The sequence below is a fragment of the Cygnus atratus genome, chromosome 6, assembly GCF_013377495.2.
Source record: "Cygnus atratus isolate AKBS03 ecotype Queensland, Australia chromosome 6, CAtr_DNAZoo_HiC_assembly, whole genome shotgun sequence".
Lineage (NCBI taxonomy): Eukaryota > Metazoa > Chordata > Aves > Anseriformes > Anatidae > Cygnus > Cygnus atratus.
The window spans coordinates 21,581,746-21,725,924 of record NC_066367.1 but is presented as its reverse complement, the minus strand read 5'-3'; the positions used below and the strand labels follow the sequence as shown (position 1 = coordinate 21,725,924).

General features: G+C 37.5%; 1 protein-coding gene and 1 long non-coding RNA gene across 2 annotated transcripts in view; both read right to left on the bottom strand.

The window, feature by feature from the left end:
• LOC126913356 (uncharacterized) overlaps positions 1-11,619 on the bottom strand; it is a 137,118-nt gene extending 125,499 nt beyond the window's left edge. Inside the window, exon 1 of the long non-coding RNA XR_007708505.1 lies at positions 11,549-11,619. This is a non-coding gene — a long non-coding RNA (uncharacterized LOC126913356). The remainder of the gene's footprint in view (positions 1-11,548) is intronic.
• A 49,660-nt stretch (positions 11,620-61,279) lies between these two features.
• Positions 61,280-141,742, bottom strand: GRB14 (growth factor receptor bound protein 14). Its single transcript, XM_050711660.1, is given in 21 exon segments — positions 61,280-61,426; positions 65,417-65,510; positions 69,290-69,377; positions 69,468-69,525; positions 69,606-69,722; positions 71,988-72,068; positions 72,625-72,720; positions 72,911-73,021; positions 74,104-74,241; positions 80,152-80,226; positions 82,114-82,235; positions 87,711-87,867; positions 106,881-106,969; positions 107,159-107,230; positions 109,907-109,961; positions 123,954-124,086; positions 124,610-124,764; positions 125,845-126,714; positions 136,257-136,368; positions 139,966-140,004; positions 141,087-141,742. Coding segments are annotated over 21 exon segments (3,465 nt in total).
• Between the last annotated feature and the right edge of the window lie 2,437 nt (positions 141,743-144,179).

The window sequence follows — 144,179 nt, the reverse complement described above, 5'->3', positions numbered from 1 at the left end:
TTTTCTAGAAAACCTAACATGATCCAGGTACATAAAAACAGAGCAGACAGTTTCAAGAACCTAGATAATGTTGCCAATAACCAGTTGCAAATAGTAAATGAACTGTAAAAAAGCCACATGACTTGATTGTAAACAGAATAGTAATTTTATATAGCTGCTTCAAGAATTTTAATAATCAGCTTAAGTCTTTAATTTTCATATAACAAACAAAGTACTCAAAGTCACTAGTCTTCAGGAAATTAAGGAGGAAAAATAAAGTAAAAAACATAATTCCTGTCAAGTCCATGGGCATTCTGCCATTGTTCTTAATAGAATTACCTTTCCATTAAATTTTTGAAACAACCTTGGAAACAGATAGACAGGGTTTTTCTGCTTTTCACTAAAGGAATCTTAACCTTGTTTTGTGCCAGCAGAAAAGCCAAGTTTCACAAGCTATCACCAGTTGAATTGAACATGATTATTTCTTGTGATAAAACAAATTATCTCCCGGATAAAATGTTTGTGGTGCTCTTTAAACATTATCATGCATAGATTCACAGGACACAAGAACCTTTCTGAGAAGTTTTTGAGGGTCCTCTTACTCCTTCCCCCCAAAAAAATTATTGAATAATCATTTACTATTTACCTGCAAGAAACTCAATAAAATGTGAAAATGCACTAAACCTCCAAACCTGTCTCTGGTAAGCAGCAAAAGAAGTACAACTGGCCAATTTCAATCAGATTTATCTGGCAATTTTTCAAGAGAGGAAGAAGCGTGACATGAGTCCTCTTCCAGGCCTCGTGCATCTCTGTGAATATTCTGTAAATAAAAGCACTTCAGAGCATCCCCAGTCGAAGTCAGACCAGCTGTTGTTCTTACTGCACTTATTCTCTGCAGTGAAAGGGAAGACAAAAATCATACCACCTGGACATAGAGAGGAAAAAGGGGGGAGTGGGTGAACAACACACACACACACCAGGGAAAAGGGTTACTAATGGTTATTTTGAGAAAGAAAAATTTGCCTTTCAGCAGACATTTTGATACCCTCATAAAGTACCACCATGATGATGCCATAAAAAATAAAACTGTATCAAGCTAGGACTTTTATTTCCTTTTGATTCATACAGTTCTACCAGATTTGTGTAAAGCCCACAGTGCTTCAAGAAACAACAGAAAGACACATTAACTCTGCAGTAGTTCACAGAAACTTTCTATGAGATAGGAAATGTATTTATGTTGAAAATATTGAGTCACTAAGCCCTCAGACTGCATTCCAAAAGTCTACCAGAAACATTTCAATCAAGAGTGCGAGTATGTGACAGCCAGGCCATTTGGGCTAAAAAGCATTGTGCAGAATTATGTTGGCGAATCCAGCGCCCTCAAAATGACCTCACATTATGGCCATGGTATTAAGTCATGGAGAAACCTGTAAGCAAAATGATTTTTTTTTCCGGAAAAAGAAATAAACAAATAAAGGGAAAACAAGTTCCCAGTAAGAATGCTAAACTACCCCCCTCTCCCAATGGAATGCTTCACTTTCATTTCCAAGTAGCAGTAAGCCTATTGACCCCCATGGTGTTATCCTTTTCACTGCTCTTGCAGTACTTTCTTTAATCTCTCGGATCAAAGATTGGTCAATAAAAATCATCTCTGCTTTTGTGGGGAGCAAACAAACCGCACCAAGTCCTATGATAATCGTAAATCTTCACTAAAATCCCTAAGAGGAAAAAAAAAATGTTGACATTAACTTTGTGCTGAAAATGATTATTTTTTTTTCAGAAATGAGATGTTTGGAATTATTTTCTTTTGAATCAGTTCTTAGTGGTTTATATTCCCTTATACTCATTGTATTCTTTAATTAAGGAATCTTGAGCCTTAAAAAAATGAAGCTAAATTATATTTACACTTTGTTATACAATATTTCTAATCAATTGGTTTAAGCCTTAATTATAGAAAAACCCCTGGGTCCTCCACAAATGTTAAAAGATTGGAGAGTATTTTAACAACAGGAATATTTGTTAAGACAGTTTTCAACAGCCTCAAGACTACATGGCATCCAAGGGCTTCATGTTACACCTAAGGTATCAAATCTAATGACAATATGTTCAGGAAAAAGAAGAAAAAAATAAAAGCGAGGACTCCGATATAATTTTTTTGCCAGAAGAAATCATCCAGAGGTATTATTTCCCTGTTACTTTAACTTATAAACCTAACTCATTTTTAATTTCTATTTCAACTTTAACCTGCGTCTCCAACCTGCAAGATCCATATCCAGCCTCATATTATTCCACATTAGTTCTAATATGCATGAACTTCCTTGACATCTAAACAAGGAAGAAAAGATTGAAGAAAAGAAAATGATTCCTGTTTAGCAGAAATTCCTTGAAGTCATTCATAATCACTGGTCACCTCATCTTCATCTCCTCTGGGCTCCCTGATGAACACTAAACATTTCCCTCTTTCCGAGTCTCATGAAAAGCCCAGACTATTGTCCAGGTGATCCTGCTGTATGGCGACAGAAGTACAACTTTGAATGTTTCCATCAGGTTCCTCACCCCAAGATACAGTGCCTGAAAGTGTTGACATTATCTACGTCATGCACTGTAGATGCTCTCTTGCTACCACACTTTTGTTGTCATCCCCAAAGAGCCTACTTACTTCACCCGCGACCTGATGAAGTCTTACTACCACCTTACTACCAACGAGGCTGCCACTAGCGCCCGTTCCACACACTGTTATTCGCTCAGCCCTCAGGTCGCAAAGTTTCTAGCAGACTGTCACCCAAGCGCTCTTCACTAGTAATTCACATGAAAAACAATTCATGTACACAACCAGAACATTTTAGTAATAATAATAGAGGAAATTCAGCATGCAGAGATAGATCTTTTCTGAGCAGAGATCCCAGACTTGGACCTTGACTTCAGGGAGACTTAAACCAGGTCTTAAACATGCTATAAATCATATCCCTGTTCAGCAGCAATTTCCTACTTTATTGTTAGAGCTCAACACCATTTTTTGGCTCACACTGCAAATAGATCTGGAGAGTCAACATTTTCTTTATTTGTTCTATTTGGTGCCTTTTATATACTCTGGAGTAGAATAATATGAGGCTATAGTCTAGTATTTATGAGCAGTATTTAATTACTTTCTCATGCATTTATTGAAAGGTCAAAAGTTATTCTACTAGTGCACTAATTTGAAAAGCAAGACTTAGCTTCCTAATCCAGATCCCTAAATTCCAGAAGCCAAAGCTGAGGGAACAGCTTGTGCCCACACATTGTGCCTCTGCACTGAGGATCACAGAGATGCACTTGGCAAATCAGGTTTGTCTGTTCAATTGTCAGGGAAATCTAAAGGCCTTCTGAGGACAGGCAAAGCTTAGATGAACCCAGATTAGCCTAAAACATAAAGAACAATCTTGCATTTGCTGCGTGAACAAATTCCCCATGATTTTATTTATCACTTGGAGCATGCAAGCAATATACATTTTTTGCCCACGTATTGCAAGGAATATACGTTTTTTGCCCACATCCTAAAAAAGTTTTCCTCGTATCAAGGTAAAAACATTTTGTTGGAAAAACAGATGAAAAAAAGTTGTTTATAAGCACCTAAGAATTAAGAGTTGCTATTCAAGAAACAACCTTTTGTTCTAAGACATAGAAAGAGAGTCTGCTGGAGGTGTCCACAGTAGTGTCGGTGATATTAGTGCACAGAGAAGCTAACAAAAGGCAGACATGCTGTCTGCTGCAGCACTAGAAATGGAGCAAAATACAGTAAGCTGAAGGAAAAAAGAGAAGGAGGTAATTTCAAGATCAATTTCAAAAAAACTGATTTAAAAATATGAAAATAAGATTTGATACTTTTGTGAAGGGCAAAGCTGACATTGACTTACTAACATTGTATAGTAACCCCAGAAAAACATCTTTTTGTTTAGAGGGACTTCATCATGATTCAAAAATAGTACATAATTTATATTTTTTCCAAATCTCAATGCATCTGACACACATACCACACAGCACAGAGCATAGACAAATACATATCTATCTATAGTCTTGCACCATTTAGATTTCCCATACCTGATAATAGCAACTCCTTTAAAATATCATGCTTTGGTTTTGTTTTTTAAATAAAGCACTCAGATACTAAAAATGGAATACTTCATATAGAAAATAGGTTGGTATTCTCTAAAATTGCCTCTAATGTTATCTGAATATTAATAAAATCCATAAACCATTAGTACATTATAGCTGCTTTGTTCTGAATTACATAGACCTTTTATGTTTATTCCTCAGTGAAAATGCATAAAAAAATGAAATCCTCTCTAATTGTGCTCTCTGAAGATAGCTGGTAAAATCATTTCTAGCAGCAATAAATCAATTGTAGTATTAAAATGACCTGCCAGGTGCATCTTCTGGGTATCAGACTAATTAAGGGAATGTATTAATTGCAACTATTCATCAACACCACCAATGTTGTTAGGTAACCCTTACAATGAATCTTTTTACCATATTATCCAGCAATGAAACTGCAGTTTGACCAAATATAAGGGACTGAACAACAACAACAAAATTTAAAGAGCTAGCTTTCTTCATTATATCACTAGCAAAGAACTGGGATCAAAGTAAATCAATGAAACACAATAGAATGTAATTATATATGCGTTCATAATTATATGTACACATATCTCTATCTCAGTAGAGTTTTACCAGGTTTCAGAGACTGATGCTCTTATTTTATTGTTGTTCTCCCCCCCTCCCCCCCCGCAACACCTATTTTTGATATAAATAGTCATGCGTTTTCTATAGCTACAAGCCAAATGTGACTGAATTTTGATCATATTGGCCTTCATTGCAAAAAGCCATTTACTTCTGAAAGTATGGTTTACTGGCATCTTCATTATTTTTCCACCATAACTCCTTTATTACTTTAATCTATACATTCCTATAAATGCAGATAACATGATTCCAGTATTCCGTTTTCTATGGGTCACTGGTTCCTCCAGTCTCATTTTCCCGGATAATTATGAAGCTGTTCATCAACGCCTCTGATAAATTTTGGTACTCTTCTACAAATAGAAAATCTGGGTTGCACAGTCACTTCACGTATTTTAGACAAAACATTGAAAGTTGCAGGATGCGATAAAACCACTACAGAAATTACTTTACCACGTTTGTGGTTCAGATGTTTAAAAGAGGGATATGATTATAGGCTGATAGAAGGGGAAAAAAGTATACGTGTGTGAGCTCAATTAGTAAAGTACACAGAGAACAGTAAATAGAGTCAACATCCAGAAGACATGAAGACAAAATTTGGCCCTCTTTATCAAACTTTGTATTCCTCTCCCCAGTGTGTTCCAAACACTCATATCTAGGAGACCGGTCTGTATTTACTAGCTGTATATACCTCTTAGCTATTTTTAAATCACCTTAACATTTCAGTTCTGAAAACAGTTATATATGTTAAATAACTGGGGCTCTTTTATTGCCAACCTCATGGCAATGATCATACTCTGCCCTGGGTGAACCAGAGGTTCAGTAATATTCATGGATATGTAGCAGGTCATTCATGTGGCAAGGCAAAAATTTACCCTTTCTTTGGGCTGTACATTCGAAGATGGGCAGTGAGATGGTGAAATTAGTCAGACCTGGCACATTTGGTTATTTGGCTATAAACCAGTGCATGTGCACTTACACTAAAATAATAATGTCTTATTTTTATTCAGAGAAGGAGGGGCTGAGGGAGACTTTGCAGCCCTGGGGATCCTGACAGTCCTTTTGCAAAACTGCTCAAGCCCTATTTCTGCAGAAAACCCAGAGAACAGTGCTGCATGCCCTAAATGTCACAGTACTAGGTACTGGTGATCAAAGCTGGGAGGCAAGCTCCAGGAACGTCAGCATTGCAGCGCAGATGCCCCGGTAGCAGCTCGCAAGCATGCCAGGCACCCAACGTGCTGCTTATTGTGGGTTTGAATGGTTCCAGAATTCTCAAACTGAATGAATTTGGAAGAAAATAGATGAGCAGTGTAAAACACTTGATTCATTTTTATTTCTGATTCAAAATAAGAATGTATTTCCTTCTTCTAAAATCTGTCAAATACAGTAATTCTAATATGATGTAGATTATTTGCAACCAGTGACAAATTTTAAAGCCAGCCACCTGTCTCCAGTTTGTGTCAATATGTCTGAAGAAATGCTCTCAATTGCCTTTGGTATTCAAAGAGTTAGAAATAGAAGTTCACAAGTAAGATATTGTTCCTGTCTTTCCCTTCACTACCCAGACTGCTTTCTGATCTTCCTTTTGTCCTCAATCCGTTCCTTATCCCTTTCACCTCTCTTTCTCACTCTCACTCCGTCCCCTTGATCCATCAGACACAGCCAAGCTATCTGACACCTATGCCTTAAAGTAATTTTGGACAGAAGCAAAATGCCCTAGAATCCTTAGTAATCCTCCTCAGATCCATGTACTGAGCCCTGGTTTGGCTCTTTTATAGCCACAAACAGTCTTTCAGCTAGCTAACCTGGAAACCAAAAGCCGTCTCAGTAACACAGGAAGGACAAGGACTGAAAGAAAATGAGCCTGCTCGGGAGGAAAATAATCTTTTTCAGTGTTAACATTAATATACGCTAAAAAGAATGAATCGATCAATAAATAAAAGTTAAGGAACTCACTAGCTGTAGGAGGTAAATGGCTAGACAGTGAGTTCACGGATCAGGATCTGTCCTTTCCTCATAGCTGTGCACACTGTGCGTACTGGCACAAGACAATGATTTCTAAACACCAGTGGTTTTGTGAATTATTGAAACAACAACAGCGTTCTGTAAGCCCGCAGAAAAATGTCTTTCACCCCTTGTCATTCCCTATTGAGTCAAAGTGTAGTTTTTGACATACCAGAGTGGGATTTTTCTTTGTCCTTTTCCAGTACAACTAAATCGAAAGCCATATGGAATTCAGAGAGGTAAATAAAAAATAAAACACACAGACAAAAAAATCAATAGATGACTGCCAAAACCCTGTGGATAGTACTAAAGTCAGAGTTAAATTACCTTTCATGACTAAGCAAGAATCTAGAAAAACTGAAGGGTCTGCTTGTACCACACTTAGACACAGAGGGACTCTGCCCCAGGCTCGGGGTGTTGCAGCACTCATGCCTTGAGCACAAAAAGCAGGTTCCAGTGACAGGCTGAGGGTCCTACAACTATTTCATCTCTAGGAAGAAGAAATATTCAACAAACGTACTTCTGTTTGTGGGAACTTAGCAGATCCTTCATTTTGCAGTCCAATAAGACTATTTTTTATTATTATATTTTTTTTAAACTCTCCATTTCCTCGTTTCTTCATAAACAAACCCTTTGTGACAAAACAGTCTTTTGATACATACACGGAACATAATATTTGATGAACAGAAGTGAAGATTTATCCATCAAGCTATGATTATTTGTACTCACAATATGGTGATAGAAAATCCCCATGGAAGAACGCGTGGATTTTTTTGGAGGGAGGGAGGAAGGAGAAAAAAGAAGGAAGAAAAGGAAATTGAGGAACCAGAAGCTGCCGTTTCCTACTTAAGCCCATCAGACTTCAGCAAGCAACAGGAGAGTAATTAAAATCACATTTCCCAAAACGTACAGTACTTTCAGTGGGGCTATGGGCCTGGCAGAAAAGAAAAGCAGTTTCTCCAGCTTACTGTTTCACCACTTCTCTGGAAATACTGGGTTGTTAAGGTACCTGAAAACGTCCAGAAGGGGGCAACAAAGCTGGTAAAAATGCTGGAGGGCACATCCTGTGAGGAGAGGCTGAGGACACTTCGGTCTTTCATTGTGGAGAACAGGAGGCTGAGAGGCAGCCTCACTGGTCTGCAGCTCCCTGAGGAGGGAAGCGTAGAGGGAGGCGCTGGTCTCTGCTCCCTGGTCGCTGATGGCAGGACATGTGCGGACAGTACAGAGCTGCACCAGGGGAGGCTCAGACCAGACATGAGCAAAAATTTCTTCACTGTGAGGATGGTGAAATACTGAAACAGGCTTCTTGGAGAGGTGGTTGATGCCCCATTCCTGTCAGTGTTCAAGAGGCATTTGGATAATGTCCTCAAGAACATGCTTTAACTTTTAGCTCTGAAGTGGTCAGGCACTTGGACTTCCTAGAACAGCTCAAGTTGGAAGGGCCCTTGAAGAACATTCAGTTCCAACTCCCCTGTGATGGGCAGGGATGCCACCCACTAGATCAAGTTGCCCAGGGCCTCATCCAACCTGGCCTTGAGCACTTCCAGGGATGAGGCATCCACAGATTCTTTGGGCAACCTGTTCCAGGGCCTCACCACCCTCTGAGTGAAGAACTTCCTCCTAAATTGGTGATCTTTGAAGGTCTCTTCCAACTGAATTATTCTATTCTAATTTCATTGGACACCCTGCATTTCCAAAATTCAGTTCGGCAGCTGTGTACCTGCACCCCTCACAGGCTGTCTCAAGGTATGGGGTAATCCTTCCTCCTCACTGCCTTGGCATCCCCCTAAGCCCCAGGGAGAATGGGTGTCTGAAGAGTTGCATCAGACCTGTTCTGGTGTGATGGGGAGGAGAAACTGATCTCAGGTCATAGCAAATGTAGTCAGGTAAACTAATTCCTGACACATCTATCTGCTGACAACGTTGGATTACATTTTTGCCAGATAAAAGCAAAAACTCACCCATTTGTTATAATTTAAGAGATCATCCATTTCTAAACCTACTAATTTGTTTTTCTCTGTAACAAAAAAAGATTTTTCTCATTTTTTTCCCCCTTCACTGTAGGAAGTGGAACATCCCTGTTACTAAGGTCTACAATAGAGACATGGGCAGCCCCTCTCCTTTCCCCAAAGAAGCAATTTACAACAGTGAGAGGACCTAAGTCAGGGGATCAAACACACGAGAAGTTTAAAAGCAGGTTTTGGCTGTAGCAGTGATGCAACCTAATGGGGCCAAGAACAACTTAATGCCACACAAATCCATTTTTCCTGTAGGGCCATAAGGCTCTGAGACAGCCTGACAGCTGATTCCACCTCCCTGGGATGTCAGTAGGCAATGCTCTTTAGAAAAGCACAGCCCAGACTTAAGAAGCTTTACTCACTCTTACTTCCTTGTGATGAGTTGCAGTATGTGCCACATCAAGAGGCAAGGACTTTCAGCATTGCCATGTCCCGTGCTCCTAAGCATTAAGCTTTAGCAATAGACTGCTTTTGATGAAAGTCCTGCTTCTAAACTGAGCAACTCCATTTTTACTTAGGAAAAAAGGGAAAAGGAAAAAGACCAGGTAATATTGGCTTGGCAATTAAAGAAAAACAGACTACCAGAAAATGATTATTACAAAAGTCATGAGATTAGACAAGCTCATGATTTTGGAGAGAACTGAATTTTGACTGCTTCAGTCTGGCAATAACAGTTATTTAAGAACCTATCGTTAGGTAAGGCAGTGGGAAGCATAATTAGCGCTAGATCTTTTTCTGTTCTTATCTGTATCTTCCTGCAAAATTCAGGCAAAAAGTTTAGGAAGAAAAGTGTATATAAAGTTCTCTTTTGCTTTATTTTGTAACAGCCATTTTCAGGCATGAGCTTGACCTTGGTTTTTTGGATAGCTGACTTCAAAACATATTTGCTTAGTCTGCTTTACTTGTTTAGCCTGCTAAGTCATTAGCTTATTTCTCCAGTACTATAGTAACAAGGTAAAATTTTTAGTCACAACCACTCTAGACAGTTGCCAATATAGATGGCATGTAAGTGCCTCGTTTCCAAGGGTCAGTGCTGTGCAGCAGGCCAAAAATCATGTATCCCTGTTTTAGCTCTTTCCTACTATCCAGTCACTCAAGACACATGGACAAAGACATGAAAATATCAATAGTCTTGTGTGCGTACTAATACGCTCTGTTCTCTTAAAAAGGCATTTTGCCCTAAACACTTTGTCCATAACAGCAGCAAATCCACTACAAAGCAACAACAAAATCTATATCTGTAATCTGCATTTCATCTGATTGTATTGGTACACCAGCATCCAACTATTAGCAATGACTGAGTTTGTTAGTTTCTCTTCCTTTATCTTAATTTAAAAAAAATAAAAAAGCAGTCTTTTTTTCCTCTATAATGTATCTACTAACTGTAAAAGCATCTCCTTCTTATTGTATTTGTTCCAATAAATGTTGTTCTCTCTACTCCCCTCTTTTTCTTCTGTACTGTTGAACTCTAAGAGGGGTGGTTGCTTTCTTCTGAATTTTATACAGATCTGTCTTTTACTTATGACAGTGCATTATCCTTAATATAGTTAAAGAATATACTAAATTTTCTATTTTCACATTTTCATTTTGTAGCTACACTTTCTTTTGAAAATTGTCATCCTTCAGATCATTTTCTTCAAAAGTGCATGAAATTTAACAAGCTTTTAATTCATTAACAACTGCAATTTGACAGATACACCGCATACAATATAGGTATAGACAACTGTCAATCCACATAACAATCTGTTATTAATATTGAACCATTATTTAATGCTATTAAGTATATGAAGTACTCTAAATAAGCATTTTATTTTAAGTGTATTTAAGATGGCTGGACTTCATTTAGTAAAACAACCATCTGTCTTCCATGGCATGAGTAGCTATGAAAAACAATTGTTCAGGACTTCAGTGGCCTTGCCCAGTGCACAAGTCAGGCTGATTTTTGCTGAATCAGGGTCTTAGTTCTAAATGATACCAATTTTTCTTTTCACACTTCAGATTTCCTCTCTTTAAAAAAGGGAAAAAAAAAAAAAAAGCAAGCTCAGTTTGTTTACCTGTTCAGAAACTGAACTAGTAATGGAATTTCAGCCACTGAATAAACCAGGGATTAAATCAATTTTTATCAAAAATTTTTAGTAGAGTTACTTTAAGAATCATTATTAGTTCACTGTCTTAAAAATAAAATGGAAATGTATAATTTCCATGACAAAGAATAATATAACACCTATTTCTTAGGTAGTACCATATTTATATTTACTTCCATATGCTAGAAAATATTTACAGTATCGTCTGTATTGCTCGTTTTCCCTGATATGATAACAGAAAATTATCGGAGAAAGGTAAGATAAAAATTCATTTATATCACTTTTCATACTGCAGAAAAGTATATCAGAATAATCACGTCAGACAGCTAAGAACTTCTATAATGAAAAATGTCATTTTGAAATATTCTGGGCCAAAGAAACTGAGAAGGTATGGCAATTTTAAGTGGCCTTTATAAATCCTAAAATAGTGTTGGTATTTGTATTTCCCAGTTTATATAATTAAACATTTTTATCATGCAAAAATATTTTGCAAAAGGAAGTGCTTACAAAAATAATGATTATATTTTAGAAACAGTTAACTTTACTCAGTATGTTTTATTACTTAAGCAATATATTGCCACTGAAGTAAAATATTACACTCTTGGTCCTTTTTAGTTGACACTACTCTGACATTAGAAATCTAGCTTACATGCTAACCTCACTGGAGATACAGGTATCTCCTCATGTGAGCTGTATGTACACTTGCATGTATACACTGCATTCCAACTACAACTAAACATAAATACATACGTATTCTCGCCTTTTGTCCTTTCCATCCTCATTTTCCTTGGTAGTCCAAACAATCAAGAATTGCGCGTTTCATCTGTTGCCTGTGCCTCAGTAATTATGATGGAGCTGTAAAGGAAATGATACACTCCGCGGATGATTAAATCAGCCTAAACATTCTCCTCTCATGATTCATTGTGGCATGAATGAAGACACCATATTCTTAGCCTTATATCTGTCCTGCTAATTTTCCTTAGCTTCATTATATTTTTTTTTGCCTGATATCTTTGACCCTTCTTTTGCTTCCCCCCATCATCTGTCTCTCTCTTTTTTCTTCTAATTAGGCCACTTCTTTTTTTCTGTCCTTCTTACTCCAGGTATACTTCTGTCCCTGCTCTCACCTCTTTTCCACATTATCTCTTTCTAAGCACAATACCAATGCCACATTTTTTTTTCCTTTCTGATTTGTGAAAGTCTTTCTTTCCTCTGTCCCTGCCCAGGCTTCCTACCCCCTGCCTAAGCTTTTCCTTTCTCCTCTATTATGAGGTATGGTCTCTCTTATATTTCTAGCTCTAAAGTTCACTGAGCTTTTGGGAAGAGAAAACTACAGCTGTGGTGAAACAACATCGGTTTGTCTAAAATTACTGCTGGCAATTCGATTCAGTTATCATCTTTGTTCTAAAGTAATAGTATAATCACCCTAATTACGGGAAGTGTAAAGCAAAATTAAATATAAGAAAATAATAAAAAAAAAAGCCAAGACAAATCTGTTGGGGGAAATACAGAAATCCTTTTGCCAGGAGTTTCACAGACTGCCTAGGCTGCAAGGTTGGTTTTTAGCGGATTATAACAGTAAAACTCAACAAGAATTGCCAGACTTAAGTGGCAAGACTGAAGCATCTCTACTGGCAACAAAACTGCACTAACAAAATCCAGGTGAAGAACTACTTCTTGAGGTATATATTTGTATGGTTATAACCCTCGTGTGTAATATACAGAGGACTCTCTACACCCACTCAGTTCAGCATTTGTGCTGCCTAATGTTTCAAATCATGGAGAGTTTTGTTATATTATTTTGTTTGCAGTACTACCTAAAGGGTAGAAAGACTGAGGAAGGCAATGATCAGTTGACAGTCATTTGCAGAGAAGAACTTAGATAAAAGCATACCTAGGAAGAGTTCCGTAATAGTATATTCAGTCTCATGCTTGTCTCTCTTGTAATATGCTGCATTAAGGCTGTTATAACATTATCAATACTTAAATTCTTTTGTAAACCAAAACTACTCACCTGCACAACCTTCCTTACAAAACACTCTCTTTTTCAAGACAACTCCTGAAAATAGATGTAGGCACTTCTATAAATCTTTCCTGATTCAGATCCTACATTTTAATTTTCATGTAGCTTTCTCATTTATATTTTATAAAGACATTCCTATTTCTTCTCCCATGTTTAGAATATTCGCTCCAATCTACACTGTTCAGCAGGAACACAGATTGCTACAGTACTGTGTACTGCCTTATATCTTGCAACAAAACAAAAGGATGGGGAGATTCTTCTGGAAAGTTAAAAGAACACATTAATGTTGGATTAATCATTTTAAACACTGCCTTTAGCTTACTTTTTGTCTCAGAAAATAAGTTCAAAATAATCTGTAAAGAAAGTGTTTTGATGGATTAATAGCCTCACAATTTCATACCTTTTTCTTCTTGACTAAAACCATATGACTAGGCAATATTTCCCAAGTTATGTATTCATATATCCAAACAGAAGTGTCTGGTTCTCAGAACTACTAAACACCTAAGGAAATCTTAATGACCACATGGAACACTCTGAAAAGAGGCCATTGGTCAGTAAGGTACAAAAGGGTGGTTTGGGCATCTAATTTTATGCATCTAGTATAAGAAATGTGGAGGTGCAGAACTTTAGGGAAAGTTTATAGGGAACAAATATCTGTGCATATATGTATTAACGACAGTCCAGAAATGATTACCGCCAATGTAAGGTCTGCCATTGCTCACATTCAGTAGAAACATATTTGAAAGCAATTCAAAAGAGCTAATCTGAGAGATGTGAAGTATGAAGAATTTAGACTTTATTAAAAACAACAACAAAAACAAAAGAACAACAAAAAAAACACCAGCATAAACCATCACAGGGCTAATGGAAGAACAAGATCTAACAGACAAATTCTGGAAAGACTTTCTAAAGACTAAGAAGCAAATACATGGTATCTTGTATTGCTTCTGAATGCTATTCACTGGATAAAATTTTGTATTCACCCATTAATTAGAAGGAAAATTTGAAATCTTACATTGCAGTAGTCTAGTTGAGGCAATTATGCCATCACTTCAGGAAAACTGTTAGCATAAACTCTTAAATATATATATAAAATTAATAAGTGTTCCATCCTCTGCCCCTCTATATTTTACAGTCACTTGAAGATGGTGCTATGATAAGATGGAGGAAAAAAAAAAAAAAAAAGAGCATTAGCACTAGCCTTTCAGCAAAACTACTTTATCCTGAAAAGTTCTGCAGAAATTACACTATGCTGGTGATATTTAATTGTAACATAAAAATTAAACACCATTTACTTGATATAAAATTGTGATAGTATGTAAATTAAGTAAGTTTCAATTCATGTCTTCTTACTCACATCTGTTGGCAGTTTAAATAGTTTTAGTGTCATTAATTGTTATAAAAGTGCAAGATTTGCTGTATGCTTGCCACTTAGGACCAAAGGCACAAAAGTCTAATTGAACTAAGTAATTAGTAATTTGTCATTTCCTATTGTCAGCAATTACTTTCCATTAGAAATCCTCACTGAAAATTCTAATTTGAAGTGAGGTTTGCATTTTATTGCTGTCCATCCAAATTAGTTTAAAATTGACGGCTACATTTTCATTTAAAAATTTAAAGATATTAAATATGCTTGAAGACAGAGACATATTCTACCCCTTGTGTAGTTGTGATAATGTATCTGCACTCAAAAGAATGACAAGTAAAACCCAAAATATTTCTTTTTCTCAATTACAAAATATGTACTAACATTACATAGTAGGCCACATCACACTCCTGCTCATGCATGTAGCCCGCCTAATTGACGATTTAAATGGGTGATACAAACTATGACACACAAAATTACATAAGGATTCACTGGATTTCTTGTTCACTTTTATTCAGGGAATCAGCAACATGTATTGAAAGTATAGGTGTAATGGAACAGGAACTGTATATTTTCATACCTTGTCATAGAGGTTTTACTTTTGGTTTTGCAGCAAGAGTAATTTTTCTTTTGTTATTTTTCAGACTTGTTAAAGCAATCAGCACTGACCAGTTGCAAATGCTCGGCATGCAGCGGAAGGCAGCACTTGGGAGGGCAGGAGTGCTGCAGGTTCGTCAGATACGCACAGGGACGATTAGCCGTAAGGAGGTAGTGATTTACAATTAAGATGTGTTGAACTGATACATATCATTGTTTTGGGGCTCACAACATGGAATAGCCAAGCAAGTAGCAACTTGGAGCATGGTGAGATGCTTCTGCTCCCCAGTCTCATCTGGTCCTGAAACTCAGGAAGAACTAGATGTCCCAAAGGGCTAAGTGGTCCAAATTTACTCAGATGTCAGAAGAGAAAGAATAATAAAGGTATAAATCTACCTCTGACCATCAGCTCTTTTGAAAGCAAGTTACAAGTGCTACTTGAAAACCCTAAAATAAGATCATGCTCACTGCTGTTTGACAAACTTTTTAACAGAAGTTCATATTAAATATGTTCAAGGGACCGGCTGGATGTCAGTTGCTATCCACTTGTAAACAAGCCTCTTATAAAAACACAAGATAAAAGGTGTGTGATATAGTTTTCATCAAAATAAAATTAGGAGAGAGAATCTGATGTATAAAGAGTCGGCCAAGTGTATTGTGATATTTTAATGTACTAATCTACAGAATTAGAAATCTATTAAGAACAGAAGACAACAGAATAGCACAATTATATGTGTAATAATGGAGCAGTTAGAGGTAGTATCAAGCATACTTACACTTCAACTGCAGTTCTATGGTATATTGGCATCTTTCTTTTTTTCTTAATTTATGTGGTATGATAATTAACCTTTAAATCTAGCAATGGTGATGAATTTCTCTTAGTTATTCTACATTCATATTTCCTGAAAGCATACACCTTTCACTGAAACTCTCTCAGATACTTTTAACATACAAATCACAGAGATCACTAGCACCCTATATTAAGGGGACATTAATTAATGTTAATTTAGAACTTAATTTGTACCAAAGAAAAAGCATACTGTATCCCCATGCTTACAAAAAGCTCATCACAACTTAACACTATGAAAAAGAAAAAAAAACACTACTGATTCACCACTAATAAATAACAGATACTGTCCACAATACTTTCATACCTGGAGTACTGCGGAATCTCTCAAGTAGAGAATATCATAAGCCTCTTTCCTTAAACTGATTTAAGCACCACATTCACTTGGAACAAATTTATACCCTCTTCGGGAAAAGAAGAAAAAAAAAAAGAGGGTACAAAAGAAAACAGAAGGGGAAAAGGTCAACTGGACTTTCAACATACGTCTACTGGACTGGCAGCAAGCTCACCCCCACCCCCCTGCCCTACCACCTTCTAATGCAGTCAGTTTTACTTTGCAGTGTATTAGTAGGAGCTGATTATAATTAGGTGTTTGATATGTAGTAAAGGAAAATATGATATCCAGATGTGTAGACTGCTTCCTAATTATGCATTCCTTAATTCCATGGGGTGTTCATAGCTAAGGTTTGGATGTATCTTTCAGAATAATAAAGACAGTAGGTGTATTACAAACCATTATTCTGCCATTTCTGCAGCTATGTTTAATTGCCAATAAGGCACTGAACAAAACAGAGAATTAAATTAAAAGTTCAATAAGCACTGATCAATATTCTTGTAAATACCAAGTCTATAAAATGATCTTCTCTTTAAATGTAGTTATACTACAGGTACTGTGTAGATGATCCACATTTGAATTTCATGCATTGCTTGAAAGCCTAGTTAAGTTTGTTCCCGGTAAAAACGTTTTGAATCTAAGAATGCTTTCAGAAAAGATTATAAACCTGTCTTTATTCTTAAACTGTTGCTGTCTTCTGATTTCGCATTAGCTCACGATCAGCTGAATAAAGAAGTCATCTTCTGTCTAACATGTAAATAAATCATCAGCTTCAGTTACTTTACCGCTAGCTGTTTGTCATTCAGGAAAATAATGGTTAATCAATGACTAATCAATGAAGATGTGTAACGTATTAGTTTGCAGTCCTTCATCATCCTATTTTCCTCAATTGCCTGGGGGTTTGTGTTCAGTACTTACAGAATCGATTACAATTGTGAGTGATCATTCAGCTCATGTTGAGAGCTGTCAGCTGTGCTTTCTGCTAGGAGTTTTTACCCTCCTGTTTAATACGAGATGCTAATATTTAGCTGCATCTGACAAGCTAGATACCGTAGCAGAAAATTTTATAAGAAGTGCTTAAGTAACTAATTGCAACACTACATGTCACTTGATGAAACTAAACTTTTCCTGACTTCACAATAATCATAAGCATTACTGGCTTGCTGTGGAAAATTAAAGGAAAATAGCTGTCTGCTTGAGTCTGATCATGCCTGCAGGGAAGGTCTAAGAAAGGCAACTGACAATGATGCCTTTGTGCATAACTGCAGGGGGAAAACAGATAATTCTTCAATTTTCATATAAACAGACATTCTTCACCATACGACATTCATGTGTGAGCTCAATTTCTTACCACCAGAGCCACTAGAAAAGTTGGACCCACAGACTTTTGATGCAAAACAATGTAAATGAGTAACAAAGGTTTTTATAACAAAAGTAATGTTTCACTGCTTGACAAGACTGTTTTCTTTGAAGCAGATTTAAGCTTGTCACCAACATAAGGAGAAAAGATTGGCTGTTGTTCCCACACACACGCCAAATATATTACCACCAATGTATAGGTTTATTCACTCTAATTATTGTTTTCATACTTCTCTTAGAAAATGCATGTCAGTGGTAGTCATAGGGTGTGATGGTGGAAACTAATAATTGTTAATGTATTTCATTAAATATTTAGAACTGAGCAGTATTGATTAAAACAGCGATGTGTAAGCGCACATTTCTTGTAGTTTTAGCTCCAACAGCTCCCTCTTGTGATTGAAGTGGCAAAGTTCCCTTGCCTGAATCGAGCTACAGTCGTGTCATGCTAAACTTACTGGTACTCTCCGCAGCCAGTATTAAGAGGGAAAGAGGGAGAAAAGTTGCCTTTCCAGAAAACCATGCTAATATATCTTTGTAACATAGAACATTCTCATGTAGTTCAATAATCTATGTTAATATAGAAAATTGTTCTAGAAAAGTTTGTTTTTTTTTTTTTTTTAGAGATTCATTTTAATATTCACTTCTTACAAAGAGCCATTTCTCCATCAATTTAGAGAATTTAACTCAGTTAAGAATTATTTGATTATTTTAGGGTTCTCATTGGTTGCCTTATTTGGAGTGGATGTGATAGACAGGAAAGGTAGCAATAGATTTCAGGAAACAAACATTTTCCTACCAAAGAGACTAATACCCACAGTACTGAAAATAATCAGCATCTGCTTTACTGATGCATTTTTACAAAAACAGTTGAAATAAATCAATTCAAAAAACTTAATTCAAAACACTAAGCATCCCACGTAAAACAGCTACCAAGTAATATTATCACCTTTCTACAGAGAAGAATATTTCCAGTATTAAATTGTATTTCTTTTTTTTTAAATCCATCATCTGTATTGGAAATCAAATGACCTTTTGCAACAGATAGATACTCAGAAGTTTTTGTTTACAGAGAGATTGATATAAACTTCTTATTTGCAAAAGGATAAGAGAAACTACCTGTGTATTTGGTTTACTGCATACAGCAAAACCAAAACTGATTAGTAATTAGTTACCAGCCAAGTAATAGACAAAAACACACGACCTAAAACTGGCAATTATCTCCCTACAATCAAATAAGAAAAAAGTATTGCAAAGGAGCAAAACTTCACGTAGCTATGTAATCATATTACCCACCACAGTTGTAAAAGCATCAAGACCATCATCATTATACTTAGCCTCCATTTTGGAAAAGTCCAGTGTTTTAATCTGTTTAGGATTGTTTGGCTAAACTGTCCCCAAGGATATGAATGAAATTCCTACCAGAATAGCTTGGTTATTTTCTCCTTCCCTTTCCCCTCCCCCCGACCTTCCTATAATACACAGAAATATTTAGACAATGGTCAATTCATCTTCAAAACATCATGAACACCAACCCCAGCTCCCAGCCCTTCAAAATGACAACACAAGTGATTCCTCTGAAATCACAAAGTAAAGGAAACAAAACTTTAAATCACATATGAGATTTTTAGTAGAAACTCTATTGTTTCTCATTTCTTAACTTCGTGCCAAGTACTCAAAGCACACAAATAGGCAAAACAGATCCATTCCCTCTTAGTTGTCATTAAGGATCCACAGAATATCCATATTTTGTTGGACCAGTCAAGACAGAAACAAAAAAAGGTGTCTGCTTATATCAAGTTCAAATTTTGAATTACCTTGCTTTGTCAGATGACTTTTTTTTCCTTTCGGTCTTAAAGCTTCCAGCAATAGTAACACAATTAAGTATAACAGCCAGAGTACGATGACGATGTATGACAAAAATCTTCTCATTTGTATTTTGGCTTGTAAAAGTATATTCTGACATGTCATGAAGGTGCATTTTCTAACATACTTTCCTTGGGTGAAATTGCTAATCTTTGTATTTAAAACAAAACATTTACACCCAAACATCTAAGCAATCATATTGTGTAAGAATGACAAAATCCCTAATTTTATCAAGGCAACTGATAAGTCTTAGAAAACATGATATGATTACTGATGCAAAGAACATTCCCTCCTGTCGCCCCCCCCCCCCCTTTTTTTTTTTTAAGATATAATCATCAAAACAATGACAAATGAAAGACTCAGAAAAGGTTATGACTTGACAAAGTAACATTTTTAAAACTTGGACACCAATCAAATTGATATAACTATCAGTGATGCAACACTTTCTGACACTAAAGTCTTTACCACTGTCTAAAATATATAGAATAGCCTATTGTGATTGCTTAATGTCAACTTTTGTTCATAAGCTCTTTCATAAAAGTGAAACAGGGAAAAATGATTTAAAGCAGTTCAATTTGTCTATTTACCTTAATCTTTAACTATTCCCATATGTCTTAGCTACATGATGTATGACTCGCCATAAACCAATTTTTCAAAGATATACAAGACAGAAAAAAAAGTTAGGCTCCTAACCTTTTATGCACTGAACTTCCATAGACAGCTGGCAAAACAAAACACTTCTAGGCTTCAGAAAAAGCTGAAAGGTTATTTTGTTCTCTTTCTTTTAGGAAACATTTGCATCTGCTAAATAGGATACAGTTGAAATCTCATGGAAAAAGACTCGAAGGAGAAAGGTCTTTGTTAACATTTGAATCAAACCAATAAATTGATGGTTGCTATTTTAATAAAAACAATTGGACTTCCACTTGGAAAACTAACAGTAGATTTTTGCTCTCTTTTCTGAAAACCATCCTGCAATACTATACAAATCCTGCCATAAAAATTGCTTGTGTTGTAATCTCACTTTATGGTCATATGTATAACTCTAGGCACTTAGCTGAATGACTGTTTTGCTAAGTATTTAGTAGTAACACCCTCTTTAATATGCATCAATCTGAAGCACAGGGTAATGCAACATACTATTTTGCTTTACTTCAACAAGAAATTCACTGGCAATTTAGAAAATAAGAACCACACTATAAAAGAAACATGTCTGACTTACCTAGAACATTTGGTAGACTGGAGGAAGTCAGAGACTCATTAGTCAGCAGAAAATTTTTGTTTTCTCGAACAACTCACACGCAGCCTTGGATCCATTTGGGCACTGGGAGCAAGCAGGATACCAGGCAGCATTATTCAGAACCTTATTGCTGCCTACTTTAAAAAACAAACACAGAATAAAAATATGCATAGATAGAAATGGTTTTAGTTTTCTGTTACCAGCTAGAAAACATTTTTAATTCTGTGTACTCCAGTAAACAAATGAAAAAGTATAATGTAATTTTCAATTTATTTTTTTAAATTGCATTCAGACACGTATTTAAATATTTTGAATTCAAGCAAACTTCTGTATTACTAATGGACAGAATTGTGAACTTCATAGTTTAAGACACCTCCTCATATCAAAATAAGTTAAAAGCTTTTCAGTAAATCTAGCAACAGACATATTGCTGGTAATTTGGCATCACTGTGCATTTCAAAAACATTTGGTATTGGAGACAGACCTGGTAGAGATATCTCACAATGGGAGAATAAATGTTCTAAAAGTGTATTTTCAGAAACCTGTCATAAGACCTGCTTGTAGTAAAATAAAACAATACGATGCATGCACAGAAAGAAAGGAAAAAAAAAAAACCTCAAACTTACCATTTTAGAAAAAGGGAGAGTTTTAATCCAGGATATATGTTTATATATATTTTGAACGATAGAATTAAAATGGCTGGTTTTTAAACTTCAAATAAGCTTGAGAAACTGACTGCAGATCATGTATACAATGTAGGGTCAATGCTGTATTGAATTTCTAGACCATTTTCAGACTACCTTCTGGCAATGGAAGCATTTTGACCACTGACACTCCCTATGGGTATATCTGACTATCCTGGTACAATGCACCATTCCCCATTATTGAATCTACAACAAACTGCTGTAGGTTATTCATTGATTGAGTGTTTAAGTGTATTCTTTGGGAGCAAATGGAGAACAAAATCTGTAAACAATCACACACAAAATCAGCAGAATTCTTCGCTCTGAGATGGTTTTCAGTTTCAGCACTTAATTATCTGTATTCTTTGATAATATCTCTGTCACTTTAAATAAAGATGCACAGGAATTTTTCTTTTTCTTTTAAAAGATGCACCAAGCTACAGCATGGCGCTGCACATTTTATCTCAGGGAAAATTAAGACATCATTGGCCAATATGACTACATAGGGACATAAGGTTTAAGCACATCTGCCATACTTTATGCTAACATCTTTATCTAGATCAATTACAATATGCACTATCACTGTTAAATAACCAATATAGATGCAGACTGCAGCTCTATAATATTCCTAATGGAGGTTAGAACAGATATTAAGAGCTACATTTTCATAAGCTTAAGCAGTAATTGTGTGTGCTTGTACGCCTGTGCATATCTTCAATCAAGCTGTATTTTGATATCAAAGGAAAACGTTCCCTTTTTCACTTTAACCAGTGCAAAAACCTCATATATATAGCTTTCAGTTCATTTGTACTGCTTGTCTGCCACTATGTATTTATAGCTATTACCTGAATGAGTGCTTCATGCAGTACTAGGGAACTAAAACAAAGACAGCTGAAGTTTACTTGATCATAATTTCCACCTTTGATTTAACAAAAAAATTAAAGATGCCATCCTGAAAATATATATAAATGACATGATTTTAGCTGATATGATTTCAGCTTGAGAAAACTGTATTTGTATATGTCACTGTAGTGACAAAGTATAATAGAAAGCTTACATTTCTTATCGTTAAGTGCTTAAGATTCTGATTACCGTAAATCCACAATGCAGTTCCTCGCATGCTCACTGCAAATGATACTACAACATTACTTTTTCTATCAAAATAGCACCCAAATGCCAGGGAGGCAGAAGCCCTCATCATGTGCAGTCCTTTCTAGACACGTAGCAGAGAATTGACTGTGCTCAAAAGAGCTCAAAAGTGAACAGTCTGGAGCAAAATACACAACGATGGTACGATGTTGAAAATAATTTTTTGCTCTATTAACTGAACTTCAGGCTACGTTATAATTCTGTTACACTAAGGTATTGAAGAAGGAAAACCTGCATGGTCTGCATAGAAGGACTTTTCAACATAAGCTGGACATAGACTAGGTTAGAAAACAAAGTGACTGATCTGTTTACAAGCCACCTAGGTAAGCATATTCACAGATGAGAAAATATTAGAATTTAGCAGGACCCCACAGGTATCATAATCCAGGCATTTTAGCTGCCCATGCATTGCAGGTCAACAGTCCCCTGGGTCTTCTGATGCCCAGACACACATGGCTGCGATCGGACTGCAGGTTGGATCAAGGTTTTTCAGCAAGGTTGCCTTGGAAATGTCCCCTCAGAGGAAAACTTGCGTTCACAGTCAATCCAGAAGGACCTCAGTTTAGACAATCGGGGAGCAAGACTGCAAGTTGCACCACAGAGACATCTGCAGTGCAACACAGACACTCCCATTAGGCACTTCTGAGTGGATGCTCAAGTGCATTATTAAACTGTGGTAGGGTATCAGTTTCCTCTTTTCCTCTGCTGTCTGAGGAGGTTCAAATCCATACCTCCAACTTCCCCAGGGAGCAATTCAGCCATCTGCCAGTAATCCTGGCCTACCACTTTCCCTTCCACTAATGTGGAACCACTCACAGAGGAAAAAAAAAAACAAAAAAACATATATATATATATATATATATATATATGTATGTATGTATGTATATCTCAAGGGGACTGGGGAGATTTATGTTCAGAAATCCAAAAATACCAGCTTCTAGATGTTTGCCTAATTCCATAGATGTCCAAAGATGTGCCCAGGAATGGAATTCAGTTGCATTAGGTACTTCTGCAGGATTCCTGAGCATTTTGTCTTGTTTCCAGCTGCAACTTCTATGGTGAAGTCTTCCCGTAGTACTACTTCTGGCTACACACAGATCTCTCAAATACCATAGGCTGTTTGAAACAGCACAAAAGTATCTATATTTTGACACAGCCTACACTTAAACCAGTAAGTCCATAAGGTTCCCAAGGCATCTCAAATACCAGCAGCAGTCTAACTGCATTAGCTTTCTTGTGATGCAGTGATTAGCACAGGCACGACATAATGACAATACGGTTTCATTTTTTTTTAGCCTGTAGTTCAGGTACCTCGTCACAACAGTTTCTCAGCCATGAAGACTTACTTGTCCTGCTCCTAACAATGTCCAGAAACATTTTATTTATGAACACTTAACGGCTCTAATCATGCAGCCCATCGTGAAGCTGTTTTTATGAACTAAATTCCATGTATTCTGTATGAAACAGTTAATGGGTGAAATACCTAAATAGTCACTAGATCAGAAAGCAGAGTACAGATTTCCCATTCCTAGAAGAGTGCTCCTGGCAGGAGTCCTGCTTACTCCCTCCAGGCCAAGACATCTTTCCTGTAAAGGAGGAGAGCAGCCCAGATATACTATGGGATAGTGAGGTCTCTCACTGGGGAAGGAGACACACATTTGAACTTGATACAGGTTTGGGTCTCTATCAGTCTGATTGATGCTCCTCCTGCTGAACCCTCCATACCAGTGGACAAAAATTCCTTCCAGAAAAGCGATAACCTCTCTTTTGTAAAGAAACAGTTCAAGGATCAAACACTAAGAAATAACTTAGGGTTATAAATGCCACATAGAGGTTCAGGCATTGAAAACTTAACGCAGTGTTTCAGATACTGCTTATATTCATGGTTTCCTATTGACTAATTTAGATGGTTGCCTAATAGGTCTCTTTGCATAAAACAGACAGGTAGATCAAGCTTAACGTTATCAGTAAATATCAGTCAGAGAAGCCTAAGCAGAGGTTTCATGTTGCAAATGAGGCATCTAAACATCAGGTTTTGCTACACCCAATTTCATAACAGCTGTACTGTGACTCCTAAGAACATGTATACCTCCAAGCCCAAACACAACTGTGTAGACTATACAGAGGATTTGGAAGCACCTTAAACCTCACCTCGAATCTCCTGTGGATGACTAACTTCATGTTAATTCTGTTATGTCAAAGGGCTTCCTTTAGGAAGCTTTGGAAATGAGAGGTTATGTCATGGGAATTTTCAAAATACTTCAAAGCAAGCCAATAACAAAAACAGACACAGCAACAAGAAAAGCAGTTGGTTTTGTTTGTATGTTACAATCAATAAAGTTCTATGGCACTTGTACTATGCTTTCCTTGTAAGCTCATCTAGTAAGGTTGGGTAAAGCTAATATAAGCAGTATTTAAAGAAAAACAACAAAACCCACAACCACCACATTCTAGAGTTTTCTTGTATTCTAGCTGGTAGGCAAAAAAAGAGAAACAAATTTCTTCCTCTGCATACTAAATAAGTGCTATACAAAGACAGTTTCCTTTAAAGAGCTTTTCCTTTGGGACAGTTTTCTCTGCACATACCCATCTTTAAATTACATTAACATTGAAAAAACTAGGGCATTGAGCACCTTTCTACACAGAAATCTATTATGCTGTGTTTCTCATCCTAAGACATCATGACCGCATGTAATCACCTTGTCACTGTTCCAATTTAAGCATAACCAGAAGTTGTGTTGTAAACTATGAAAAGTGGGGCTTAGTCATTTGGCAGCAGAGATTTCACTCCCCAAGTCAAAATTGTTGATAGAAATTGGCTCTGCAGCAGCATTCATTTTAAAGTTGGTTTGTTATAAACATAGGGATCGTGTTATGTACAAAAACATCAAAAAGGACACATAAGAGAATTCTGAGCCTGTTTGGGTGATCAGTTTGAAATCCAACAGGGATGCAGTGCTTGCCACTGAGGCTGCTGGGAAGAACTCACAGGTCAGGAAACGACAAGGCTTAAGGTTGCACACACTACATTAGCTCTGTTTCCTGATGCATGTGTTACAACACAGTCTTGAAACATCCAACAGCTTTTTTAAGTCATAATACATACTTTCTATAGATAAACAGGTGACATCCTATGCTATGCATTCCACACAGAGACAGACTTTTGGAGCATCCACAACATACACATACAATAGGGAATGCTAATCTAAAGTATAACAACAAAAGTGCAAACAATTGTTTTTATGTTATCATTCTGCTAAATGCCCTGCCCTTACATTTTTTGTTCCACATAAGGGAGCTTTCCCTGACGGATGAAAAGAAATTTGTACCACAGTTGCTACTTAAATCCATAAGCTTGCCATAAGGGAGAAAGGCTCTCCTATCTTTAGGGTGCACCACTGCCACTGCTGAAGTTACATTGCTAAGATTATCGTGGACTTTACCAAGCACGTGCTAGTGGGCAATGTGTTTAGGAACTGTGGTGTAAAGGAAAAACAGATTAAGATTGCTTTTTACAAATAGTCAGTCAAAAGGGAGAACAATTATTCTTCTGTTTTTCTTTTTCTGAGACAAGAAGAATGTGTCACACAGAAAACTGTCTAAAGCTTGCTTAGGCAGGAGACTGGCTTGGTTCCCTAGTAATGGGAAGTTATCATCCTTCCACCACCACAGACTGTCTTTCTCATTAAGGAAAGCTTCCTCAGTTCTGAGTATGATGTCTCTGAATCTTAGTAGTTCAGTAAACTTTCTTCTGTAGCAAGAAAGGCCACAGGAACAAGCTTTTGAATAACGTTGCATTATTGCTTCTACTGTGAGATTATGATGAGAGAGATTATAAACAGATATTATTCTCTGCTTGCAAAACCGGTAAATCCTTGTGTCTGGGAGACAAGACCTGAGAATTAAGTAAAGTAAGAATAACTCACAGTCCTACACAATAAATCTAAAAGCAAAAAAAAATAAAACAAAACTCAGAAACAGCCTTTCGAAAGGATTTAACTTTTTCAAAATCTGAGGTGATGCCACCCCACTCCCAGTAAGAACACTTTCCTTCCCCAGGAGCCATTTGAAGAGAAAGAAGTTATGTTTTTTTAATTTTATTACTTGCAATTAGTAGATTTACTGGGTACAAGATATTTTCTTAATAACATCTCTTAAGACTCTTTTCTATGTTAAAGGTTTGTTGGTCTTGCAGCTTGACAGATTCGAATGGCCCAAAATAGAAATGTTACAAGCATATATCTTATATCTATAAGTGTTATATGATACTAAAGGAGAAAAGTAATTTTTGAAGCCAGAGCGTGAAAACCAAATGCAATAACATGACTTCTATACAAGCTACATTTTCTTTTCATAGAGTATAAGTGAGGTGAGAGCATTTTTTTACATTACAGATCAGAAAATAACTGTTGATCTAGAACACCTGGAAAAAATTAGTTATTGACACATCAGTTTAGAAAAGGCTTAATATAGAAGGACAAGGAAAGGGTTGCATGTTTAACATTAGCATAACGGAGTGACACTTATTGCAAATTTAATTACCTAATATGCATATTTGAAAGTTGTCTGAAAACATCCACTGATGACTTATTGTGGTTACTGAAAAATTAGCAGCTCCAACTGCTAAGGATGCTAGAGGCTGGCAGAGGCAATGCCTGCTGCTCCTAGAACAGAGAAACTGGAGGGAACACAGGCACATTTTGGGTAACTGAAGTATGAGTATTACTATGGTGTCTGGTACAGATTGTGGGTAAATAGTCAGTTCTGACAGGGGACAAAGCTTGGGAATAGGATTTTGTAGACCCTGAAGAACTTTTTCTTCCTTCTCCTAATAATTCTACAACTTCCAAGTGTGTGTGTGTGGGGGGGGGGGGGGAAGTACATTTAACATTGTGGGAAATCCAGTCAAGAAATATAAGGCCACCTCCTAACTGTAGCTATCCAAACTGTCCCTGCATTATCCTAAGAGAAACTGGACAAAATAAACAGAGTTTGACCCTGCATTACCCTAAGAGAAACTAGATAAAATAAACAGACTGCCTGTAGCCACCTGAACATGAGGTGAGCAGGGATGCCCAAGACTGATAAAATGTACAACACCTGGAAGCCCTGGAGCAGAGAGACTAATCCATGGATGCAAACCTGAGAAAAGGGCAAGGAAAAGCCTCCCAGACCAAACTGCAATCTTTTCCCATGAATGCGAACTGTATAAATTTTACCCCCTTACTTGTGATGAGAAATGGCTCTTCTGTTGATGACAGCACATCTACTTTGTTGTCACAGAGATGCCTGCCATAGGGGCATCACCAGCCAAAGTAATTCGGGAAAGCCAAAGAGCAACATAAAACTCAGCAAGAGCTGTTTTAGTCTCCCCTCAAAATACATTGTACTTCTGCACTGATACCAGCTTAAAATATATATATATATATATATAAAATATATATATTTGACTGTTTGGCTCAAATACTGCTTCCAGACATCAGGCAACACAATTCAGAAATTAGGAAGTCTGCATTGTGAAGCTATTACTCCATTTAAGTAATTGCAAAGATTTCACTAGGACTGTTTAAATGAAAGAGTAATTGCCTTTAGAATAATTCATTCTTTCCTTGTGTTTTCCACTACCTAAATCTCTGAATGCCAAGGCATAAGAAGATGCCAACAGTCATACAACAGGGGTGTCTCACCCTCTGGTCTGTTGACTATGATACAGATTATCCACATTAGGATTACAGAAACGAACAAGGATTGCATGGTAGTCTTGCCTTAGTTTTTTCCAACTGTAGCACAGATGAATAAGGTAACCTTCTCTGTAACACAGAGCAGAAATGGAGAAATCTCATTTAAGCATTTCCCTTAAATTCAGGAAGTTAAACTGGGGTCCTTCCTACCCCACCACTGTCCTGCAAAAGGGAACCCAGAAGAGAATTGCAAAATTTACAAAGTAGACTAAAAGGGTGTTTGATTTCTTATGGATCTGAGCTAGACACTATCACTTAGAAGGAAAAAAAAAACGTGTATGAGTGATCTGCTGCACAGCAAGACTTTGGTTGTGGTTACTTACAACCTGCTCCCTGACAGCTACTCATCCATTCTCTGCTCAGCGAATCTCAGAGCAGAAGGAAACACTGTCCTGTGCTTGCTGTTAAAATTATACTCCCTTTAACAAAAGACTGGACATCAAGCATCCAGGCCTCTTAAAATGTACACGAGTCACTTGGCTTCTTCAAATGCTCTTTACAGTACACTGAGTTTCTGATCAACAGAAGATTGTTTTTCTTCACACAGGCACAACTGCAAAGGGAGCATTTGTTTGAAATTGATCTCCCCAGTGCAAGTTTTAATGTGTTGTTAAACTCAGCCATTTAAACCAGAACCAGCAAAATAAAACTCTGATGACTCAAAGAATTTAAGATTAATGCAGGAGGAAATTACCTTGCCTAGTCATGCCTACTTTTATTAGTACCCTGCAGTTGTGTTTCATTTTGGATGTGGCAAAAGTATGATTTGAAAGTCAAGAAGGCAACCTCTTGCATTTTGTATTTAATTATTGTACACAGTACAATGCTAAAGCTGCATTCCAGAGATTGTGGTTGTGTGTTTTGCGAGTTTTACTTTAACAAAACTGCAGTCATGGAGTGAGAAGTTATATCTTCCCATGATCATGCTGAAAAGTAGCAGGTGTCTTTTTAAATAGGTATGTCCAATAATCATAATACCAACACTGCACAATTCAACAGGTTTGGTGTGGTTTGTTGTTTTTCTGGTTTTAGGTGGGATCATTTTTTATTTTTTATTTTTAATGGTGAAATAGATGCAGTCTTCAAACATTTCACTAGGTTCCACTGTTTCCATGGATGGGGTACAAACTTTGAGATTATTCCTAGTGTATTACTTTCAAATTTTATTGTACTGTGTGGTTTAAGGAGAGCGCTAGTTTCAGCTTATGGTGAGGTTGGTTTTATTTATAAGGCTGCAGCGTACAGGGAATTCATTAGCAAAGCGGGAAAACAAACTAGACCAACCGGGTTAGAGAAGTTCTGAAACATTTATCAAGTTCTTCAGATGAACTGTACTCCCCTTGGCATGTCCCAGAACTCCACGTGGACTCTCCCCAACTCTCTGCTCCGGAGAGCTACACAACTACACTCTTGTGCAAATATTTCAGGGCCTAATCACCAGCCTCACAGCTCAAAAATATTTAATATAGGAATTTTAAATTAAGATTAAGCTTCCTGTTGTTTAGGTAGGCCCATCTATAAATGCAAAACTGAAGCTAATGAAGCAACATTATCACTTCCCTTACACTTCATCCTTTCCTCGCTCACAACCAAGCCTCCAGTAAATGCCTAATCAAAATATATACATACACTCAATCATAACAGGGTGGTGGAAGGAAATTCAGTGGTGAGAAACACTGAAGAACAACAATTGCTATTTCAGTGAATTCAACAGCCAAGCGAGAATGACATTTTATGCTTTATGATTATATTCAATGGTTGTTCATGTGACCAAGAACTGGAAGAAACATACCAAGTAGCAATATTGTAAGCTAAAGAAATATTTCAAAATAGTCTTTTATTCCCTTTCCAACCACCAAAATGAAAAGGAAGAGAAAGAAAAGAAACATGAGCCAAATAGCAAAAAATGCTCTGAGGTGTGAAGTGTGAAGTGCTTTCATCATGAAAGAAGCTATTACAAACTGATATTCAAACTTCAGCTATAAATTACCCAGAACTCCTTGAAGCTATTTGTGTACATGCAAGTGTTCAGCACAAGGGGGTGCACAGGTCACCAGAGAACCAAGGAAATTATGACTGGCAAGTCTGCGCTGACACCTGCCTGGACCCAAGCACACGGAAGGGCTTCATAACACTCAGCAGCACCAGGCAGTATTTTTGGAAAGAAAACGAAGAGCAGCTTCTCCATCTGAAAACAGCAAATAGATTTATGTATTTATTTTTTAGGAAGGCAGGAGGTAATTACTGAAGTTGGAATTTGGCCAGGTCCTTGGTGTTAATATTCCTCCTCTTGCAAAAAGAGGTAACCAGGACCTTGAATTTGCAACTTGTCTGAAAGACCTGAAGTGTGTTAGACAAACACCTACCAGAAGTGTAATTCTAGTTAAATGTAATGTCAAGAATGACTTAAACCTAACATGATCTGATCCCTGAACACCTGAACTCAATGAGAAGTTCATTAGGATACCGAAAGGAATAAACTTCTGATATTTGTTTCTGTTTTACTTAGATGTCCCAGAAATTTTGTGTGCCTTCACTGCAGATTGGACCTTTGAATAAAGGAAGCAAGAATATTACAAATTTATTAAATCTGGAATCTTGGAGAGGGATGGAGGCCAGGAAGAGAATAACAGAGGGAGGTAGAGGAAAGAAGTGAGAAGAACACACAATAGCTTAAGCATATACTATGAGGGCAGAAGAGGAAGACAGTTTAAATTACAATCAGTACTATCTTTTTACATTCAGAGCCATTCAACTGGGGGGCAGAAGGAGGGAGAAGCTATGGGATTTTAAGTGCTTTATTTATCAAATCACAAGAATGTGTAAGTGAGCCTGACACATCATTGCACTGAGCCCGAAAAGGCCGCTACCGTTGTTTAGACCAGCAACTAACATTCAGACTTCAGCAGGGTGTATGTCACACCAGAACTGCCTGAAAGCATTGCAGGTGTGAAGCAGTTTGCCACCACAAGCAACTCCCCTCTTTTTTTATGCTGAAGACGACAACAGTCATCAGTTCTAGGTCACTCTATGACCACCATTGCCTCTTGTTCACACCAAGATAGGAGAGTTAAGAGACAGCTGTCACGCAATAAAGCATTTGCTGTCCCAAACTCTGGCAACAGTAATGACAAGAAAGCTTTCTGCTCCACAAATTCCTTTGGAATCAGCCCTTCCGCTCCCTGTAAATAAGAGTTAGCACTGTCCATCTTCTTAGTTGCACAGAAAGAAACCATAGCTCTTGCTTCTGAAGATGAGACAGAAATGGAGGTAAGCAGGTGCCCTGTGAAAAAGTAATTAATACACTTTCTGAGGAAATGATGAGGAATAGATTCAGATGTCCTGGATGAAGGTGAAGAACAAAGAAACCTACATCCCCAACAATGGTTTTCACCTCAGGACCTCAAGACCAGCCATTCTCTCCAAGCATTACTCAATCTTGTCCTACCATAGCCAAAATTTATTTGTGGTATAAGCAGAATTCAAGTACCCTCATGTCAGCTGAGCATCTAGTAGGATTAATGCTCAGCAAGACCTTTAAGTTCGAACAATTAAATGCATGTGCAACTTCAGCTTTGTTGTGGAATTTGAATGTAATGTGACTGAGTCCATCCACCATCCATTCATGCAAAATTTCTGATTTCCCTTTGTTGTGTTCTCCACTGACATGTTTATGCTTTTTTTCCCCACAGAAACAGAAATTGGAGCAAGGCAGACAGGTGCTTTCTCCTTCTACACCAGGCCAGAACAGGAATAAACAGAAAAGCAAAAGAAGATAGCTAGATACATAGGGAAGAAAAAATAATCATTATATGTCACCAAAATTCACAGGCTGGGGGACTGTCCGCAGATGATAGCAACAAGGTGAATAATTCGGTTGGCAGACTCCATCCTAGGGTGCAGGAGAAGGGTGGCGCAGAGGACAGCCCAGGTGGACAGTACCTGCATTGCACTGTGAGGGAAAGGCTGCGTACTTGCACAAGCCCTTCCTGCATCTCACCAATTTTAAATACCAAGAGTAACTTTAAACAAGACTTAAGCCCAACAGGTTGATCCTCTGCAACCTCCATCTCTCCTCTTCCCCTCCAGAGGCCAGCCTGTGTACAGAATCAGATATTAGCAGTGGAACAGACCTAGCTGATTTAGCAACCTGCCAACACAGGATGCTGCAGGACCCTCAGGAGTGCTTTCAGCACCTTGGTTTTAGTAGTTTCTGCTGTGGACTCCACAGCAGAACAGTTATCACTGCATGCTTTCCGAAGCATTTACTTAAATTCTCCTTTTGCTAACATCAGACTCCCCTTCCTTCTTGTTGCTTGCTTGTAAGCTTTTGCCATGTCTAATATTTCATTCACATAGCCAAACTATACACGGTTACAACTGATTTTTAACTTGCCCTCAAAAATGGGTTGCGCCCACATGCGCAACCAGATTTTTTCTTTATCCAAACTCTTGGTTTGTTACTGTGTCTAGGATTGGATGGCAAGAACGGTTAGATTTATTGCTACTGTGACCTGCTCACTTAGATAATTCTTAGCTTCTTGAAGATAACTTTGTATTTTTCTTTCTGCACAACTCTGGTCATATTTTTTCTTTGCAGCTATCAGGTTTTATTACATGGAACATAATCCCATCTCTTGGGACACAGTCAAAGTCAAACAGCAGAGGAAAGTTTATTTCTTCATAGTGGAAGACTTTCTTGTCACCTAGACAAAAAGTCTGTCCCTGTTTAGTTGATAGAAGAACCAGAGATGCAACAGTGCAGTGTTTCTTTCTCCTGCATTTCCTCTCCACTGCATTTAGCTGCAATTAAGCTGAATATGCACTGCTTACCTATGTCATGAGGAAAACCCTCTGCAACACGTTTCTTATGCTGTCCCAGGCACCTGATTTGCTTGGCCAAAAGCTACATCTCATTTCAGACATCAATCAACAAGCATTTAATCATTCCCTCCCACAGCTTGTCAGAAGGGAGCTTGCACAACCAATAACTCTGGGGAGATACTGTGACTGTACTGCCAAGGGATGGACAACACATATCGATGTGTAACTGTAATAAACTTGGTTGTGTTTCTGCCTATCCACATGATAGCTAAAGTATTTCTAGGTTTCCTGCCATTGCGACATGTAAGCTCACACTCAAAAGCTTCTTTCTGTACTCTGAAAAATTATGTTCACCCTACGATGAGCAGGAAACAGCCAAAAGCACTGAAAGCACAGCAGGACAGGAGAGAGGACATCAAAAGAGCAGCAGTCACAAGCCAGGCTAGCAGAGCCAGCAGGGAAACTGCACAGAGGATAGACGACATTAGATGTAATGAATTTTAAATTTTGAAAAGTACTATACGAGTTCAAAATCAGACAAATAGTTCAGTAGTCCAGTTTTACTCAAACTGTAAAACCTAAATACACCAAAAAGGAGAAAAATATCTCAAAGGAAAAAAATGAGAAGAGTTAAACAATGAAGCTTGAGGCAAACAAAGACAGAAACTGAGAACGCCATACAGTATTTCTTCCAGGCACATTAAGGGTATCACAGTGTCACCAGCTAGCCAAGATGTCCAGAAGCAAAATTCCCTGAGCTCATGCACAACACTAAGCACTCAGGAGAAGATCTGAGTCTCCAAATGCACTCATGCATCTCCATTCCCTAACACTGATGCTGTTGTGCTTGTGATGCTCTACAATTGCAAGCAGAAGAGATGACCCTTCCTTGAAAACCTCACTTTAATCAAAATACATGAAATTAGGTATTTGACAACGGTGAGAAGTCAGACAAGTTCCAAGAACATAAGCCCTTCTTCAGGTACTTTAATTGTTCCTAACTGAGAACAATTGCTCTAACTTTTGTTTGATTAATTTCAAAGATGGGATGATTTAACCCCTCTAGCAGACTATTACTGTAAGAGTTTCTCTCCAAAAACTGTTCCTCCAGCAACAGTGTCAAAAGCAGTCTCCTCAAGCTGCAAAACATGAGCAACCTGTAGACCAGCTCCACAAAAGCCCCAGGCCTCCAAATACATCAAAAATTGCCAGAGGACAGAGGCTGACCCTGAAACACTACTTCAACTCACTCTCAGAGCACCTTTAGCAACCCAAGGGCAACTTGCAGATCCTCCTTTAATGCAGTCTCCTTGGAGTTTTCCAGCTCCTCTAGGAAAAGTATGGCTCTTTCAGAAGCGTGCCAAATGTGTGTGCATTCTTAAGATAAAGAATGTTATCTACCAGCCTTCCTTGAAATCTCACCAAGCCATTACAATTTATACTGGCAGAAGACCACACCTCAAAAGAAATTTATTCACAATTGCAGATTCTGCTGATAGCCTTTGAACCCCTTAAGTCTAAAGCAAAACCCATCACTGGAAGCAAGCACCCCACAATTTATAATGAAATGGAAGTCCCTATCAAAAAGCTGAAAACCATATTATTACTGCCTTTACTTAAGCCTTCGCATCTGTGGAAACTTTATCAGAAGAGTCAGCTTGTGTGTGTAACCTGACATTCTGGAAAAAGAAATTGGAGAGCACCATAATGACAAAAAATTGTCATTAATTTTTTTTGGTTAATAAAAACAAGAGCTAAGAACAAGATCGTAGAATGGTTTGGGTTGGAAGGGACCTTAAAGGTCATCTAATTCCAACCCCCAATACATACCAATGCAATAAGAACAGCCCTAAGTCTGATTCACAGAAGTCCCATGTTAAGACAATTTCCTCCTTCAATGTCTAAATCAGACTTATCATGGCTTTAGGCTGAGCAAAACAGAGAATTTTCCAGATGTCAGTGGTACATACTATGGTTTCCAAAAAAAAAATAAAAAATCCTTATTCCACCTTATTTCCAACAAGGCTTTGGCTCCTAAGGTATCTTTGCTCCCTTGAAAAGACAGCTAAACTTTCCTCTACTGTCATCAAATCCTGCTTTAAGCCAAGCCATCAGAGAGACAAGCCTTCCCTTCTGAATGCAGGGAACTGATGCCAGCCAATGTTAAGAGCCCTTAAGCTGTGCATGGTTCCAGCACTAGGCCATCGGGCACCTTGGGACAGGGTAATTCATTGATGGGGGTCCAAGGAGTCAAGCTGGAATTCGTGTGTGCTGATACACACTGATCTGCTGAAAGATCTGTGCTCTGTAGCCCCAGTGGCTCCTTGGTAATAAAAACAAGTAACGACAGTAAGTATCCTTTTGAAATTAATCATTGTATCAGCTTATAATTCTAGAGTTTTATTTTTTCTTTTAAACCCATACCAATGTTTCAGGGCTTTTCCCCATATGGAGTGACAAGTTGTACAGTTATTGTACTTTACATTGTGTACTTAAATAGTACACATTTTTAAAGTAACTCCAACACTATCGACAATCCACTCCAAATCACTTATTTGGCTTTCAATTTTAAACGCCCTGGAAAGAAAAAACAGCTCTCTTGCACCCAAAGCAAGACTGATCTGTTTCTTCTTTAGCCCTCAATACTTCGGGATTGTTTTATTTCTGCTGGAAGCAACAATCAATGTGTGCTTGCCAACTTGCTTGTCACTGAAAGAAGCATCCTCATGTAAGCACCCCAACCTTTCTCAGAGCTGTAGCCTCCCACTTTCCAGCTCTCAGCATGCTTATAATTGAAGCTGCCAACCGTACTCAGTTTGGTGGTGGTATTCAATGGCAGTTATACCAGCAGCAAGAGAAGCCACCAAACTCTGTTCAGCACCTGCGATATCAATAAGATCTGAACTCAGGTCTCCTGAGGTGAAAGGAGAGCATAGCAAGCTCACCATGCCACCATACTCTCACCAGCGTATTAAGATATTAATTAGTCACTTTCCTTATTATTCAGTCAAAATATGCTGGATTGAAACAAATTAGATTCTTAGCACATATTTCACACATTGGATCAAGTCTTGCAAGGGTTTTCTTTTATTATTTATAAGATCATGTGCTGTCTTCCTGCTGAAAATGAGATGGTCTGCATGAGGAAAAAGGTAAAAGAAAAGCAGAGAAATGAAAATCAGATATTCCCTAATGATATTTAAAAATAGAAATTTTGCTACTGTTACATACAGCATGTTCCATCTTTTGAGATTTAATGGCTCTCTTGTGGTTTAATGGAGAATTACTTTCAGTAATTGATTATTAAAATTTAAAATTGCTAACCATCTTCATTATTAGATGAGCGAACATGTTATCCTTGTAATTAAAAAAGCTTGAGATTCACTTTCATCCTGTTGACAGAATAGGCAGATAGGCTCAGCACTCCAATGTGATGGTTTCAGGGTTCTTGTTTGACAAAAATAGCCGGCAAGTTATTTGATGATGAAAATACAGAACATCCACAGAGACTGAGCAAAAAATAATGAACAAAGATAAAATAATAATAAAAAGCCCTACAAACTAATTAAAGTTTTCAGTTCAAACTATCACAGGCAGAATGTATAAAGTATTTTTCAATGAATTTCACTTGTGCTTAGGAAAAGGAAAATGTATTATTTGCGTTACAAATCCATACTATGCAGTACACTGAATTTTTGTTGTTGTTTTCCTAGATGCAGAGTTATTTCAGATTTTGGAATTCAGTGCTGGACTTCCTACCTGCAGTAATATGGCGACATGTCTGGCATGAAACTGAAAACTATCATCTTCACCCTTACAAATGCCTTACAACTGACTGAAGAGAAGCAGACAGGCCTGATACCTTCAGTTATCCTGGAGGGTAAGGAAGGAGTATCAGCTTTAAAATAATATCTCAGTTATAGTGCAAAGGGCTGAGGCTTTGCACAAGAAAAGTAATTCTTTGGCCTTCCTGTTGAAGCTACCAACAACACTTTAGGTCCTAATTTTAATGTCACAAGCAGAACATGAAAGTTGGACAAAGTCTTTAATACAAACTTTTTCATTTAAAAAGTACACCATCTTTCTGCAGCCACCTGCGTTATGCTGTCAGTTCTTACACTTTGCAAAATGACACAAAACCATCAAAAGTTCAAGACTGTTACACAGCATCAAAGCTTGAAAGTCTTCTTTCATTCTATATATTTAATTGCAGTTTCTTTGCCAGTGACCTCACTTGCATGAATCTGTTATATTTTTCTCCAGTTTCTACATCAAGATGAGAAAATTACCACCTACATTGCTTATCCTGAAAAGCACAGAGAGGTTTCCACAAAATATTGGAAACAATGTTGAAGAGCAGTTTTCCCATTGTTATTAGAGTAGGAAATATGCTCTAAGTAGCATTATATTGTATGGGCTTTTTAACCAAACAGTAATACCAGCATCAAATCTTCGTAAACTATGTCTGGAACACAGTTCACAAGACTTACAGCATTTACAATATGTTTTTGTGGCTACTCAGCTTCTTTTTTCTTCAACTCAGTTCTTGCTCAGTATGGTTTTCACCTCCTTCCAAAGCCTAGAAATGCTACTTAATGTATGTATAGGTAGCACCATCTCAGCACAGTGCAATTGTAGACTGAGAATAATTAACAGCAGGCATAAAGGCATTGATATGCCATTCACCAGTAACACCCTGGGATGTAATGTCAATAACACTTTCAACATATGTCACACAGAGAATTCCCAATCCTTAGCAGAGTATGCTCCAATATATAATGAATATCAGTTTTGTTCCATATAACTAATATGGTAAGTATATTAACTGTAAAATACATACTGTATTACTTTCCAGTATTAAACATGTATTCACCTTCATTACTGTATCCTGGAGCATCTTACCTAGAAGCAGTCTTTAAAAGCACTACTACTGACTTTACATTAGTACTTTAAGGTGCACTACTCTGCATCCCTAGTCTAACACTACAGGAATTACTCAAAGTGGGGCAGTAAACTATGGTTTGAATCACAGAGGACCAAATCAACAGATGTGACTTGGTGAGAGAGCCTCAGGACCCAAATATCCATGATACAGTCACACAAAGCAGTGCAAATAGCAATACTGTCACACAACGATAGATACCACATGTAAAGCGAAAACCTATGGATGCCTTCGCTTTCCTTTTCCTAAGTAACTCATCAGATTCTCCTGTAGGAAAAAACACTAAAACCCTTGAAATTCAGAGGAAGTATTTCCATAAAATACTTCTTAAAAATACAGATTACTCTAATTCATTATGTCATTAACTAATGTTACGGCTGGATTACAAACCTATTGTCACCCCTACATGTGATACACTGGATATCATTGGATGTTTGGCTCTGTGCCTGGTTACAGCATTGGAGACCCAAACCTTCAAAGCTGGCCTTGTGTCCTTCTTCCCTCCTGAGAGTGTTTCTCCTTGTCCTTACAAGGCACTTCTGTGCTCTTATTATAGCAACAGAATACCTAAAACCTAGTGCAAAGACAAATCTCTGCCAGCAAGGACCAAGTAGAAACAAACTAGTTAGGCAACATATCTTTTGAAAAAGTTCATTAATGTTAAACTCATCTTCCTGCACTTAAATCATGCAATCTAAATGTATTGCTTATGCATGCAGGAAACCTTTTTGCTTCTCCTTGCTTTGGTAACTGTTTGCTCAGTCTTGGGTCCAACACACATCACCCTGCCTGAGCTGCTTTCCATTCCACTAATATTCTAAAAGACTACCTTATAGTAAGCAACTTTTTGGATTTTATAGTTTCACATACAGTGAAAAGGAAAACAATTAGTTCTCTTTACTCTTTAAGTGAGTCAGCTGAAATTACATGCGATTTAACATGGAGGTTTCTTTAACCGAGATGCAGGGAAAAAAAAAGAAAACATTCTTAAATTTGTTTAGAAGCTGTACCAGGAGCCTATTTGTACTGACTACAAGTAGCTGTTTATATATTTTAAAGCCACCTTTTCTTGGAACAACACACAAGCATTTACAATGGAAAATTCTACATTAAGCTTCATAGAAAATGTATAAAAGGAGGGAATTTACTTTCAATTCTAATTAGAGTCTCAGAGATCTGAGAGAATACAGAAGTAGTATACAGCTTCATTCTTGTTTCTTTTGGATACAGATGAAATCTGAGGCTAGTGAAGCTTTACTACTACCATCTACTATTAAAGATTACCATTACGATTTTTCATTTGTATCTACATTAACTCAGGTAATGAAAGAATCTATCAGATAGTGATTAACAATTCACTTCATTTACAAGAGGATGCACAAGTCCTTGGGTTCTACATTTGAAAGGGGTGAAATTCAGAGACTAGCATGTTTTTTCCAGTAGCTCATCTATCTATAAATATAGACCAGATTTGCAACATTTTTCTCCAAATCCAGCTATAGCTTATAGATGCTTTAGCTTAGAAGCCTATGCCACAACCTGTGCAGGTGTAGCAGAGCAGAGTATCACCAACTGAAAATAAGACTTCATTAAGAGAGGTTTGCTTTAGTTTTATAATAAACTATTAAGTGATTGAAATTTTACGCTTATCTTCACCCAGAAGGTTTCTGATAGGCTTTTCATTCTGTTCTTGCAGCCGTTATAATTGCTAACTATAATATAGATATCTGTTTAAAAATATCTTCGTTAAAATAAACTGTGTCAACTTCAGTCAGTTTTGATCTTGCTGCAGGGAGTACAACCTTCAAAGACTGATAACTATCTCAGCTAACCATATTTTCATGCCGTCACAAACCAAACAATTGGTTTACTGATGCATTCAGCAAACAGGATTTGTGAAATTCCCTGAGTCGGGTTTTTCCATTGCTTTAAATCTATACCTGCTCAACTTGCAGAATCTTCTTTAGCTCACTAAACTCCTGCAAATCCAATTCTATTACAGTGCCAGAGGGATTTATATGTGGTTTTGCTTTTATAAACCACAAGCTGAAGACAAGCAATGTTTGACACCTCTGAGAAAGCGACCCAGTCTGGCACGCTGACGGCTGTGAATCAGAAGCGGGCAGATTTACTGACAGACGTGGGGAGACTTCCTGGTGCACACGGAGCTGTTGTCAGTCACCTGCCCCCACCACCTCCAGGGAACTCAAAGCTCCACACCAGTCCTGCAGCACTCATGTGCCATGGGGCAGGGGACAAGTCAAGCCTCTGAAAACAAAAAAACTGCTCTGAAAGCTCCTGACATCCATCATCTCCCTGACTTCTTGCTATCACTGCATATGGAGCTGTTCTGGACTCGGCAAGGACAACTCTCAGGACATCAGGCCCCTCTCCAAATCAATACTGAGCTGCAAAAAGGAGTTTCTGGTGTCTTGGATCAAAGACCATACACATCTTCTGCCCTACACGGTCCCCTTCCTCTGTTTTTGTTCTCCTTTCCCCATGGTGAGAATACTCAGTGGTCCTCAGCAGGGGTTTGACAGTCAGCTCCCATTTAATGAAGTTGTTCATGAGCCAGAAAACTAAGCTACACCTGGATTTTGCAAAACCCCCAAGCATCACTGCAGTGCATCTTCAGATGGCCAATTTCAGTTCTGCAGTTTGTTCTTATAGCAGAGATGGGGGGGGGGGGAGGATAATTAACCCCTTCTTCAGAATCCAGGTGATGGACGTACAGAACCTGACCAGCACGGTGTAGGTATCAGGTAGCATTTAATGGTGTGCACAGTGAAAGCAATGGTTTTTATTTGCTTTCTTTTCCAAAAATATTTTCCCTTTCTGCAATATTTTATGAGCCTTGTCACAGTTTTTTGCACACAGGATCAATGAATGAGGGTGGTTGTGTTGTTTTCTTAGAGGAGTCACACACACACTGGCTTACAGCCTCGGTAGCCACAAAATATTCTCAGGCCAACAGAAGCACTTGGCAGCCCTCATTCAGAGCCACAGGAAACAGTATTTAAACTAGTCATATTTTCATTTTCTGCTTTTTATAAAGTTTATATTTCTTCCATTCCTTACATTCACAAAAGTACTGTGACTGCAGTGTCTAAATGGTTGTATATGGCTTAGCACTCAAAGCTTGTAGCTTAAGGAGCGCAACAAATCTCAAATGACATGCAGAATACTGAAACTCATTAACTATTACTACAAAAAGGCTATAGAAGTACACTCACCTCTAATGTGTGGATATTGTTTACCCAACAAACGTTTTGCCAATACTTTGTAACATATGAAATAGCTCAGGTTAAAAACGTTTGGTTTCTCAGTACCACCTTTTGCAAGAGTGCTGAAAGCCTGTAGCCAGTCTCAGACTGCAGACCAGCAGCAGAGTATGTTACAGTTCCCTGCTGTGCTCAACACACTGATGTGAGAAGTGTAAGAGAACAAGCACAAAGCTTTGCCTCTCCAGCTTCAACAGTTCTGGAGTGCCCTGGGTAACAGCCAAGACAGCAAGGCTTTTATTTAGCTAGACCAGTCTAGAACCTGGAGTACCAACTGGCCAAAAGAAGGACATCATCTCACCTTAAACTAAGAAAATAAATTGAATTATCACATTTTGTTTGGAGACAAATCAGTGCAAGATAGTTATTTGGTGGCTGCCAGAAAGAAATGAGTGCACTTCCAAAACTGATTAGTTAAAAAAACACAATTTCAGCAGTTGTCTTTTGAGGTAGGGGGGGACTGAGACACACTTGAGCAATATAAATGTCTTATTACTACACATACTTGCCTAAAGGCTGCATCTCAAACAGGATTTTTCCCCTTTATGAGAGATCTTTAAAAAGACACTATTTTGATTAAAACCTGGGGAAAAGTTGATGTCTTAAGAGCAGAGGGAACAACTCCCACTTGGAACAGTAAAAAACAAAAATCCTGTTGTTCATAACTGCTCTGATCCCAGGTCATGTTAGCTTTTTGTGGTATTAGGCAACAGCTACTTAAAAACTGTCTTTCTGCAGTCCAGGGGACAAAAACACAGTAGTGTAGATCATTACTTTTCTGATACCGTTAAAAAACCTAGGGTACAGTTGAGCTGCTAATAAAGCCTGTAAAAGCCATTTTCTCACACCCCACTTACTCTTCTGGTGTCTTCAAGGCACAGTTATTCCTTTTTAATCATACATTACCTGTTAGCAGCTCCTTGTGGAAAGATCCCCAGCCTCTCTGCCTTTGCTGTGTAGGAGGAAGCTATCACCCACCCTTTTAGCTTCCTCCCTCAATTCCTGCAGAAAAATCTCACCCTCCAATCCTCGAGTCACAAGCATCCCTCTCTGCTCAGCTGCTCAGGGACTGCCACCAACTATCTTCTCTTGTCTGGTTGCCCAGCACATTTGTTTCTCTCTCTCGAGGTAGAGCTGAGCAGTTTTTACACTTGCCTGCCTGCTCAGGGCTTGCAGCCACTGCTCAGCTGCTCTGGGCCTCTTCTGCTCAGTGGAAAGAGGGTTGCTCCATCACACCTACTTAAGTATTTCTAAAGCTCATGATCCTTTTGAATCTTTGCATCACTTTAACAGATTTTCATCAGTAAATCAAGTACGGATCTGTGACCTTCCTCCAGTCTCTTCTGCACTGGAATTTCAAGAGCAATAATTGCCACATTTTGTTTCAATAGGATTTTTACTGCTATTACATTTAAACCAAGTATGAGTTGCAAATTGCTTCTAGCCTAGGGCAGACACAACTTACTCCAGGGCTTAATACTTTATTTGACCCTAGTTTGACTTCATATCAGGATCTACAAGACTAATCAGACGGGTGGCTTCTAAGAGGCTTCAGGCATTAGCTTTTTAGGCCTTTTCCTCAGAAATTGTTCCTCTTACAACAAATCACGTAACAAACAGTAGTCAGTGTAAGAACAACAGGGCAACTCTTTCCACAGGCTTTTCCTTTTTATTTCCCCAAATAGGAACGCAAGATGCAAGAACCTGCAAGTCCTTTAAACACAACAGTGACCTTCTCTGAGAAGTGTTGCACATAATGCAGTACCACAGGTGCTACCAGATGTAACACCAACGTGGACAAGCAACTAAGTTATGTGCAGTACTCATCATTCCTCCTCTTTGGGAATTCTGACCACTTACAGAGTCAAGAACAAAGACTACATCTATAGCAAATGCACCTACGTGCAGCAAGTCATATTTTGCATTTACAGTAACTCTCTAACAGATAAAGACACACAGCACTTACAAGGTCTGAAAGCTTGAGCTCCTCTTGTTCAGTTCATTGCTTAGCATTTGGAGGGGTTATGGGAAGCCTTCCCCCTGCTGCATTTCTGACCCTTTTGCCAAAATTCATACACTTAGTATCTTACGGATGGTGATAGATGAAGCTGCTTTTTCACCTCTGTTTGCATGCCATCCCTAAAACTCATGACATTATTAACCTCTGTTTTTCAGCTTCTAAGAGATGCCACCAGAAAAACAGTTTTAATAAATGCATCCTGGAACATTCGGTTTGGAGCTAAGGTACCATATGTAAGAAGGAAAAATAACGATAAGTGATAAATGGGATAAAGATTTTAGGGAAATTTTATTGTATTTAATTAATCTACCATTTTTACTAAGTTGCTTTCAAGTGAAATGGCTTTTTACCAACTCCTTTTGAAAAGGTTAGAAGGGTATTCCCTGAGCTACAGTCATTAGCATATAGATGTCTCTAAGTGTTAATTTCTGTTTTCACTGAATGAATGTAATTTAAAATGAGGCCCTTTCAAATCAGTTAAATTTGGCCATTTGAGAAAGATAAGAAGAACGGACTCAAGCATAAACCCCAGCAAAACCTGCTTTTTAAGGATAAATATGTCATTGCTTAAGAGTCTCCATTGCCACATGCTGCAAATGATAGATTTCAGGAAAATTATGGGAAATGGAGGGTGCTGGGATTAAAGTCCTACCAGTAGGTAACAGAATCCATTAATTGGGTTAAAAGTGACAAAATAAAAAAGAGGGTTATTTTTATAGTTTAGTTTTTAAGAGTTGAAAATAAGCCCAGAAATTAGGAGTTGTGGCAACTAGTTTTATACTTAAAGCAAAACTCCTTGAATTTCTTCTTTTTCAGTTTTATGCAAAGGAAGAATAATATAGAAACTGATCCAGCTCCCAGTGAAATGAATGGTATGCCAACTACCATCTTCAGCTCGATCAGGCTCAGAAGTGTTAAGTTTTCATTTTAAAATAAACTATTACAGACTTGGTACAATGAAGCCTTGACACAGCTGGCCATACAGGCATGGCATGTTCCCTATAAGAGTGTTTCCAGCATGCATATGCTCCCTAACATAATTAATACAGACAACAAATATTTGTAGTTAAACATCTCTCTCTCTCCATCATAAAGCCATATTCTCACCAGATCATAACTTTGCTGAAATTACATTTTTCCAGAGTGATCATTTCTTGCTTGATTATCTTGTAACACAAGGGACCAGGGGAGACAGGAAACACACTTTCATCTTAGACATTTCTCCTGTAAAAAGTCCTTAATGATGTAATTGGAGTGCTCTCATCCTTCTATACTTTGGAAATTAAATATGAAAAGGGAGAAAATGAGTCACTCTAACCTACATGGAAACCACACCTGCCCTGACAAAACTACATGGCTTGTAGTATACTCAGTTTGCACATACTTAAGCGACCATTGCCATATTTTGTCAGTCAAAATCCTCAAAATATATTTTGTCTGGATATACCAGGAGCTGGAGCATCCAGACCTGAGACAAACCATTTTCTTGGTAGCAAGGAATTCCTAATGCTTGGCAGCACTAAAAAGGAAACCGGAAAGACTGCTGTTTGGTTTGTACCCATCCAAGATATTGTGAAATTCAAGAAGGGAACAGTACAATGATCAGGAAGTCAAGAGCAAAGAGTAAGAGAAGATACTAACACCCTGTCAGCCCTCTTGCCACAAGGAGAGGGCAAGACTAGCTAGAAGACCAAGTCTGACAGGTGAGGGATGAAGGGAAAGAAAGTCAGACCATGAATACAAATAGTCCTCATCACACTCACATCAAAAAAAATCCCTGAAACTCAGGTTTTATGTTCTTGTTCACCAGCAGAGATTAACAGCATTCTCTTTCTCCTTTTTGTAACTTCTACAATTGGTTTCATTAAGTCATAGGGAGTAAAGACTCATTCTGCAGGATATACTAGATTGACTTGCCAAGACAGAAGTCAACAATGTTCCTTAAATAAAAAAATTCTCCCTTTCTCTATTTTATAATCAAAGCCAACTAATTGTACTGAAATAGCATTTTGGTCACAGAGTCACTGCAGGCAACAGTTCAACAGGCAGGAAAACACAACATTAAACAAGCATTGACAACTAGACATGTGCCCGACATACTGTTTTGATTTCAAGTTAAGTTGTCTTTCTGGAGAAGTGAATGCAAGTGCAAGTTTTCCCCTCTAAATACTCCAGTCAGCCCATCTCAGTCATGCTCGAGATCAGTTCTCTTGCCTCCCCCCCCGCCCCCAGCAGCCAAAAGGCCAGCTGATGTCAGCTGTAGCACAGATACAAGTCAATTTGGACTTGGACTAAGACCAGCAACATGGTATATGAAATAAATTGAACAGATGGTTACAACATTCGGCTTTGATACTCTTTTTCACCCCAGTCACTTTTCTGCATCAGACTTGCTTGAAATATGCTGATTATGCAAACTCTGAATATTAGCTCCATACTCTTTAAATAAAAATACATCCATTGCCCAATTTAATACTAGCAGCATGTAAACAGACCGGCACCTAGCTGGCTTTGCTGTGACTCATTGCTAATAAGTCCAGATCATGCAAGTCGGTCATGCAGGGACACTGCAAGCACCCCCAGTCTCCACACTTGGGTACAAAGTGATCTCAGAGGGAGAAAAGGAGGGACAAGAGAGCAAGAGAAACATTTTCCATCTAAAGAAGACTTCATAAGGCTTCCCAAGCTTACGCTATGTATGAACATTATCTGTGCTGTATGTTGGCTTCAGCAGTGCTCTTGGAAACATTTACCTGTAAAAGATTGAGTGGAAGTTATAAAATAGTCTTCCACAGTTATAAGCAAGTTTGTCATCCTTTCTCCAGCACTTTTAAACAAATTCTGATTTAGACTTTTATTTTGGTTTCCTTGGTAAAAGATATTCAGGAAAAGTATACTTTTCCTTGTATTAAAATCCCTGAAAGTCTATTTGTTGTGCAGTTTTTCCCCCTACACACAGTTTCCATACAGTTTAAATTAATATATATATATATATATATATTTCTTCCCATTATCTCTTCTACACCCAAAATGTAAGCATGTTTTAGCAGAGTTGTAAATAGAAAAATATATATTAAGTTTTTGCAGGGCCCTTCATGTAAGCAGAACCCATGTCCTCTGTTCTTAGTGTGTATGAAATGTGCACAGGCTTTAGAAATGCAGATAATCAAAAAAAGAGCCACTAGGGACACAAAGTAATAACATTAGCTAATGCCACACAGTAATGTTTATTTAACAAATCTGTGTTGCATGCCTGACATTTCCCCTGGCATCAATTTATTTTGTTTTGCTTTTCTCTGATAGCAGCACAAATGCATTTGAAATGTAAACTTATTTTACACCTACCAAAGTGTATACACAATATAATAAAAACATATACATCTTTTTTAATATCTTATGGGAATACATACTGGAGATGTGCAGAAAACCCGACAGCCTAAATAAACGATCTAGATTATGGAAAATGTTCATTTTTAGCTTTCCCAATAGCTACTAAAACTGTAATTGTCAATGCACTGTACATCACTGCATTATGTTATTTATAAAGTGCCACAATGTGACAAAATGATGCTATCCATCAGGATCCAATCTTAACTGAAAGTGGCAGAGGAAGTGGAGCGGATGGAAAAATATCTTTGCAGCCCATTCAAACCGGCAGTTTGCAATAGTTAGAAATGGCAATTTTTAGAAGTTTCATTTACAGATCATTTGGAAAAGTGTACACAAATGATTTGATGAACTAAATTAAGACAAAAAGTTTCTACTTTCAAGCTGGTCGGTACCCAAGCCATCTCATGCTCCGCCTTCCTTCCAGCCACTTAAGCACACAGTTTCATTCATGCCAGTCTTGCTTTCTTCATTGATGTCCTAGATTTGTCAGCCATTCTTTTCAGGATCAGTACCTTTCTTTTCAGGATCAGTACCTTTCTTCATTTAGAAAGCCAGCCCAGCCAGCTGTCTCCAAGAAATCCTCTTTAATTTCCCTTCTCTTTGTTGTCCAGCAGTGTTTTATCTTTACTACCTCATCAGACTTTTTCAGAACAATGAAATCCCAAATTTTGTTTTCTCTTCTAAAACACATTCTTCAAGTTTCGTTTGACAACATTGAGAACAACATCCGATAACGCACCAGGCAGGACCACATCAACTTTCTCATATTGCTTCCAGAGTAGGTAAAAAAAATAGATAGAAAAGTGTCATTAAATTCAACATGATGGGAAAAAATAATCTGAAACACACACATGCAGTGATGGGCCACCAGTAAGATATTACTACTCTAGAAAAGTCAGCTCAATGTTCAGCAGAGGTCAGAAAAGCAAACAGAGCATTAAGAACTGCAAAGAAGGAAAGGGAGAACAAAAGACAAAACATTATGTGACTTTGTAAATCCAAACATACACAGATTTTCCACTCTAAGCACAGCTCTGATAACATCATTAAACGAAAGCAGAGAGTTGGGAAAAGCACAACAAGTATAATCAGGTATACAGAAATAATATATAATCAGGTATATAGAAAACTTCCAGAACAAAGAGTCCAACTCGCCAAGTTTCTCTTTCCCAGCAGAGGAGAGTTACACCCACATCTGTAACGAAACAAACAGTGAGGTAAAGGTGACCATGAATCACCTGCTCGCTGCTTGTCACTTACAAACATCTACAGACAGCAACTGTTAAACATATCAGGCAGCATGGTTAAAAACAAAAATCCTTCCACATAACAAGAATCTAAACTTTTCCTGAGATGTAATGGAAGTGTATAAATGGCACCAAATTGGGCTGGAAACAGTTGATGGTTGAGTAACAACTAATTAAGGACTGACCAGACGCAGCCCATGATGACGAAGCGCTCTGACAGACCAAAAAGAAATATTGGCCTTCAAATAATGTAAATGGCCCTCCCATGCCTCCTGTTACAGGCCAAAGTATTCAGGAATGGAAGAAGGAAAGTACCCCGACAGGAGGAGAAGGTTTAACAAGGAACCATACACACATAGGTAGTTTTGACTACACTGTGAAATTAATACTGCGAGCTTTTCTGTGTGATTTTTTTAAATCATCATTAAGAAAAATACCTAGATACAGAAGCTAATTTATAACATGGGAGTCTTACTGTTATTGCTGCCACATCATAATGTGGAAGAATATACTAGGATATGCTGCCATATGGTCATATTTGCTCAGTTGCCCAGCTCTATCTATTTTCTTCTTCAGTGCAAATGCAGCTTGTGTTGCACAAAAACAACATTAAATGAAACGGTATTCTTCTAGGTATAATGCATAATTTAAAAATCTGCTAGCCCAGATATGAATGTCTCTGTTTACTTATTTGACTGATATCTCCTTTACCTAGCATAAAAACAGAATGTGGATGCTTACCCATAGGCATAAGATGTTTTGGCATTACAAAAAAATAATAATAATCCGTACATAGGAATAGCCACAACTGACTGCCATTAGAGGTACTAGCAGCACATTGATATATTTGGTGCACTGCTAATCACTGTTAGGATGCACACAGTACATAGGTTATACTTCAGAACATCCCCTGCGGGGCACCAGTAGTATTTTGGATACACCATCTTGACACTAGATGATGTTCAATAAAAAACAACCCAAAACACACCTCCTTCCTTGAACCCTATGTATCACACAAGCACAAATCTTTTTCTTCTGTCTCAAGGGATCAACAGCAAGTAAATTGGCAGATCTCAGTTAAGAAGTGGAAGACACCTTCAGTAACGGATACCTAGTTTTTTTGGGTTCCCCCCCCCAAACACACGGTTCTATGTGCCCTTACCTCTTGCTCTTCGTTACCTCTCTCTGCAGAAAACTGTAATGCTGTTCAGATAGCAGAGGAAAACTGAAATTCTTACACGAGAGATTTTTCATCACTGTATTTACTCCACATTCAGCAGCATCATATAACAAGCCTTTATTCTTCCTTCTCCTAAAGATGTTTTTCAGTGCACACACTGGACAATATATAAGTGTTCATGCCAGAGCAAGGCAGTTGGTTTTACAACACAGACTGTAGTCAGTTGTTTTCTCTCTTCCTCGATGCCAGTGTTTTTTAGTCCTCATATAGCATCACTCTAGTCCTTTCCCTGCCACAACTGTTTTTCCTAAACTGCTGGTCACCCTTAATGGGTCTGTTACTGGCTCTATTCCAAGTTCAGAAACCTTGAAAAGTTACAGGCAAGATTCGCTGTTGGAAGTCCATGGTGTAGGTTATTATACGATCTTGGAAGCTGCAGCTGTAGAGAACGTGCCAAAGCCACTACTACTGAAGTCTCACAATTTTCTTGGGTTTCTACTATATAAAGCATCTCCTAGGCATATGTATCCAAACCAAAGGATTCATATAAGTTGTTTTTAATATTATTTGTCACCTAAAAAAGAAATTTTATTTTTATGTACTTCTATTGGGAGTTGTTTCCCTGCCCCTGCTTACGGCAAAGATACCAGAGCAGAATGTGTTACAAAATGTAAAACTGAAGCGGGAGTCTAATTCAATACACAGGAAGCATGAATGCCTTGGGACTGACAAAGAACTGCTGCTGACTAACACACTTGATTTAGATAAGAAATTTATTCTTACTCCTCTTCCCTACTACCCTCAAATAACATACACATATTATCAGAGATAAAAATCTGTTTGAGACCACTAATTAGAAATAAGTAGGACTTTGCACAAACAGATTCTCCTTTAGCAGATGGTTCCACTAATATTCACTAATAAAAAGCCTGTTTAAGGAGCTTATGTTCACTTAGATTGAAAGAGGCCAGAAACAGCACAATTATGTCAGCAATTAATCTCATTAGAAAGATTCTTTGTCAGTTTTGTCCAGGAACTCCGTAGCTTTTACAACTTTACTCCGTGCAGATTTCAATTCAGCAGTGCAACGTGCCTGACAAGCCTTCAGCAGCAGAGCTGTACTTCTGGCTGTTAAGACAAGGTCTTAAATGCAATCTTATCAATATTTGAACACGCATGTATTAACGCAACTCCTTGAGGATTTACCTTATAGTTCTACCTCGGTCTTCCATTTATAATCATAGTAAACAGTGTCTACCTATCAGAAGTTTTGAACTATTACACTAGTAGAGTTCAGTGAACATATCAAAATCTTTATCATAACTTCTGCTTTTATTGGCAAGTTACTGATTCATCTCAAACAAAGCTCCCTCCATTAACAATTCTTTTTCTCTCCCATTCTTTATTACATCACCACTCAGTAAGGAAATCAGAGGAACACATTTTCTATGAAAAATATTTTAATTCAAGGTTATTTTCATAATTGTTCTCTTAGTAGGGAAGACAACATGGTATTAGCCGTTCATCAGAACAGCTACAGTAACAAACATTTAAGCATGAAATACAATCTCTTCTCAAGCAAATGAGAAGTAGGACTGTGGAAAACCTAGGAGCTCCCTGCTAAATATGACAAGACAGAAGTCATCAGATTGTGTATGCACAATCTGGGTATGAATGGTAAACAAAAAACAATATCTTACCTACTCAAAACAAATAAAACAAAATCGTATTTCATGTTTTATACTGCCAGAGAACTATTCCAACCCCAGGTTTTGCCCTTGCTCAGTTCCTCTCAGTCACCTGAAGACTTTTTGCTATCTTCCCATATTGTTTGTGGTGGGGTTTCTCATTACTGATCTTCATTTAAAATTCTCCTAGCTTCTGAATATCATCTTCTCTCCACCTACACAGAGTGGACCAAGCGAATCTTTCCTCCTCCTTCCTCCCACACCAATGAAAAAAGAAACCTGAGGTCACAACTTCTCGTATCTCATTCCTCATCGGAGTCTGTCTCCACAAGCAGAGTACAGTCTTTCTGTACCAGCTACACTTCTCCAAACTTGGCTAGTGTCAGTCCCTACTTTACTGAAGCAAACTTAAATATGCACATACCTTGAATATACTGACAGAAATGCACTGAAAGAAGAGACTGTCTGAGATCTTGTGCTCACAGTGAAGATTTTGTGTGTTCAGGCAGCATTAATAGAACAAGAGAACCTCTTCCCCAAGACTAATGCTGCAGTCAAGACATTTAAACTAACATCACTACTCCTGGGAAACAGAGGTTCCTTGCAAGAATACAGTACGGTCTAAAGACAGGTCATTTTATTTCTTTAGAAAATGAAAGAATGATGGTATTGAGCTTATTTGATACCTCAAATCATTGTGTAATGCATGTATTTTTAAAAATAATTATCTGCATTATGAAGTTTGTGACATCATGAAAAATTCTTTAAAGTATTTTTTTTAAACTGTCCCAGTTATATATGTGAAGACAAACTATAAAAATCAGAATGAAAGAACAATTCTTAAATTAGTACAAGGGCAGAGCAACAGCTTTTTTCAAAAATGCCTTTTATGCTGAACATGTTTGCAGTTTTCAAATTTATGGGTGTAGCTGTCAACATGTATATTCATTTTTAGAATATCATCCTGGCTTAATGAGGTCTCCTGGAATGATTTCTTTTTATTAAAAGTTAACATGCTTATGGATCTGGTTTCCACCTTTCTACTTTTTGTTGTATCTTTCTTAAACTGCACTACTTTTTAGCAGAGAGATCACAGCAAAGTTTTAAACTAAACTTTACAGTGCATTAACTTACTTCAACACTTCAAGAAACTTCCAATGAAACTTTCAAGTATCTATTGTAACAGTCATTACTTATCTTCAACATAATAAACAACCTAGAAAAAAACTACAAGACAACAACATTTTAGTTACACACAATCACCAAATGGTGCTACATTGCAAAAGAGAAATAAGATGTCCTGCTAGTCACTCCTCATAGTTCTGGCTCATACCATGCCTCTGTCCACTTCTTTCTGTCTCACCATCTCTGCAACTGTCTCCAGCTTATGCTGATGCTCGTTAGGCAAGGCACAAGAAGATTAGAGTCAAACACATACACTTCTTAGAATGAAACTTTCCCTGCAACATCAGACTGCTGAGTGATGCATTCAGAGTTATTCAGTAAAAACACAGGCGCTTCACGAGCTCAGAACTGTTCCACGAGACTCTGTAGGTGACTGATCATGACAATTTTCAAATTCATACACATCCCTGCAAGAATGCCTCACAATCATGGGTCAACCTGATTAAGACTTTCCTCATAAACAGCTGGAGTAGTTGTTGTTCTCTCACCTCTTCACTTCCACTTTATCTTCTCATTTATTCTTTCAGTTCTTAGGGGTTTTCAAGGTTGAAGCTGCCATGGTCAACTTGGCTAAACTGCCTAGTTCTCTATGCTCTCTCTTGGGGCTTGCTTCCTCACACCTCTTCATCATCATACCTCTCTTCAGGAGCTCTTACTCCCTATTTATTTTTCTTCTATTGAACTATCCACAAGGTCTGATATGCTCTAAAGGCAACTCACTCCTCTGTAAAGGCACTCAGCTACCTCAAGCCCAATTTCTTTGTCTGTACAACCCTGTATAGAAGAATTTCTCCACCATCACTTTTCTTTGAGTCTGCATAACATCACATATGTTTTTCTCTGAGTGTGCCAACTGTGAAAGCGTCCTGAACAGTACATGTTCATTAATCCATTCAGTACCATGTTTTCCAGCACTTGATTCATTAACTACAGTTACAGAACCCATACTGCTTCCAGATTACGTTAAAAACTTGCTAAAAGAACTGCAAACCAACAATGTTTTTTTTTTTTTTTTTTACAACACATTTTCCTCTTTTCTTTAGAGTAAGTTATAGGAAGATGAAATATTTAATTGGTCAATTATTTAAAGAGATGAAACTGTAAAAAAAAAGTCTATGAAAATGTTACATAGACAGGGAAAAGATTGAAAGTCTAGAAGAACGTTAATTGCTTAAGTTCCTGAAACTCCTTTGACCAACTTGATGACAAAAGCATGTTCATTCCTCCCTGTTGTTCTAAACTCATGCTAAGAGGTATTGCTTTATTTCAAAATGGAAGGAGAAGCAGAACACACATTTCCATAGACAAAAGAGAATTTCACTTCATCATACAACAAAATCTAGAATCCATTTATTGCAGCCACATTATCCTAAGCAAATGGGTAATGCAAGTCAATTGTACATCTTTGCCATGGGGAGGCTCTTTTAAGGGCCACCTGCATGGCAGATACTGTTTGAACTAACAAAATCAGAAACAATTAGCTCACTCACATAATGCTTTTTAGTGCCTAACTCTACAGTGCTAAGGAATGAGGAAATTTTTCTTCAAATGTATCATGCATTTTACATTTTCACAAGGCCGAGGGCATTTCAAATATAGATTCCTGCTGCAAGTCTTTTCTTGTAAAGAAGGCTTTGGATAGTTTTGTTTAGGATGGTTTGTGTGTGCATGTCCCCCCCCCCTCCCCCCCCTTAAATACAGAATACAGGATAAAAAAATGCAAATAACAGTATCAGTGTACAAGTACTAAGCAGGAAAAACACCCCTAATTTTTAGTTCAACTTCATACACTTCTCTTCATTTACCTCAAAAATAGAGATGGGTATTGTTCAGTCACAGTGAACCCCGTGACCACAGTCCATCATTAAATATATTAGCTACAGTTTCCACTTCAGCACCAAGTGAAGTATCACCTTATTACACTTTGTGAATTTCCACAAGCCCTTAAAGTTATTTTTGACATCTTTGACTCTGATCCTTCCAACGCTCACACATTATCTTGAGCAAACTGAAATGTATAGCATTATGCATGTGTTTGTTTGTGTGCTGCGCATCATATAAGGAATGAGGACTTCATTAATTGTTTGGTACAGAAGTGAACCCCTTTGGATGTTAGGCATATGGACAAGAAATTCTCTCTAATGGCTTATCATCTATTGTTGTTCCAAATGTTAATATCTCTTTTAAATTTCTTTCCTTACCCTTCCACCCTCCTACACACATCACCTCCTTTACATTCTCCTTAAATGCCTAAAAATAACTAACTACGCATATGGTCTGAGCACCACAGCCCTATACCATGTAACTGAGGAGAGAGTATTTTAGTTTGAATAGCTGACCTCACATCCATCATCAGATTTTTTTTTTTTCCATGAGTTATCTCCCAGAGCTCAAACATTCAACATACACCATGGATTTGGCAACTGCAGAGTTCTCTAAAATTTAACAAAATAAGCTCTTTGGGTAAATAAATAAAGTCTGTGAAAGCTGTGCGTGTATTTTCTCCCAACTGCTTCCTTTGGTGTGGTAAAATCATTTGAAATTAAAAGTTTAATTTTCTTTCAAGTACTCTTTTTCACATTAGAAATTTTCTGCTGGCATTAAAAAACAAAATTAAAAAAAAATCCAAAGTTCTGATACCCCTTGGGAACACATCAGCCTACCCCATATTCAGGAACACAAGAATAAAGACTCATTCACTTAGTCAGCTTCAGTCATAAGGAAAAAAACTGGAAGCACCTCATTTAACTTCCCCTATTTTTTATACCATCATGCTTGTTGTAAGTAATGCTCTGCTGTGCCCCTTCTCTTACCCCAAGTAGTCAGCTGGTATAATGGAAGGGGAAGCTGAAATACGTTTGTGAAAAGTGGTGTTTCAACTTAGCTCAGAGCAAGGAGAAAAGCAAGAAGAGAAAAACCGTACATCTGGGTTAATACATCTCCTACAGGACTAGAGAAATGCCTCCAGGATTACTGTCTGTTAAGGAAACTCCTAGGTCACAGTCTAGTTTCACACCATCTAGTTTCATACCATCACAGGCATGGTATTTTGGATAAAGAACAATCATTTTTACTTAGACACGTCCTCCACTGTGAAATTCTAACTGTGCAAATTCATTAGCAACAGCAATACAAATACCTTCTGTGGGTCTCATTCTACAAAATGCTCTGCTCTAATTCTGCTGCCTACTATAACCAGGTCTAGAAACATAGACTGCAGTTACCATAATTCAAGTTTAAAGCACAGTAAGCAGAGCTTAGTACTTGAAAATAAAGGGACTCCAATTTATAAACACAATAGAAAAAAAGGCAACATGAGGTGCATACCAACCTCACCTCATAATTTCCACAAACACAACCTAAGGTAAAAATAAACAATTTAATTTACCATTTGTGCTGCATTCACTCTGATGCATATGCCTCCTCCAAACGCACACCCAGGGCACACAGCTGTGTCATGGGCATGTTCACTAGCTCTTATGACCTCCAGTACCTCAGATCCTGGGGCTCATCAGTAGCAGCTGATGGGTCACTCCACACTTTTCAGGAGGCAAAGGGTACAGGGGCTGCTCAAAGCCCCCCTTGGACAGGGCCAATGAAAGAGGGGCCCCCAGGAGATACTGGAGTAGGCTCTCACCTTTGTTCAAGCTTCATCCACAGCAGGCTCTGTCAGCGATGCTCTTTGGTAGGGCTGCACTGTGCAGCACATAAATGGAGCTGGGAGGAAAGAAGGAGAGAAGCGTGAATCACATGTGGCTTCTGCTCTCTCTCCCCTCAGATAAGGGTCACACTCCATCTCCTGGGGATGGGACTGAGCCCTCAGGGCTGCTCCTACCTCTCCCTACTGTTGGGAGGGACTGCAGCTCACCCTTCAGCTTCATCTCATATCCCTGACCTGTAACCAGCTCTTGTCACCTCCTGCTTCCTCTCATAGGGTCATTACAACCTAATACATTGCACATGTCCACACATGAGAATGTTCTGGAAAGTCTCACAAGGCCTCCAGTGTTGGCTTTAGCCAGCCCCAGGGCTCCCTCAGGGCCTGCAGCTGGACACCAGTTGCCTTCCTTCCCCACAGCTTCTCTGTGCCACTGTTAGGGCTCACTTCCCCCAGGAAAGCAAACAGCCAGAGCCATATTTCTGCTCCAGCTACTCCCTTAAAGGGAAATAAAGTCATTTCTTTTCTTCTGGTGTGGGAGGGGAGCTCAGACCCATCTCCTCCACAGCTGGCCTGTTGGCCATTTCTCCCTCAGCTGGACTCTGGGAGGTCCCACCTGCCTCCTATCCTAGGTCTGCCTGATTGCTGCCCTGGGCACAGCTGAGAGGCAGCAGCCTCTTACCACCTAACTGCCAGGCTCAGGCCCTCTCAGGCAAACTTTGCCTCACAGGCCTGCAGCCTGCTCCCAGAGCAGCAGCCCTGTGCCTTTGGCCTCACCTTAACATGCCTGAGTGGTTCCCATGGAAACTCTGGGCTCACACGAGTGCCTAAATCAAGCATATGCTTAAATGTTGAGGAAGCTGCAGCTTCACATGGAAACCACAGTTTAGTTTTTTACCATAAAGTTTAGGGGAATAATCTGTATTATTAGTGTTCATCATAAAATTCTGTTTTGAAAATGCGGCTCACTAGTGGATAGAATTTTCCCAAATTGCTTAAAAGATTAATAAAATAATCATCTTGGGGGGCGGGGGGGGGGGACACAAACTATCCCTGTAAGAAAATCACTCTATTGCCTATACATGTGAATGAGCTGGTTTAATACTCAGGTTCACTGCCTCCTCTGCATTTAATCTCTTTCCTTTTATGTCCTACTCTGATTTTTTAAAAGACTTTCAGGCTTTTTTTAAATTAATTATACAAATCATTAGTATTAAAAAGGTAATATAATGGTTTCAAGAACAAGCTTCACAGACTATCTGCATATTTAATCATCTCTGCTAATAAATTTTTAATCACTCATTGAGTTCAGGTTCTTGTCTTGAAGCTTAACTTGATAACAAACCTAGCAACTGGTAGAACTAATTGGTACAGAGCAAGTGAATAATTTATAAGAGGAAAAAGCACTGGGTGTCCTAGAGGTGTGCAGAGACCACAAGTCACAGATATTTCTGGGAGGTAGCAGGAAAACAGTGGCTGACGACAGGAATTTTGTGATACGCTGCTGACATCCAGAGGCCAATAGTCAATACTGTTCACGTATGTGAACCGGGCTGTAAAGCACGCTGTAAAGTCAGATTCATTAAGTTTTAAATATTCATGCATTTCATTAAAGTTAACATTAATTGCACTACCATACACATTGATTATGCATAGACCACAAGTGTTTAACCTCTGAAAGCTTGCGAGTATGTTCAAGTAATGGGGTACGTCCCATATTCAAGGATTTCAGTGAAATCTATGGCTACAAAGTTGAAATTAAAAATTAAATGTATTGCACTACTAAAGAATAGTAATTCCAAATATCTAAACAGTAATAAAATAATTATTTTACTAACCAAATAAAAATTGATGTAAACTACAGGTTGATTTGTATTATAGGTTGCTTTCTAAAATAAAGTGATAAAGGTAGCAGAAACTATATGAGACTTACAAACAAATGCTAGACTGATTTGCAAGCTACATATATTAAACAGTTAAAACTTTAATTGGAAATGGTGGCTGAGTGGCTTTAATTTAGATGAAGATGACTACCTTCTAAACAATATAGCACAAAAAAAAAAAAAAAAGCTATTCCCTTATTCCCTTAAAATAAGCTGGTTTGTATCTTAAAATTAAATACCCCAAGTCTATTTACACTACAGAGTAATTCTACCCCCAGGGTAGCACAAAATGCTACAACTGTGTAACCAGGACGTAACAGACAACATTTGACAGAAATGCAATTATTGAAAGACCCCACTTCTAGTTAGTTACATATGTAATCCTCTTTTATTTCATGGGTTAAAGCTCTCTCAAAACATTTAGTTTGATGAAGACTTGCTACATGTCAAAAATTCATTAAGTGGCTTAATAAGATTGTTATGTAAAAACATTCAGAAGTTAAAAAATGTCATTTAATGCTGCCCATGCAACCTTAATTCTGGCCGTATATGTATATGTATTATGAAACACCAGTGAATTAACTTTTAATCTCCTTTGAGCCAAAAAGATTGTAAGATTGGAAACTAACGCACAAAGGGCATGGCCAACAAATACAATGCCAAACTTCAGAGTAATCTCTAAACTAGCTCACATCTTGAAGAGCATACCCCAGCAGGGCTAATTACCCCAGATAAAACGATGTGCTTACAGTTACACTGCTTCTGGTATCTCTGCATGGCAAGCTTATCTCTTCCTGGTACTGCACTATACAGATATACTCACAGAAGTCTAAAATTTTAAATCGGAAGAAAATATGGAGTGTTTTTCAAAGAGGGTGCTTCAAACTTGGTTGCTTTGACATTGATTTTCCCCCAATTAGTTTAAGGCTGTAGATTCTGACCTTCCCAAAGGTAAAAATATACCTCCTTCTTAATTATTAAAATAAACCTCTCCAAACAATATCAATTGCAATTAAAAAATGAAAAAAAAAAAAAAAAAACAGTTCTTAAATCCTCTATGAGGTAGATATAAAATTATAAAATTGTCCATATTTTGTAGAGAAGCAACTGTTACGAGACAGATAGACCAGTCTGCCCAAAATAGTACTGATTTTCTCCCTGAGCTGTTAACAACTCCTGATTCGCCAATTTTCTTTGTGAAGGTGAGCACCAAAGTGTAGTATTCCTAATTAGAAGCCACAGTAACATACTAAAATTCTGTTTAAACAGCATTGCTTACACCCTTAAAGAACTTTATGGTCAAACATATCTTGTGTGATATAATAAAAAACCTTGCCATTTTTCTGACAAGAAAATACTAGTTGCTAGCAAGGATCTTTTAAGTCATACATCAACCACCTGTACCATTTAGCATGTTCTAAAGTAGTCTGAAATATCAGAGAGTTTTTTGGGGTGTGGTGTTTTGTTTTGTTTGCTTGTTTGAAATTAAGACCATTTCCTCCATGTTTCTTCCTTCTGTAATACTGAAATGAAGAAGTAGCCTGTTAAGTGATTTACACGCCAGCCAAGATTATATTAATTTTACTGTTTTGTTTTTCTAGGGCATAGTCATAAACAACCAAACAGTTTAGGAAACGTATGCAGATTTAAAAGAAAAATGAAAAAGGTTTTGTATTCTCAGCAAGATTTCAGTTTAGATTTTAATTAAAAGAGCTGTCAAAATGCAGGAGGCACCACTTTGCAGAGCAAGAGTGCTTTGAATACTTGCCAGTTAAAAACCCTTTCAAATGTCCAAAACCCATGCTCATTAAGCAATACTTCATTATACGTGTTGTTTTGTTTTTTTGGTTTGATGGTGGAGTTTTTTGTTCGTTTGTTTTTGTTTGTGTGTTGTTTTTTTCCATTTCACTCATGAAAACTGAAAAACCAGGTGATGATTCTTGATGGCTGATGTCCTTCCAGTACATGACATAATCCTCACGTTTACCTTTCCAAAGGTGAAAAGGTACTCATTCACTGAGCGGTTAGCTTTGCTACCAATGATAGTGGCAAATACATAAATACAAATAAAAATGATGGCAAAGCTTTCACATGTCCAAGTAGGCTAGAGTATACAACTCAATTCATTTCTTGGAAGATGATCTAAAAAACAGGGTTGCAGAGGAGAAAATTCCTCCTTACTCTATGCCAATCTCTGAAATAATACAAGACCTCAGAAGTAATCCCATTGCTAACCTAAATCTGAAGAGGCTTTAATTAAAACTACATTTTTGTAATTACAATTTGAAATTATATTCAAGGTTTAAGAGTTAAATTTATTAGACTGTGAAGAGTTTTACAAGGCATTTCTAATGTAATGAGCTCAGACACCACATATGTTGCATCTTTGGTACACGTTATGAAGAGTTGCTTTTTTAATGAGCTTTAAAAACTGTATTTGCATACCAAAGGAAAAGGTCAGTGATGTGTGGATCAAGTCAGTAAATTAAGTATCACAGCATTACGTTATTATGATTGCCTTCCACAGGCACACAATAACTAAACCATAGGCTGTAGTTACCATACTATTCTAATGCACCCATCACACAACCTTGTCAGCATACGTGCACTTGAGATGCTGTGTCTTGGGTCCATCTTATAACATCCTTCACCCAGGCCTCCTTCGCCTTCTTCCTCCACCAGTTCCAAGAGCAGAACACCTGGTGTGTCTGATAATCAGAGAATCAAAGCAAGCAAAGAACAGAGGGGCCATATTTAGCATGATGGACTGTCTCTAACCACGACCTTCCACTACAGCCTTTACCTTAGGGCCAGGTCCTGAACCCTCATAACAAGATCAAACAAAGAGAAACAGCATCAGGACAGGGAAAAAACTTTCAGTCCAAGCCCCATTTCACTTAAGACTTTGTACAAGAATGCAGCAGTATCATCCCTCTTTCAAAATAGATACCAAAAGTACTTTTAATGCCACAGTCCAAAATTTCACTCAGTCTACCTTAATAGCTCTTTATAGTTGGAGTGTTAGATATTTTGTAATCTCTAAAGACTGGTTAACTGGTAGCTATTCTGAAATGTGTCACTCTGTGATAAATAATAAAATAAGCCAAGAACCAACTGCAGATACACTCTATCCAGTTTTTCATCAAAGAGTAAAGTTCATTGGATTCACCTTTATTTGTTCATTTTAAGGGCCATTGAAGTTGACTCCCTTCTCAGCTCTGAAACAATCCACAGCACTTAACAGGTCTGTGTGTGGGCATGTGTTAGAGACTGTAGGTGTATGCTATAGGTGCATATACGTAGGTGTACTATTTTATGCATATTTATACATATCACAGCCAAGTGACACCCCGCAGCTCTGTGTAAAGATGTCAATCTAGTCATTAGATTAGAAAAAAAAATCTTTTAAAATATTACAGCAGAAATTGCACAACTCAATACAGAGGATCAGTTACAAGTAGCTTTAATGATTTTTCACTTTTTGTATGATTATCCTCAAAGTAGCATTCAAAAATATAGTGCAAAATATTTATTCATTTTATTTACAAATAAAATGTGCAGTTCATCCTCTCCTTACCACAGTAAATGTTATTCTTCCACGTGATGAACAGAAATTATGAGAAACATTTGAAAGACGAAGTTCATTTTAAACGCAAGAACAATCAGTTATATTTTTGTAGAAGTTGCACAATATTTTTTTTAAATTGTTTTCAGTTGGGAAAAAAAGAACAAGAGTCCAAGACAACACGGAGGAATTACATATGAAATAACGTTTTTTAAAACCATAATGTTATTTTACTTTGACAATCACAATGCAAAATTCTTACCTATATAGACTTATTTTTTTTTAATTTGGTAGCTAAAACTTAGAATCTTTACAATGTAATGCTTTTTCACTTCTTACTATAGAAATTGCCTTGAGGGGAAAAAGTATTCTAGTATCTTCCTCCGCCTTTGATGAAACAACAGATGCTTTGGTTAAAGAGCAATTCGTGCGCAATAGTGTTTTAACTTGCAAGGCAGTACTCCTTTATTAAGTTGGTAGAATTCCACTAGCTGGATGAGATCAGTAAATCTGGTTTGACCATCATCAAGGGTATAAAATAGCTTCCCATCATCTTCCAACTGTAAAAACGGAAAAACAAAATAACATCAAATGCTCTTTTTGATATGGTATTTCTTCATGACTAGAATACTTGTTTGAGAAGTCTTCATGGAGAACAAGGTATTCATAATCCTATGACTATGGAGAGAAGGAAAAATAAGTTGATCAAATACAAAAAGATCAAAAATAAAGAACAAAAATCATGTATTCTTTACCTTTCCCTCTAAGATGCCTAAAAGGAAATAACAGTTTAGTAAATAACAGAATACTCCTCCTTTATTTTATGCCTTTGCTCTGGAATGATAGCTAGAGTTAATATAAATATGGAGTTTTTACAAACTGTCAACAAACAAGCTGCAACTTACTCATAGGTTTCACCTTTTGCTCAATTCACTATTCTGTATAACTTCTACATTTTGTATCACTTATTTTATAAGGTGCAATGTGGCTACACACTAGTGCATTGGTGTACTGGATGAAACTGTCTATCACAAAAGTAACATGCTTGATGTAGTAACATGTTGTCTAGGAGAAGGAACTGCTGCTACTCAAAATGCAGTGCTAGAATAGATACAGGAGAAACAGAAGAAACGGCAAAATATACCTTGAAAAACAACCTGTTCTAGGTTACTGAACATTAGCTCTTGCACAATCTGTATTGCATTGCTGACTACATACTTTCTCAATGCGTTTCCTCTTCTGTTGATATATCTAATATCAACACGCTTCAGCGCAAGAGTGACTATTCAGTATTAATATAAATAGGTAAGAGGGTAAAAAAAATATTTTTTTAAAAGAAGAGGGGAAAAAAAAAAGATATTTTACAAGACTGAAAGAGTAGTGAACAGAACACCCTGAAATTGTGCTAGCACAGAGCAATAGATGCTGTGCTACGAAAAGATGCAACTATCCTGCTTAGTACAGGGAATGGAGAAGATGTAATTATCTCTTACCTGCAATTAAGATTTCTCATCTGAAGCAGCTGTTGAACTGCTTATGATTCCTGATTATTCTACCCCTTTCTACCATGTCTGGAAGTTGTTTGTAATTTCTTTTTTCTCAGACTTTGGTCAATCCAAGTCAAACATTGCTAGTTAAGGAGTTATCAATGTGTGCATGTGTAAGCTCCTGTGTTCCAACAGAAAAACAAAAAATGGATTAGCATCCACTGAACTTTGTTTATGCATGCAATTTTCCTGCCAACACAATGAAGACAAGAAAGAGTCGAGGATTCAGACTTCTGTTGACTAGGACTTCATTTTTAGGCTTTATCCCCGCTCCAAGTCATCCCCAAACCTTGAAGTGAATACCAGACAGATTGCTAATTCTCTGAAGAAAGTAAACAGTGCTTTGCAAAGTAAAAGCTCCTACTAAAGTTATGTTGCCCAGGAACCTAACATCTTCTGCAAGCTAGGAAGGCTGCAATGAGAGAGCATTTATGAGAAAAGGACAGTCCCAGAAACAGCTGTATATGAATTATTCTTCATTCACATGGACTACAGAACAGCTAATTTCAGGACAGACTACAGTGAAATTGACTTTATCAGCTTAGTGTACTAAAATTGAAGAATAAAATTAAGGTATCAAGTTCTCTGATTTTCACAGTATGGGATCTCAAATGTTTCCTAAAGATTTTCTTTCCAACTTTTTAAAATCAATTCCCTGCTACCTACCTCCAATACTTGTTGCACATACCAACGTTAACACAATACATGCATTAATGTAGGGGAAACCTGAACTAGCAGGCTGTACACCCTGTTGGGGACACTTTCAACTTGAAGTAAGCTAAATGTAAGGAGGAAAAAAATCACTGAGAGACTGCATTATTTTTTTTTTTTTACTTGTTAAAAAAAATCCAGAGTGCTATTTCTTTATTAACATTGAGGGGGAAAGTTTATCTCCCCTTCCCCATGGAGGGAAAAAGGCAAGAGTTTGGAAGAACAGTAAGATCTAAAGTTCCAGAAGGTAACCTTGATCTCCAACTAATATGCTACAAACTTACTGCAGTAGCACAAAAAAAAAAAAAAAAAAAAAAAAGTCTTGGTTCTTAGAATTCTTCATTTAGAAGATCAGCAGCAGCAACTGGAAACATAACTTTTTTCTCCTCAAAATTATTTTTCTGAACTCCTTAAAGAGTATTGTTCTAGTAAAAACCAAGCAAGCAGTAAGTCAGCATACTGGACATGGCATGAGAGGGACTGAAGGCAACTGGAAGTTACTTTACGAAAAGGAATTGAAACGTGCATATATGTGGGGAACTAACAATTTCCATACTCACATCCTCTCTCTCTGGATTAAGTTGTACTCATTGCAGATTTCCAGCCTCGCCCCCCCCCCCCCCCCCCCCCCCATAACTAGCATGGGATAAATTGCTTTACAAAAACAATCAAATTTTCCTTCAAATAAGACAATTTTTGCACTGAAGTGATACAGGTCTTTCAGACGTCAGCACTGAGATATGATCTGTAGACAGTCTGTCAAAACAGATTCCCCATTTCTCCACAGGTCCTGCATCAGGAGAGCAATGTTTTAGCCGGCACATGTATAATTAATTCCTGCAATGCACTGCTTGCGTCTGCAAAAGAACACTAGAATTGACCAGATTATTTTTTTTGTTAATTGAAGAGGAGAATCATACAGGTCCACAGCAAACTGAAGACAAGTGCAGCTTCCTGCCACATCTGCTCTTAAAGAAAAAAGGGTCTGTTTCCTGATAAGAAAAAGTGGTCTCTTGAATTTGAGACTTAAATGACATCCCAATGAAGCAGAGTCATACAGTATTTGTACAGAGTTCAGAAAGGTTTCTAAACCATACAACAGCTATCCTAAAGTAAATACAAGAAGCAACCACAGTCAATAGAAACACAGAGATCTTAAACCTAGGATTCTGATCACTGAATATATGCTGAAGCTCACAAAGGAACCAGGGCATAGTTGTCACTTTTGGATGAAGGGCTTCTGCAATGCTTGTAATTAATGAAGCAAAAATCCTGGACAATTCTTTTCCCTGACATCGATTCCCTCCTTTTCGCATTCCAAATAATGCAATAATTTTTCAGTCTTATTCTACAGGAAAGTTTTGTTTTTGTTTTGTTTGTTTGTTTGTTTTAAAGCCCTAGATAAGGCATAAAGAAATTCTGTGAATCGACTATACACATTTCTCCTGAGAAACAGCAGAATCTCCCAGATACTTAAATAGGAATAAACAGAGGTTCAAGTATTATTTGGCTTGGAAGAAAGGTTCTTGTCAAGACAGAAGAAAAAGCTACAGGTATTCTCAATTCTCAAGCATCTGTGGCTAAAATAGATAATGCTAAACTGTTTCTCACCTCAATGGAAGCAATCTGTAAAAGAAAACTGTATAAACCTCCTCTGGAGGGAGTGGAAAGGGTTGGGAAAGCCTGCAATTCTGACTGTAGAATTGGATGATATCGTCAAGGAAAACTGATGAAAATATGACTTCAATTTAGGAAATTTCAGCTTACCTATAAGTAACTGGACTAAGTAAGCATATCAGTTTTTTTTTTTTACAATTGTCCCCCTGGATGTGAATATACCATAATAACGTAAATCATGAAAAGAGGCAAACAAAAGTGTTTGACCCAAAATAAAAGTGAAAAACTTTTAAATAGATGATTCAGTGATACACATATACACAGGTCACGGGCAGTCCACCTAAACTGATGACTAAAAAGACAATATAGTCTTCATTAAAATACAATTTTCATGCCATCATGGTTGCTTCTATTCCAGTTCCAACAGATTTGTGCATTTTTTCAAGGCAATTTTTAGGTAAACCAAAACATAGGATTACGTAGCACTAGTCAAGCTTTGTAACAAATGAAACAGCAAAGCTCGAAAATGTTCGACTCTAGAATATTTACGATTCATAGCAATACAGGTATTATGTTTATTATCATCTGTATAGCGGGGGAAAAAAAAACAACTACAAACTACAACAATTATTGGACTGTATTGGCTTACAACAGTATATTGAAAATTTTACTTACGGGTACAATTTGAAAATGTTTTATTTTTAATCCATGACTCAATGACAATACAAATGTTTTGGGGTTACTTTGGCTATCACGTACCAAGAATACCCTAAAAGAGATTGAAAATTTTCACATTAAGGTCACTCTGGAAAGCTTCAGAAATACCCAGTTAAAATTGTTGTACATTTAAAACAGTAAGTATTGTGAGAAGCAGAGATAATCTTAATTACAAAAATTATGCTTTTAATCATTATTTCTTTGAAAATGTGTCACTTGAAATACTTTTCTTAAATTCTTCTTCACCTTGTCTATTATGTGAAAAATATGCATTTTCAGAATGAATGACACTGTAGGCGTTAGTTTTTACGCTGCATAGAATTACAATACATCTCTTCAGACAGAAAAGCACACTCAAAGTTTGTGCTTTGAAGAAAATTTTTCCTTGGACTCTGACAGTCACCTAAATCACAAGTTTTATAGGGAAAACTTGAAAGGATGTTCAACAGGAAGTTTACAGAAAAGGTAATGCAAGACATACCAGAATAATTTTCACATCTGGCCCATATTCATAAACGTACACTCACATCTGCATACTGATAAAATTCCAATGGAGACAGAACTACAGTCTATACATTACAGCATAATTATTGACAACACTGTCAATGGCCAGCACCGTCACTGCAAGTAGTTCACCGATTCCAACCAGATTATAGACATAGTTTTGCCATAATCCCGGTATGATAATCTGATGCAGATGAAGAATGAATACCATTTCACTGAATCACTGAGTTTGGACTATGGGCAGAGAAGAACAATTTGGAGGACAAAGGTAAGTAGCTGATTCACAGCTTTGTAGTGGAGAGACTGAACTGTTTGTACTATGCAGGTCTGGAAACAGGTATAGTTAACAAATGTATCACAAAAGAGAAATGGAGGGACAGTCATTGGCAAGAATTCCCCTCTTTCAAGAGGAAAAACAAATGGGAAAAGTAGACTTGCAGGTGTCAACCAAGTGAGTGCTAGCCTCCTTTTTTGTACAACCATCTACCAGGATTGAGAGCACAACAACTACATGAAAATCTAGGATTTGGGGGGGGGGGGGGGGGGGGGAAGGAAAAAAAAAAGACAACAAAGTCTTTCAGTGAATTTTCACAAACTAACAACACAGATCCAAACTACTGGGTATTAATTTCATCCTCAAAATTTTAAGTTTTATTTTTACAACAGAAGAAAATACCTGGAATTAAGAAATTTGGAGTCCATAATCATTAATATTTCTATCAAAAAAAAAAACATTCAGATTAATTCAGAATTCTGATACTAATTCAGTTTTAAAAGATGGATAATTGTCAGCCCTGCATATGGCTAGGAAAATAAGGACAAATTGTACTCAATGCACTCAGGCTCTCCTAATAAGCTCTCTCTCTCCACCTAGTGGCCTCTCACCCCTTTCCAGGACTTGAATTAATTTTTTCAGAGTTGTCATCCCTTGCATAAAAACTTAAATCTTTTTTAAGTTTGTCATTAAGATCTGGTCTTTTTTTTTTTTTTAATTCCAAAAAAAAAAAAAAAGACATTATAGAATTTTACACTTTCCCAATATACAAAATGAGTTCTCTAAACCCAAATATGGTGATCCACATTAAGCAATACACAAAGTAATGACATAGCATAGGAAAGAAAATGAGAAAATGTATGTGGATTACGATTTATGTTCCCATTTATCATTTCCTTTGAAGCCTACTTTCCTACTTTTTTGTTGTTTGTTTGGACAGGAGAGATGAGCAACATTTCTTCTCCTTCACATAAAATCTTTCCTAACTCTATCCTAACAGAACTACTTTAGCTGTCAAAGAACCTTTTAAAACATCATTTTATTGTGAAGAAAGGACTGTACTTCATAGAATCTTAGGAATATTGGTTGGAAGGGAGCTTTTTAGACATGCTGGATGATTCAAAAAAACTGTTTCTTCATAAACGTATAAGGAATTCTCTGAATGACCAATTGTATTTTGTCATGAGCCATTTGGTAATGCTATTATCCCATTCATCTATTGAGTATCAATTAGTTTCCAGTCCTATCAACCACTTATCACTGAAAAGTCTTCAAACATAAGAGGGTGAAGTATGAAATCTGTAATGTTGCTACATAAATGCCTTTAAGCATGTTTCTTCTACATCTGAACAGTAGATCTAAAAATATTATTCCTTCATAGCACGCCCTGAAAGACTGTTGTTGTCTGTAATTCTGTCATTAAGTTATTCTGCTACTAGGAATTCTGCAGATTCTTTATTCCTTTATGTAAGTCCCTTCACCTTCCATAAGCCATCATGAACAGTGCATTTGTTGGTACATATGGTATTACAGAGGCCCAACCACCTGCTGTCATATATACAAGAGATTGCCCTGCTTGGGATCATTTTTCTATCTTTGAAACACCTTAAAAAGCTCAACTTGGATTTTTTTTTCCCCAGCAGAAACTAAAATCTTATTACTCCCATGAAAAACTTCTGTATTTCTGGTGCTAATTCATTCTTTCAGCCCTTTCTTTTCTTTTAAAGAGCAAAGCATTTGTCACAAGCTGTAATGTATTTATGTCTTCATTGTATCTCAGGAGTATGCCAACATATGATTGCTCATACTACCATGTTCTAATCAATTCTAGACAGTCCACTCAAAGAGTATCATCCTCACCAAGATCACAATGTGTATAGATCCAAGAATATACCATAAACAACACTGTATTAAGCAAGTATTCTTAATACCTAGCATGATACTCACTTTGTCATCTCAAATGCTATTGCTGCTTATTCCCCAGGTCTACTTGGCTTCATTTAACAGTATCTGTGTAGCCACTGACATACACTGAAAGATTCATCAAGTCCTAGAATGACATACTGCTCAGACATACATGTAGATCATCCCCATGTCCCATTTCTCTCTTGGAACAAATGCAAAAATGAATGCAGAGTACAGAAGTATTTTCAGGGTGATTACCCAGTCTTAAAAACAAGACCCCTGAAATTTAAAAAAAAAAAAAAAAAAAGTCCAAATATCCATCCTTGCTGAGTGTGGTTATCTTTGTCTTCCCTTCTTTCCCACCTTTTTTTTTTTTTTTCTAGAACCCTTTCCACAGATGTAGAAGACAGTATTAAAGTACACTTAATCTAAAACTGAAGGAATTTAACCAGTTACCTGGCTACAGGTATCTAACTGGAAAGAGACTGAGAGAAATGCACGAGTTTCATGGAATAAGTCACTGAATAAAAAAGGCCCATGTGTACAATTAATACAGCAGTAGGGATAAAAATATAGAAATGAAAAATAGGATTTGAACATGAAATACATACCTGGTCATTTTTCTTTGAATTAATATTTAAATGACAGAAAATTAAACATGAATAGTCTTACCCTAGTATTTATTGTTTACCATTAAGGGATCATAGGATTTTTACTCATTTCACAAGTAAAAGCATTTTTTTTTCAATGGTTATCCCTGTTCTTGTTGGAATAAGGTTAGGCAATGTTTTTATGGTTTCCTTCATTCTTTCATCACTAATAAGAGACACAAAAAACACTGGTGCCAAAATTGACAGTTCACAGAGAATACTGTGCAAATACAGAGCTCAAGTGCTTGGCTCTCAGCGGACACAAGTAATCTGTCAGTGACAGAATCGAAGTGTTAGATCACCATTTTATTGCTTCCAAAAGACATAAAATAGAAACCAACTGATCCCCAGATAGCCCTATATAAAAGACATTTTATTTCTATTAGATAAGTGCAAAATCTTTCTTCCTCTGTCTCCCCCCACAATAAAAAGTACATGAAAATAGCAGTTGTTGACTAGAAATGTGTCTCCGAAGAGTTATGTAAAGAATTAGCTTACCCATCTACAAGTCCATGCTGCAAAATAAGCCTCTGAGCTTCATCTCTAGAGATTTTATGATGAAACCAAGACTGAGATCTGTGTATAGCTGTAGAAATAAAGATCTTTAAAAAACATATTGCCTTTATTGAAACAACCAACTATTGCATTTCTCTGTAATGAATTAACTCACACATACCCACGTTAGACATGGCAATAGGACTACCATGTGAGTTGAGTCGTAGACACCCTCTCCTCTGTGTAAGAGAAAAGTAAAGATTATTTCAAAACTTTTTTGTTAAAATAAAAAAAAAGTACTCTGATAAAATGCTTATACCCGCCATGCTAATCCTTCTTCAACTGCAACTGAAAGGACTTCCATTGGATTTTCTATAATTCTGCTTCTGTGTCCTGAGAAATCCATTGCTACTAAAGAATTTTCTGAAATACTTCTCTGCAACAAAGAAAAATACATTTAGTGGTTGGGTTTTTTGTTTGTTTCAGTTTATTGTTTTGTTTTTAAGATCTGTGTTTTAAGAATGCATTTCAGAGAAAACATTACATTTTATAAATGGTGTTTCAAATATCTGCAGCATTTCCCATCACAGCCAAACTCATTACACCCTTGGGAACATTTGTAACTCCTGTATGCTACTATAAAACTCAATTTTACAGTTTGGCAGGACAAATCATGTCTTTGCACTACTGTGATGGACAACAAATACATCACTTTACCATAAATTCTACTTATATTTGTAACTATAACTATCCTTTTGCATGTCAAAACAAGTTAGGATACTTTTAGTAAGTTGTCCAAGTACCAGAAAAAAAGAAAATGCAAAATTATTATGCATAATCATCTTATAAACGAAGATTTGAAGTATTTTGCTATAAATACGGCATAAATTCATGCATCTTCTATACAAAGTTGCACCCAAAGTTTACCAGATTTAACCAATGGAAAAAGCCATTTCTATGGAGATTAAATTTTATTTTAATACTTCTCTTCAAGCTGTTAACCAACGCAGAACAAGCACAGACTTAACAGTTATGGGATCTAATATTAAAAAAAACAAGTTTGTCTTTTTTCCTCCTAGTAAAGATTGACTTTGTAAAAATAAAAGAAAAAGTATTTCAAGCTTGACAAAACAGTCTTAAAGCTCACCAAAACACTTGCCAGAAACCCAAGTTCATAAAATCAAGTTTAATACTGATTGTAATGTCTCAAATGTTCACTGGCACTGGTAGATCAAGTAATTAAAAGAACACTCTAGTGTTCTATAAATTAAAGTAACATCTAGAATATAGGAGGCCCAGATTTCTGTAGGGTTAACAAAGCTTCTCAGTCCAAAACCTGTTTAGCTCCTGTTTGGTTACAAGCAGATTCTTCTAGCATCAATATAACTCAAAATGGAATAGTAGTGCATTGTAACTGTTGACACTGTAGTCTAAGGTCTGCCTATGTAACTGTAACCTGTAAAGAACTTTGCAATAGAGAAGGGCAAACTAAGAGAAATTGTGTTTCTCTGGGAGAGTGCAGGGAACTCCTTGCAGCTGACTTGGTTGTGAATTATTCAGAAATGAAAGTGATTCCTCTATGAAGTACATACATTAGCTTGTGCACTTAATTCCTGAGTTTAATTCACCAGTTATATACAAGTACAAAAAATGTACCATGCTTAATACCAGTTATAGATTCCGCCTGCATTAGAATTTACATGAGCTATAATGCATGCAGCAGTGTAAGAGGAGAGAGAATCAATAACGGCTCCCAGACCCATTATAAAGGCAGCAGCTGGCTATCATTAGCTTCTTATTACAGACAGTAAAAACATGGTCAGTATATTAAGTGCAATTTTGAAAGCATGCTTATTAGCAATATCATAAAACAGCATATTTGTGAATACCCATAATGACAAATGCATATCTTAGTTGCTTTAACACCAAGAACTACCACAAAAGCTCCAACACCATAAAATCATCATCACGAGTCCTGGAAACAAGCAGTTTTTACCCAGTTTAGCCAACGAAAAGCACGAAGTGATATAAATCACTCACAAAAAAAGAGTTGAAATCAAGTGATTCAAAGAACTGGGATAAGTAAGATATATTAAAGAAAAGGACAGCCTGATCCCCAACTATCTGACTGAGGAGATGGACAGAGCATCCAGTATAGGGTGCTGTTCCTCCTAAACCCAGTTCTGCCAAGTTACGGTGTTCCTCTAAAGTCCATTCAGTACTACATCAGATGAAATCCAAAGTAAGTATTAAACCACTTTGGAGGAAAAAAAAAATAAAATAAAAGGAAGTATCACTGTATACTGAAAAGGATTTGTTAAAGCTTCTGTGTTCATCCTTTACAGCATGTGTGACCTTAAACACTTTGCTTCTTTTTTAGTGCATTTATAGTTCTCCTTCACTTTTAAAATCCTTTTTCCATTCTCTTTGCAGCGATAACAAGCCAGTAAACTCCCAAAATACTGAAGATTTGACAAAGGAGAAAAAGTCTCTTAAACTGGTCTGAACTACTCATTTTGTATTAAGTAAATTAATTAATTAGCTCTCTAGTCTGTCCTGACGTCCCTAAAGATTTCAGCAAGCATTCGCACATATAAAGATCTGCAGGATCAGGTCAGTAGTGTAACTGACACAAGTCACTTAAAAATAGCATGATGGCAGAAACAAAAGTATTTATTCATGGAGCTACTGTGGGACATACCATGGGTGTTATATTCAAAGGGCTGCAGACACTTCTACCTTGATATGGTTGCATGTAATTCTGATACAGCTGCATCCCATACTAAAACCAGAAAATAACATGGTTAGCATTTTAAACTATAAACCTAAGTCAATAAACCTTTCTTACTTGCCTTTTTTTTTTTTAATCATTAAAAAACAGGGACAAATGCTGGTAGGATAAGGAAACACACAACAATGGCATTGCTGTTGCCTTTCTAAATGTATACTCTGCATTAAATTCTGACTATTTAATACACTGACTGACATTTGCCTGTTTTGTCACAGACACTTTTTAAAAATATTTTAAAAGTTCCCATCTTGTGTATTCTTGTAGCTTTGTTTAACATCACCAACAGTCTCACTAAATTCAGCCAGGTTACACATGCTTAATCTTAAGTTTAAATGCTTGCAGGACTTCATCGAGACATCATCCCATCCCCTAAAATGATTCCAGCAATTTAGTCTGTCCCTGTTGGGATGAATGTTCAGCTTTCGTTGTACAAAATTGATACTGCTATTGCATGGGAACCTGGAATTATGTTACTTCTCTAATTCACAAGATCAGAATTCCACATAGTAAACTTAAGCAGTAAGTTAACTCCACACAGAAAAATTACCTTAAGCAACCTAATTGCTGTCATCCAACAGGTCCTACTTTGCTCATCATCTGCACAGAGCTGTTTCAGGTCTCTGGTTCCTCCTGATTTGTTAGGCTAGAAGGCCACAGCACATTTTTTTAGCATTAATGCATATCTTGAAGATAATACCTGTTGAAATAAAAGCCACTAATTCTCCTATTTTATAACAGACAGCTGAACATTGTTTTCAAAAACCTTAAAGAAATTTAAGCTTACCTAAAACCTGTGGCTTGCTTTAATATGTATCAGAATGATAAGCTTGTACCTTAAAGCAGAATCCATAGTTTGTTGGTGCTCCAGAAATCTTTTTGCCTGTCAAAGACATGTACATATCACTATTGCTGAATTCACAGAAAAACTGCAGATGCCTTGGCTCCTAAAAAGAAGAGCAATGTAATACAGTTAGACTATTTTTACCTAGCCTCTTTAGATAAGAAACTCAGAGTGGCATACTAGTTATTCTAACCCAAAATACAGTCTTATATCTCAGTTTTAACTGTGAATTGTCTCAAGAAATCTAGAAAGAGGCAATGCAAAATTCACTTCCTAATGCAGAGGAAAAAACACCTCTAACTAGTCAGAGTTCACTCTTCCAGAGAGAGGGGAAAAAAAAAAAAGTACAAGTGATATGATTTCTGGGAAAACATCCATTACATTCAAGATGCAGTAAGAGTAGTAGTCAGAAATTTTGAGTGCAGTATAGTTTTCAAGCATCAAAATAAAATATACTTTCAGAATTTGAAAAAATAAAATAAATAAAATAAAATAAAAAACACTGTAATAATTACTGTCCAGTAGTATTTCTAACCATTATCTCCATCCTCCCCAATGAATTAGGTCAAGGAAGAAAAATAAGTGTATTTGTTGAAGGATGCAAAAGCATCTCAATGAGTACTCTGGCATCTAACAGAAAATTCAAAAGAATGAAAAGCGTGTTTAAGTGGCTTACATAAAAGGTGTCTTATCTCTAATGTATCCTGTTTAACACAGTCAGGTTTAAGTACCGACAAAAATTTGAACTAGCAGAATGAAAAACAGTGACAGAATTCAAGAACTCTAAAAATCTTCCAATAAAATCTTTTTATACATATGCTCTTGTATAACTTACATATTGAAGCATTGTGCCCATCTTTCAGAGCATCTATTTCAGAATTTTAACTATTTTTAAAAGATACCCTGTTAACCAATTGAAAAAAAATGTGAACCAGACAGAAGGAAAAGTTAACAGGCAAAAAGAAGCTAGTTTTTCCTGATACAATGCTTTCCCAATTTTATATCTCTATCTCTCTCTATATTTTATCTATTATAAATAGAAATTATTTTCCCTTATCACTGTAAGATAAAATTCAAATTTCAGTTAATATTACAGCAAATGATAAATATGTATACATTTGTTCTAACTTTATAATTCTCTCCTCCTTCTTTATTGTTGTTGTTTGTTTGTTTGTTTGGCCTTACCTTAGATGTACCTTTAGTGGAAAAATAAAGACCGGATCTTCTCAAAAGAAAGAACAGTTTTTTCCATGATTTTTTCCCCTGTTCCTTTGCATGCAAATAACCATGAATCTCAGGATATGTGCTGGAGCTTAGGAACATCTGAAAGAAAATATCAGACATGCATTTTTCTTTTTATCTGAAACCACCTTTCTGTTTCATTAAGATATTCAGACAAGACTAAGGGGAATATACCCCTAAATTCACTATCATATCACAGTAGTTCAGTTATTGCATCTAATCCCATTAGAATACCTCTGATTTAAGGCATACAGAATGTTACATAACTCCAAGGTATGCAAGGCGAGTTACATATTTATATGGAACATATGGTTTGAAATGAGAGCATTAGTTATGCAATGTTGACTTCAGCAACAAAACCAGTGTAAGAAGTTCTGATCCCATGCCTCAGACCCTATTTTTATACAACTGCAAATCAATGCTACCAACAGAAGGAAAAAATAAAAAATGACATCTCTTCTCACCTTCCCCTGCCCGTTACAAACCAGAAAAAGGAACAGATCTGAATTAAAATTCAATCAAACAAATCACAAAATCTAAATCACAAAATTACACAGGTCTGGAGAACATTGCTATTTTCAGAAGAGGAGGGAACAAAGGTGTCAGGACCTAAAGTAGTCCTTAAGTGGGTGCTTCAGTTGAATGGAGCAGAGTAGAGGCTGGGCCAGCCACCAAGTATTTGCCGCCTGTGCTCAAGGTCATGGGGTAGAGTGTGTTTATCTGAATAAAGCTGCATTAGGAGCAAGGAAAAAGGGCTTTAAAATTCTCAGAGGGATCAGCTATTTTGCCTCCAGAACCAAAAAATAGTTTGCACCCCTTCCATAGGAAAGGCAGAATGATACAGACAGACAACGAAGTTAACTGATGCACTGAGAGGAGCTAACTAATGCAATTCTCTCTGCTCAAGATACTAAATAACTTCTGTTTTAGCCTTTTCAACCAGACATTATCAGAGTGCAACACAGCTGTTGTCTTGCTAAGACCAAGTACAGTTTTATTAGGACTGCAAAAGCACCTACTAAAATCTGCCAACCACGTTAACTGCATTCTATGTCCATGTAACATATTCATTTCTATTCCTCTTCTTTCAACAGAACAACCCAGAACTACGACTCATATCTAAAGATACTAACCTAGAATTCTTCAATTTCCATGTATGCAAATGGTGGAAGGAGGGTGTGTACTACTATGTACTACTAAGCTCTCCAAGGAACCTTGCCCCAGACTGGCCTGCAGTACCTTAAAAACTATCTAGGCTCATATATGGTAGGGAAGAAGGGGTTTTCTTGCTGATTTCTGCAGCTTTCATCACTGTGTTTTCCTCCTCTCTGTTGCCACTTCCAGAACATCTAAGCTGAGGACACGAAGCAACAGATTCCCGGGCAAGAGGCAGACTGGCTGGCACCAGACTGCAGCAAAATGAAGTGAATGTGATTTTGAAAGTATACCAAGGTCTTTAGCCACGAAATAATGGAGTCCAACCAAGATAAACAAGGTTACTTTCACTTTTATTGTTTTCCTACCTTGCAGTCAGATGCATGACAGCACCATATGTAGACCGTCCCAAGCTGATTAAATTCATCTGTTACCAATGCAGTAACAAAGACAGGTTTCATTTGACAGGCGAGCACCCAGAAAATCTAGCCCACAACTGAGAATGCATTAAGAGAGCTTCAATGCTATTCACCTGAATAGTAAATTACAGTATTCTCTCTGCCAAAAATGAAATGAGTGCCTGGCTCCTAGCCTGCACAAGCTCTTCCCTAGGATTCCCTAAGAGCTTCCAATCAGAAGCATAATCATGAAACAGTCACATTTCTTACTCAGCAGGCCAAAGTGGAGGAACAATACAAAGCTCAGCTTCAACAGCCACTATTGTATCCATGCTATCAATTCAACTAAAGTAGCAATAACTCTAGGAAAAAAAGCTATCCTAGATCCATCTTTTCCCTTCCAAGACAGCTGAGGACTGTAAGAGAAAATACAATATTGTGTATTTGTAAAGTCAAAACCATTAAATATCCCAAAGAATAAGCAGTAAAAAGATCTGAGAAGTGAATGTCTTTAATAAATACATAAAACTAAATAGAGTAGAAAAGAAAGTTTTTTGATCATTTTTTTTTAATGGAAGTATGTGCAAGGTTGAAGTTTATTATGGGGGAAAAGGATCCCTGCTTATGCAGAGAGAAGGCAATCAAAATAGGACAAAAATAAGAAAAGTCCTTCATATAGGTGGAAGAACTGTGGACAGTTACATGATGATATGATGAAGACAGTGATTACTGATCACACATTATGCAGAAATAAGTTTGCACCCTCATGCAGTGAAATATACAACTTGATACGTAGGGTCTATCAAATGTCACCATGTCTTTCAGACATTAATATATGACAGCAACAAGGGCCAGATTATGATTTGATTTGCTGTAAAATCAACCAACTTAAAACCAACTTGAACAAAAAAAAAGTTTTTTTGTTGTTGTTGTTGAGGGAGGGGAGTCAACAAGAAAAAAATGGAAGAGAAAGGACATTCCACGGTCTCAGATGAATAGTAAAAAATTCAGAAATACTAGATGTCACTTGAACAAAATAAAGATTGAAAGCTACACAACTTATTTGTCTGCTTTCAGGCACTGAAGGCATTCATAATGCCTTCAACAGTTTCATTGAAAGAATGGCTGCACTGGGGGAAAAGGACAACATTTGCTGAGGTGAATGCTTCTTGAGCAGGTACACACAATTTTGAGATTTAAATTAGGGAATCTGTTATTTTCCTAAGACTCTGTGAATCAAGTTTGAATTTCATGACTGAATCGTAAATCTACAAAAACAAAGAATGGAACAACTAAAAATATGGAGCAAGGAGGAGAAGATGGCAATGAAGAAAGGAATAAGAGGAAAGGGCAAAAGGGAAAGATTATATCAGTAATCCCACATTTCCCCAAATTCTGAGCATGTGTCTTCATAATCTTATCTGTTTTTACCTTAATTTTTCCATATACAACATTTATGTTTTATATTTGTTCAGGAAATACTCATGTTACTTTCTCTAATACGTTCTACATTAGGTGAAAGGGTTGTTTTTTTCATCGCTCTGGAAGATGGCTTGGAGAGGTGCTCTCTATAATTTTCTAAATGTACTCACATTATACGTAAAAAGCTGTTAGAAAGAAGCAACCAAATTGGTCAACGCAAGATTTGAACTCTGAACTTCAAGTCTACCTACAGAACTGTGTCAATCACATCTATTGAACAATCAAGATGGCATGGAATAGGTCTATTCTTACAGTAAAACCAGAAAGAAAGCATAACAGCCCAAGTAATGTCTATTGTCTAAACTGAGGATGTGTCATTTTTGCATTTAAAGTGATTGACAATCTGCATAGTGGAAAAAAAGTCTGATCCAAATTAGAGATTAAAAAAACTCCAAAATTGAAGAAACGTTATTTTCAATCAAAAAGAAAATGAAAGAAACTCAAGAAAAAAAATTTAATCCTTTACAGTAATTTTAGAATAAATTCTTTGACTTCAGTGAGGCTAGGAGTTCACCTGCTAACTCAGAAGGAGTCAGTCCTGTCAACACGATGTTTTGCGGTCTATTCATTGGGAATGCCATCTTGAATAAGAATATAAAAGGAGCTAATGCATACATGAATTAACCCAAAATAAAAGTTACTCCAATAAGCAGGCCACATTTTAAACAAGTCACAAGCCTCATTTAAAATTACATTCAGCAGGTTTCACATCTCATTAAACTAAATGAAGGAATTTGTTACCCTCTTGTGAGAGTTACTAATTCTCCAAAAAAAAAAAAAATTATATATATATTTAAAAATAATAGGGTATTTTATTGCTATGAGAAAGGCCTCAGATTAAAATCTATATACTACGATTTTTTTAAGGCATCCGATTTGCAAAAATAACCTAAAGCCAGTTTCAAATTATCCATACTGACTACTACTAGACATGTGCATAGAGTGTTGTGTCTCAGAATAGTCACACTCCAATCAGCATAACGAGACACTTTTTTTTTTTTTTTTAAGTTAAAGATTGTCATGGCAAAGATTAAATCCCTGTCTTTGGTACACATAGATATTTGGCGTATTTCAGACCTTGTGATTTTACCTACACATGCAAAATAGAAAGGACAGGTAAACTTTTTGCTTGTTTTTAAGACTATTTAGATGCTCTGATTTAAAGTCATCAGGCAGAATTACTTACTCTTGCACTTTCATTGAAAGTCAAGAAAACCATACTTGAAAAACATTTTACTTGCTTACAGGTCAATCCACAAAAAGCTAGAAAAGTATCAGAAGTTATTTTTTAATCATTTGTAAGCATTGAGTTGTTAAAATTAATGTCTCTCTTGATACCTGACCAAGCACATCGCAAATAATAACGCAAGCCCGTTAACTTGTCTTAATGAAAGTTTCCAAGGAAACAGCAACACACTGTAAACAATCTACTGAACAGCTTCTGCTGAAACGTGCGTGGCAGCTGCAGAATCCAAGAGGGTATTCCGTACTTTGTGTCCACTAAGTTTTATTAGACCAAATACAATCAAACAGACAATACAACATCAAATAGCAACAAAGCAGATTTCATAACAATTTTTTCAAGCTAAGAAAACTGGATTTAACATTATATATTTTGAATTATTCTTAATCTGACCCACAAGCTTTGCCCTTGTTCCCCATATCTCATATTCTATTCCCAGGACAAAAGGAGATTCTATGCAACGGTATATGGCAAACAGTTTCATTTTAAAAAAATACTTACTCAAACTATCAGATTGTTTGCAAGCAAAATAAATTAAGTTTTAACAACAAAGGGGACAAGATTTGATGACTAAATTAAATGCTTGCATTAAGCTGCATAATCTGTACTCCATGTAGGTAGCAAAAGTGAACCAATTTTCTATAGACGTGCAGCATGTTTTGAAGCTAGAAAAAAATGATTTAGGTTTCTAAAAATGATTTATAGTATCCATTATGTGTCAATTACACTTAATTTGGAACCTTTTTTTTTTAAAAAAACAACATTTGAGGGTACTTGTAAGATCCTGACTAGCATCCCCTCTTATCAATATCAATAAGGATATAACTACTTGATATGGAAGAATGCTTTGAAATTTAGTTCTTTAATGTTTTTCATTTTCTGGTGAATGTTAAGGTAGAATTTATTATATGGATACAGAAAAAAATATTTTTTAATTACCATATTACTTTTGGTTCTACCTTAAAATATCTTGTGTTATTGTGTTGCCTTTCCAATCATTCTTTATCCCCAAAACTCACACATAGGGTTGTTGTCTTAAGACCAGTGAAAGTCCTTCTATTAATTAAAATTCCTAGTGACAAGCAAACAAGAGTGATGTGTATGTTTCCACCTTTATTACTCATTTTTCCCCTCTTTGAGAAGTAAGATGATGATCCCTGATACGGTCATTCTGTGAAACTATTCCCACTGTAAATTAAAATCTTGTGTCTACTTAAAAGATGACTAACACTGAGTGACCTACCATTTTTTTTTGGAAGGCTACAGTAGCCTTCACGCTAACAAATCATACTAGTCAGTCTAAATTTTCTACTCATTAAGTTCAACAATTTAACTCTTTTTATATCTATTTCTATCACATTACCAGTTCCTCAGTATTCTACTGTTGTGCTGCTGCTAAGTATGGGCTAATTAATTCAGCACTACACTTTTTTAAGGAAACAGTTTCACCTGAAATACAGGTATTAACCATTTTTACTGCCTTTTTGGCCATTTTTGCACTCTTTGAATGTGCCATTTGCCAACAGTAGTCACGTAATAACTGACTAGAAGGGATACTCCATATTTCATAAGAAAAATAAGTTATTAAACATATTTTGTTTTACACAGAAACTACCAACAGATCTGACAGTGACAAAGCACTACACTCACACAAATACAGACAATTGGGAATTCCACACTTTTTTGGCTCATCTTCTTTCAAAGGTTACATACCTGTAATATCCCAGAGTGGCTTACAGGTGCATTGGTCTCATTTGGAAAAGATAACATATGATCTGGGAAAAAACTCTGCAATGACAATAATTTCTATCAAAGTTCTGTAAAAATAATTATTAAACATCTTATCTCTTTAGGATGTAGAAAACGGATGTAATATCCTTCCTAAATTTGTAACATCCTATATATTACTTGCTGAAAAACTTAGAAAAACATCAACAGTATCTGTAACCAAGAGGATTTCATACAGCATTGCTAGTCATATTGCAATACCTGGCTCTTAGTGTTATTTTTCTCGTAGTAATGTCTATCACTGTTGACATGTACGACTTGCCTGGGGCTTCAATATGCTACAAAGTAGGGAGGATATACACCAACATGCTGGAAAACACATTGTTTTCTATCGTTTTCATTACAAAGGAAACTCGGTAAAATATTTCATAACTCCCATTAATACAGAACACGTACTTTCAGTTTTTTGTTTGTTTTTCTGAATTGGCTATTCTGAATGATATAAATATGAATCAGCACTAAAATGTGACTACATCAATATGGGTTGGTTAAAAAGTCCACATTTAAAGTGTCAATTTTATTATAAAGAAAAGCTCCAGGGGTGATTTATGACACAGACCTGCAGCTGGTGAGTTCAATATAGTCATGACCGTATGAACCAACCAAGAGTTAAGTTTCCTCAAGGTTTGGACAGTTTTGAAGCTGATTACCACCCAATGTCTACTGACCTTCATTTTTAATAAAATTGCTAATAAAATTAATAAAATGTAAATAAATTGGTAGGGTTAATTCATATTAACACATTTCTAATAAAGCATTCTTGCTACACCATTACCACAGTACCCAGAAGAATAACTCAACAGGAATGGTACGGACTTTGATTAGGCACAGCTGTTGGAGCTATTCACAGCTGCATGCCTGCCATGCTCCACAGCTGGTTCCACTCACTAGATAACCAATACACATACACTTACTTTTTGAAAGCTTCTCAAGCTCAGAATTTTTCACTAGTGCAGTAGTATCTCTAATGACAGGGGAATTTACAGTTTGTCCAGAGAAACACATTTGGAAAAGGAAAATGCCCTCAAATCTCTTACACCTTGTGGTGTCTTAATATTTACCTTTTCATCCTTTTCACAGGTAGATAATTTGAGTTCCCTTCCACTTTTCACCTTTCAAGTCCTCATTCATTTCTATTTCTCCCTTTGACATCTGAAACAAGCTGGCCTTGTAACAGACAGTATTAGGAGTGATCCAAATACACCATGCATGTGAGTAACCAGATGGCAATTTTCTCCTGCTGAGCCAGTACTGCTTCTATGGTCTTTGCCATCAGGCAAGTTCTGAATCAGCAGCATTAACCTTTGGCAGCATCCTTGACTTACAAGTTGTCTCTGCTCCCTTTCCGATCCTTACATATGCTAACTTTGACTTCACTTTCACTTACTCCTAATATGTTATGGCTGCTCATGGCCTTCTGTGTCAGTTGTCATTTGGCTGCAGCTCTGAGAAGCTGCCATTGGTCAGTGCTAGACCATTACATTCAATTTTCACTTTAACAATAAAATCATCTTTGCTACAGATGCTTCTCCTTGTACTGCTTCATTTTATATTTTGTTGTCACTTAATGGAAACTTAACTTCAAATAATTCCCATTTTGTTATAGGTCAACATGTAAACTTCAAGAAAATCAAATCCATGTCTCTCTCTTCTTCCCTCACCCCCACAAAAAAAGTAAGAATACTGATACTTTACAATTACAACAAAGTTACTGGCCACCATATACAAGCACTGCAATATATTTCTTGGTCCCATAAACTTCCTCCCAGTTATTCCTTTTGACTCGCATTACGCTAACAGCTTTACACTCTGCCTGAGTGTAACAAAAAATACTATTTTGCAGCACCAACAAATGCACCACTTCACAGATATAATGCTATGACTTACCACAGGATTTTTGAAAAATTCATATTTGGCATAATATTTTCTAAAATACAATTTGTTTTCCTCTTGCATTCCCCAGTTTGACTGGACCTCTGTCACTAATTCATGGTCTTCTATAGCTCTTCCTGTAAAAACAACAACAAAAAACAGCACATAATCTGCACCTAAGACCAAAAACTGTCAAACATGAAGATGTAGAGGTCAGATAATTAAAATTACTTATGTTACAAAACATTAAACAAGCAATCTGAGCACAGCCCATTAATCAGGTGCATGTTACACCAAGTTCCTGTTCCACCCCAGTTGAAATGGGCTCAACTTTAATGTCTGAGGTAGTTCATGTAGTTTTTTTTTTTACTTTGTTTTGGTTGGTCGCTTTTTTAAACAGGGGCAGCTCTGTTACATGACCAAATCCACATGCTCCATGCAACAGAAGCCACAGGCAGTTCCTGCCTTGTGATGCATGGTGCAGCAGGAAGCACACCACCTCAACAACTCATCTCTACTCACCTTCCCTGGGGTGTCTGGAATGTCTTCCTGACACCCCCTTCTCTAATGAAGCATTCATAAATTTTAAGCCGTCCACAACATGGGAAAGCTGCCTTCTTCCCTGGACCCTGCTGTCTTTTGAAGCATTTCTAAAACTGCAGATGAACATAGGGCATTTCAGCGTTTTAACGCTTTTGCACAAGCCAGAGATACTGAGAACGTTAGCAGCTGTAGCATTAACATATGCAAAAGGAACAGTAAAAGCCATGAAAAACTAAAAACAAAACAAACCCAAAGCCTACAAAGTGAGTCCTAATGTGCACATTGGTTTTGCAATAGGTAAAGGGGAAGGGAAGAAAAGACAAAGAACTCAGTTATGGGGAATACAGCAGTGGAGGTCAGAATCAGTATTCATACTACTTTATATTGCTTCTGTAGAACTTTTCAATTGCCAAGCAATATTAAATGCATTTATGGGAAAGAATTTAAGAATTTTCCTGTAGATGTGTTGTGCATGTTTAAGAGATGCATACTCTGAGTAATGCAGTAGGACTACTCACAGGGCTGGTTTAAGATCTAAATATATGTCTCCCTGCCAATTATGGGGTTTTAACTTCCAATCTTTATCATGCTGTCAAAGGGAAAATGCAATTAAAATATAATATAAAAAACATGTAACACACAATTTTCTGATCACGTTTCCCAGACTTCACTGCATTATCATAAGGGATTTATGAAAAGAATATAAAGAATATAAGAATCTCCCAAACTAGAGATAATAAAAGCCTCTTTAGAACAACAACAACATCCTGTTACTAATCTTCTTTTGCCACCTCTTTCACCAGTCACACTGAGAAGTCTGGTAGATAACAGCCTTACTGTAGCCTGCAAATCTACAAGCTTCTTCAAGAAGTTTCCAGCTAGCAAGTTTAGAAACAATACACTCATACAGCTAAATTTCATCCCAATATGAAAATATCAAGCTCATGACTAGCAGAAGACAAAGTACTCATATGATCTACAGATCAAGTATTGGAAAGTTAAACTTCTATTGGATTTAACTGAGTTTTAAGCCCAAAAAGACAGAATGTAAAGATGCTTCATGAAATTTACATTTTGTAAACAGATCAAATAATGCAAATAAAAACCAGAGTAATTCAGAAAACAGAAAATACCCCCAAAATACTGAAATAAAACCAGGTATTTTAAAGCCTTGTACAGACTGCTCTACTCCAAAATATACATTTGTCAGTTGAAGGGGGAGAGACACTAAAGAACTGAAGCTCTTACTCAAAAACAGCATTTTTTTCTTCCTTTCAGAGAAAGCTCTCCTCTGGGATGACATTTAAACCTCTTGCAAGCTTGGCATTGTGACATTTAGGAAAATACCATTTCCTCAAGAGTTACTTCTTAGTACAAAAATAAGGCATTCTGCATCACCCCAATGGATGGGTAAGGATGTTGATACTTCTTTATTTTTAGGGTGTCATATTAGAGAATCTTTTACAATTGATTCAACTTATTTTCTTGAAGGAATTGAAGCACTCAGTTAGTACACCCCAGAACACAGTCCTGGAATCAAATTACTGTGTGTTGCCATGAGAAAGCTGCGCTTTGGTTTAGTTAGATCATTTTTTTCCTCTTCCAGCTGGACTCGAGAGTTCCCTCCTGCCTCTCTACCCTCGCTTTATTAACACTTTCTCTAACATGCTGACCACCTGCTACAGCCCAAAACAAAGTCTTCTTAACTATGTGAAGTACATAAAGCACACGAAAAAAGATTTAATATTGGAGAGCATGACAGGCCACATTTTAAATAGCCTCCTCTCTAGCCACCCAGTGGGGGAAAAAAAAAAGAAAAAAAAATGAACAAAATAAAAAGCAGAAAGGCTCTTGCCCAGCCCTGCTGCACAGATAGTGCTTTGTGTGATTCCTCAGGCCGCAGCCCCAAGCAGCCTTCCGACGGGCTGCCCAGAGGAATGCAGGCGGCGAACACAGGATGAGACACTGAAACACAACTAGGTGCCTGTCCCAAGGCCTCACAAAGAGGAACCTCGAAAAATAAGCTTATTGAGCTGAGGCGGCACAGGGCACCAGAGAACAGCGGCGGATTTCTGTGAATTCAGCAGCTCGGGACTGAAGGACACCTGCAGGAGGCGTGCTGCCTCTCCCAGCGCCGCCGCTGCTCTAAGCCAGGCCCAGATTCGGGGCAGGCCAGCGGTGCGCGGGTGCCCCCCGGCGGCACAGCGGGGCCCGGCAGCGGCCAGGGGGCAGCGGGTAGCCCCTCACACGGCCGCTCGCGTCCGGGCAGCGCCGGCCCAGACCCGTGAGGGGGACGCGAACAGGCCTAGCATCCGTCGGGCAGGGCGGTGAAGGCAGGTACAGATCTGTGGAAAGGCCAGCCAGGCATACGCGGACAGCGGCTGCGGGGTGCCTTTTGTTTCTTCTGTCTTTAACCTTGGTAGACAGACACACCTCGCACGGCGAGGAGGGCACGCGCCAGTGATGTAATTAATGTCTGTCTTGATTAAAAGCAGAACGCTGTGCTCAGCTCACTGAGATTTGTGCAATCATATCTAATTCAGTAGTATTCAGACATCTGTTAGATATTAAAGAAAATGTTCACTAATTGATGAATGAATTATTAATCACCGTCATACTGGAATTTACACAGACACACGCGCTCACAGTATTTCTCCTCTTGATACCCATTCATTTAGCTTGGAAGCAGAAAAAGACTGTCCAAATTTCCACGGATATAACATATGACAGTAAAAGCAAACAGTCCAAAACTAAGTCAGCATTTGAAAAATATTTGTTCATGCTATTCATCCAATGCTTAAGAATATACTAAATGGAAGTCAAGATCAACCTTTCACTATCAAACCTTTCAAACAAAAAACAATCAAACAGTATCATAAAAAATAAATTATTCAGTACTACAAAAAAGTAACAAAGATATCTCAAGTTGCTCCTTTCTTTGGCTAGTAATGTTGAATTCCCATCCTCATGATCTAGGAAATAATTTTTGGAAATCAGCAATTCATTTTTTTCTAAAATTATGCCCAAAGCAGCTGGACCACTCAAAAGATTGCACGGTGAACGCAGGTCTTCCGACCGGCACACCAGCCATTTCGAGAATTTCATAATCATAGGAAAAGCAACTTCACTGATGATTTGATATGGAAATCTTCCACTAAAACCTTCAGACAGAAGCAAACACACTATTTGACAAATAAACCAGGAGAAACAACACCACTATGATTCTGGCATAGTTTGTCAAAAGTGAATTCTTCGGTACTTATTACACTACTTAAACACCAGCCACATTATAAATTACAGAAAACACTTCTACTGTTTATATGGTAGTCTTGTCTAAAGCCATTTTTATACCTCCTCTTCTGTAGCAGTCAGTCATTTACAGTCTCAACCCAGATTTAACTCTGACCTTACTCTGAGCTGGAAGCATCTTACAACTGATACATTCAGTGCAAAAGGTTATAAATATCTTTGAAATGTTACAAAGCAAGAAAAAAAAATGAGAAACATTTGTGGTTGTCTTCATAGGATAAAGGAGCAGAAAAGGGCAAAAAACAGTTCCAGCTTTTGTAGTTCATCTTTAAAATATGGCTGTTAAACATAATACAGGTTGAGATTCACAGTCAAGTTTATTTTACATAAATGTACAAGTTCAGATCCCCTAGATACATACTCAGAGAGGGAATTTTTTTAATAGCTTTTAAACATATTTTTAACATTTATTTATGCATTTTTATTTTGAACAGTAAATACTGCAGTTACCAGGTAGCAGTACAATCTCTTCTGAAAATTAGGGCATCCAAGGAATTTTCTATATATTTTAAAATGCAGGAAGCCCCCCCTAAACTTCTGTCTCAAACAACGTTACCTTGCACTAGCTGAAACTGCCCTTAAGGTTGCAGAACTACTAGCTTTGGTACCTCCAGCACAGTGGCAAAGTTTAAGAATAATACGGAAATTTTGAGTGATACGAAATTCAAAACATGTATTTTTATGTCATTAGTCTTGTTAGATTTTTTTGATGTAATTCCCAATCAAAAATAAACAAAATACTGAAAAGTAGTGCTGTAAATGCAGGCATGATTGTCTGATTACAGTACCGATTTAATACTACACCCTCACCCAGGGTTCTGAACTCATCTTTCGTTGAGTGCAGGCTTTCCTGTGTTCCTTTGCAAATATCCCCTTTCTCCATGTATTTAACTTGTCTTAATGTGCTGCAAAATCATGTCTATACATTATAAAAAGGTATAGAGACCATAAATTGAAATTATAGTCATAATCTGAAACCACAGATTAGTTCTTTAAACTGCATAACTGTATAATACACTTAGAGGTCTTATTTGCTTGCTTTTTGTTCTTTTGTTTTTTATTTTCTTATGGAAATGCTGATGGTGTGGAAGGAGTTTAAAGAGTTTTATTTCTAGCAACTTAAAATATTAAGCATAAAAGTACTTCAATGCAAGTTCTTTGATTCATAACTGAAAGTTTAAAAGAGTGGGTTTGTTTCACTTTTTAAGAAGTCCTGTCCCAACATCACAATAAACCTAGCCAAACTGACTGCATTGAAGGAAAATACTGATAGCCTACTCTGATGTTGTTTCTGAAGATTGAGTTCTGTTGTCCAGAAAGGACAGCACTATGTAACCACTTTGTCCTTGATGTCAGAGATTTCACTCAGATGTGTTGGGGATAATGATTTTATTTGCAATGGAAATATCCCAATTCTTACTAGAGATAATCAGGAAATACCAGTGGAAGAAGAACTGCCAAAGAAAAGCAAGGAAGAGAAAGGAAGAATTTGCAGAGAGAACCTTAATGGTCAGTGTCTTCCAAATCACTCTTCCAGGTACAGATGAAGCAGCACAAGACAAATGTATTGTGACAAAATTTACTTTACTGGCATGCTATCAAAGAAATACAAAAAAAAAAAAAAAAAGAAACAGAAACAATCCCCTCCAAACAAATTCACACACACTCTCCCATTACTTTATTTCTAAGCGTATTAGAATTATACCTTTAAATGAAAATACACCTTATTTACTGCCATACTGTTGTATAGAATGTCTTACCTAAACCTGTGTGAGTAAGGTGCTCAAACAGAGTCCAGTTGTGGTCATCAATATAGTGGTTCTTCAATATCAACAGCTGACATACATCCCTGGCTGTTATATCAGTTGGGACTTCCAAAGCTTTGCTAGTATCATCTTCACTATAAACTTTAATTACCTGCAATAAATAAAAGCGCTGAAATACCCATGAACTTAATACTCAGTTAATCCAAGTATGTTCTTTTCTCAGTGTCATTCATGACTGAGACCAGAACCTATAAACATAAGATGCAGTACTAAAGACAGCTGATTCTCTCTAGTGCAATTGAGTGTGTAATTGTTATTGAGAACAAAACAGTTGAACAAAGTATATTCACTACTAAATTTGATGACTGGACACCCCTTATCACAAGACACGATATAGACTGGTCTGTCCGCTTTAAAAAAATGTTGTAATAGATAGGTAAATTAACTGCATATTCTTATATAAGCTAAAGAAGAAATCACAGAGGATAAATGGTGAAACTTAAAGATTCTGTGAATGCAGAGCTGTAGAAAGAATAAAGCCAGAGTTAGTTCAAACAACAGCATTTGAATTCAAGATGCTCACACTTGTGTAGATAATAGAAATTTGTGTAGATAATAGAAATAAGGGATGGTACAGAACTACTTCAAGTTTTCACTGGCAAGAACTGGAGCTATGAGTTTTATTTATTTATTTAAAAAACACATATATACACACGTACAGAAACAAAACCATCAATACAGGAAAGAGTTACCATCATATGAAGACCAGGAAAACAAATAAAATGTCCTGAAAGACATACACGCAAAAACCAGAAATAGACAATTTTTGTTTTATGTCAGTTTTTCCAAATTACTTTATTCTCTTAAGGGTGTTTGGTGGGGTCAAGGGAAGGAGGCAATACAAACTTTCATGACATGTCTTTGTCATTTTGACTTTTAAATTTCATTAAGAATTCATATTTTTCAATATTGGTACACATTTTAGAGTCCTGAAGAATTGGGTGCCCACTAAGTTCTTGAAGAGGTGCATCGTGGGCTACACCTGCTTATGCTTAGTTTCAAACCAAAAGAACAAGGAAGTCTTATTGCATACAGACTGCTGGAAAGAAGACGTCAATTTAGATACTTGTTTTGTTTCTCTGCAGAAGAGTGAATCAGACTAATCGGCAAGTTGGAAGGAATAGGCACAATTCACTAGTGCCCTATTGTCACAAGCTTTGCACAGGGACTAATCCCATTTAAGTCACCAAAAAGGGTGTGGTGGTTTTTTTTTGTTGTTTTGTTTTTTAAAAAACAAAATGATTTTAAATTCTTCACAACAGTCCAGAAACTCAGTATTATGTTATATGTTTTCCTTTTATTTCTTTTTAAAGAGTATTTTTTTAAAAAAAATAAAGTATTTTTAAAATAGACAAAACTCAAAAAATGAAAAATATTGAGGCTCCTGACATCAGGATCAACTCTTATTTGTTGTCATGTATTTTGGAATAGTGACATAGTCCCTAAAACAATACAGATGTATGAGATTTTTATTATAAATACAAACATTCAGATAAATATGTGAATTAAGAATAGAAGATTTGATACAACATTAAACATACCATTACCATTAGTTACCATTGTAAACCCTTGATTAAACATCAAGACACAACTTCTTTAAAGATGAACATGCGCGTGTATTCTGCTCTAGTGAGGCCACACCTCGAGTACTGTGTTTAGTTTTAGGCCCCTCACTACAAGAAGGTCACCAAGGCCCTGGAACACGTCCAGAGAAGGGCTACGAAGCTGGTGAAGGGCTGGGAACACAAGTCCTGTGAGGAGCAGCTGAGGGAACTGGGATCATTTAGTCTGGAGAAGAGGAGGCTCAGGGGAGGCCTTATTGCTCTCTACAACTACCTGAAAGGACGCTGTGGGGAGCTGAGGGTAGGCTTCTTCTCACAGATAACTAGTGAGAGGACTAGAGGGAATGGCCTCAAGTTGTGCCAGGGGAGGTTTAGGTCAGAAATCAGGAGACATTTCTTCTCAGAAAGAGTAGTCAGGCATTGGAACAGGTTGTCCAGGGAAGTGATAGAGTCACCGTCCCTGGGGGTGTTTAAGGAAAGGTTGGACCTGGTGCTGAGGGACATGGTTTAGTGGGTGACATTGGTAGTAGGGTGATGGTTGGACCAGATGATCTTGAAGGTCTTTTCCAACCTTAATGATTCTGTGATAATTTTAAGTCAGGCCTCTATTACTACCTTACTAAACTAATGCTCGTTTCAAGCACCTAAGGAACAACCAGCCACAGATTGTCGTCTCAACTTGTTACAGCAGCTCCTTCTCTGTTTTGTGCCAAAGTTGGTAGGCAAGTCAGCTGCGAGTTCCAACTGTACATCCTGACACCTGCTTCCCTCCAACTAATGGCAGAAATCCAAAAATAAATTTAAAAATAATTAAAAAAAATTAGGCCGTCTCACCCATGCTATCCTAACATCTGAACAAGAAAAGCAGACTCCATTTGAAAACCACTTACATATTAGAACACGCTGATGGCCATACTCTTCTCAAAAAATAAATAAATAAATAAATTTGCTTTTCTTTATGTAACCACAACAGTTCTGTTTCAAACTTCGGCCCAGCATATCAAATCATCATGAAGTCCATGATGATTTGCTTTAATATTTCAGCTCAGGAGTTCCACATGAGGTTCAGCCACCCTTGCAACAACACTAACCTACAGGATAAAGCAAACATTAAAATCCCACTTCTGAAGTGGTGAAAATATCTCTGTTCATGAATCAACATCCTCAAAGCAGAGTCTTCTAGAGAAAACAGGCAGGCCTCAGAGAAAGTTAATCCATAGTCTCCACAGGCCTAGCTACAGCCAAGTACTTACCTTCAATAGAAAAGGCAAAAAGACTACATCAATATTAAATTAAGGATCAATACTGGCAAAACAACTGTGGCAGATAGCTCTTGTTGGTTTTACAAGATTTATATGCTTTAGCAGCATTCCCAGTGTTAAACAAGTTAGACTGGTAACAACACAGTCTGCTGGCAGCTTGGTCTTGTTCCATACACAACTTAAACCCTTACTCCAGTCACACACAAATGATGGTTTGCAGTTCAGGATAAACTGGCATGAAGTATTTAAATCTATGAAGTGTTTAAAAAAAATTCAAAGACAAAAATAAGAGCTGTCTGGCAGGGTGCACTGTGAATGGGGTGGTAGGCTGTACAGTTGAGTAGACAAAACAACATCCCTTGACCTTAAAACATGTCCTACTCTGGGCAGTACTAAAGGGCAGACAGCTTCATTAGCCTCTTTGATATGTCTGTGTCAGGCTGATCTAAAAAATTTTAGAGTCTTAAGTGCCAGAAAGAAAAGTGACATTATGGAAGGGTGAAAGATACAGAGAAGATTAAAGTGACTTTCCTAGCATTTCTCCACATGCTTCCAATAAAGCCAGGATGAGGATCCACATCAGCTATGGACACTGTGAGCACAAACTAGCACTAGCAACTACAGTTTTCTTCAGGTGCTCATCAAATGAGGTGTTGTGCTTGTTTTACAGCAAGATCACGTACAGCCCATGTTGAGGCCCTTGATGGATGATTTTTAGAGAAACTCTTTTAAAAAGGGTTAAGAGTTGCGGTGCAGATGACTAGACTCTTATTGCTGAAGAAATAGGAAAAGACATTTTAAAATGCTGAAGACAGCAACACAAGTCATGATAATGAGCTGCCTGCGGCCATTCAACTTGGGGAGACGGAAGCCTTGGAGGTGGCCTTGGACTACACAGCAGCACAACTAAAACAAAACAACACAACACAACACCAACAGGAGAAAAAAAAAAGTGTTTGTACTCAGTTCTCTCACCTGGCTTTCTCAGTATAGGGAAATAAATCCTGTGCAAGTCTAAGACAACTGATCACCCCAGCTCATAGCTATGACATGCTACTTTATAAAATACAAATGCTGTGCCCTTTTTCTCTTCCTTGCAAGAGATTCAAATACAGCAGGAGACAGCAGACAGGCAGTCACCTAATAGACCCTTCTGAACTTTTGTCACAGTTTTAGTTTAATGAATTGAATGTGATGGTGTAAATCTCATCAGTTAGAGTGACCTTTGAGGGGATTTTAATTAGAGAAAGTTGCTCTGTCCACACTTTCTGCTGTATGTTTGAAGCAACGTCTAGCGTAGGATTTGCTTGGAACATATTTTTTTCCCCATGGGGAGTAAAACAAAAAAAAAGTCAGCTTTCCATTGTTTCATTGCAAATACGATGCAACAGATACTTCTCTTGCCAGAAGTAGAGGATGCTCTAAGAGTTAAAGGGTGGCAGGATTATGCTAAAAGATGCAATTTTGTTGACCTCTTATAGGGATGAGAATGCTTGAGTGACCACTTCTTTACTTTTATTAGCAGTTATCACTGTGCATTAGTCTGATCAATCATCCTATCTCTCATTTTTTCCCTAAATTTTTTCTCAAAAGTATCACATAAGAAAAGAGATGCTAGTTGAGAACAAGCTATCATTCATTTTCATTACCATATAGTCTCAAGCTTTGTCCTATAGCCAGCCATGTAATTTGCCTTGACTATATTTATTAGAAGACTGTTAGGGGAGAAAAAAAAAAGTTGCCTCCATTGTGCTCAAATCTTCTTTCCTGTCTAACTCATAAATACACAGATTTTAGCTATTCCCAAGGCCAGGAGAAACATCTCAATAGCTTCCATTTAAGCCACCAGAAGTAAGAAATCAGCAACTCCAAGATCATCTTAAAAGAGGAAAGCACAAGATTGAGCAAGACAAGCATCAATCATTTTCATTGTCTGTGGGACCTGGCAAGGAGGTACAGCTTTCCTACCCATCCTCTTTCCATTTTTCAATATATTAAAAAATCAACCAAGATCCCAAAAGCACATGCAATTCACCTTTATTCCTCCAAAAATTCTATTGCTAAGAAATGTTGTTTCAAAATAAAATACATTATTGTTTCTATTTCACTCATCATCTTAACTCAGAATGTAAAATCAGTGTTGAAAAATGTAACAGGATTTAACAAAGAAGAGAGAATGGAGACACTATCAGAGCAGGAAATAATTAGAAGGATTAAAAAAATCAGAAACTGCTTAAAGAAAAGGGGTATAATAAAAGAGCATATAAAGGTAATCAGTGTGGGAGGAGCAAGAGAAAGCTGGACTCAACTCTCTCAAGTCTCCTTCCACTCTCAACCATCATCTCCGCTACAATAATTAAATAATGTGTTCCACAGATTTTTAAGAGAGGGTGTCCAAGTCTCTGATTCTTCAGAATTTTCAAGCCATCCGTTCTGGAAGTTCCAATCTGCAGAAATGACGCAAACATATGGAAAGACCATACCCTGCACTGAGCAGTTTTAAATTTCAAACTAAGTCCTGACTTGTGAAAAAATCCAGGTAGATCGATCCAACAGAAAAAGAAGCATGGAGAACATGGAGTCCATATTTAGGTGCCTACATCAAATAACCTGAGTTACAAGATTTTGATTGCAACTGTATGGCCATGAAATCAATGGATGACCAGCACCTTTAAATATATATCAGGCCACTTCTATTTATAAAGATACAGGTATCTAATTTTAGCTCATCCATTCCTCTTTTCTTCCTCCATGAATAGAGCATTACAATTTCAGTCACATTTACGTTAAACGTAATGTAAATACACAACATGCAGAGTTATTGTATGCAGCATCAGCCCTTAAAGAGTCTTATACTCCAGGGTGCCAGACGTCCCTAGAGATCTGCTTGATAAAATGCTAACCTCTGTCATTAGTATTAACTAACAGCCTATTTGTCTGTTCCCAAACTTCCAATCTTGCTCCCTGGTAGACAAAGCTTTGTCGTTGTTTTCTTTTTATTCTTGTAACTTATTGGTATTAGCAAATGATAGAGGAATTTGAAGTGTATTTGAACTTGGAAATTTCTAGCATACTGAACTATTTTACAACTTCTAGTCTGACTTCTTTTTAGAGAGCCTTTTTATAAGAGCAAGCAAAACTTTGGATTCACAAAAATATTCAAGGACAGGTTAAGTCAATTAATTTTAAAAAAAATAGCATGCTGGTAAAGTTAATTGTGTGAATGCAAGACTTCCCCTTCAAATACCCTAGACTACAGGTAGAAGGCCAGCTTCCAATATTCTTCCAAAAAGGAAAATTCAAGGCTGAAAGGATTCTTACAGTTTGTAGAAGTCTGTATCTGTAATATTTTTTTTTTAAATGATACAATGATTAACTGTAGCTGCTCATTGCAAAGCAACTATACTCCATTGCCACATCATGAGCTTTCAAAGATTTGTCCTGTAGATGTCACTGTGATGTCCCCTCTCTTCTGAAGGATGGTTCACAAGGCACTGCATGATTTCTGTGCAGATTTGTCAATGTGTACAATTGGGCAGGCACAAACTGTCATCCACTGATTAGGGACAATTACCGGAAAGCATGTACATGGGGGAAGAAGGCAAATCTGGAACAAACTTATGTGAAAATCTGTTTACAGTGAATCCTGACTTCTTACCTGAAACAGAGTATAGCTTCAAGAGGCATAAGGAACACTTCCTATACAGAAACATATATAGCCAGTAGCTTAAGTGACATGAACATTAGACTTCAAATCTCTATCATGCATGGACTCCCTTTATTCCTATCAACCTTTGGAAGGGAAATTTTAAGATCAGCCTGCCAGCAACATTTTCTATTCTCTAGCTCTGATGTTCTAAAATGCCTTGCTTTCTTCTCAAGGTACACAACAGAAAATTGATTAAAAAAACAGCCAAGATAGGTAGACTGGACGCTCTAGAAGTGACATGAAATGAAACCAAATGAAACCATCATCTTTTATAGTAGGACCATCAATTCCTTTAAAGGGGAAGTTGAACACCTTGTACTTAACAAAACTGAACATAAGTTAAGACTTCACTCACAGAAAACAATGACTGAAAATACCAAAGAAGGAAGTAGCTTCCTGAAGAAGGAATAACTGCTCTCCCAAGTGACCAAAAGTAAACTTTGTACACATTTATCTGTTATGGACAGATTGAGTTAAGGTCCCACAAAAAGCACCAAAGATTTAAATGTACTAATAATTAATTAAGTCTGTCTTGCAATGAAACCATGGTGCAAAGAAAGGAAGTACAAAGTCTAGGAAAATTGCCTATTTTTCCTACCATGACCTAAAACACATTGAATTTTTCCAAGATCTACCAAACAAACATTGTTAGGATATTATGTTAGAAGGTACTCAAAAATGTTTAAATTCATGGTAATAGGCACATTATCAACTAAAACAATTTTTGTTCATTTTCTATGAAAGCCCTCTGACAAATCACTATGGCAATCTGGCAATCACCTGTACCATTGAGCCCATACAATCACCCCCCTTTTCTTGACTCTTAGCATTGTCCTGCCCAATCCAGCATGAGACTGACCATTCTATGAATGGAAAAATCACACATGCACTCAATCTGAACAGCAATATGGAGAAGTAACAAAAATATTTGAGATTTACTGTACACAAAAAAGGTCCTATTCTGAGTTTCAAAATAAGCATTTTTCATCTGAATTTGGGCAAGTCAATATTAGTCCCTCAGTTTCCTTTTTATAAAATGGGGCAAGGGAGATGAAATCTGTTTCTGTACAGCAGGGTAACAAATTGAACACATTAAGATTTGTAAAGCACTTAGACTTCCTCATATGACTACTGCTTTAGATGTGTAAATATGTTGTATTATAAAAAGGGAGGTTAAATTATGCAGATCTACAAATTATAATAAGCTATGTGCAAAAATATACCAAAGTTCTTTCAAACGAAGGTTATGACAATCACATTATGATGTTAAAAAAAATGGCAGAATGAGGACAATGCTGACAAGCAATCATCTCAAAGACAACGTCAGTAAAACTGAAGAGAAACAAGGTTTGAAAGACAGCAAGAGAGTTAAAATATAAATATCATTATTTAATCCTGAAGTTTATACATACACTTTTACAATATTGGTCAACAGAAGCAAAAAAAAGTTATAAAATATTTCAGAATTTCTTATAAAACTGAACGAACAAAAGGCAAGGTCTAGAGAAAGCAACTTCCACGCTTTGGACAATTAACTCATAGTGCAACTGTTTTTAGAGAAAAAGAGTGAGATTATTCTTAACTATTAGCTATAGTTATATGAAACTTTGCTCAAAAAGTTACTATAATTAGACCACTAAATACCAACAATTACACTGTGAAGTTCAGTGTACTGTAAGTAGGAATCGCAATAGTAGATAACATACAGATTAAACACTGCAAGTGAAAGATTTGTCACCATCACCAGCCTTCACCACAAAGAAGCAAAGCAAGAGTAAAAAATGCAAAGTGAAGTAAAAACCACAATAAAGCCCTTAAAAAATGCACAAAATTTATAAATAAAGTGGAGGGGGAGTACGGGGCAATTTATTTAAATACAGAGTCTCAAAATATTCTGCCTCTCTTGGTTGTGGGTTTTTTTTGGGGGGGTTGTTTTGTGATTTTTTTTTTCAAGATGGAGATTCCAAACAAGCAGCTAAAGAGGCGTTTCAAGTACAACTGGTAATATGTGTATGAATAACTAGGAAACTGTGAGGGAATTTAAACATCATTGACAAAAAAAACAAATAGAATTCCATGGAATAGCAGAAATCAAAGAAAATTAGCAGGTTTGCTAGATGATTCAGCAGCCAAAGGATCACTTATACAAGATAAACACACTGCAGAGTAGCTAAATGATTTATTTGCATTAATTATTCACAATGACTTTGGAGGATTATATTCCCAGATCTACTCTTTACACGTGAAATCAAACTCATACTTTAAAAAGAAGGGAAACTGGAAATGAAAAAGCAAACAGTTAAAATAAGGTTATACACTCTAAAATGTAAAGAAACTTAAATGGCAAACCTCAGTCTATCCTAACATAAATGGAGGCTGAGACTCCATCTCTTCCTTCATCTGATGAAGATGGCATACAAACTTCTGTTGAGGCCTGGGAAAGAGGAAAAGACCATCTGCTACACAAGGAACATTGCAGCAGATTAATTTTGGGGTGTTGCATTGTGAATTTGTGACACACTGTTGTCAGGCAGATAGGTAAGGATCTACTAACCATACCTACTTTGTCTCTTCCTACAAAAAATCCACTCTATTAAAATTTTCTTCATCTTGTTCACAGCAGTTAGTAGAATGGTTTACAGTAATCACCATACTTCTGAAAAATCTCGGTGATTTAATGCAATTCACATTGATTGGCGTCAATAACTTTTCCAAAGTCCTTGAAAAGAATACCTATCATGAAGATTGAACACTCATGGAGTTAAAGACTGCAGGATAAAGGTAAATTTAAAATGAATCGTTCATTTTTAGAATGGCTGGTTACAGTCAAGTAAATTCAGACTCTCACTCATGCTAACCTCTGAATCAGAGTGGAGAACCCATGTCTTACAAGCCATGATAAAAATGAGTCTTTGTTATTTTTCAATATATGACTGAGCAATGCTAAATGTGTATATTAACATCTGACAAAGAGGTATCTAAAAATCACCTTGGCCCTGAGAAAGGTAGAATTTTCCCAATTTCTGTCTTCCATGTACCTCTTACTTACAGCCAACTAGTCAAATGTAGATCACTTCTCAATCTCAGTGCATGGTACATATGGACCCCTGGTTAATTTAAACCCAGTACATAGACATGTAGATCTCAATTACAGTTCTGTATCTTCCTATACACTAAAAATAAGTATAAAAAGAAAAATAAGCCAGCGAAGCTTTAGTAGAATTCTCTAACCAAGGAAAAGTAATTTTAAAATTCATTGGAGAACATAACATAATCCAACTTTAGAACAAGTACATTCGTATGCAGGCTATTCTCTCCTCTACCTATGCACCACTACGTCTTAGTGTCAAAATCCCCATGCTCTTGTTCAGTATGTCCAGCCAATACAGTTCACAGTACAAAGCTTAAGTTACTTAGGCTAAATGTACATGCTCTATGACCCACTATCTTCACTGAGAGCTCCCTTAATATTTCACACAAAATGCATAGATAATTGCTAAAATTACTAGCAGGGTACAAAAGTCATCTTGCTAGTGGCTAAGGGTTCCATATTTTTCCCCTGTATCCAAGTCCTTCGTGACAAATGTTTAAAACTATGGGTTGATTCGAAAACAATATTCAGACTGGACTTGATTATTGCATTAGGGCTAATAACAGCATACTTTCAAGCAAACTTTTTTAATTAAAAGTTAATTGAGTGCTAACATAACAGGTTAGATAGGTGGAAATGAACAGCTTACTAGTCCTATTAGTAAACTTATGCTACTTAGCATCTTAAGTCCTTTACTTCTACATCAACTGCTGTCTCAACTTTATATAGCTTTATATATTTAATAATAATACACATTATATTTTACTGCACACCATAACACTACTCAGAATATACTTACCATATGGACAAATATACAGTTAGATGAACAAGACTTAAAAAGAGGGAGGGGATTGAAATATTATACTAGAAGATTCAAAGAATCTGACTTGAAGGAGGAACTTCCATATTTCATTTTAAAAAAATGTTTGTGAAATGGAAAATGAACAGGAAATAAAAATGGTTCTCAAAGCACCAGTGTTCTTTATCCCTTCAAACTAGAAGTATGGTAGAAATTATCGATGTACTACTGCACCTTCCAAAAGAAGTCATATACAAAGATCAGGGGAGAAATTAATTTTTTATATAAAGCCACTAAAATACACCTGTGTTTTTTGTTTTCTGTGTACAACAAAGTTAAGGGCAGAAAGTTATCAGTCTTATGTTTGACTAGCTTGTCCATATTTGTGTCAAAGCGTTAACATTATTTAAATGAGGCTTTCTGTATTTAATAGTTCAGTTTGTCCAACATATCCTTCGCTTGTCAGAGATAAATAGAATGCTGTGTTCCAGCACAAGAGAAAGCAAATCTGTTACTGCCACATTCTGGCTGCACTCTATGTTTCTGAAGAGATACTAGCTATAAAAAGAAGTACCTATTGTTTCTACCAGGGTTTTCACGCTATGTTGCTGGTTTCTCAGCAGAGCATCTTTCTTGCTGAAGCAGAGGAAGACTAAGACTCTAAATAATTTGTTTCATATAAAAAGTTCTGGCTTGAACTACAACACAGCTTCAAGTCTAAGAATACCTTTGTCATTGCCTTTATTACTTAAGTATTCTCTTGGAGGTCACTAGAGGAAAAAAGGCTGTAGACTCAATAAGACTGAGTTTTAGGTTTTCAGCTTAAGAAAATTCAATTTGGAAATTTTCACAGAATTTCTAGAGTGGTACAAGCAATGTTGAGAGCAAATATGACAAAGGCTATGTAGGTTAATCCATCATACTAAACAGTTGGTTTAAAACCACAGAATCACAGTATCATTAAGGTTGGAAAAGACCTCCAAGATCATCTGGTCCAACCATCCACTCTACCACCAATATCATTCACTAAACCATGTCCCTAAGTACCACCTCTAACCTTTCCTTAAACACCCCCAGCGACGGTAACTCCACAGCATCCTTGGGCAACCTGTTCCAGGTACTTTGCCATTTGGTAATTGAATTGGTAAATTTCAATGATGAAAACTGCTCTGCTGGGTCAGACTACAGCAATCTCGCAGCCCAGTACTGTCTCTGGGCATCTGTTTCTAGTCACTGTTGGTATATAACAGCAAGGTGTGACTGCTGTAGAATAGTTATTCTGACAGGATGTTTTATCCTTCAGCAGTTTCAAACATCTTTCATTTCATTCATATAGTATTGCTCCCTGAAGCCAAGGCATAAAATCCAAATAAAGTGTAAATCCTGTAATAAAGCTAGCAAGCCTACTCAAACCATGTAAAACCTTCAACTAGACACTGTCACATTAATACAGATTTGTCAGCAAATTTTGCTGACAAATCCAAGCCACTACAGGGAGCACCTGGGCATGGAATTTAGTTCCTGTATTAAAGGCCAAAACTTGATAGTCATCTAATGCAAAACAGTCATGAAAACAAGTGGAACAAAAAGAATATTTTAAAAGGATAATGTTGTAATAGAAACTAATCATTTCGGTAATTCAATATATTTTGACAATATTTACCTGTAACCATGTGTTCTAAAAGGAAAATGAGGTGTGTAGACTGAACAGTCTTCAATCACACAAGAGAACTGAGAAGTCACCGGTACATTTTTAATCTCTTCACATGCTGTGATAACCTACGTCCAGAGGTCTTCTGGGCTGTCTGGCTGTTTCTTTTTACCATACACAGTCCACGTTCAGATCATCACAGAACGCTCATAACACAAAATACATATAGCAGTCTTATCAAACAGGATACTCAGAAGTGTGGTGACAGACACCAATCCAACAATAGTTAAAATCAATACAACTGAAGGAAAATCAACAACACAGAGCTTGCATACGCAGCTGGTGGATAATTTGATGAGCTACTTATGTCTGGCTGTTATGCTAATACAAGACAAGCAGAGGACTCCAACTGCTATTCAGTCTAGATACCATTTAATTGCTAAAATCTTGGAGAAGGGAATTAACTGGTTTCGAAAATAAGCCTAAGCAGTCCAACAAGAAAGCATGATGTTATTTTAGGGCAGAGGTTGGAGGTAGAAATGATACAACATTCAAGAAGAGTAATGAAAAAGACTGCAAAGAAAGCACAGTATGCTGAGCAAAAGAGAAAGAGGATTCCAGTACGAAATAAAGGAAAAGCACTACAGATGTCAGCTGAACGCTTCCTCCAGTCCCTCCTAAGATTTTTAGTGGTGCCAAATGGAAAAGGTATCTGCAAAGAAACAAGCAGTACGAAGTTTTAACCTCAGGAAAGTGCAATGCATATTAAACAAAGGATGACTCCCCAGGTTAACATTTTTTGAAGTCCCAGCATGTGTACTGGTAGAGCTATAAGTAAGTAGTCCAAGACCTCGCAGAGCTTATGATGTGCCAGAGAGAGGAGATGAAATATGTTACTGGATAGAATACAAATGAGGAGTAAAAGACTCCTCATCTCTTTGAGTCTGTATGGGTTCAGAGCCTCACACCCAGTAAAACTTCCACTTCTTAAGCAAACACACAAACAGACTTTGCAACTCTGGCTCAAAAAGCTGGGTATGTATTCTTAAAAAGTTTGACTTATTTTTTACTGTTCCCTAGGCACCCATTATACACTGTACCAGAATAAATCTCTTCTCATGTAACTACTTTAAGCTAGGGAAAACAAGTTTCTCTGAAATATGTAATCATAAATAAAGGATTGAAAGCAACTGAATACGTGCAACTTTGAAAAAGAAGGTTCAGGAAGACAATGCCAATTGTAAGAGACTAAGATGGACTGGAAGCAAGGTAAAATCTTCAGTGTTAGAATAAATTTATGTTGATTCAAAAGTTTTGATCATACAGTCATAAGTTTTTGTTGGTTTTTTTTTTTTTTTTTTTTTTTTTAAGTCCTTAAGGCAGCTGGCATTTTGTTGGGATGGGTCCTGCCTCTGTTCCTGACTCAAAGGCAGAAAAACAAGGAGTTGGGCTGTGCGGAGCATGGCAGTACCCACAGCAATAGCATGGAAATAAGGAAGCAAGAGAGCTTGGATCTGAGTAATTCCTTGGTGCAAGGTGACACATTTTCTTTGTACATATTAGTATTTCTCTATTTTATCAAAAAATAAAATCTTCTATTTTTTCAGGTATTTGCTTATGTATCATAGCATGCTGAAAGGCACACACAAAAGACGTGTAACATCAGTATGGAAAATTTGATTTTTAGCATAGGACTGTCACTAGTACCTAGTGTGCTGTTTGTTAAGTTTCTCCCTTCACAAACAGTGCAGCATAATAAATAAAGGATTTACTACCAGTAGAAATAACTATTTGGCAATGGCTCTTGATACACTTCAGGGCTGAGTAATACAGTCTGAAGGTCAAGTTCTGACTTCTTGAAGCCTAATTTATTCAAGAGGAGACTAAAGTTCAGAGCTAGAGAATGGCCAAGTACTTTCTTCAATTGATGAAAAAGCTGGGTTTTTTTGTTGGTTTTTTTTTTCTTCCTCCAAAGGATTTTCTGCCAACAGAAAAGGATTATGAGCAGAGTAGAGCACTAAACACAGCCAATTTCCTTGGTTACTGTATGAAGGATGTTAGATGTTCAAAGAAGGCAAGAAGAAACTGAAAAACGTATCAAAGGTCTGTTCAAGAACTGAAGACAGAGAGGAGACAGAGTGCAACATTAATTGTGCCTCTAAACCTTGTCATACTATACAAGGGACAACTAATGACCAAGTGTATTAAACCACTAAGGTTTTAAAAGACTTTCTAAAAGCTCTGCACAGTCATTATTCACTCTCTTATACACACACACACACCTAACTTTCATGGCAATATGCAACATAGTGGTATGCATTTTAAATTCCAAGATCATTGATGGTTTTGTATAAAAAAATATTATATAAATTTGATTGCTCATAGGGACTGGAGTATCACAGGGTAGGGTCCCCCTACCCCCCCTCCCACACCTTCCCACTCCACCCCCCTCAGTAAAGTTAGTCCCATTTTGGTTTCATTTATATGTTGTGGGATCATTTTGATACAGAACAAAAAATTTACTGCTTCTAAGAACATGAAACCAATAAGTATGACTGGTCAAGTGGTGCGTGACTGTTTGAGAACAAAGAATGCATTCTCAAAGCAAAAATTGGTCCCAGAACCTTCCTAAAGTATAGTATCAGATCTAGATTTGCTTGGCCAAAACCTTCCTCAGAAAAAGCGCTACGATATTTCCCCTAAGGAGACCCTGTCAGTAGCTCTCTCCTTAACAGTTCCTGGGCTTAATGAGGCGTAATCAGACCTCTTCCACAAAGAGGAAATGCTACTGTGCCTCCCTTCTCCTTCCTTATCATCCACAAACTGAACTTCCAAAATCACGTCAGTCTCTGTCATGAAGAGGTAACTTAATATCTGCAACTACAGTATGACAGATGACTGAATCTGAGGCAGATGATCCTTTCATAGCTTACATGAAATTTGTATGTTCCCTAAGACAAACACCTGAGGCAAGAGGTAAGCACCTACAGAAATAGTTCCACGCAGTTTTTATGTATTATCAAGAGGAAATAAGCGCAGCTATCTTAGTACATGTTACTTGCCACAAAGGTGACAAGACCTTTCCTTGAGACTACATACTAGCTTCCCCTTCTGGCAATTTTAAACAAACTTCTTTCAAAAACAACCTATCCATCTCCTGCATTGAGTTTGTGTCTCTGCCCATTCCTATAGATATATATATATACATACATGTATTTCTGCTCCTCAACCCTTCTTCAGGCTTAAAACTTTTACTATTTGTATCAAACTCTGCACATCCAGTATCAGTACATCTAGATGCTATAACCCAGTAATTTAAATAAGATCATTAAATCTATACTGAATTTCCGGTCAGGCCCATTGTATTACTTTACCTAGTGGTTATTCCCAATATTTTCTCTCACACCTCCCAGCAAGTCATGAAGAAAAACATTCCATTAAAAATAAGATATAACAGCGATTCAAAATGCTTCACCTCAACCATCACTTTTTCTGACGACTGTTCCCAAAGTCTTTACAGCACAGTCAAACCCATCTCTTACTTTTCTCATGTGTTTTCACATCTTTGTGGGATGTTACTCTTTCTTTTATTACATTGCACAAAAGAGAAAGAGGGTATGGGTGGTGTTTATGCATCTCTGAATGACTATTTTTTCAAACTGTCCTTATGAGGAGATGCTGCATACATGAATGCTTTGTCTGTCTCCAGATATTTCCATTTAATGGCACCATTACCATATCACTTAAAGTGCATTTATGTAAAATTCCTGGATTAGCACATTGGCCTTTCATCTCAGTGAACCCAAATGCAAAACTGAGAAATTACTTTCACACTCCTAGCCTTGCAGACAGACATTGATAATTCTCAATACAATTTGGCTTAAGTGACCATTTCTGCTTGGCAGGAGCAGTGGGTGTTCATTAAAGCAGTGTGTGATTTCAGGCCAGAAAAAATAGATGGAAGAAAGATCCAAGAGAATCTTGAAAACTGCTCAAATCCAGGATTGTCATGAGCATGCAATCTAAACCAAATGCTCATTTTCTAATCATTCTTCTCATATTCAATTTATTCTTCTAACTATTCAATCTAACATTTCTTCCATTAAAAAGAAACTATGTGATCTCTTCCAGAATCACTAGAAATTATTCAGCTGCAATGCATACTACCTGTGTACACAAGGCCTTCCAACATTGTGTGACCTAGTGTTCTAGAAAGTTCCCAACTGCTGTGAAAAAACCAATTCTGTTTATACACCTTGCATCCAACATCAGCCACTTAAGTACTCTTCTACTTATCACACAACAAGTCTAGCAGACCTGCAGATTTTTATCTTGAATAAATAAGTGATTTGTAACTGACTGTAAAACATTGTTTTGAACGCGTTATGACCTTTTAAATCTAATTTCTTAAAAACATTTTTATAAGAGTAAAGAGTTATTCACACAAAAGATTAAAAAAGACACTTACTCTAACTGTGTTGGATTAATTATATGTCTAGTCTATATAAACACTATAAAACTGGTTTTAATAATATTCGATATGCATAATTCCCCATGCTTATTAAGCAACTCATTTTTCTGCCTGTGTGAAAAGACCCCTTGGAATCTAAATGAGGCCCTGTAGCTTTAGTTAAAAATATATTACTTAAGAATAAAATAGATCAACTATGATACATACTTCTTTCCTGATTTTAAAATAAAAAAAGTTTAAAAAAATTGACAAAACATAATAGTTACTTGGAATGAAAATGAAAAAAACATTCAAGAAACTGGCATAACAGCCAGATTATCACATTAATAATAAAAAATGTCACTTTTTGTGAGGGAGGAAAAAAGATTCTTTCAGTACCATAATTAAACTAGACTTCTTACATAAACACTGATGCTTATATTAAAGAAATAATTATTGAGGATGACCAATAGCCTAAAATATTACCTTATGAACTAATGCTGAATTTTCTCTTGACAATGCAGTACTAACATAACATTTTTATATTGCCAATGCCCAGGTTCTTCTTACATTATAGAAAATAGAAATTGAAGATCACCTTTTACTTAAAGCACTGCAATTTCAATGTCTAACAGAAATACTATTTAAAAGCAGTATCTGGAGAAATTGATTTGAAGGCACTACATGCAAGAATAATAGTTTATGACTGAATTGTATTTCTATGTTTCTAATGTCCACAAGAAACAAATTCACACATGTGCATGCATGCATGCACACATACTATCCCTTACAAGCTAGCCTCTTTCTTGCCTGCTTCCTGCCTGCCTTCCTTCCCTGTAGTATTCCAGTTCCAGGAATTAGGGTAGTGCTATAGAAGTAACAAAAAGAACCTTGTGAATGGAGAGAGGAGATACATTTGCAGGGAATTCTACTGGCACAAATATAAACATCATGAGCTAAAACAGGACACAAATTTGGCATACAGTGAGCCCTCAGGGAGGATACACACCTCTGAGAACTTTTGCAACTGTGTGCAATCCAATGCCTACCTACCTAATTCAACATCCTGTGCTGCTTCCTCCTCCCACATCCAATATTTTTATTTTGGGCTTGCAAAGCACACAGATAAAAGAAGTAAAGCCAATAGGTCATTTGATAGCAGTGTGAAAATATTTGTGTTTTAAAATAGGAGAGAATGCACAGAAAACTATCTTACTCACCATGCCTTAGTAGAGAACTGCAAAACTCTAAGTTTGCTTAGAGAATGATGCTCATCTCTCAACAGCAAAAAATGAAACGCAATCCATTAAAATATACAGTACAGTTAAAATTGAGTTTCCTAGCCTTCAGAATGTTAGATTGAGTGAAGTTATACATCTCTCTCCTCCCACATAGCACCATGCACTGCTCTGTGCATACCAGAGGAGTCCAATACAACTACACACTGCAAGAACAAAGACCTTCATCTTCCTAACATACAGATAACCAAATAACAGCTGAAAATAAAACTATGACAACTGAAGATTTGAGGCTGGAGCAGGGGGACTGGGAGGCAGGGAGAAAGGAAGGGCAGGGAACCACAGGGTTGGAAGAATGAGAGCTGAGAAGCTAAACTTCAATATTTTTTTTAAAAGACCATTTCTGTAGAGTGCTCTTATACAGTATATCTCTCTTACAAATCTTGCACATATCTGAATCTGAAAGGAAAGTTACTATATCAGAAAAGTTATATATGACCATGTAATTAAGATAGCACTGAAACTGCATGTTCACGGGCTTCCTCTGCAACTCAAGTGATAAAGTAATCTGAAAGAACAACAAACCCTAAATCAGTAACAGCTAAGCATTCATATACTATTTTAGCCTCACTGGACCTATGCCATAAGAAGTATATGCTGTGTTCTATGTAAACTGCTGATGAGAACCATTTAATAGCATAATGGAGATTTATATTGCCATACATCATGTGTATTTTAACTTTACAGCCATCCCCAATGCACAGAGTTACACTAGGCAACCCTAATGTACATAGGCGTAATGATTTTTTATTATTTCCACGTTTTAGTGAGATTAAAGAAAAAAAAAAGCCAGCTACACCAGCACTGTAGCCTGCTAAGTACATGATGAACCATCCACTACTAAGATGCCAGCCAGAGAGGGTGAGGAAGAAGTATGTTGTGTTTAAAGCTGGTCAGAAATCTGTCAGAAATCTGTATAAGTGGACTCCAGTTATCTTTCATTAAGATCAGTACTGTATCCTTTTACAGAGGTATATTGTTGCATTTCAGAATATTGAAATGATACTTCATATTTAAGAACTACATTAATCTATAATCAAATTTCTTCCATAAATTACAGAATTATAATGACAGAGAAAAACGCACAGTAACAAAAATATATAACTATATACATATAAATGAATATTATGTTCACATGTATATCAGAAAATAAAAGTTATTACACAAGAAAAATAGAAGATAAATATAGCTATGTTTATTTAAAACACTGTTTATTTACACTAAGCAAATGCATTATCAACTCAAAATAAAGTTAGTTACAAGACTGATTTAAATGCCATACCCGTTTCTGCAGAGTTATTGGCATAACTGCAGGCAATGTCACTCTTCTTGAAGACAAACTCATGTCTGCTTTTCTTAGAACTTGACAACCTTCACTCAGGTGGTAACATGAAACAGAACTAAGTACTTTGCAATATTCCTTGAAGCCTAACTTCTCATAACCCAAATCCTGTAGAGTCAGCGCAAAGAAAAGAGCAAGAACACAGTTAATGTCACTCTGTTTATCTGAATCCAGTCCTACTCCAAGGCAATTACATAAGGCCCTGGGGTAGGACTAACCAGGAATCAACCAACCAAAGAGCTTAGAAACTTGTCTTCTGTCCTTGGGAAGGCCCACACTGATATCTCTGTCTATAAAAACAAGCACAACAGCATGCATTTCTATCACACAGAATCCTGTCTTCATTGTCAAAAAAAAAAAAAAAAATTGTTGAAGATTGTATTCTAGCATTTTATAACCACCCTAATGGTTACAGCAGCGATGTTTTTTTCCTGGTCTCTTTCACCAAATAAAATAAGCTTCTTTATCAGTGCTCCTGATAGGAGCTCCTGATAGCTTCAGGAAGGTAACTGAGCATAAGAATAGGTGCACTGAATCCATTCCACATTTCTTTATCAAAGAACCATCTTTATTCAAAGCAGAGGCAAAAATTCCCTTTTAAAGTAATGCAATTTCTACCTTTGCAACACAAAGGCTTGGAAAAGTGGTAGGTATAATGTTACAGGACTGAGTATTTTATCAATTCAAGTTGTTGATCACCCCCACTCACATATTTACTTTATGCATTAAATATCTCAATAAAAAATCTGGTTTCATTAATCTGCTTAATCTCAACCAAGAAAGTCTGAGTTTTTTCTTTCCTTTTATGTCAAAAAAATTTCTTCATTGCTTACATGAGGTAATCTATAATCTTTTCTAAGGGTCATGCTTAATAGCAGAAATAAGTTTTCTATTCTGTTTTTATGCAGCATGAGTAAGCAAAATTCTGTTGTAAACCAAATAATTAAATATGTTAGAACTGTGATATCGGATATTTGTCTTACAATTCTTCATCAAGCAGTTCATATCAAAAACTTTGCTCACCATAGGTTAAGGCTGCAGTCGTTCTGCAAAATGCTTCATATCAAACATTTGTAACATTTCAAAAAAGAAGATACCAGTTATGCAGACTACTATAGTTTCATAGAAAGTTACTCCAAAGAAACTAGTACACATCTCATTAATTAGACATCCTAGAGGTGTTGAGAACTGATCTGGAAAATATTAAAAACAACCCATGCCACAATTCACCTTAACACATTGATAGTGTTTTTCCCTAATTGGAGACAAACACACCCTTTAGTAATCTCAAAATGTGTCTTGGCTCCTGGACATAAGAAATTACATACCAGCAATTTAAAGATTAACAATGTGATTTAATGTAATTTGCTGTTGTGAGAGTTTTGTAAGTGGCAAAACTACATAACAAATTAGTGGTACCAGTCAGATACTTTAGATTTCATAGATTCAAAACATTTATTCCTGTGCTAGATTACCTTCCTGAATCCTAAAATCAGTAGATTTCAGGTATATTCTGTTGATGAACAAGATAAACTCCGTAAACACAAGAAAAACTAGAGCAACAACAACAAAACACTCTCTCCCCAAAAACACAACTTGCAATTCGTTGGTATTTTTACCTGCAGCTCAGATAGTAACAAATCACTAGCAAAGAATAGGAAGTAAAGACAAATATTTTCCTAAATTTTCAAAACCTGTTGTCCGTGGCTATGACATACAGGGTGAAAAAAAATGACAAGAAACTCATGCCAAGTAATAAAGAGAATTTGTTTGGAGACAGACATTTAATCCTTGTTCAGTTAGCTTTAAGTAAAGAGCTTTTAATAAAGCCATCAAATCAGTGAAAAATACAGGAGATATTAGCCATTTTCATGTCTCAATAATAAGCATTCAGTTTTAAATTTGACTCATTTTATATCGAGTCTATAGCAGCAGTAAATTCATAGTAATCAATCTTCTAGATATTACATACTATACACTTATTTACTTCTATTTTTCTCTCTGAAGCTCCAGTCCAAAACTCTTAAGATTGTTTTGAGAAATTAGAAGAATAAACATGATCTCCAGAATAATTGTGTTAATTCTGTAACATTCTTTTCCACTAGGGATGGCTATGATACATGTTTGCAATTAGGTTTTTACCTTTCAGGCACACAGCTTTTATTTCCTATGAGCACATATTCTCAAGATTTTATAACATGACTTCAAAATTTTGCTGTAAGATTCAGAAAACAACTTGCAGTACCAGAGTCTGATCCTGTAGGAATTCTACTCCCAGGAATATTATACATGTACATATTTGCAGCACTAGACTAAAAAACTCCCCTTATGTTTTTTTTTCCATAAGATCCAAGGAAAAAAGATAAGTTTGGGAAACAGTAATTGTAAACCTTGGTGCACTGCATTAGTGGCTTTATTGGGAAAGAAACAAAAATAGCCCAAGCCTTTTTTTCTTACCCCTGGGTATTGAAGGTCCTTGTCTCTTCAAAAGCACATGCAGCTTTATGTTCTATGAATAATACTGACCTATTTGTCTGCAAGGTGAAGCAGGGAATTATTTTCCTCAGTGAGACTATCTATATTTTATCTTCTCTAGCCAGATATACAGGTCAGACCTATTTGGAAGGTAAGCAAACACCTAAGTGTTGTGTCTGACTTTTGTTTCAAAAAGCCGATATTGAGATCTGATTTGATTTTAAACAGAGAAAATTCTACAGTCATTTACTAATGACAGTACACATCAGATGCACCAAAGATACTAAAAGGAACATCAAGAAATACTTTCAACTCTTACATTTCCAAACACATACACTGAGTTAATAAATTATTATTTTTTTAGTGACATTTCAACTTCTGAGGGCAAGCCTCGCAGAGTCAGTTCACCATCTGAAAGCCGAATTGATAGATGTGAGCTACAAAACGGCTCTGAAAGACAATTATGCCTTCAGGCAAACATACATAATCACTTTCTTTTCTACAGATAAAAGACTTGGCTTGTCCATGGCAAGTATGCAAACAATTCTGGTGGACAAGAAGGAAATCAGATCCAGCTCACTTGTTTGAGAGCTCTGTAAAAATGAATTTGTTTATGCAGCTTTTCACTCCTATTTTTGTCACTCAGTTACCAGATACAGTTCTAAAAACACTCTTCAGATACTTTTTAGATACTTCAAAATATAAACAATTTCTACTTCTTGCCACTAAAGAAAGCATGACTAAATTGAGTGGATAAGAACTGAACAGCTCTTAGTAAGAGTTAGCAGCTCCAAATACATGCTTTATAACAACACATGTAACACAGATATCCTGCTAGCAGAGGAAGGTCAGTGTTGTACTTAAGGCACTGGATATGGAGTCACAACAGCTGATTTTATTCCTGGCTCTGGCAGACATAACAGGAATGTGGGCATTTATAAGTAACAAGCAAAGCAGAGACAGCTTTTGCCTCTGTAGATGAAAAAATAAAATCCAGAAAACAAATTCGTTAAGGTCTAAAAAAAAAAAAAACAAAAAAAAACTTTGACACTACTTTTTCATACTCATTTTTCCTTTAAGCTAAATCAGAAGATTATTACACAAGACCAATGTGAAGCCAGGTAGGTTATTTGTTGTACAGTCTGCATTTGTGTTCATGTCTGCTTGGCACAAATGGTGACTTGTGTCACTCTACTAGAGCAAGAATCAGTTATACCATCAATATGACCGTGGAAACATATATAGGGTATTTCTTGCATAGGTTTATCAAATAACTTTTTTTTTTTTTCCAGCTGAAATAGGACTATCCCACAGGAAAAAAAAAAATGCTTCAAAGTGATGTGAGCCTTTCTATTCCTGTAGTCCCTTACACAAAGAAACTTAACAAGGTCTTGTTCCTCAAAACAGAGCATACAGTGCACCCTCTTAGAGGGTTGATAATAACTGATTCTATGCAGAAACGATTGCTTTAGAACAGACTATATTACCTGTAAAGCAACATACACATAACTTATCTAGGGATTTCACAGTGAAGTTTGCACCATCATCTCTCTTTTTCTGTCTCTTCATACAATTATCCACCTATTTTATACTTCTATTTTGAGAATAATGTGCTTAAAAATAAAAATAATTTAAAAAAAAAAAAAAAACAGAACTAGCACAATTCATAGATTCAGTTCTTCCTCTTTCAGCCTTTCCTTGTATGAGGTAGGCATTACAAAGAACGCGCCACGATGGAGCAGTTTAATGGCAAAGCAAGATTACTGCAGATCCTAAACCCTGCACTGAAAAGCCATCTCCAAATTTGTCATTTCATAGTCCTCAGTGGATTTCTGTTCTTTTGCTGGCAAAGCAGCATGTACTGCACAAACTCTGAACTCCTTTTTAATGCTGTCCCTGAATTACTAACCCATTCGTCAGCTTCCTTCTTCCTCCTGGTTATAGTTATGGGTCAAACTGACCCTTACACATACACAAAACCAGATTCTCGGATAAAAATTCTCAGACACTATTGACACTCAACATTACAAACTGGTTGTATTAGAAAACACTTTTCTTATCAAGTCTTAGTTTTTCAAAGGAAAATGCATTTAGCAACCAGAACATGTTGCAGGAAGAAAGTGAGCAGACAAAGATATGTAAGGCAGCTTCTTGTGCTACAACTGAATCACTGGCTTCAGTTTTACTCTCTCCATATGTTCCTGTTCTGAAGGAGCTACTTTCATTTGAAAAGCAGACGCCTTGTTAGTATCTGCTACACAGAAATCAACCAATGACAGCAGTCAGTCATGCAAGTGAGGAAGCTCCTCAAACAATGTATTTTTTTCACTGTGTGTTCAGACTGCTTAGACTGAATTGGAAATGTGTTTTATCTCAGAGTCACAACAGTAAATATTCTCTTAAATCTTATTTAGAGGAGTCAATATGAGTAACTTCCCACATGGCGATTCTCATACTTCGGTAAATACAAATCTTAATTCAAAACTGTAATGCTCCTGGAAGAGTTTTAAAAGTGGATAACAATCATATAAGGTTTGTACCAATGCATAAGCCCCAAATACAAAAACTGGGAGTAATTTTTCCATCACTTCTCCACAGTAGCTCTCTAGAAAAAGCCTAGACCTATTCATTCCTTTCCTCTCCAGCAATGTATGTATTGCTTATTTGCAGTTATCCTACAAATCCCCTTTATTTGGGCCTGAAAAGCTGAGTAATTGCTGTTTATAAATTCATTCCAGATTTGGGAAAAGGAACACCCAACTATTATTAGTTCATCCTTCAGCAGTTCCAGTGAACTATTGCTTTAGAGTATCTTATATCTTCTATACAGCTTGATTGACACAGTAAGTAGTTAAAAATTCCAGTTTTCCATAAATTCTATTCCTGCCATCCACTTTTGCCAGCTACTGCCCAAGCATAGCAGGAATGTTACAAGACTGACTTTATCTTTCATACTATAAATCTTCTATCTGATTGCCAAATGCCTGGTGGAAAAGAACAAAGTTATGATACTTGACTTGTATTAATGTTTAATCTTCAATGTTATTTAATAAGGTCATTGTCTCATGGGCAGAAGTACAAAGGATAAAGTACAAAATTTTATAAGAAGTAACTGAAAAGGAGCACTTTTCCAAAATCCTTTCAACTCCTTTTTGATCTTATTTCAAAAAAAAAACGCAAAAAAAAAAAAAAAACACAGAACGAACCTTTTTCTTGGTTGCTCCTGATTTCCATGAACGAGGAATATCCTATCTGAAGATCATACCAATGAGTAGTTTTGTGGACACTTGGGTAAAAGTGAATCTCATCACCCAGTGAGTTGCCCAGAGGTGACAACCCACAAGCTTCCTTTGAAAGTCCCATGTTCTCTAGTTACCTGAATAAAATAAGCTTAAACGGATTTATCATTATAAAAGCGACTAATCATATACTAGCACCTTTCAGAATACTACAAATTATTTTTTTAAACTGTGAACTTTTTTTTTTTTTTTTTTTTTTCCAAAATTATTGGTTATTAAAACACCAGAGAAAGACAGATTTGCTCTACTTAGAGCAAGGCCTTCCTATCCAGATCACTTCAAACTGATGAAAGGATTTAAACCTTCATCTTCAGCATCACAAGCAAGACCCTTAATCTTCAGCTCTACAAAGCATTGTTTTTTCCCTGTCTGAGAAGTCCAAATTACCTTACTTTCTCCCAGGTTGACCCTAACTGATAGATTCGGTTTCTACCTAGAAAACGAACATTTCACAAATCTTAACACAACCCTAAAGAAGTAAAACAGCTTACCAGCATAACCTTAAACTAGACAACTGTTACTTCCTGTCACACACATACAAACACAAAAACCCCATACTTTGAGAAAATTGCAAATTAAAAAAAAAAAAAAACACCTTCAGAAATATAGCTTAATGAGAACCAACAGACATAAATATTAAGTACAAACAGTCAAAAATTAAAGATAAGGAAACAAAGTTAAAGTTTGAAAATCAGGATATGTATAGTTTTCCTTTAGACCTAACAAGTAATAATTGTACTAGAGAGAAATGACGTGAGGATCCATCCTGTTTGCCTACCAAAATGGAGCAGCATACTCCTGTATCATAATGCTACAACACCCTACTCAGGGTGGGGCTCAATTACGTTGGAGAAAGCCTAATAATAATGATCATACCAGCTTGGAAAAAAAATAACCTCCTCTTACCACATTATTTAGCTCCATAATTTGTGATTATGGAAATGTTCACATTTTAAGAACAATGGCAAAAAGCTGAACACTATTCATTAATGCAGCTCTAAATTTCACAGTATCAAAGAGCATAATGCATTTTTCCATCCTCATAAATTCTTACAAACTTGTGAAACCCTTGTTACACAAACAGTTCTTGCAAAGCTTTTCAGCTACCTATTTCTGCAATCAATAAGTTCAAAACAAATTGAAACACATACTGACAACAAAGCTCTGTCAACTAAGTCATAAGAAAACCCACACACTGTACAAGCTTCCCCTCACTATATAGCAGTGAATTCTAGTGAACAAACTTCCAGCCTGTTTTCTCAACATTTGATACCATTTCTGTGTCATTATCAAGTGCCTGCAGCTGCTCACAAACTCGAGGCCTTAATGTAATCAGTAACAGGAGTTATCATAACATAAGTAATAAAAAGGCTATTTATAGCCCAAGAATGCACTTGTTGAAAAAATCCAATTCTGATCACAAGGCAATCTACTATATCTTGTTTTTTTGTGGATATATTAACTTAAGAAGCAAACAGAGAGACATACCAGTGTGCAGCATATGCATACCTACCAGAATAGGCAGGAACAATCCATCAGTACACTAATTAGAAGCACAGGCACACCTCTAAGATAACCGATCTACATTTCTCTCTTGAGATTTAAGTATTAAATATCATGAATGCTATTGGGCTAAAATATGAGCTGATTAGCTGCAAATGAATGTTCTGCGACTGAAGCAGGAGAAAAGAAAGTTCATGCTGTTATTGGAGCAGAGGTCTAATTTCTTCTCCCTTTTAATTCCTCCTCCCACAACTGCCCTTCTTGAAAAATTTTCTTTGGCCTGATTAGCATTTTTTTTAATCTTCCCATTTGAGGCGACTCCCATCAGGACTCTAACACGAGAGGCATACTTAAGTATGCTGTCTTGAAGATTTCCCTTTATCTTCATTCCCAAATTGAAGGTAGTCATAAAGGAACTAATTCCCTCAGAAGTAACATGTTTAAACAAGTCCAAGACAAACAAGGAGAATATGGCCAGTGGTCAACTGTCATCTCCCACTTATCATTACAGGATTTTACCTGATTTTTTTATGGCATAGCATGCATAAACATTACCACTGCAAAGAGTAAGAAGATCATAAAGCAAAAATTTGGAAAAACAAAACAAAATAAATACTGTACTAGTGGCTCTAGAGTTATCACATCGCAGAACAAGCAAGGCTTCAGCAATCTGTTGAAAATAACTGACAGGAAGATACACATGTATAATGAATAGAAAATCATTTTACTGATCACAAGTATTTAAGACTATTTAATATGCAATACGAAGTTAATTCCACCTGGTGAAAACTAACCAGGTTTAACATTGATGTTTATGTGAAGGTACATTTTGTGTACTCGAAATTTAAATTATTTGTATTGTAGCAACATTTACACAGAGAATTGTGTAACGGTGATATTCCTCACTTTGTTTTCCGTAGTTCTCAAGTTCTAATTTGAACAAATAACTCTCCAAACATCTTAACTGCAACAATCCAAAGTTATGTTAATAACCATACTAAAACTCCTAACAGAAATTAATCTGAGTTTGAGCTCCACTCTTCAGTTAATACCCCAGCACTAGGGGATGACAACATTTTAGTATGTTTAAATACAAGTATTTTTATCGTCTTACGTTAGTTTCTGTAGAGTAAAATTTATGGTAAACTACGTAGTGCTTTCTCCAGCTGTTGCAAAGCTTCTAATTCAAAGGAGGTGAAAGGAATAAACCTGACAGTAATCACATGATTACTCAATAAGAAACATCTGAGTTGCCAGCTTCACCAAACCTGTCGCATTTCAGGTAATTTAACCATTCATCACTGACAACTCTCATCTCATTCAATAGTATGTAACTGTTAAACTGTTTGCATTATAAAATTAGCAGAATATGAAATCACAGAATCATTTAGGTTGGAGAACACCTCCAAAATCATCAAGTCCAACCATTAACCTAGCACTGCCAAATCTACCACTAAACCATGCCCCTAAGCACCACATCTACACCTTCTGAATATCTCCAGGGATGGTGACTCAACCCAGTTCCCCGGGCCACCTGTTCCAATGCTGCACAACCCTCTCAATGAAGAATTTTTTCCTAATGTCCAACCTAAGCCTACTCAACGTGAGGCCATTTCCTCTTGTTCTATTGCTTGTTGCTTGGGAGAAGAGACAGATACCTACCTAGCTACAATCTCCTTTGAGGTAGTTTTACAATAGGGTCTCCCCAAGCCTCCTCTTCTCTAGGCTAAACAACCCCTGTTCCCTCAGCTGCTCCCCATAAGATTTATTCTCTAGACCCTTCACCAGCCTTAATTTGTACACAAAATCCAGCAGGTGTTTACAATACTAGTCAATGAGATGACAAATGCAGATCAGAACAGGACCACAGAGGTTTTATAAGGCAAGATGACTAAACCGAGTGGAAAAAAAATGAAGGAAAAATAAAAGAAATGCAAAAGCACATGAGACAGTCTTATTTTCATCTTATTGAAAATGGAAACTGCTGTGGCAATAAAAAGAGAAAATGATCTATGGAGCTCTCACACAAATGCAGACATAAGCATACATGTTTAGAATTTCAGTTTAAAAACATTGGTGTTTAAGTCTTTTAAGATTTTAAAAACGATCTTGTGGGGAATAGAAAATTTCTCAATACTTTGTGAATAGTATTGCTTCAAAAAGCAACAGAAGTCAGGCCTTTAAACAGCAAACCACATAATTTTTCAATATGCATCTTAATCATAATCTAGAGTAGATGATACAAAATTATGAATGTCTTGAAGTCAGATGGGAATGTTTATCTGTTTGGATTGAAAGACAGCTCAGACAGTGCTCCATAAAGGGAAGATGCCATTAGCTTTCTGTTGTTTAACTGAAGTCTTGCATCCCCCACCCAATGGTATCACTTACTGACAATGCCACTAATGAGAAGCCACCCGGAAAAATATCTGCCTAGAAAATACGTATTTAATCATGTATCTGTCCATGAAAGGTACAGAGCTGATACAGAATGACCTAACCATCTCAGTTCTCCAGTCTAACTTCACATAAATGTACCCATTCCCGGGAATGCTTATGAGAAAGAACAGTCTTAGCATCTACCACATCTCCTTCCCTCCTGAAAATTATGAGGGTTCAGGCTGCTGAACAGTCAGAGTTTAATCTTTTAAAGCCAAAGTCAATAAAACTAAGTTATCAGAAGTAATTCAGCAATGTTAAAGCAGAAGTTCCCTGCAGTTTCAGCGGGCCTTGACTGGCAAGTCTCTTCTATATTCAAAGAAATAGAGACTGTTTTTATCATTGCCTGCTTCAGTGACCTTGTGATTACATGGTTCTTTAGAGAGATCATGGGACCACAGCACCAGGTAGTGAACTCAGAATTCAGGAGATGAATACCAAAGCATAAATTTTTGAAGAACCAGAGTTTACAAATTTGCAGAGGTTTTCTACACAACAAATTAGATCTATTGCAATCTACCAGAATTTTCTTATTCCAAATACAACTTTCTGGATGGGATAGAAGAGGTAGTTTCTTGTACTGAGAAAACAGTCCTACCAGAAAAGATAAGAAATTTCAGTTTTGACTTTCAGGCAGATGAAGCCCAAAATACTCAAAATCAAAAGAATGATCAAAATCATTCCAATCTGACAAACACTGGAAAAAAGAAGACCAAACCTCTGACAGTGCTGATGATTTTTTTGTTTTATCAAGCTACAAATAGGGGAAAATTTAAGCCTGACTTTCACCTGATATAAGTGAATTAAAGGGGTAGGAGCAATATCCTAGCAACCAGCAAAGTTAGAGTGACCTTGTTTGCTTGTTTATTAGAAATGGGGGGGGAGAAAGACATGTTATTTTTGTAAAGTTAGAATGTTTGGAGTCTTTGCTTGGGTTGTTTTTGGACAGTAACAAAGTACAAGGTTAATTTGTAATAACATTGATGGTTGATATGAAGTCTGACAGAAAGCAATTTCTTTTCTCCATAAGAAAGATACAATAATGAATGAACCAACAGAAAGAAGATAAAATAAACTACAAAAAGAAAAAGACAAAACTTAAATATGGGATTATTCCGAAGTTTTTCCAAGGTGATGTTTCAGACAGCTTATGCTATGCCACCTGAATATAAACCAGGCAACATTCTTTATTGCTAAAATAAGAAATTTTTCAACTCTGCCTCCTGATTCTTGCTTATATAAATCTGTGACTTTCTGTCACCATTTTGAGATGACTGGTCAAAGCATATAGGGTGCGTGCACTAAAACAGCAAGTTGTAATAAGGCTCTAAGTAATTTTAACCTAATGTAATAGCAGTAAATCCTTCTTTGGTGAGAGGGAACAGCCATTTAAACAAAGAACAGAGTATGGAAACTAGAGCAAAAACCTCCAGCTAAGTCACTGCAAAAAAAAAAGTCCAACTGAATCAAGTCTCCTATTAGAGACTTCAGATAAAAACCTTGAGCTCTTTAAGTTGGTTCTGTGTAGGATCTTTTTTTCTGCTAATCTGTAAATTGGTTGGAAAGACTTTTCCTCTTCCCTTGTGCCTCTCAAACTGAAAGTCTTTCGTGTAATTTAAGGGGAAGACATAGCAGGAACAGATATATGTTTAGGAGCTGGAAGGAAAAAAGATTAAGAACTGGTAACAGTGGATATGTGCAATGCTCTCCAGCCTGGAAAGAAGTCCAGCAAGAAACAGACAGACTGGAATTATAGAGTAAATTTAACTAATTAATCTTTGGTTGGAAAAGATATTTCAACCCTAAGGCAGTTAAAAATAGTGCAGATCCTGGAGTAATGCTATTTAAACCAAGGTTTCCAGACCTCCTTACATCTAATACAAGCATTTGAAACCAAATATATAAAAGTAATGATGGGTACCTAAGGCGTGATCTTCCAGAACTAATAAATTTAGGGTGTTCAGACACAGTACCGTGCACAGACAAGGTAAGTGGAATTGACTAAGAAGAGATGCAAATGGCTCACCACTTTGTCTCCCCATCCTAACAGGATGGGTTTTTTTTCCTTCAACTGCCCAAAACACACATTAGATGTTAAGGCATACTTTGCATTGTAAGAACAAACAAAAGAATTATTCACTTGACAGCTCTAAGAGTATGGAAAACAAACATGAGAAAGCTCCTGTCTTCAAAATTTGAAAATGGAAGTCGAAAATGGCTACTATGAGGAAACACAAGCACAAATTAGACCTTGCCAACACAGTTTGTACATACCAACATAATTATACTAGTAAGCACTCATTTATTTGCCCAGAATAAATCTTACCATAGTATAAAAAACAGAAAATAAAAATTTATTCTGATTTCCAAAATAAATTCTAAAAGCATTAAATGAACACCAAAGTTAGCCAATATTATAAATGATATACTCCAGATTAACTTTTCAGCAAGTACTTGCTTGGACATTCATGAATTAATACATATCAATGAAATTGTGTTTTTGTATTGTTCAAAAGTCAATAGGAAACAGGTATTTTAGCCAAAAAAATCTGTCATTAAAAAGTTTAAGTACCAGATACTTAGCAATTTACGTCTGTTAATAGAATTATCTGTAAATTTTTCAAGGATAAGGTTTCAAGAGGGTACACTAAAAGACCCTAAATTACAACTATAAAAAAATGGTACTCTGATTACAACAGTCAAAGCTCAATATAAATCAAAAACTTAGAATAGCACACATTTAAAGAAACATATTTTCCTTGCCATGAAGTTCCCCTCAGTTCTTCTTTTCCAAAGAGCTTCACATGAAAATCTTTGTAATGCAAAAAGGGAAGTGACGTTTCACTACAATCAAATATGTATTTGAGGTTTTTTATATAATTGATTTCCAAGAAGGAACATTGTGGGAGTATATTTGGATTCTAAATGATAAAAATATCTACTTGTTTAGAACATCAAGAAAGACAAAAGAGGCAAGATATTATACCAAAGAATTGAGTGTTCTTCACCTTGAGATTCACTTGAGTTTTATTTTTGCACTTCTAATTGAACTTAAAGAAACAAGGCACTAATTACCTTGAACTACTTTTGCGATGAAACACTTTCTGGCTTATCCTTGAGCAGGGCAAGAACTGTCACTCCAGTGCAAATGATTCAGGCTTTATTTTCAGAAAGACTTAAAAAGAAAGCTTTCATAACTATAGTAACATGGTTTTAGGTCATTTGACCGAAGAAAGCTGAAAGTATACTAATGAACAGAAAATTATATATATTTTTTACAAGTAACATTTTTCCCTAGTAATATCCATTTTGATCTTAATTAGAGACAAAAGGATGAGTTATTCATTTTGAAAATTAAGACAGCTAATGCACGTTTTACATGTTCAGTTCCTTGCCAGTTCTTAGAGAACACAGACTCCAAGACACAATTAGATTTCCATATGTGAGCTCACATACTCCACATAATAACAGAAAACACCTAATCCAGTGTCATGAAAGGCAACATTTCCCACCATGTACCGAGTTGACTGCGTTGCATTGGGCATGAGGGGAAAGCCAAGTGTTTTTTTTTTGCCTTTTCAAATAAAAGTCTTCCACCCTGAACATAACATTTAGTTTATGCAAGCATCTATGACTCTATTCATATCAAAAGCACCCAATCCCCTCCTACATTTCTTGCAGGGACACCAAACTTGATGGTTTCATACAGAGTAGATTTCACAATCCACAAAGCGGTCTTGCCAACTATACATTCAGCTGTTGATTTCATCTCCAGATTACTCCCTTAAGGATGAAGATATTAATCCCATAATCCCACTCCCATTCGCACTGCATCTCAAAGTTCTCCTTCCCAAACACGGGTGTGATCAGCTCCATGGGACCACCTCCATGAAATGCTCCATTGAGAACAGGTCAGCTGAGGAACAAGTCTGCCTGCCTCAGCATGGTCAATGCAGACGTTCTTTCCATTCTCCTGGCTCCCATTTCTCTCTCTAGGAGAATAAAATTTGTCACTATACTGACTCTGTGCTATTACTGCTTATTTTTGAACCCTGTCATTCCCCTCACCCTTCTTTTTTAAATTAAAAAAAAATAAATAAAAATTCAAGGTTGCCTCTTGAAGTAAGCTTGTTCTCACTACTGCTAACATGTTAGGATTATGAGTCTGTGAGGATATAACACAAAATTATTCCAAACGGCAGGAGGAAGAATGAGACCAACAGCTGTGTTTTTGAGGCAGACCAAGTAATGTTCGGACACAAAGATTTCCTACTTCCCAAGCACAGAGGCAATTCGCCATTCCGCTATGTGCTTTTTTTTAACAATTTGCTGCTTGCTCCACAAACAGATATACTGTTCAAGCAGCATGTTCAATGCTTTAAGAGGATTTATGATAAAAGATCATGAAAAGACACTAAGAACATCAGTTTAGAAAAACAAGAGTTCTAAATAACATTAATAATCTACTCAGAAAAAGAAAGATATTTAAGAACTTCAGCCTTTCAGATGTCACAGGTGTTATGAATACGAGAGTGGTAATGTCACAGATAGATATTTCTGACAACTTCTTTTTTCCCTGGAAACAGAAAATCTTTTCTGGAGATAAAAATAAGACAAAAGAGGCATGAATTCTTTTTTTTTCTTTTTGAAACACATATTTTGATAATAGTTACCTATTAGACATAAGTAGAAACTCACTCTGTAATTTCTCTTTATTATACCTGAAATTAAAAACACAGCAGATGAAGAAACTAAATCAGAAAGAAAGCAATCTAAAAGAATCATTGAAAACATATGTAGATCATCACAGAGCGAGCAGAAATTATTCTGGCAGCTGTCAACGCTGTATACAAAAAAAAAAAAAAAAAAGGAGAAGAAGAAAAAGAGTGCTTAAGTGTACCTGGTTCCTCTCGTTTCTCTTAAGAGTTAGGAAATTATCACACTGCAATAGTAATATCCATGACCTTCAGGGCTATATTCAGTTAGGGGTTCGTATAGTGATTAGGTATATGCAGAAGGAGCTGTGTAGGCTAACCCAGAACATGATGTGGAAATGCCACATTTCCAAGCACAGCCCCCACAGCTAACTATGGGAAGTCAAAGCCACAGCTTGCTCCTCCTCTTTGCACACCTGCTTAGCATCCACTCCCTCTCCTTTTCATAGCTAAGTAATTTCACAAAGATATTAGAAGACTTCAAGCTAAATTTCAGAGATACAAGTTTAACTCAATACTTGCCATTTGGCCATAACCTTTGATAACTTCAGATTAATAACAAAAGAACAGTCGTGCCATGTCTGACAAAAGGTCTGCGTAGCCCAGTACCATTTCTCCAGCAGTGGCCATACACAGATACCTAGGTAAAAGGCTTTGTGACGAAAACTATGGTCTTGTTAAAATGCCTCCGGCAAATATGAAGACTCCTCTCTATTTTTCTGCACTCTGGAAAATGGATCAGGCCCTCTGTAGACACTACTATTATTTTAACTTGCTTTGGCAAGTAAACCAATGTTTCTTGATCCTGCTTTTACCAGAGAGTACTACATTCTTCAATGGTAAAATGGGAGAAATTAAAGGACTGCAAGAAGAAACTGTCACAAAAGGTATAACAAGAGCCCTTCTGAAAAAACAGAAGTGAAATCAGTGAAGCCATGAACTTCAGTTTCTCAGAGACTAAAGCTTACATTTAGCTGGCTTAACTGATCATGCCAGTCAGTAATTTTAAACATGACAGGCCCCAAAAGCAGACAGTTGACCTTTCTGTGTTAAATCATGCTTGGGAAATCTACTTTCCAGTTGCAAGCATGAAGACTACCACAATGAGTGCAATTTAAGCCAGCAACAAGAGTTATTTGAACTAATTTTTAAGATGTGACTCCCAGTCCTTATGTTCTGAAAGATAATGTTACCAGTTTGGTGGTTTTCTTGCTTCTGCAGAAAGACTGTCAGTGCATAGGCATGAAACTAACATAATTTTACCCCATTGCATTTGCAGTGCTTATATATAAACTGACCAGAAATACTTCAAATTAGCATTGCTGTTGTAGGAAAGAATTAAAAGTGATACAAATAGTCAGAAAGACACCACAGCTATTTTTAGAAAACATACAATATATGACAAGATTGAATCAGTGGAGTTTCCCAGACACATACATGATTTTCACAAGAGATGGGAGGGAAAAATAAGAAAATGTTTCTCATTAAGTTGTCCACCCAGAAATTTCCTAGTAAAGTCTCTGGCATCTATTCTTTCCAGCAGGTGCACAGAAACAGACATGGCTGGTCAGCTTCAGAAAGGTTAATACAATTACAAGAAACTTCAACTTCCACACCATTTCTTGATGCAAATTTAAAAACTGTATTAGCAACATCAGTAAAAGTTCTTACACCTCCAATATCGCTCCTAAAGATGTTAAGACAGAGATCTTGCAGACCACCAAAAAAAAGAGAATGTGAAGGAAGTAGCACCCTTAATCTCGCAAGCGTTCCTTGTCAGACTTCTCTTCAGTCTCAAAAAAAGAAAAAAAGGAACAGGTAAGCTTCTAAGGAGCGAAACAGATCTTCAACACCAGTAATCTCCATTAATTGGAAACTCTATCCTCTATCCCTGCTCAGGAAAACAAATACACTGCTTGCGAACAGAACTAAGAGCACCAGCAGGTGTGTTTGCCCACTCAGAACTTCCCTTGGCTGACATTTTAAGGTATTTATAGAAATACAGTAACATCATCAAGACATATATATACAGATGTATAACATCAACTACACACACACACACACACAAAATATACACACACATATATAGAGACACACATATAACATCAACTATGCACATAGATACAAAATATAGCCACGTACACAGCATTTGTTCCTTCCCCTTCAGTTTCTTTTTTATTCCGTTATCCTTGCAAAATTAGGCATCCAGAAAAAAGGAGCTGATCAGTGATTGTTAAAGCCCTCCATGCCATAGAACTGATGACAATAGTTGGAGGTAGGGAGGAGGAAAGAAATTAACTTCATATTTAAGGATGTAAAGTATTGCCTGCCCATGGTTCGGCTTCATCCAAAAAATCTGTACAGTCCAATTTAGACTCTGTGTAAGAATAGTCATGTCTTAAGACACAGATTCCGAAACCTCATTGCCTACAAGCACTGATGATCTCCAGGGAAAATTTCACCAAATTACAGAAATATAGAACACCCTTATTAGAAAAATATTTTAATAGGTAACTTGGGTTTTCTTCAAGCCTTCATGAAACCAATTTAGTATTTGTCAAATAATAATTTAAAAATCTTACCTGTTTTTTTCTTGAAGTTGCCTTGGGCAACAGACTGGCTGACAAAACGGATGCGAACGGAGAGCAACACAGCTCAGGAAAAGGATTTGGAATTGATGGGATCTCCAAAACACTGTCATCTTTCTTTGTTCTCCTATTTCAACAGAATACATAATAAAAAGAGATAATTACAAAAAAATGCTGTTAAAATTACAGTAACCAACTACAGTGCATGCCATACTAAGGCACTAATACCACGATATTTTCTGGTTGCAGTAATTAGCTTTTTTGTGCAGTTATTTTTTAATCAGTAGGCTGAATCTATTAACATATAGTGCTTAACTCTACTTGAAAGCAATCCAAGTACTCAGCTCTGAATATAAAGTTGTTTTAATATGTGTAAGTCTTTGCAGACTAAGAGCATGGATATATTTATATTGGCTCCTCAGGACATTAGTAAATATTTTGTTGTCCCTCTGTTCATGCCATTCCCTATGTACAAATATTACAACAGCAGATGCATGCAACTTCTCAGGAGTACTTCCCAAGTACATCACAACTATATATTGAACAAATTGAAACTTTTTTTTTTTCCCCCAGGATCAGGAGTCGAAGTGATTGACAAGACAAAATAGTGCAAAGCAAATGAGCGTATACTCATTTCCATCTTCAATTACTTTTGTATCTGAATCTCCATAGCTCCATCACAAAATAAATGTCTCAGTAGTTTCAGGTGACTTAAATATGTCTGTGTCGTAAATATCACCAAGCAGCACTTGCAAGAGTTTGGAAGCTAATCGCTGCTGTACTTGCTGAAGAGCTCCGTTAAGCACTGGTTTAAAGTGCTGCATTAATAACACGGTTGGCTAAAATGCTGGGCACATTACTCTGCATGGTTTTCTCACACGGCAAATATCAAAGAGGACTTTTTCTACTTGATTTCACTTGGGGAGCAGCACCCAAAGCACCCCAGGTATTTGACTCTGCCAGCGCATAATGAGATTTCTCTACATGTGTGAGTTGATGACTCCAAGCTTAATGTTTAACTTTATTACATTCATTATTGTCGTTTGAGATTTCACATACTAATTGGTATAAAAGTGTGGAAAACCATCAAGGTAAGGTAACAAAGCGGACTGATGATGGTTTTCTTTCTGGAAACCCACACAGCACATTCCTTTAACGTGATACCCAGCATTAAGAAGGAGTGCAAAATAGTGTATGCAGCATTTCATTATTTCCTAAACTTGATCGGATCGGATGCTTCATAAAAAAAAATAAAATAAAATAAAATTTGGCTCGCAGTTTCCTGGACTAAAAATAAAGATCAATGGCTTTCAGACTAGCCTCAGGGGTAACAAATACAGCGCGCACATCCCCAGCAGCAGCAGTGACAGCAGCATCGCTGCGGTGAGGCAGCTCTGCCAAGCGCCAGGGGAAGCCGCTCTGACAGCGAAGTTACGGCTCGGGTGGGCTTGGCGAGGCGGGATCGGCAGCGGCGTCCCTCTTCGCCTCAAACTGGGAAACCTCTTAGAAATATAAAAGGGGAAAGAGACGGGGGGGGGCGCACCCACGGCAGCAGATGCGCCGCACGAACCCCTCCCGGGGCACCAGCATCCCACCCAGCAACTTTTCAGAGCACGTTTCGGGGCCGGCAGCCCGGCGCAGAGCCCTCCCGCCCGCCGTTAACTTTCCCCTCGCCGCGTGTCCCAGCGCCGGCCCCTCGGGCAGTCCCGCTCAGCGCCGCCGAACAACTCCCCAAGCCCCGGGCAAGGCCGGGCCGGGCCGGAACCGCCCCGCCGCCGCTTCGCCCCCTTCTCCGCCCCGCCCGGTGCAGGCACCCCCAGCCCCCGGACGGCAGCGGGCAGGGGCCGGGGCCGGGCTGGCGGGGCCCTTGGGACCCCGGTCTTACCTGTCGGGGGGCGGCGGCGGTGGGTGCCGGCCGGGGGAGCGCACCTCGCCGCGGGGGCCGGGCGGCACGGCGGGCAACGGGGCGGCCATCGGCGGCGGCGCCGTCCCGACAGCGCGGCAGGCACGTCGGCGAGCGGCCCCGGCGCTGCCGGGCGGAGGCTGCTCTCGGTTGCGGAGGAGGGGGGACGCGGCGGGGAGAGGGGGGGGAAGCGCCGCCCGGGCGGCGAGCGGCACCGAGCGCCTTCCCCGGCACACGCCTGCGGGCGGTGGCGGGGGCGGGCGGCGGGGAGTTGGGGGGGGGACCGACCCGTGCCGTCCCGCCTGCCGTGCCTCGAACCTGCCGCGGCCGGGAGCGCACCTGCCCCGGCTCGGGGCGGCGGGACGGGCCTGACAGGGGGTCGGGGTGGGTGCGGGGATGGCGAGCCCCCGCTCCTGAGGAGGCCGCCCCGGCGGGCAGCCCCCAACGGCCGTAACGGCTCCCAGAGCGCCGCGAGGCTCGGCCCGAGGCTTCCCTGCCCCGCTGCCCGCGCGGTGATCGCCGCCCGACGGACCTGGGCCGTCTTCTCAGCGCCACACAAATCATTAACTGAGCCGCCCGGTGCCTCTGCGAGGTCGGGAGTTGGTGCCTGTGCCTTGCAGAAATAAGGGATGAACAGAGCTGGGAAGTAAAGGCGTTACCTTTGTGCCAAGCAAGCAGCTTGCGGGAAAGCTGGGTGCCCAGCTGGGCCAAGGACGCAAGTTGAGCTGCGGCTCCTGCGAGCGCAGCGTGGGCAGCTTGGGCCTCAGCCTGCTCCGCTGCGGCCTGTGCTGCTGAGGAACACGGCTCCTGCCCTGGTGTGTGTACACACAGCCCTGTGTGCCAATTCCACGGCTGTTTATACCAGTGTCATCCCGTTACCAAATAAAAATCCCCCCTCGCTGTCTGAAGAGCAGTTACACATCACTGAGCAGAAGGGGTAAAAGTGCGGAAGTCATCGGATCTGGCGGAGAGGTGAATAACTTGAGCCTAGCCCAATGCCTGGCAGAAACAGCTGTATGGAGAAACTTGATTTTATTCGGCTTCCTCAGAAGCAGTAACTGAGAATACAGAATGTCTGGGGACAAACGTGCTTTTCTGTTTTCCTGAGCCCACTGAAGAAATCCTCACATGCACGCCAAAATTTTCTATCAGAGAAAGATTTTTTTTTCCAGAGTAGTAGCAATACTCACAGTTTTCATTTTAGCTGAGTTGCAGATGATTTTGCAGGACATTTGTTTTCAATGAAACGAAGGATTCCTTGTCTTCTAAACAGTTCATTCTCTGTTATGCTGTCAGCCGAAGTGTGAGTGCGATTAAGAATTCTTATATACAGGGACTGGCAAACATATCCAGAATTTTACACTGTCGGATGATTGATTTGATTTGTTTGTTGCTTGCGAACAGCTATCTTTTTATACATTTGCACAGGCCAGACTAATTTTGTCTAACTGATTCACTGGTGTATATATACATGGCATGTTAAACTTCACTTGCTTCAAAAGAATAGAAGAAAGGACAACTGGTGTGTGTGTTATAGGTAGAAAACTGGGCTCAGGAAGAAATAAAAACCTTCAAGTGGCAATTCCAGGCTGATACTAATCAGCATTTTAAAAGTTTAACCACGAAAAGAAAATATGTTTTGACTTTTCACCCAGTCTGTGCAACTTATTTCATAGCTGCAACCTGACATACATGGTAGGTTTTTGCGTCTTTGGCTTAGTCATGTAATTGGTTTAAAATGGCAGGCAAATAAAAAAATCACAATTAGAATATTAACAAATAAATTAAATACTTCTGCATTTCCAAATAAGCTACGATTCCAATGAGTCATGACAGCAGAAAAGGAAAGATCAACAAAGATGTAATGCTATTATAATTTCACTTGAATGTAGTAATTTAAGAAAAAAAAAGACTTTAAAATTTTTAATTTTTCTACTTCTCATAGTCTGTCCTGATGCTTGCTGCTTCCAGTGCTTTCTGTGAGAATAGTGCTGTACAAGAAAACACAGTCATCAAAACACTGAGGTACAGAAAGATCTAAGTGATTGCTCCAGCATAGAACAGGAAACATTGCATAGGTGAGAATGTGAAAGTTTCTTCTGACTTACTGTTTCTCTCCTTTCAAACAATTGTAAGAATAAGAAACAGTGCCTGAACTTTACGAGTTTTCTGAGAGCATTTGACCTAGACTCTGTTCAAGAGTAACCTTTTTTAACTTTTTCTTTGAACAAGTTCAAACCCAGTCACCTTTGATGACAATTAATAATGTTGGTATTAAAAGGCTCACAGATTTTTGCTATGCCCCAACACCAAAATACTTGTTTACAATACAGTTGAACTGTGTGACTTGACTTCATTTTTATCATAAATGCATCTAAGCTGCCTACTCTTTCGTACTCTGCTTCTGCAGCACAATAGTCCTCATTCTAAGACAATTTCTCTAAAACTAAATTTCTGGGCATTCTTCAATCCTCAACTCAATAGATTTGTTTTCTCTTTAAAAATTTTTAATTTTTTGTTAGCCGTAGTCACATCCAGGTGTTTATCAAGTAAAATAAAAACTACATATCAAAAAAAAAAAGCACAACAGATTCAAGCTATTCAGTATGCACCCCACTTTCAGAAAATCAGGCTCTCCAGTTCTCAAAAGCCTGTGTGCTATTTAGAACTACAGCACTTGATTAATGTGATAAAATTATGCCTTTAATTAGAATAAACTTTCACAGTTATTACTGACAAAGTGAAAGTTTAAAAAATCCAAATTATCTGTGATTATCTCTAAAAAACATGGATTTTTTATTTCACCCTTCCACACATTCCCCCTTGTTTTAATCAAGGTATTTTGAATTCGTTTTTGTGGCCTGATCCTAGAAAGTTTCACCATCATTTCTTAAAGATGGTTACGCTAAGAGAAATAATAACATACTTTTACACCATCTTCTGTCATAGTAACAGTAGCAGAGAAAAGGATTCTTTCTACTGAACTGCTAGGTTGGAGCAACAGAACTAGCTAGTTCTTCCAGTGCAAGGCTATAACCAGGCCCAAGTCTTGTTTCCCAATGTAAAGTTTCCTCTACAAGTACCATAATGTGAACTGCATCAAATGTAATATAAGGGGTCATCTTAAAAATAATAATAATAATACTTTGTCCAGTAAAAAATGGCATTCCCCAAGATGTACATCTGAATTTGTAATTTATGTGTCTGTTGCATCGATGCATATAGAATACACTGAACACAAACTAACTTTTCTTGTTTGTGGTCCTGACACTATGAACTGTGCATCGTTCCTCATTCCTGAACATTTTGAAAGCTCATTTTTAACTTTGAAAACTGGCCTGTCTGTTTGGGCAGTACTTCAAGAGAGCCAAATTTATCCTATGAACACTCAGAGATATCAGTATCTAACTTCTTGGCAGTAGTGCATAACTCTTTGAAAGTTATCTGTGGTTGAACGTTTTGTAGGAGTTTTGCCTATTATTACAGCATGCATTTAATGTTAAGTTTAGCATTATTGTTGAAATGTGTACCTTCGACTGCAGATAGGGAAAAGGTTCCAAGGGGTTAAATCAGTACCACCAGTCTCAGCAGTTTCCAGAAGCTGCTCTTCACCCTAATCTGAAACTCCCTCTGCGTGTACTTACACAAACCACATCACAGTAATGCTGTGGTGCTTCCCCCAACTTAATTTTCTTCTTCTGCACTTACTGTTGAGAAGCAGCTTTGTGCTCTGTTTTGTTGTTTGCTTTGGGCTTGGGATTTTTTTCCCCATTGAAAAGCAGGAACACTTAAGTGTACTTTCATAAGGAACTTGAGTACAGGGGTGGATTTTATTGCTATCTTTGACAGGAGTGTTTGTTATTTCAATAGCAAGTTCTGTGATTCCCTGTGACAGCTTTGTCCTCAGACCAGAACATCTCCCAGTTGGAATTTTCCCTTGAACTGTAACACAAGAACAGAATTAAATTCAGTGCAGGGTTTTGAGAGTGATACCCTTCAAGTCAATCAAATCAAAACAAGAGCTTATGATTTCTGAAAGAGGTCTTTGTAGCTAAAACCAAATAATTAGGTTCAGTATAGGGTTGACTAGATGTCATGTAGGGCCTGAGAGATGCAGGTCAGACAACATGACATACTGGCTTCTGCTTCCTCAGCCTGAGGTTGTATGATATCGATCATTCAGCAGCATCTATAATAAAATGTGTATTAGGTGATGTGACCTGCACTGGCCAACCTTGAAATTCTTTAGGGCATAAAGTTCCTTTCTAAAAAGAGAGAACTGTAATAGTACAGGGTGAACATTACATATGTATGGATTACGTTGGCTAGGTTTTCATCTAAAGGGTCTAACTCTGCTAGACTAGATGTAGTCTGGGTAGTTGTGGATGGATGAACCGCATAATATACTGCTACAGTTATTTCTGGAAGTGAATAGTCAAGTCTCAGGAAACCAATGTAGCCATGCCAAATGTTTGTGTTGATAGCTTTGTAATGGAAGAAACATTTTTCTTTGAATGCATTTCTCTGTTCTTAATTATCTCTTGTAAACATTTGATAATTAATGTTTCATTAGCACCTCTGGAATAACTACTGTGAAGAGTGGACAACTTTAAACATCACATAACAGAATATTTAGTAAAATTTAAAAAGTGATATTTCACAACAGCAGAGTATTGCTGATACTTTTTACAGCCCTATTTCTAGAACTTTGCCTTATACAGAAAACATAATTTCTGACCTTATATACCTTCAGAATATTTTACACAAACATATAATTACTATGAAGTGAAGGGTGCAGGCGACTATGCTATCTTGTACTCTTTGTGTTTATCCAGAATGTAGAAATTCAGTGTCTGTAATGTCAGTTGTTGGAAATCAGATTCAAGGTCCTTTAACAGTAATCATTTTGTAGAAGGGGAAATAAAATGCAAGCATTAAAAAAAAAAAAAAAAGGAATGTAGAGCTAAAATGAGACTTTTTACAAACAGCCACACTACTCCTAAATCACAGCCATTTCTGAGCTGCTGCCAAGGACACTGAAGCATTAGTACCAGACAAAGCATATCTCCTGATATGCAGAAAGAGGAGGGGAGATGTGGAGTTATTTGGGGCAAAAAGGAACAACCTATCTGGTCAGCCTCAAGTAAGATAGCATTTCACTTTTGTTATCAGACTAACAAGGTTGATATAAGAAATTTAAAGACAAAATTAATTCTGTATTTTGAAAAAAATACATATGTACGGTGATTCATTTACCTAAATGCAGGGATCTAGTACCAATTTAGACACCTATTCTACCTTGCCCTAGGAAGACATGGGTTTCCTGTTCATCCTCTGTCATATATGACAGCCCAGTGTGTATGTTTTAGAAATTCTTGGACATTAAATATTGCACCAGATATTTGTATTTAAGTGCCTGAATTTTACTCACATTTTTTCTTCTTTGCTTCTGTAACATACAGCTCACAATAGACCATGCATGACTTTATGAAACTAAATGAAAGTCTAGTAACTTCAGACATGCTGCATTGTAAAATTGGATTTTGGTAGCTTTCATTAGATCTAAGGAGGTTTTTCTCTCATTCAGGGAATAGTAAGAAAATTAAATGTGATTGTGTACATATCTTGTGATGTGGGGAGGAATTTATCTCTTCCAAAATCACTGAAATAACTTAGCCTAGATTTGCACCCTCAAATTTGCACCAGCCCTGATGCAGCAAAGCAATTTCTAAATCAACCTACCTGTGCTTGTGCAATGTAAAATGCCTTGAAAATGGGCTCTGAAATTGAAAGCTTTGATGAATCTTAATGATGGAGTAATTACATTGCTCCCAAATGACAGAAAGTAAAACAAACAAATGCTTATCTGGCCAGCTGGAATTCCTATGGTACTGCATCTGTAGGATAACGTATCTGCCACTATTTTAATACATTGCCTGGTAGGGTATTTAGTACTCTTGGAATAAATTAATCCCACAGGATTTACACAAAGAGTATTTGCCCTATCTCAAGAGTTTTTTCCAAGAAATCTATATTCAAGGAATGCAGTATTCAATAAACCTTTGAAAAAATCAACCTACTGTTCATGTTTTAAAAGCATTGTGCCGACTACTTGGAAGTTATTATATTAATAGGTTATTAATGCAAATATCCGTAATTCAGGAACCCTATCTAACAATGACAATCTTAGCACATACTATGAACCTAATTATTACAACATCAGTACACCTAACATTTTAATGTATTTATTCCCTTCATACAGATGAGTAAATGTTTGCATCTTTATGTGCCTGAATGTCTTTAAAAATTAACCCTAAGTGGGTGTTTAGAACATCTGACTTTAGACACTCTAGCAGGGCAGCTTGGCCATTTAACACAGAGGCATAGAACTTCCATGGAAAGAGACAGAAGACTCCAGAGATCAACTGAAAGCACCTAAGGTTTTTAGTGCTGACAGCCATCCCAGAAGACCTTTTGGTTTCCTGTGACTACACTGGAAACTTAGGGTGAACTGTCTTCTGACTTAAGCGTCTCAGGTAGCTGTTAAAAATTAGACAATGCAATTAATTTGCTCCGTGACTTTCTCATGATCTAATGAAATTTATGGCTGAGCAAGGAATGCAAACTCTGAGTCCAAAATTAGTTCTCTAGCAATCAGGCCATCCTTCTGTGTAACTATAATGAAGCTTTCTTGTTTCTAAAAATAAAAAGGTAAAATATATTAATACTTCAGTACTCCTGACAATAAGCTTTAAAACTGGTCTAAAAGGTGATCCTCAACTGAGCTGTGGAAAAAAGTACATTTTCCTTTGCTTTCAAGTTTATTGAAGCTGTGCGCTGTAGCTGTTTAGTAGCCACTCTTCTTTCATTTTAAAAGCAATTTTTTCCTAATAGTCCTAATTTTACCATTACAAATAGCACAATTTCAAAACACTGAGTATAGGCATCCTACTAGTCCACTTTTGTGTATTTATGAAGGAGACATTACATAAGACATGAATAATAACGTACAAAATAATCCCAGAGAATAGTGTTTCACTCGGTGGTCCTCTAAATTCTAGTAAGTCAAAGAATCTTACAGAATTTTCCCTTGGAGGGGGAAGGGAAATGAGAAAACTCTCTTCTGAACATGTTCATAAATAATTTGCACCTGACTTCAAAGAAAATTAACATCTGATGTATCTGAAGCAATTGGGCAACAGGAATACAAACTGAGATCACATCTGAAATTAGGAAAATTATTAGAGCCACTCAACGTTTTTAAATTCAACCTTCAGTGTCCTCAATCAGTTTCATGAACTTAGCTCAGTCCATTGTTTGAGAATTCAAAGATGATAAACCAAGTCATGTTTTTTTTGTTTGTTTATAAAGTTCTTTGGACTTACTTTATAAAACAATAGAAATGTAGTTTTCAGACTTCTAAGCCTCTTGAACTTTCATTGTATCATCCAAGAAGAACTATTGAACTGATGTGTTCCCTTTTCATAAGTCAGGGTTTTTATAAAGCCATGTTAGACACAGAAGTTGGTATTCTGTCTTACTGCTGGATTTCTGTGCTACTGGATCACTCAAGATTACCTACCCATTCCTCGTAAGGAACAAGCACACAGTCACATTTCTGTCAAATTAGCCACAGTGCATGATAAAGAATCTGTAGTGGCTTTATGTTTCTATGTTGACTTTATGCAAACTGTGGGAGGACAGACAGTATCTGATCTGGCATAAAGCCTACTGGTAAAAATTCAACCCACCAAAACTCTTAACGAATTTGAACCAATGAAGTGCATTTGTGGATGTTTGAGTCCCATGGCTATGGCAGCTCTGATCAAGGCCTTAAGTCAATTTTAGCCTGTTGTCAAGCCGTGTCAGAGCCTGACCAAGAAATCAGACTGAAGCCAGATTGTGTCACTGAAGGTGACACATGAAATGCCCTAACTTTGCACGTTTGCCTAACTGTGCACGTTAGATGGTGCCTTAACTGAATTCCAATTTACATTCTGCAAACCTGCGTGGTTTTAGTGGGAGAAATTTTTCACTGTAGCTGGAAGTAGTCCATTGCATACTGCATTCAGCACAAATGTAATTGGAGTTCAGCAGTTGGTGAATTGAATTTTTTTTTGCATGGACTGATTTGCTTCATTGCAGCTTAGATTGAGGCAAAAATGGATGTACAGTTTTCACAATATTTTGATTTTCCACGTGGAGTAAGAAGCCATCATCTAAATATGAGGCTCCCAAACATTCTACTTTCAAAGCAGCTTTAAAAGGTGTATTCCCATTTCTTTTATTAGCAGAGTCTCTTCAGAACATTTCTCTTTTTGTTTATTTGAAAGGAAAATCTGCCGTTAAGTGATTTGTTAAGACGTTTAAAACCCATTTTCTACAGATAGTTTGTCTGGCTCTCAAGCAAGAACGTAGGCTTCTATTATAACATATTGGGAGCTTTTAAAACCCAAGCAATTCATAATAAATTTATTCAAATTGACACATTTCTGGTTACAATCTCTTCATTATTTCTTCAGAGTTATGAAACATGAATTATATCACTGTAACCACACCACCAGTCAAGGAAATCTAATTTGCCATGAAGTATGTTTGTGTAGTCATCATGTAGCTCAAGGCATACATCAGATTATTTCCTTGTACTGTTTCATATATTAGTGTTATTCCAAAGCCTAGAGTGGTATTATAATCTCATCACATTTAGTTTTAAAAAATATTCTTACACAGCAGGCTCAAAAATACATAGCTACATAACAAATTAGAAAAAATTACATCACTAAAATCTATTAGACGTACATCGAAGTGTATTTCAGATTATTTTATATATTTCAAACACTCTCTGTTTAAGCAGTACACGTATTTTATCATTGTAGCTAACCAACTAGCCAGTATTATATTCAATTCAAATTAAAGCTGAATTAAATTAACACAGCGTAGAAATCCTGAATCATGAGAATAGAATCATTAAAATGATCAACATAAATGAAAAAAAGACTTTTTAAAGTAAAATGAGAAGGTTCTCCATAAGTATTTTTTCCTCTCTTATACTTAATTTATTAAATTCTTCTAAAAAGAATGAAGTGAATTATATATATATATATATATATATATATATATATTAAAGAAGCTGATAGCCTCATTTACAGCTTCTTAGGATGGAAAGATTTTTTTTTCTCTCTCTCACTTTGCTGTCAGAAATGAAAGCCTGAGCTGCAATTATTAAAGGTCTGAATTTGCATTTTTCAGCAATCCAGAGAAATGAGAGCAGTTATTGTTATGATCATTATCAAGTTCTTTGTCTACACATCTTCTAACAAAGTTGTTGGTCAGCTGTTTGTTAGATGCCCTTCCAGTTATCAGATAATCTCATAGTAGATCAAAAAGAACAGCAGATTAAAATGATAGCTTTGTATACTCACAGATGGTAAATCCTCTATAAACTAAAGCAACTGGATGCAGTGCCTAGTGCTAGCAGCTAGCGCTAGAAAATTTGCAGAAGCTAAAAATACAGTGATGGATTTATTTGTTAATAGCTGATAGGACTATGTCTCCAAACCTTGTTCTCTTTCTCCTAATCCTTCTTGTTGAGACAGCAAGGCTAGACAACTTCTTAGTACTAAAAACTCCCCTAAGCCAAGACCTCTGAAGCTTACTGTACCTTGAAGAGCTAGTTGAGGGAGAATGTTAAAGACACAAAGGCTCTTGATAAGACCTTACTGGCCTGGCCTGCCAGTGAGAGGGAATAACTTGAGAGAATAGAGCTCAGATCCTTTCTGGAGTAGTGGGAGACGCTATCTTCTCTGCCAAAAATCAGTCACCTTCAGATCACCATTTAACAGAGCTGATTGAGTAAAACAGGCCACCTTTCTCTGTGAATGAATCCATACAGACCTGCCTTGGACCATCTCCAAAGCCAGCTCATGCATAGACCTTCTGAAATGGTGTTCTGAGACGTATTTGCTATAAGCACCTGACAGGAAAAAGTGAAAGCCAAACAGAGGTTTACTGTACCTAGGGAGAGTTGAAGTATGAGTATTTTATTTACAGTTTCACCTGACAAAGTAGATTTACTTGTTTTTCTGTTGTCAAATACCTGCTTATCCCTAGTCTTAATGTGGAACCAGTGTGGAAAGATGGAGTCTCACATAGTATCCTCTGGTAAGTAAGTCTCTGCCCTGTCTCACTGCAAAATCTGTTGTGGCAACAGTTACTGTGAAAGACACTTCACAAGCTCTTGGTCCACCTTGTTGTGCTCTACATGTGCTACAAGTGAGTCATGGATGTGCTAGAAGGGCCTCCCCTATATACAAGAGGTGGTATGGCACCATGGTGAGGCATGCATACACAACTCTTCTGAGTCTGCTGCACAGATGCGGACAAGGCATTCTGACCTGGAAGGCCTTCAGAACTGCTTGGCAGCAGTCATATAGAGCAGTTGAGGTATTGCCACTGTTTCCAGAGTTCAGGGAATTAATGCTTTTCCAGTGTCCGTCTGCTGCATAACTAAGGGAACAGAAATAATTTAACAGGTACTGTAACTTGTTTTCATATTAGGATTCAATTTTTCAGAGAGTAATAGTGAGAATATATCAAATTGTTGACCCTTTGCAGGCAGGCTTCAACATAAATTAATTGTTGTGTAAAAAACTGAATTTAATGTTTACGATGCAATTTGTCACCGGAATGGAGGCTCAATTAGAGTCTCAATGATTTACTAAAGACATTTTAAACATAATGTCCAAACAATGCTACATAAATTAAACATGATGTAATTGAGTGCAACACTAAGTGGCTCATCACTGTTGATTCATGTGGAAATCACAGAAATTTTACTGATCGTTATGCATTCATTCAGTATTAATGTAGATACCATATGTGCTTCCATAGGGATTCTACTGTTACTCAGCATTCATTAAGAAGGCATCAAAAGACTCATTTAAAATACCACCACAAAGGTAGTTCATTTAAAGAGAGTTAAAGAAACATATTTCACTTTAACATTGAAATACAAAGTAAGTTAATAATGAATCAGAAAATAATATTTCAGGAAAAAAAAAAAAAACTGTTTAATTGCAAACCAGACTAGAAAGAATATTTGAACAAAAGTCATTCTCCCTGTTCCAGATTTCTGGACAGCTGGCTGTATTTCTAGGCAAAAGTGCTTGTGCAACTACATAGTCTTCACTCACCTGATGCTTTACTGAAACCTTCAGTAAAGTGATTCGCTACAGTGAGAATATTATTTTAGAAAAGGGAAGAGGGAGTACAAATTATGGCCAGATTGCCTTCCACATTCATTTGGTGGTGGATGGGAGTGAAGGGGGATGAGAAAACCACAGCAATGTTAGTAACATGCCCACAGCTCCCTTTTTTTTACTTTTTTTTTTTTTTTTTTTGCATACTAGGTGTGATGTACATCTGCTAGCAAAATGTGTTTTTTTTTCAGGAATGAACTCTAACATATCTCAAGTACCACATTGATCTGGCTAGTTCTCCTTCCACTCAGAGTTGTACAGAGGTATAGAGGCCCTGAGCACATATTCCCTGTCCTTGTCCTCCTATTGCAGCTGGTGACCTTGGAATGAGCTCTTCAGAGAGCTTGGTGGCAAGGCTGTGGTAAGGGCTGCTCCTTCCTGGGGAGCTGCTTTTAAGCTGAGGCTCTAGCATTTTGTCTCCACTTGAGCAACACACAGTTCTTGCTGCATCACAGCTGTGCCTTTGCCTGGTCCTGGGGATCCAGACCTAGAACCACAGACTTTTCTTCCTCACGATGGACCTGTCTGGTAATCTGGACTCAGCTGAACCTGGCTGCAGTCTCCAGGCCTGCCCTGCTCCCTCCCTTAGAGATAGTGGGACAGGATCCTAATCAAAAATAGTATTGTGGTAGTGGATTTCAAAAAGTGAATAATTGCTCTTAGCGCATGAAATAAAGACAATAGAAATTCCTATCAGAAAAATGGATTGAAATTTCATATATAAAGGTGGTACACTTTAGGTGCTAAAGAAATATCATTATTGTAAATTGAAACTAATGAACAACTATTACCACAAGCTGAGCTATGAATACATTATATCCTCAAGTTTTTAAACTTCTTGTTCACTGGATAGTTGAAAAGATCATCTGTGAATCAGATGACTGCATCTGTGATTAAATACAACTTATCAAGGTCCTGTTCAGCTGGATATGTAGAACCATGACACACAATCATCTCATAAACTGCTGATCTTGTATAGAAGATAGTTGTATACCACAGGTGATTCACTACAGAAAATAGCCTTCTTTCATTATTTGCCATGGAAAACTACAGCGGTTAGTCCACATCGAAGAAAGAAAAGCCTCATATAAAAGCTGTGCTGCATGCCCATTCCAAAGCAGAAACATGGACATGCCAAAACTCTCGAGAAATCACACTGGTGATTTCCTTAGGGGAAGGTATGGGAAAGGCTGCAAGCAAAAGGAGGCAAATTTGAAAAATAAATGCAATGAGAAAATACCATCTGCCCACAACGTTGAGAGAAACAAACATAGAGCATGCTCAGACCTGTGTTTTGACCAAACATCAATTACATCTTAGATAAAGTGACAAAAGTGTGTAAGTCACAAAAGCCTGTGGTACAATCACCTATAGTACATAAGGACATGAATGGACAGACAGTATAAACTGTGATTGGTGAATTAGTGTCTCCATCAATAAATGAATCAGAGAATAAAATTAAGCTAGCAAGTAGAAGTTTACAAAAACAATGACAAAAGAAGGTTCTTCAAGTAGCGTGTGATTAAACCAAGAAAATCCCTGTCACGTAGTACTGTCACTGATCAGAGTTTACAGGAATTGAAAGTACAAGTAGCCAATTCTTGAAAAAGAAAACTATTTAGGACTATGAAGTAAATAGAAATCTCTTCACTTAGGCATTCTCAGAGTTAAGAATTGTTGAAGGTTGATCACACCTTGGGTAAGTATTACTTTGTATGTGCTATAAGCTTGTATTTTTCCCCCTAAATTTCAGTTTTTGATCATTGTTAAAAAACAAGAAACAGACTAAATGAGCCTTGAGTTTGACCCAGTACTATAATAATAATAATTCTTCCATTATGCTTAGAAGTTGGAACAGATTATTGCTTGACGATACCATGATTAATCACTTGCCTAGGTATAGCAACTGTTTTGTGTTGAAACATGGTTATGTCATCCTAATCATACTTTTTTTTTTTTAATTAAACCAACTCCATTCCTTTAGTCTTCCTTGACATGTTTTCTAAAGGTCTTATAACTCATCTTATTCTCTTACTCACCCAAACTGCCTTCCACCTTTAGGTTATTAATCTAAAATACCTGCTTCTTTAAAAAAAAATTTCATCTTTTGAGATAATGTTGTTCCAGCTACATTCCAGCTTGATTTCTGCTGTTAGTTTCCCCACTGATCATTAGGCAACTTATATTTCCCTTCATCACCAAATCCTGGTTTTGAATGAATCAGCTTAACTGATCCTTGACTGCCTCCTACCAAAACTTCCTACTATTCAAGAATTAACCTTAGCAGTACTGCAGCTTTTAATAAGGGTTAACAGAACACTACCTCTTGAAAGAGGGGCATCTAACCATGCAGCTGCCCAGGTGCCCATTTTTCTCCCAGTCTTCTACAGTTTAAAAAGAAAGTCATCTGCAATCCACTCCTTCAGCCTTTGCTTCACCTCTTTGTGTCACTTACGTACTACAGTTTAGAAGTGCAGCAGCTTGGCTCACTGTAGGGACTTGCTTTGTACATACACTTGCTGCAGGTGTGCCCTGAAGTGATCCACCTTTGTGTGCCTAAATAAGCTTCAGTTTCCAGAAAGGAAGTGTATAAATGGCTTGCAGCTTTTGAAGAAATAGAATAGCTTCTGCTGATGGGATCAATCATGTTTAATCAAGGTGACCAACTGCATCTCTCTCCATCTGCTTTCTCTTGGTTCCCTGTTTAGTTCAAGTGTTTCACTTAGAAAATTGCAATCAGCATTAAAGATGATGATTTTCACTCTACGTTAAAGCAGAGATACATAAATCCTTAGGCAACTGTGAAATAAATTTGATTGTCCTTGCTTTACCACTTCAGACTAACTGTAAGCCATCATGGCTTAGTTCTTGTTCTGGATCACACCTTAAAAAGAAGAGGAAACATGCAGACAGACACACATATGTAGCTGGAGAGAAATGATTAAATTACATCCAACAGTAGTTTATTCATTATTTTTGCAAGTAGAAATATATTAACCATTGATAAGTATAGAATCATAGAAAAATTAAGGTTGGTAAAGACCTTCAAGATCATCTGGTCCAACCATCCCCCTACCACCAGTGTCACCCACTAAACCATGTCCCTAAGCGCCATGTCCAACCTTTCCTTGAACACCCCCAGGGATGGTGACTCCACCACCTCCCTGGGCAACCCATCCCAATGCCTGACTGCTCTTTCTGAGAAGAAATGTCTCCTAATTGTTTTAATTCTTGAAGAGTAGTGCTCTTTGTTCAATTCTTTGTTTTAATTGTTGAAGAGTAGGGGCATGACGTTTCCATTTTTCCACTCACCAGTGACATCGCCTGAATGCCAGGACTTTTCAACTATGATGGAGAGAGGCTTGGCAACTCCATCAGCCAGTTCCCTCAGGATCCTGGGATGCATGTCATCAGGCCCCATAGACTTGTACCTGTTTAGATTCATCAGCTGGTGTTGAACCTGCTCTTCACTTACAGTGGGTGGGACTTAGATCCCCCAGCCTCCACCTACGGGTTCAGGGAAATGAAAGACATGGGAAGCTCGTCTACCAGTGCAGACGAAGGCAAAGAAGTTGCTGAGTACCTCAGCCTTCTCCATGGCTGTCGTTACCAATTACTCAGCTATAGAAACTCACTCCTAATATGAGAAATTAGCCACCTATAATCGCTTACACACTACTTTTTTCACCCCTCAGTCTATTTTAAATGTTAAAGGTGCATGGTGGTCCTCAGGGACTCCTCCTGTCACCCCAGCGCAGGAGCCCGAAGGGAGCTGAGTCCTCTCTTGTGCTCTTCCTCGAGGCTCTGTGCAGAAGGGCTGCCACCTCTCGCACAAGGGCTGGGGGATGGGAAAGAAGCACTCGCACAACCCCTGAGAATCGGCAAGAGTTCTTTATTGCCGGGTGTTTGGTGGCCCCAAGCTAATGCTTGGGATGGAGCCTGAGCAATGACAAGTAGGGAGCTCACCGGGCCCTGCTGTGAAGCTCTTGGTGTTCTCTGATGGCACAGAGCAAAGACCTGCCGGGGTAGTCCCAGGTCTGATGTGGCTGAGGTGGATCCACTTCCATGGGTTCCTCTGCCTCTTCTTGTGGACCCACCTCCATGGGCTCCACAGTGTTAGGCAGGAGGACAAGCCAGTCCTTGCCCGGGACTGCCCACATAGGATGCCTTCCATCAGGTATGTTTTCAGGCCAGGGTGCCGAACCAGGGGGTCGCCCAGTTCCACATTTAGGCCCCATGCCGCTGTCCAGTTCATTTCCAGGCATGGATTGAACGCTGCCAACTGTTTTAGGGCCATGGCTGGGTCCCACGCTGCGTTCTGGCCGATAGGCACACATCTGCTCCCCACAGCTCTCTGCCTCACGTTCCCACCTTCGCTCCACACCACCTCTGCACCACTGGTTAGGCCCAGGCCCCCTGTTACTGTATGTGTGAGGGGCCGGCCTGTTCCCCACATCCCTGCGGTGCCAATGATATTGCTGATACATGTCTGTGGGCCGGACACCAGATGTCCCCCGGGCACTGGTATCTTTTGTGCCGGAAGTGCTTTCCCTCTGCCCATGACACATCTTCCTCTCAGTAGCTGCCATCCTTCTCAGTGCTTCCTCAGACTGCTTCGCCATCCTCACACCGAGGAGGGCTGCCACTCACCTTGCTCCTTTCTCTAGCCTTCTTCCTGCCGCGTACGCTGGCTCTCAGAGGACCGAGTAGCTGAGCAAGTGGCAGGCCAGCTACAGGGGTCCTGTTTTACAGGGTCTGGGGCAAAGGCGGGCAGTGGTGGCCACTGTGACCTCAGCAAGGCTCTGTGATGGAGTGGCCCATGCGAGGCCAAAGGCGGCTGTGTTGGGAGAAAACTAGAAGATGCCCTCATGTGGAGGAAGGAGGAGGGTTGGGGGGGCTGAGGGCCCCCTTTTCTGGGGCTGGCTCCCCCAGGCCATTTGGCTTGCCAGAGAGAAAGGCTGCCCCATGCAATCCCGCCTCAACCCATTTTTCTCCAGATCTCCAAGGGTTAGAATCTCTCATTAACAAAAGAAAACATTACTGATGAAGCCAAAACAGACCAATTCAAAAGGCTAAAGCAGTCAAAACTGAAGTACCCATCGTGACTGTTCATACCTTGCAAAAGTTTTTACTGCACATTTGGTAAAATTCTACAACACGCACATGGTGTGGGGGGGAATAGAAATTACATCCAGGGTCTGAGTCTGGAAATTTGTGCCTGAACAGGGAAAAGCAAGGGATGTGTTTAATCAACAGGCTCCAGCACTCTCTTCTCATAAAAAAGACAGCACTTAAACTTTATAACTCCTTAGAAATAGCAAGTGAGGAATAAAGATAGGACATCAGCATTCTCCAAGAGGGAGAAGAAACATGAAATGAAGTTGGAAGTAAACATTTCCTTTACACACACATGCACTGTGTATTGTAGAGTACAATGTGAGTGCACATCTAGTGATTTCCCTACCTGCATTCCCAGTTGGATTACTGGTGTCTTATCTGGTGCCCTGCATTACGCCCTTTTATAAACCATATGCTTGATTCACCGGGGGGGGGGGGGGGGGGGGTAGGAACTTCAGCTGTGAGTAAGGTCCTCTGGTGGGGAGTCATAGAATGATAGAATATCCCGAGTTGGAGGGGACCCATAAGGATCATCAAGTCCAACTCCTGGCACCGCACAGGTCTACCCAAAATTTTAGACCATGTGGCTAAGTGCACAGTCCAATCGCTTCTTAAATTCAGACAGGCTTGGTGCAGTGACTACTTCACTGGGGAGCCTGTTCCAGTGCGCGACCACCCTCTCGGTGAAGAACCTCTTCCTGATGTCCAGCCTAAACTTCCCCTGCCTCAGCTTAACACCATTCCCGTGGGTCCTATCACTGGTGATAACGGAGAATAGGTCACCTGCCCCTCCACTCCCCCTCGTGAGGAAGTTGTAGACTGCGATGAGGTCTCCCCTCAGCCTCCTCTTCTCCAGGCTGAACAGGCCCAGTGACCTCAGCCGCTCCTCATGTGTATTCTCCTCTAGGCCCTTCACCATCTTCGTCGCCGTCCTCTGGACACTCTCCAACAGTTTAATGTCCTTTTTGTACAGTGGTGCCCAGAACTGCACACAGTACTCGAGGTGAGGCCGCACCAGTGCAGAGTAGAGCAGGACAATCACTTCCCTCGACCAACTAGCAATGCCGTGCTTGATGCATCCCAGGATACGGTTGGCCCTCCTGGCTGCCAGGGCACACTGCTGGCTCATATTCAGTTTGCTGTCAACCACAACTCCCAGATCCCTCTCTGCGGGGCTGCTCTCCAGTAGCTGGAGAGAAATGATTAAACTGCATCCAACAGTAGTTTATTCATTATTTTTGCAAGTAGAAATATATTAACCATTGGTAAGTATGCTAATGGTTAATGTACACTGACACTAGTACACGAAGTACACTAGCACTTGGCAAATAGCCGCTGCTAGACAGATTTATTCTTCAACAATTTGTACAACTGCAGCTTCTGTGGGCATAGTTCTCCCCCTGCCCTGAGATGATCGTACATATAAACTCTTTACTCCTGTGGATGTTCAGGATCACATATGCAGGCCCATTACTTAACACTGCCATTCTTTTAGTTATTTTGTCACTTGTGAAAACTTATTTCTACATGCTGAACTTTATTGTGTTCTTGTTGCTCTGGCTATGATGATACCAAATATTACAGGCTAATCAAGGTCAGTCCTGCTTAGTATTAACTCGGAGAAAAGACTTCAAACAAGCATCTTTACACTGTGTGGTACAAGAGAGGCCACTGCATTATTTGTAGCTGGCATTTTGCTTTTTGACTTTATGCGTTAGAGACCGGTAAACATTACAAGAAAATCTTGATTCATTAAAATATGCTTTAAAAAAAAAAAAGAAAGAAACCGGACAAAAAAGGAGGACTAACAGCTCTGTTCGGTTGCTAGATGTGAGAAGTTAGTTCCAAGGAGGTGAAAGCTTCAGCTCTCCAGCCATATTATATTTTAATTATATTCTCTACAGCCAACTTTCCTTTGATATTTGCAAAAGACTAATTATA